At 35.3% G+C, this 137,161-nt stretch overlaps 12 protein-coding genes across 23 annotated transcripts; 8 read left to right on the top strand and 4 right to left on the bottom strand.

Annotated features, from left to right (window-relative positions):
• Positions 1–1,006: 1,006 nt before the first annotated feature.
• Positions 1,007–12,326, top strand: LOC119077159 (profilin). Of its 2 annotated transcripts, XM_037184350.1 has the most exons (4): positions 1,011–1,469; positions 9,512–9,683; positions 9,760–9,859; positions 11,294–12,326. In XM_037184350.1, exons 1-3 carry the CDS (start codon positions 1,359–1,361, stop codon positions 9,855–9,857), a joined length of 381 nt encoding a protein of 126 aa, XP_037040245.1. In that variant the 5' UTR covers positions 1,011–1,358; the 3' UTR covers positions 9,858–9,859; positions 11,294–12,326. The 2 variants fall into 2 exon arrangements, with proteins under 2 accessions (XP_037040244.1, XP_037040245.1); XM_037184349.1 differs by lacking the exon at positions 11,294–12,326 and having other exon boundaries at positions 1,007–1,469; positions 9,760–10,020.
• Positions 12,327–14,834: 2,508 nt separating this feature from the next.
• LOC119077130 (THO complex subunit 2) lies at positions 14,835–24,549 on the top strand. 5 transcript variants are annotated; one of them, XM_037184307.1, is made up of 20 exons: positions 14,835–14,928; positions 15,896–16,058; positions 16,123–16,373; positions 16,926–17,059; positions 17,128–17,162; positions 17,247–17,375; positions 17,445–17,588; positions 20,350–20,601; positions 20,690–20,988; positions 21,061–21,247; positions 21,317–21,588; positions 21,656–21,773; positions 21,843–22,187; positions 22,256–22,540; positions 22,601–22,806; positions 22,938–23,040; positions 23,121–23,300; positions 23,363–24,158; positions 24,229–24,399; positions 24,466–24,549. In XM_037184307.1, exons 1-20 carry the CDS (start codon positions 14,870–14,872, stop codon positions 24,468–24,470), a joined length of 4,134 nt encoding a protein of 1,377 aa, XP_037040202.1. In that variant the 5' UTR covers positions 14,835–14,869; the 3' UTR covers positions 24,471–24,549. The 5 variants fall into 5 exon arrangements, with proteins under 5 accessions (XP_037040202.1, XP_037040201.1, XP_037040200.1 ...); XM_037184306.1 differs by having other exon boundaries at positions 17,128–17,375; positions 24,232–24,399; XM_037184305.1 differs by having other exon boundaries at positions 17,128–17,375.
• Positions 24,550–25,273: 724 nt separating this feature from the next.
• On the top strand, positions 25,274–26,170 carry LOC119077153. The gene is made up of 3 exons (XM_037184342.1): positions 25,274–25,626; positions 25,760–25,861; positions 25,941–26,170. The coding sequence occupies exons 1-3, from the start codon at positions 25,384–25,386 to the stop codon at positions 26,076–26,078; spliced, it is 483 nt and encodes a 160-aa protein (XP_037040237.1). The 5' UTR covers positions 25,274–25,383; the 3' UTR covers positions 26,079–26,170.
• Positions 26,160–35,290, bottom strand: LOC119077139 (G1/S-specific cyclin-E). Of its 3 annotated transcripts, XM_037184320.1 has the most exons (7): positions 35,190–35,248; positions 34,915–35,029; positions 30,098–30,145; positions 29,961–30,024; positions 28,971–29,896; positions 28,671–28,893; positions 26,160–26,799 (listed from the first exon to the last, which is right to left on the bottom strand). In XM_037184320.1, the coding sequence occupies exons 3-7, from the start codon at positions 30,109–30,111 to the stop codon at positions 26,611–26,613; spliced, it is 1,416 nt and encodes a 471-aa protein (XP_037040215.1). In that variant the 5' UTR covers positions 30,112–30,145; positions 34,915–35,029; positions 35,190–35,248; the 3' UTR covers positions 26,160–26,610. The 3 variants fall into 3 exon arrangements, with proteins under 3 accessions (XP_037040215.1, XP_037040213.1, XP_037040214.1); XM_037184318.1 differs by lacking the exon at positions 34,915–35,029 and having other exon boundaries at positions 35,055–35,290; XM_037184319.1 differs by lacking the exons at positions 34,915–35,029; positions 35,190–35,248 and adding an exon at positions 34,397–34,656.
• A 1,901-nt stretch (positions 35,291–37,191) lies between these two features.
• On the top strand, positions 37,192–48,736 carry LOC119077133. Its single transcript, XM_037184312.1, has 16 exons — positions 37,192–37,405; positions 37,988–38,105; positions 38,166–38,302; positions 38,359–38,859; positions 38,920–39,007; positions 39,086–39,553; positions 39,788–39,852; positions 39,915–40,077; positions 40,143–40,249; positions 47,547–47,638; positions 47,709–47,854; positions 47,925–47,974; positions 48,039–48,191; positions 48,262–48,348; positions 48,410–48,478; positions 48,539–48,736. The coding sequence occupies exons 1-16, from the start codon at positions 37,328–37,330 to the stop codon at positions 48,662–48,664; spliced, it is 2,448 nt and encodes an 815-aa protein (XP_037040207.1). The 5' UTR covers positions 37,192–37,327; the 3' UTR covers positions 48,665–48,736.
• Positions 48,737–53,825: 5,089 nt separating this feature from the next.
• On the top strand, positions 53,826–54,630 carry LOC119077158 (adult cuticle protein 1-like). The gene is made up of 3 exons (XM_037184348.1): positions 53,826–53,985; positions 54,092–54,378; positions 54,444–54,630. The coding sequence occupies exons 1-3, from the start codon at positions 53,980–53,982 to the stop codon at positions 54,547–54,549; spliced, it is 399 nt and encodes a 132-aa protein (XP_037040243.1). The 5' UTR covers positions 53,826–53,979; the 3' UTR covers positions 54,550–54,630.
• A 48-nt stretch (positions 54,631–54,678) lies between these two features.
• Positions 54,679–60,102, bottom strand: LOC119077138 (sodium- and chloride-dependent glycine transporter 1-like). Its single transcript, XM_037184317.1, has 15 exons — positions 59,677–60,102; positions 59,554–59,615; positions 59,365–59,496; positions 59,142–59,296; positions 59,006–59,079; positions 58,045–58,168; positions 57,902–57,983; positions 57,677–57,842; positions 57,532–57,617; positions 57,188–57,339; positions 56,579–56,707; positions 56,325–56,525; positions 56,200–56,252; positions 55,067–55,181; positions 54,679–54,882 (listed from the first exon to the last, which is right to left on the bottom strand). Exons 1-15 carry the CDS (start codon positions 59,766–59,768, stop codon positions 54,784–54,786), a joined length of 1,722 nt encoding a protein of 573 aa, XP_037040212.1. The 5' UTR covers positions 59,769–60,102; the 3' UTR covers positions 54,679–54,783.
• Positions 60,103–63,122: 3,020 nt separating this feature from the next.
• LOC119077143 (DNA ligase 1) lies at positions 63,123–78,557 on the top strand. Of its 2 annotated transcripts, none has more exons than XM_037184327.1 (7): positions 63,123–63,451; positions 65,353–65,538; positions 74,831–74,981; positions 77,472–77,797; positions 77,858–77,962; positions 78,016–78,235; positions 78,296–78,557. In XM_037184327.1, exons 1-7 carry the CDS (start codon positions 63,267–63,269, stop codon positions 78,443–78,445), a joined length of 1,323 nt encoding a protein of 440 aa, XP_037040222.1. In that variant the 5' UTR covers positions 63,123–63,266; the 3' UTR covers positions 78,446–78,557. The 2 variants fall into 2 exon arrangements, with proteins under 2 accessions (XP_037040222.1, XP_037040223.1); XM_037184328.1 differs by having other exon boundaries at positions 63,125–63,418.
• Positions 78,558–83,039: 4,482 nt separating this feature from the next.
• LOC119077151 lies at positions 83,040–94,708 on the top strand. Of its 4 annotated transcripts, none has more exons than XM_037184340.1 (5): positions 83,040–83,177; positions 87,456–87,711; positions 92,792–92,982; positions 93,095–93,246; positions 94,384–94,708. In XM_037184340.1, the coding sequence occupies exons 2-5, from the start codon at positions 87,528–87,530 to the stop codon at positions 94,562–94,564; spliced, it is 708 nt and encodes a 235-aa protein (XP_037040235.1). In that variant the 5' UTR covers positions 83,040–83,177; positions 87,456–87,527; the 3' UTR covers positions 94,565–94,708. The 4 variants fall into 4 exon arrangements, with proteins under 4 accessions (XP_037040235.1, XP_037040232.1, XP_037040233.1 ...); XM_037184337.1 differs by having other exon boundaries at positions 83,057–83,177; positions 87,335–87,711; positions 94,384–94,672; XM_037184338.1 differs by having other exon boundaries at positions 83,057–83,188; positions 94,384–94,672.
• A 3,677-nt stretch (positions 94,709–98,385) lies between these two features.
• Positions 98,386–102,476, bottom strand: LOC119077134. Its single transcript, XM_037184313.1, has 2 exons — positions 101,833–102,476; positions 98,386–100,489 (listed from the first exon to the last, which is right to left on the bottom strand). The coding sequence occupies exons 1-2, from the start codon at positions 102,235–102,237 to the stop codon at positions 98,582–98,584; spliced, it is 2,313 nt and encodes a 770-aa protein (XP_037040208.1). The 5' UTR covers positions 102,238–102,476; the 3' UTR covers positions 98,386–98,581.
• Positions 102,477–108,283: 5,807 nt separating this feature from the next.
• On the bottom strand, positions 108,284–117,777 carry LOC119077146 (uricase). The gene is made up of 5 exons (XM_037184331.1): positions 117,259–117,777; positions 113,866–114,144; positions 110,873–110,999; positions 108,582–108,768; positions 108,284–108,509 (listed from the first exon to the last, which is right to left on the bottom strand). The coding sequence occupies exons 1-5, from the start codon at positions 117,458–117,460 to the stop codon at positions 108,339–108,341; spliced, it is 966 nt and encodes a 321-aa protein (XP_037040226.1). The 5' UTR covers positions 117,461–117,777; the 3' UTR covers positions 108,284–108,338.
• A 4,540-nt stretch (positions 117,778–122,317) lies between these two features.
• Positions 122,318–125,236, top strand: LOC119077135 (bromodomain-containing protein 7). The gene is made up of 6 exons (XM_037184314.1): positions 122,318–122,477; positions 122,579–123,608; positions 123,680–123,947; positions 124,008–124,716; positions 124,783–124,854; positions 124,930–125,236. The coding sequence occupies exons 1-6, from the start codon at positions 122,423–122,425 to the stop codon at positions 125,091–125,093; spliced, it is 2,298 nt and encodes a 765-aa protein (XP_037040209.1). The 5' UTR covers positions 122,318–122,422; the 3' UTR covers positions 125,094–125,236.
• The last annotated feature ends 11,925 nt before the right edge of the window (positions 125,237–137,161 follow it).

Raw genomic sequence — 137,161 nt, 5'->3', positions numbered from 1 at the left:
AAGAGCACTCCGTTTAGCCTCCGTCTACATGACAGTTGTAAAATAGAACAAAAGAACTGTCACGCAAACGGAGTGGAAATTGAATTTATTTCAATTTTTTACTCCGTTCAAGTTCCTTTGTTCTATTTTACAACTGTCATGTAAACGGAGGCTAAATGGAGTGCTCTTTTTAAGTGTAAACTATACTTAGCATGACTTGTTCCTGACATTTTGCCTATTACTGTCGACCTTGACGTCGCTAAAATAGAGCGTGGATTGTATAGATGGGTGCACGGAACGAGTTACGAACACTCGTATGAAATTTTGTGTTTATACAGACCGACTTAACGGCAGCGCTGTAATAAAATGCGGCCAAGTATTGAACAAAGTCCACAATCTCCTCAAATTGAACTCAAACGCTAAGAACTCTCTTAAACATCAACGAAATTCTGTAATTAGCTAATGAATCCACGAATATTACTTCAAATAAACAACAACAGAACATTGCAATCGAAAAATACCATCCTTTAATTTACTTCACATTTGTTAGCGTTTGTTTTCCAGCTTTAATGTCAGTACATGAAAATTAAAAGTTCAAATGTTCCGCTTATCAATTTCGTTTTATTTCTACTGGGAAATGTTTTGATTGATGTGGTTAACTTTTCAGCATGCGCAAGTCGAAAGCCACATCCCACATCCGATCAGTGTTGCCGTAAGGAAAATCAAAATGTTCCCACAGAGAATCCGTTTTATTTATAAAGTTTTTGCAACAGGAAAATTATGATTTTTCTGCTGTATTAAACTACAAATCCATTCATACATTTCTAGAAATTATTGCTTTCTATTCTATGCATTAAACGTTGATTGAACTTACTTATTCTATACGTTAGCGTAGAAAAATATGAATGAAACTGTGTAGCAAAAAATTGGTCAGTCAGTGATATGCATACATGCATACATCAATGCAATTGTCACAAATGACATTTCCCACTGTTACTATATATAAACACACATTCAGCACTGTCGAGTTCAGTCAGTTTCAGTCTATTTCGAATATGTGATCAGAGGAGGTAATCGAGGTAGTTAAATAGTTGGCAACACTGCTTCCGGTTTTCAGGCTTGTTGAATCGAAATCGACTCGCCGCCATCAGACGACGTTTTGTTATTTTACTATCCGTGTGCCATTGTCCTTAATAAGATACATTATTAAGTGTGATAACGAATTCGAAAGCAATTTTCAATTACTACTAATTGTAGTCAAAGGCCCCATTGATAACCTCAATAATCAGTATTTCGGTGGAACAAAGTTGTCGCGAATTTTCGTATTATACCAAGTTTTTTTTTAAAACATTGTGTAAGTTTCTTCTAAAAATATAAAAATGAGCTGGCAGGATTACGTAGACAATCAACTCTTGGCTTCCGCATGTGTCTCTAGAGCGGCTATTGCTGGCCACGATGGAGGAATATGGGCGAAATCAGATGGATTCGAGGTAAGAATTCAATGTCGATATTTTTTTTGGGATTGATTGTGAAATTCCCCTTTCTTTTTGGCCCCATTTTTTTTCTATCACTTAAAAAAAGCTATTGCTCATCACGTCTTGTGTTTGTTCTTGTTATTTAGTGTGCAATTCATTTTTTGTCGCCTCGAGCTTCTCATTTTATGGTCAGAAACCAGTTAGAAATCGAATTTAAAATCTAGAAAATGTGCGAAATATTAGATGACTCATGAAGTAAAATGTCATTGTCTCGACAAAGTTCAAGGGTGTGACCGTAATGCACCGGGTCTTTTTTTATTGTCAACGAATAAATATTTGTTTTGCATGGTACTCGCTGTCTTACTAAAAGGAAACGTTCCATAAAACACTTCAATTTCATAAGTCGAAATGCTTTGCTTTGTGATGCAGTGACAGTTGATTTATTAGCAAAACGAAATAAAAATACGAATAAATTTGCCGGCCTTCTGAAAATGGCGTCTATCCAAATTTTGTTAGTCATTTTTTTCTCTCTCTTGTTGTTTTATACATTTTGCGAATATATCGCAGTCATGCGCAATTTTGTCATATCCATTTGCCTTTGCTCGTAGTGAAGTGAAGTGTGATTAAATTTCTGTTTTTGAGTGTCAGGAATCTTCTTTGTTCTGTCGCTTAATATCCGATAAAAAAAGAGCTGAGTACAATGCTAAATTAACCGATTCTGACATGATTCGTTATTTTCATTTTCTTTTCATGTCCCAATCAGATACTTATAAATAATTACTTTGGTCGATCTTATATGCACACCACAAAGTGTGTACACTTTATTCTACTGTGCATTGATTGAGAACGAAATTCTATATTTATATTCAGTGGGTGCGATGGTTTTCATCACCTCGCACTTTTACTTTCCTTCAAACGATGTGAATTGAACAAATAATCGAGGAATATATTTCTCTGCAAAGTCGTTGGTTTACTTACGCGTATGTCGCGGTTATAGCGATTAATGTCACAGTACTATATATTCTGTATCGATGGTTTCAGACTGATAAGATTCGAAGCTTTAGATAAAAAAAAAATGTGTTGCGTAACTTGTATAGCCCCGATTAAATTCTCTCTGCGGTAAATTAGTCCAATGCAGATGTTTTTATTCGAAATTCATAAAAGTAAACTTTAGGGCTGTAAATCAATAAACCTCTTGCCGCGAGTTTCTACTCAAATTTGGAATTATCGACGTATTCCAATGTTGATGTAAGAAAACGTATTCATTAGGACGATCGAAAGAGAATACTTTGCAGAGAATCTATGGCCCAAGTGGGATGCAGTAAAGAATACAAAAAAAATCTTTTCTTTATCGTCAATCCAAAACCCTTATTTTTCACGATGTTAACTTCACTTTACCTTTTAACTACTTTTGAAAATGAGCCCATCTATTGTCCACACCATTAGACGAATTGACCAAAATATAATAGGGGTAAACCATTATGGTTCGTAAAGTTCATAGGTATGGCAATTTCATGAACTTTTGACATTTCGTCCATATATTTTATGTCAAAAGTCTACTAAATCGCCATACTCATGAACTTTACGAACCATTATGGTTTACCCCCAATCACTGAAACCCTCTACTATCACCACTGTTAAACTGATTACCGAACTAACCGAAATATTACGCTGAATGTGTAATATACCAAGTCAAGGTCTAAAATGGTGAAGTGTAAACGAGTCTTTTATGTGACAACATATCAATTACACAAGTGGAATGCTATGCTACGTTTCTCCAAAAGGCTGAACAGTTGTCTTAAATTACAGCCAGGTGATGCTTTGCTACCGTATCTCGAAACATTTACAATAATGTTACTTTGTAACTGCAGATAATCGGTGTGATTTCTCACCGAATAATTACTGTAAACTTGATTGGGGCCATTATCAGTATTGATGAAGAGAATAGACAACTGCAGATCTGTTTCTGCATTGGGTGAGGTGTGACTGTTTGATTGATTTTTTCATATTCAATAAAACAACGTAGTCGTAAGATCGTCCTAAAGTATCATTTTGTCCAAACGCAAAGATATGCTAATAATATGGGTTCTGATTGTATTTTTTAATGTGAAATTCTGATTCAACCATCATTTTCTGACGACGACGTCCATCCATAATAATAATTCTGATAATTTACACAACAACAATATTCTCGAAACTTTCTTACGAGTGGAATTCTTCGAGAAATTTGTATGACTCATGATTGCATGGTTGTTGTTGTTTTTCCTTTAAACGACAATAAAATCAAAAATCAAATCTACGATAAGCTGCAACCACATTTTCTCATGCAAAATTTTCTTTAAGCTATTCCACACACACCCATATGATTCATAGCTGCTTTATAAGCAGTGCTTATTATATCGATTTTAGAGCTGTTAATTGAAATATTTCTATACGAAAATATCAGCCATTTCCACTCGGATTTTGACAGTCTCGTTGTATACATGTAAGCCAATATATCATTGCGAAAAAGGCGAGGGCGATGATAGTGTTATGCGATCTATGTAAACACTTACGAGCGTCGTTATAGCGCCGTTATAAAAACAACAAAAAAAAAACTCGTCGAAGAAATGTTCCCATGAAACACATTTTCGTTATAACTTCTGTTGTCTGACGACATCAATGTTTTATTAATTTGGTCCATGTGAATGACGACATTGAAACGTTTTGTCAGGTGGGGAAGTTATTTTTAAAAGATGAAAATTGCACGGAAATTTTCATTTTCGGTTGAGAAACTCATAAAATCTTCCACACGATTGGTTTAATGAGCGTTGTAACCAATTTAGAATGCAAACGTGTGTTTACATTCGAATCGTTTTCTCTGAGAAAAAGCAGCACGGGAAACAAAAGAAGATCAGTAATGTTACACACAAGTCAGTGTGTAATAGTGTGATATTGACACACTTAATAATTCAGAAACTAAATTTACTTCACTGCGACGAGCTGTGAAAAGGATTCTCTCTATCTAAATTTATCGAAATAAGATTTTATTTCGGTTGAAAACTTATCTGCATTCAAATTAGATGTTGTCAAGTCGTTTGGCACATCAACATTCCGAGAAATCGTTTTTTTTTGGCAGTCGAAATTGAAATGTTTCCGCTTATCATGGAAGCAAATTCGATAAGATTGTGGATACATCGTACACTGAATTCAACCTATTCAAATAAAAGCCAATATCTTATCAATTTGCGAATTATATTCTTCAATATTAAACATTTATCATTCATAGTATACCCAGGCTTTTAATCAAATTATTCACACAAAAAAAAAGAATCGGAACCGTGTTTGCTTTGTACATATTTTTTGTAACATGCCACCATATATGCACGTACGTACATTTTCCAACGAAACAGATAGATATTGCCTTGAACACATCCACTTTAGTGAGATTATGCATTCAATTAAGTCATTTTTAGTCATTGCCAAGTCTAGCAAAACTTTTGACAAGGCTTACGAAGCTTCAACAATTGTCTAAATGTCAGAAATGTCAGGATGGATGGACGTAATATCGCACTCTCATTCATCTTAAGGAAACAAATTCTGAGATACTCTTTTAGAGTAGTCACTTAATCTCGGACCATCAACACAATTACCCCGATTGAGACGATATCCAACAAAACCAAAACAAAGAGAAATGATTAATTGCTAGCAAATGATTAATGCGAGATCTCACCTACATCGGTACGACTTACATTTATATACCGTCAATGTTATCGCACTAAATCAAATTTTTCTGTGGCAAGGAAAAACTATTCTTTCGACCTTACCTCCACATACGGATGCAAGAAAAAAAAAAGTTGTTTCGATTTCTATTGCAATGTTCAAGTAAAATATGAATTTGTGCACAGCATTGATTTACAATGTTGTATCCAAATTTGTTGAAAATCACTTTCGCTGTATACAACAATACAACAATTTCATTGGGAATTAATTCGCAATGGAACAGTAAATTATTTAATTGAGACAAGACAGTGTAATAATGATACTTATTAATGCCTACGCGTTACGATAAATGGTAGACAAGTTTTCCATTATCGGGGGGGCTGGAGTTGGTCGGATATGTTATGCTTGAAGCAAGCGCCTTGATAAAATAAACATTTATTTATTGCATCTGATTGGCGAAATAAAAGTATCCAACGACAATAAATCAAAATTTTACAATGTGAAACGAGAAACGTGATAGTCGCTTGTTTTCACCGATTTTCGGTTATATACACGAAATGATGACTGGAATGTTTTTTGGTCAAATATGGACACATTTATGGAAACGTTTTTTTTATAATTCCGTTCAAAGCGTCTATAATCGAGTCTCATAATATTAATATAAACAAAGGCATCAATAAAACGTTGAAAATTGTGTTCGAAAAATAGGAGAACAGGTTTTAATATCACTGTAGCAACGGATTTTTCTTTGAATTTATTATATTTCTCCGTTACATTTAGTTGTTGCATTTTAATTCAGCTTATTCTCGGATGAAACTGAACAAATAAAAGCGACTTTTTGAAAGAAATAAGACACAACGAGTAAAACCAGCACAAACTTGGAGTCACACATAGTTGGGTGATTCGTCACAGTTGTTAATTGTGGATTTGTTTTTGTGTAGACTGAAAACAAACATTTAATTTTTATGGGTGAAAATAGAGAGAGAACACATTCAAAAATCCGTAACAAAATCTTTCAATGAAACAGAATCATTCGCTAGAAATATTTGTTTGTTTTTTATGAATACAAGATGTATCTCCTATGCCAATTTTACAGATATACACGTCCATAAAACAGGTCGTTGTTGAGTGGAAAAATAGACGAGGTCATCACCAAATATTTACCATAAATTTCTAATTAACGATTTTTCGAAAAATTAATTTACAGTTCGTTTTTTGCATTTGACTCAAGTTCTTTTTTTTTGTACGTTTTGTACACAGTTCAGATGGATTTTTTATATGTTAGAACGGAAATGTGTTTAGATTATCAAACATGCACAAGCACGAATGCCGACCGTCGGAAACATATTCAAGATAAAGTCAGAAAACAATCTTGAACAAAATATATCATCGGTGGGCCGTAGAAGATGACAAAATATGAATTTTTGGTAGAACAAAAAAATGTTTTCGTTAAATTTCCAACATTTCATTATGATCAAGGCCATACATATAATTCTTTCTGACCAAAAAACTTGTCTAATTAAAATTAGATACGCATACAAGCGGACGATAAGCCTATGGAATACCAGTCACATTTCGCATTAAAACGTCGATGTGACACACGATTTTTTTTTTAAATTTTTAAACATTTATCTATTCCAAACCGCGGTGTTATCGTTGATGACAAATCTTTACAAATAATTCTCTGATTTCCAACAGAACTAATAAAAAAATGCTCAAATTTTGATTAAGAAACGGTAATGGAAATTAAGTTGTTATAGCTTTGGCTGGGTGAGTCATCAATTTTAGTATCTTGTTTTTAATAAAATTTGAAATTTGATTTTTGATGATGAGTCAAAAATAGATAGAGGCGATCAATTAAAAAACATTCAATGTTGATTTAACTCGTACAAAATGGATCTAATTCGACGAAAATTATTCACCGTACAAAATGTGTCGAAAGGCCATGAACATTTTAGATAGAATTTAATCGACGTCAGATTCATGTTAATGTACTTGAACTGTCCGATATCAATGGTTACGATTGTTGATGCACTTTGTGGACTAAACGGTAAAGTGCGTAATCCTCGGAGGATTAACAATAACATTGAGCATTGATCCCTTAAGCGTTTAATTACTAAAAGTTTTGGAAGTATAGAAGACTCAGCTTCATATTTCATTTTACCTAGAATCTTTTTACGGGTAAGGTAAACAGTAATAGTCGTACAACAAAGTACGACAGAGGCACAACAACAGTACTTTTATAGACAAAATAGCCTTTCTACTACTTCGACATTGTTTTGAATGAATGATACGCCCCAAGAGATCTTTTATCGTCAATTCTAATGCACACGTCTTGTTATCAGCTTCAACTATAAAAAACAAAGCGACTGAGACGAGACATGCAACATTTTGTTGGATGTGAAAGAAAAAAATTTAATCTCCCGCTTTGTTCTTTGTACTTATTTAGTTGAATTCAACACTGATACAACTGCAACAAATTAATAATCAACGAACATTGAAGTCAATCAATTTAACAATGGGAGTAGCATTCAATGTTTCCGATAAGGAATTAATTTCCCCACCTGTATATGGAATATCTTCCACGCGAATTATGGCAGATTGTATTTTCAAGCATTATTATCGTTTTCATTTAACTGGAATACCAAATTTGGTCGTAAAACTGGTTGAATAACTAATTCAATATTTCTCTTCATAATATTCATGATATTACAAATAGACATTTTCGCCTTGTCGACGCAATGTGCACAAAATTTAATTGAAAACTCATGTCTGACTAATGAACATCTATCATTTTTTTTCCAAACAAGATATAGACGAAATGTGGCTTACACATGTGTGCTATTAGTGTTTGTTTCATTTGCCCATATTTTTACAGATACTTTATCCCATATTCCTAAAACGTATTGAGGTTTTATTAAATCGGTCTCGTCTGTGGGCTGAAACACACAATAATTTTGTTCTTAAAAGACTAACCGATTGAACCGATTTTTTTCTTTCTCTCGCTCTTGAAGTGTTGATGTTTTTTTTTTCTCTGCTGTATTCATGTTCATGCATTTATTGTTTAATCAATTGGGAATTTGGAAATAAAACATTTTACTATATTTAGGTCGCAAAAAAACCACGTCGATGAAATGAGTTTTGAAAACAATTATAAATGGCTATGTGCTGATTTTCGATAAAAGTTTAGTATTATTTGACTTGTATTGCAATAAGAAACGAAATAGAAAAAACAATAATTAACGGGATCTGGTAGCGTACTATAAAAAACAAACAAACATCCACATTGTCGATGTTTTAACGCTCTTTAGACGTATTAATGGGTTTATGAAATACAAATTTCTTAGCGAAACTCTTATGCCATTGTTTCTGCTGTGATTGTTTACATTTTCTTTCAGTTGTTACCTGTTGTGATTGTACATACTGACAACAATTGATCAGTTGATTACATAGCAAAACGTTTGCATGAACTTAAATAACTGTCTAAATGATTCGGTTTATGGAAGCGGCTTATCTTTCAGACATCTCGTAACCTACATACGTAACATCATGCATCACTGTTATTCGACCAAAAAATGTCTCACAGATCATAATGTTTTTGTCAAAAAATTTTTGGTTGTGTTGTTGGTGGAAACTTTCAGCTGAATTTGGTACAGTTCAATAAAAGTAAAGAAACCGACTATTCGTTATCAAATTATTTCATTTTTTATCTTCAGAGCTCAGTTTAACAAAGTTTTATTGTTTACGATATGAGCTTTATGACCAGTTTTATTCTTCCTGCTTGTTGATTTTGTTTATCGACTCGAAGCGCATGAATGGAAAAAAATGTCATAAACGGATGCTTCGTCATATTTCTCTCAAGTTCCTGGGCGAATGGTGTCAATACCATATCAGCTATTATTGAAAAGAAATCGTCACAAGTCATCCAAATCGAAATAACCGAAACGTGTAGAGAGAATGACCTTGAACTTGCATTTATAATGCGCTGCTAGAGTTCATTACGGTCTATAAGTAATTTTGTATTCTAAACTTGATGAAAACTTTTAATTGAATTGGGAGATTTCAAGTTACACAAAACTGGAGATCTTTCTATATGTAACTACAACTTGGCAACTTCTAGGACACCTGGTATGCTTGTCAAGTTTGATTTTCCTTGTGAGAAAACACCGATTGTTCCAGAAGTTTTTCTATCTTCAATCCGTCATGGGACTTAGATTTTTTGACATCTTTAGTCCATTGTCCACCCGTTGTTGATTCGTTTGATCTGTTTTATTTTGTTTAAAAACCTAAATACAATGCATTGCAGCGATGAAGATAACTTGATAACTAATTTTTTGTTTCTCTGATTTTTTCAGGTAACCAAAGAAGAACTCGCGAAATTAGTTCAAGGTTTTGACAAACAAGAAATTCTAACAAGTGGTGGAGTCACACTAGCAGGACAACGGTATATTTACTTATCAGGTTCCGATAGAGTAGTCCGAGCCAAACTCGGTAGAAACGGAGTGCACTGTATGAAAACGCAACAAGGTAATTCGCAAGCAATTATACCTTGAAGAAAGAGCTAACACTAATTTTTAATTCCTTTTTCTCGCCCATTCACCAGCTGTAATAGTATCAATCTATGAAGATCCAGTCCAACCACAACAGGCTGCGTCTATTGTCGAAAAATTGGGAGATTATTTAATTGCATGTGGATACTAGAGGTAAAAACAACAAATCCGTACATTACAACAACAATAAAAAAATATTAATTTAAAAGAGTGGTCGTGTGTTTTCGATAAATAAAAACGGAAATATTTTCAAAATTTTACTTTGTAAGGCTCTTATTTTGATAACGAATAAACATTGATTGAGATTAACGTTATTTTTTTTTTTTTTTGAACAACAAATGTGTGGGGTCTCGTTTTGTGTGCGTTTTTTTGTTTTGTGTTTTCTGTTCGCTTAGTGCATGATGGAGGGATTTAGTATTTGTTACATTTTATTTCTCATCTTTTTTGAGTTCATGTAGAGTAGAAACCCTCGCTGAGAGTGCTATCTTATTACAGCACTGTCTTGAAAAAGAAAAAAAATCTTGAGAAAAGCTGTCAATTGATAACTCACATCACGGTAACAACTCTAAATTGTTCTGGTTATCAGAGCTGCCTTTTCTATTTCATTGAAATTTACAATTTAGTGAGCTTGTTGCTTTCGGGGGCCGATTTTTTATGCCCTGATTGAAGTAAAAAATGTTGTCTTTTATTGAACACAGAACATTGAGCAGAAGAAGAAGTAATGTATTCCTTAGCATTTGCTACTATTCAATTTCTGCGCGAAGAAACCAGAAGATTTTTTGCCGTGTTGTGTTGCTGGTCGGGTTGAGGTAATTATGTTGCATTGGATGGGCCTTATACCTTTCCACACCAAGACATTTTGCAATTTAATTCTGAACAGCTTACACACTCGTTAAAATAGTTCCAGCTGGAGCAGGTATAAGCTTTTCTTACGTGTACATTCAGTCGATAATCTTTTTTATACAAGATTCGATTACCTGCAGGAATGCGTTTTTTACATTACATTAAACAGATTATCTGTTTCCGTCGTAATATTTTCGAAAATTCCTTTCATAAGAGTATCATTGAGGTTGAACAGATGTTGTAGAATGTAGAAACAGCAAACGAAAACCTTTTTTTTAAACGAATCAACCTACTGCTTCAATTGGAAATATAGTGAGATGAGGTTCGATTATACGGAACTAAAGAGTGTCTCGCGAGATTTAGATTACCCGTTTATACCCTTTTTGATCAAGTCATGGTTCTACCAGAAAATAGTTGTTCGTACCAGATGTCTTGAGCTTAGTACGTGACTTTCCAATGACATTGTGGAACAGAAGACAGCTCCATGTATTCAATAGATAGTAATTAGACGATTTGTTTTTATAAGGATTTGTGGGGATAACAGATCTACTCTACAGAGTCGAATGCTTTACAACGTTGTCTACATTGGAAGCCCTAGAGTTAGCCTGATATCGTCGTTTCTTACGTCTAATGGCTTGCCTTTATTTTAGGATTTTTTGCATGTTTTTTTGTTGTTTCTATTCATCATCACAAAGTGAAAACTCCAAAAAAATAGAGTCCTAACGTCTGCTCTCTTCTTTTCAGATACAACTACGTCATCACATCTATATCCGCGACGTTATTTATAATTGATAAGGAATGAAAACTCTATTAATAAATAACTCTACTGTTTCTTTCTTTTCTTCGTTCAGAATTATTGATTTTTTCGACTTTAAGTTTCTCTCTTCTTTATTTTTTAAATAATTTTTTTTTAACAAACAAAAATTGCATTTTTGTGTGGTGAATTCTTTAAAATGAGTCATATAATAAAATTCAAACAAAATACAATTCATTTGTGAGCATGAGCAATAACAGCTCAATTTTTGATAAAATAAAATCATAAAAAAAAATTGAAAAAAAATCATCTTAATCATAAAATTATTTAAAAAAATAAAAAAAGGAAAAATAATAATTGTAAGACAACATCAAAGAAAACAAAAATTTATGTCCAAGAGAATAAAAAAGCAAACAAATTGAGCCACAAAAATCAAATTCAGCGACATAAATACTTTTGTGTGTAAGACTTTGGGTATAGAAAATTTTTGTTTTTTTTTACTTCTCCTTTTTGATGTAGAAACACCAGAAAACGTCGCCTGAAACGACGGAGTGGGGTTTTTTGTTTTATGTGTATGGAAAAAATATCTAATTTTAAGGACATTGGTTTTCGTATCAACGATGCGTGCAGACGATGATCAAAGTTTTAAATAAAAAAAGAAAGAAAAGAAAAATCATTTTGACGAGTTTTTTTGTTTTGTTCATCTTTTCATTTCATTTTTGGAAACTAGAATTAGCTAAATTTAATTTCTTTCTGCTTCCCCTTGAATGAAAACTTCTTCAGGTTGTATTATTTTGATAATCATACAATTTAATCGAACAATACAATAAATAAAACTTAAAAAAAAAACCTAAAATAATAATCTTAAAACAACAGAAGCACAAAAATAAAAGCAAAATGAAAACGAAACACCCCGACTGTATATGAATAATTCAATTTTTGAAATTTACATCAGACACCCAACAAGAAACTGGAATTTGAAAATAGATTTTCATATCGAGAAAAAAATAACCGTTTGACAAACAAAAAAAAAGAACAACAGAAAAAATATTGGTACTTTTAATAAAAATAATTTATAATAAAGGCGATAAATGTAATTTGTTTTCATTGTTTTTCTGAGTGTGATCGCGTTCCAGCCCGATTGGAGATTAGTAGTTTGATGTTTAATATCATCTTCCCTTACGAAACGTCAAAACTTTCGAAACGTCTACTGGGAAAGAACTCTGGTCGTTAGCAGTTTCAAAGCCTTGATGCAAAATCTTTTTACTTAATTATAACTCGTCTCCCAGATTTCTGTAATTGCTAATCTATCAACGCTTTTACTTAAATTGTTTTAAAACAATCATTTTACCATTTAAGATTATATGAACCACGACAGAGTAAAGTTAACCAGGAAGGAGCGCTGATTTGACTAGGGACAAGAATAATCCAGTAGCCCTATATTTTTTGCGAATACAATTTTTCAATTGATGTCAGTGTTCATTTGAGTTCATTTTCATCCAGTGTATTAGGACCCTTATTCCAGATTGCTAATCCGCGGCCTAAGTATCCTATGCGGTTGAAGTATCTGAAAATGCACTCACTTGAATCGAGGCGATTGGAGAACGATGAGATTATGCTCTACAAGATCGTCCACAAGCATGTTGACACGTCGCTAAGACTCTCGTATCGTGAACTAGTGAGAACGACTAGACGTAATGCGATCTTTTACCTGCCGAAAATGACTACGAATTATCAAAGAAACTCGCCACTCAACAGAATACAATTAAGTCATGATTGACAGTCTAAATGTGGTTGGGTCCACCATAACTGAGTATAAATAGTTGGTGAGAATCGAAAGACTAGTGGGCACCTAGATGTTTTAGTTTTCCTCGATTAGACGCGGACTAGATTAGATAATTTTTTCTATTTTTTCTGTTTGATTTTCTATTCCAAAACTGATTGTAATTTTCCCTTTGTTATCATTATTTTCATTTTGTATGGACTGACTTATTTGACGTTTCGAAAATGAACCACTACTGCCTGGTTTATTTTACTCTGCCGCGTATGAACCGTAGGTCTTCAATTATTTTTCGTCGTTGCTAAGCCTATGCTCAAAGCTTTGGAAAAACCTTCTAAAAACCTTTTTTCTTTTTAAGTGTACAATCAACACAATTATTAAACTTTTTATGAGTTTTACGTCATACAGTTCCCCCCTTTGTTCCACATCGTTTCACATGTTCTCAACAGAAAAAACTTTTGTTATGTACGCGATCGATGCGTTGAATTTTCTTAGTCATTTTTAGCTTCGAAAAACTATCATTTCAGAGATAAATTGTACTTGCTGTCCGAAATATTCCCTGCCGCTGTCCGGGAATGTGGACACCTTGAAGTGGAATGATTCGAAGTAAAAATTTACAGTTCCACGATCCGGATTCGATCCACCTATGTACCTATGATTATAAAACCGAGACGATACCACTCGTTACTAATGCAAGGATCGCCTTCGGCTTTAACTTTTCTATTTGACCGTAATGACCGTTTTTCATCCGAGTCAAAAATACACTATAAGAGAGTCGTTGAAATGTAAAGAGAGGCTGTACTCTCATGTAGTCGAATACACTTTAAATGAATAGAACAGCCTTTTGAAGTAGTTGCAAAACTTGTTGCAAAAATATTTTCCTTTTACAAATTTTGCAACTTCTTTCACAACTACTTCGGGTTGCTCCCAGTCGTTTGAAGTAGTTGCAAAAGTTGTCGCAAAAAACATTTTCCTTTTACGAATTTTGCAACTTCTTTTGCAACTACTTCAGGCGGGTGTTCCTCAACATCTGCCACTTGTGACGCAAATTTCTTTTTGTAAAATTTTCTTTCACACATTTTTTGGGTCAATTTTTTGTTGATACAACTTTTGCGTACGACGCGATATCAGTTATTTTGTAAGTAAGATAAAGGACTTGCGTCACATTTACCCTTTAAGGGTTTTTTTTGACTGATTATCCATAACACATTCAAAATAATTGCGGCTTGTCAACTTTCGGCACCCTGGACTTTACTTAAATAGTCGTGGAATGCCTCCAAATAAATTTCTAAAAATCTAGAATTCAGTTTTGTGAAAAAGATGATTCTGTACAAATGAAATTGTATTAAGATGTTTTTGACATTTTAAATGTCAGGGTAATATTCAAACATTTAAGCGCCTTTCTGAAATCAGAGTTTCGCAAATTATCATTCCAACATATTTTTTTGCATATATCGACTCTGTAGTGTTTTAAACTTGTTTTTCAAACCAAAGTACAACGTCTCCCAAACAAATAAAGAATTTTAATGACCAAAATCGATTTTAAATTTTCATTTTAAATCGAATTAAGACAATTCGAAAGTGGCCGCCACTTTACAAAATACACCACTGGGAAAATAAAGCATTCTGATTGGCTGATCAGAAAAGTGTGAAGTGTCAAAATATCTCCATAAAAATTTTCAGCTGTGCAAGGGTTACAAGAGGAATCAACTTGACAAAAATAAAATTTCTTTGAATTGGTAGTGGTCGTAGTGTTGGGTACCATACCGTTGCAGAGTGTAATATAATGGCGGAGAAAAAATGTGAAGCTATAAAATTATGGGAAAGAAATGGAAAAAGTGATTTGTAAGTAAATATTTGTTGATCGCCTTATGCGCAAAGTGTTTATTTTCCATTGAGTCATGAATTTGATTGAAAACAATGGGAGATTTCGCTGAAAAAAGCTATTGAAATGACAGTCATTGACTTTGTTTTTTTTTTCTTGGTAAAACATTACATTACGCATTGTGTTCAAAATCTATTGTTTAATAAGATTTCTTCCACATTTTAATCATGCCTACCGTATGATTGTCAATAATTTTCACTTCCCGCAAGATAATCTGCTACTTATCGAAACCTTGACTTGTTTACTTTTGTTGGCTACGCTATTTTCTTTAGCTTGGTATATAATGCGTACGCGTGTTAAATTACGACCTTTGACGAAATACACATACCTACAATGTTTTGTTTTTATTTTAAAAATCATTTTATCTACTCGAAATATTCATAATCGAACAACGACAGTGAGGATCCGTTTATTGTTCAAACGAAATCGTTCTATTTTCGAATGTCTTTTGATTTATCGCCTTGGTTGTTTACAAAAATAGACACTTGGAGTTTTTCAGTTTGTAGACCGTCTCAAAACCAAAATATTAGAAAGTTTTGGTTATGGACGGCGATTTTGCAATGATTTATTTTCTTGGGAAATTTCCCATTTTTACAGTATTCTGACGACGGTACCTAGAGAATATTCTCAAATATTGTCCATTTTTATTTAAATTTCATCACTTCAGCAATCAACGAACGACTGAATTAGCTAGAATAGTTACTAGCTACTGTAGCTCAATGAATATAAGCGCCCATATACGAATGAACGCTGATCGTGCCGTGTAAACTCAACTAAAAAGCTCATAATGTCAAGGTCGACAAATTCAATCGCTCAATCGAATATCAATAGTTTGTACTTCTACGACTGATTCAGATCCTATTTCGTCGCATATAACACGGCATTTTGGTTCATTGACGCATTCATAATTCATCTTTCTTTCGACAGCAAGAAACAATTGTCGACTTTGGTAAAGAGTCAAAGCTCTCCACTGTTTTGTGGAGCAGATAAGAAGAACATATTTTTCCGTGCGATCTACGATCTCCTATCGTTGGGATGCAAAGGACTAATCAAAAAAGATTTGGTGCTGTCGACACTACAAGAGATATCGGTAAATTGACTCTTGCATTCTGTAACCAGAGATTATGTCAATAAATCATTACCTTAATCACCAGTTGATGCACACTGATTTTCCATCAATTATTTTGGACATCATTGGTATATTGGATGCGGAAACGTCGACTGGACTGAATACAGATGGAGCGCCAGATCGTGGCACATTCTGCCAAATCATCAAAGAAGTGGAGAAATTTCTATCGGAAAAATTGTTGAAGGAACGGTTGGAGATCGACACTCTTCAAGACGTTGGAACCATCAAAAACAAAACGTTTTACACGAAATTTATCAAGGTCAAAACCAAACTATAGTAAGTTCAATGTTCACATCAAACTTTTCTTTCGTTACTTCATTATTTTCCCAGGATGGGGACAAAGTTTTTGTATTTTATTTTCGTTAGAACTGAGCTTGAAAATGGGAAGTTGTTTGCTCATAGGCCTGGGCTCTATTTAATCTTAAAGAAGGGAGCTCCGTAGTTAAAATTGAAGGTCTACGTGTTGAGCGGAGAAAAATTACATTTGAAAATTGTTAGTTGATCGACATTCTTCAACCACCCCATTTTTTCAGAATCGCAAATCGATTTTGTAAATCAAAACAACTCTCATGTACTCGCAACTCGCATGCTACTTATCCAGCTCATTCAATTACGCAAATTCGCCTCAATTTAGACCCTCTCATTCTTTTATTTAAACCTTTCCCGAACGGCTAGCGTGTCACTGCTGTAACTGCTGCATTAATTTCAATTTTTAACATAGATTATGTTCTGGGAGCGGGCTCATCGCCCTGTTCTGTCATTTTTGTCGATGGCTAGCCGTTCCAAAAACGAATGGAAAACGAATATTTCAAACATTTTATTACTTAGCTACAAACAGAGAAGATTCAATTTGTTCCGTGAAGAGAGCGAAGGCTACGCAAAATTGATAACCGAACTCAATCAAGATCCCACAACCAATGTATCAGTCGATCATTTATTGAAAATTATCACATCGCTGATTGGTAAGTTGTTTTACCACATTTCCGACTTCAAAGGCAACGTAAGTGAAAAATTTTTTATGTTTTTAAAGGCTGCTTCAATTTGGACCCGAATCGTGTGCTTGACATAATTTTGGAGTCATTCGAAACACGTCCCGAACAAAACAAACTGTTCATTGGTTTGCTCAAAGCGTACATGCCGAATGGTAACATCATTTGCGAGGTGCTCGGATACAAATATCGCCACTTCTCTGACAGCAAGACACCATCCTCGTTGTATGTCATCACGGCACTGCTGCTCCAGAGTAAAATTATTTCTTTGGACGATATATACTCATGGGTAATGAAGATGCGAATTTTGATTCGCCGAATGTTTCACAATTAACGGTGCACTTTTTCACAATTCCAGTTAAGTCCAACTGACAAAAGCATCCAAATTGACTGGGAAACAGATTTAGATGATGCAAAGGAGTACGTTCGCAAGCTGAACGTTATTTCGATCAACAACAACAATAAAGAACCGGAAGCGGAAGTGGAAAAAGAGGAAAATGACGTAAATACTTTTTTCGGATTACTATTTTTGACTGCCATAAATCTGCATAAAAATCTGCGCTGCGCCAATTCAAAAACCAAATTTGTGTGCTCTAATCGTGTTAAGCCATTCGGAAAGTGTAGTTTTCGTTTCGTTGTGGTCTCGATGTTTGGATAATATTGCGCGGATCATAGTAATGTGCGTGTCTTGGACGCCGATACACTGTAAACTATCTGAGCTCATTCGGCTGATTTTTTGATGGTATCGATAAAAGCGACTCAATGTTAAAACAAGAGACGAAGATTTGTTGGTCCAGATGGAAGAACTGAAATTTGTACTGAGAATGTAGAAAGAGCAATTCGAGGCAGTCGATCCAATATGCCAGTAATAACAAAATCCGAAGGATTCGACGATACCACACAAGTTATTTGCTATCACAGAACACAAGCAGTTGAATAGAAAGTATTATGGCGCAAACAACTGGATGCTGAAATTTCGAACGAGTGTCATAGCTGGGTGTTTGTTAGTTATGGGCGAATGCTACAAATTGCATTACTTACGCAAAGTTATTAAACGGATGTCACGGCCAGAATAAGTAGACACACACTATCACAACCCAATGGTCATTTACCACTTAACAAACACTTAAAATCGATTTGGACAAGACAAATGGATTAATAAGATATAAAAGCAGAGACATGCGATACAAAGAAAATTGATTCAAATGAAATGCATACCAGCACCGAATAACACAGCTGTACCTGTTCAAAATGGGACCAGAAAAGCGAAAAATACGTCACTGAAACGCAAGACACTGAAACGATACCGTGGAATCAACGTCGGCGAATAAACAACAAAGTTCAATGACACCGATAAACAGACAATAAGTGCACTAAATTTTGTGAATCAATTGACATTACAAGACTCGAACGATTGATTAAAATCAAGTGAAGTGTTCATTTTATGTGAATCGAAGAGAAGCAAATGCGATGGAAGGACGCAGCAACTTGTAATATGTACACTACCTGACAAACGTGCCGAATTCGAAGCAGTGATACACTCAAAATGTCGGAGCGCCACTGCATTATGATGATCGTTTATTGGGTTGTTATGCATGCTGTCGTAAGCCAAAATTATTTTTCATTTTTAATTTTTGCGCAAAGTAATTTTGATTCCATCAAACCAGCACAAATGGGACAAGTTTACCTGTAGGGCTGACTCTAGTCGTTTTTGGTAAAGAATAGCAAAAGCCACAGTTTGAATTCCAGAGGGTAAAGGGGAATGTAAAGATTGATTTTTGTTGGGTAAGGAAACGTTTTATTGGACCACATAGTCGGAGAGAATCTTTTTATAGCAAGACCCCACTCCTCAAAAGCGGCTACCTATTTATAAGCCTGACTATTTCTGTCCACACTTTCTTTTTCTGTTTATTTGCTGTCACCTGACCGTGTATGACATGAAACCCTAATATACTAATCAGGACAGACCTGAACTTAATTCAGGCTTGTACAAAAATTTGAAGGTAGTATGACCTCACAGCTTGGAAATGAAGCCATGTTAACGAGATCAGGCTTTACGTTTACTGATCTTCGAACTTCCCGTTAATGCTCTTAGTGCTTTTTGCCGTAAATGTTGAGGCAAAGAGATTAAATTAATGAATAAAAAGAAAATGACATTCCACTTCAAGGAAGAGCTTTCCTACATCTAAAATTCATTTATTGTCATCCTAGTTTGACTAAATTTTTCAGTCCTAATTTCAATTGAATTTTTCGTCGATATCATCCACAATAAATCAACTGTCAATCTCTTCTCATGCACCACAGGTTTGAACGAGATTTTCAATGAATAGAGTTTACTTGGTTATGGAAAATGTTAGTCCTTACGTCAGGTACAACTGAAGGTTCCACACGACTCAAACGAGATAAAACCAAACTTGAAATGCTGGCATGCATCACGAAATAATAGTAAATTTACATATTAACGATAGTTCAAATGACAGTAGTAATGTTACTGGTATTTTAATGAATCTTATCTGAAAGCGATTTCTTATCAAAAACGATCGATGAGCAAAGACCAAAGCACTTTGCTTTGCTGAGATCAGCAATTATGCTGCGATTTCCATTGTTTATGCTACATATCAGAGTACAATGGAAAACGCAGCGTAGTTTTCGATCTCAGCATCGCATTGCTAGTGTGTTAACGACATTAGGACCACTCTAACTTAAGCAACGTTACATTGATGTTATCGATCAAATCAATTTCGTTGAAGGGCTGTAGCACCTAAAATGTAAAGTAACACTACAAAAGTGATATACGTTTTGAGTAGGTTATTGAGAACCACTTGCCGATACGATAACTTTCACTCTGGACAAGAAAAAACCTGCAAAACCTGTGACATTAGACAACTCATCTATCAAATCTCTAGTATTGAATGTGGCTAGGTTATATTGGACACTGATTTTAATATGTTATCATCCTGTAAGCAACAGGAATTATCAACGATCCAAAATGTTTCACAAACGACGGCTTTGAGGTGTAAGAAAATACATCCACTGGTCTGGTGTATGTAGGATATAATTGGATGTACAGTACAGACCAATACAACAACACGAAAACTAAAACTAATGAAAAGCTTACCGAAAACAGAGCAACAAATTTGATATGTAACGCAGTTTTATGCATTATTGGAGCCACCAATTATCCCATCCTTCACAAAACAACTCAACCGAAAATAAAGTTTAAAAAAATCGAAACTCAACCGTCGATCACTGATTATTTCCAGGACAAATATGCCACCAATCAAAAATGGAATTTATGTGAGGCTCTGCTGCACGTCGGAGATTGGCAAACTGCGCAGAAATTGATCGAAAAATTGCCAAAATATTCCGTTTTGGTACGCGAAAATGTTGCTCTCGCGTTGTGCGATTTGATTCATCGCGTCATCGATCCCGTTTACGTATCCAAATGTTCGGTAACACCGAGTCGAAAGGAACGAATCTACACCAGCAACACAAACAAACTGTCAACGCCACAGGTGAATTTCAATGGCCATTTCGACACCATGCAAATGGAGGAGAAAATATCTGAAAACAAAAAAGAAAACCAAAAAACTTCCGTTCTAGGCAAAATCTTTGTTCGATTTGCGTGTCAATGCGTTTCCAATGGCTGTTCAGCTGGGACCGTCGCTGTTCCTCGATCCGGTGTTATTGTACAAGCTCGTTCGACTGTGTCGAGTCATTTTAACGGACATGTCGGTGGATCCATCAACATCACCAAAAACACCCGACGACGAGCTATTGTATTTCGACATCATGACCCTTCTCGATTCGTCAATACTGCCCGCACTGTCGTATATGGAATGTAACTGTTGCGTTGCCGAGGAGATTTGGTCGGTGGTCAAATTTCTGCCATATCACATCAGGTTCGTTTCCGTGCAGCACACCAGCCCTTGTACACATTCTAAACACACTGATATATGCGTTGCGTGTTACAGATATAGCTTGTACGGCCGGTGGAAGAACGACACATTTTTGGTGCATCCTAAGCTAATACGACGACGTGGAGCTGCACAAAAGAAAATCAAAGCTCTGATGAAAAGAGTGAGCAAGGAGAATGTGAAACCAGTCGGTCGATCCATCGGAAAGCTGAGTCACTGTTCTCCCGGATTTTTGTTTGACTACGTAAATATTTTCGTTGTATTGTTGCGGCACTGTGTTCAATTCAACCATTTTTCGCCCCCCTTCTCGTAGATTCTCATCCAAATTCAAATTTACGACAATTTGATTGGACCGGTCGTCGATTCGCTCAAATATTTAACATCATTGTCGTATGACGTATTGGGATATTGTCTTATCGAAGCACTTGCACAAGCTGACAAAAATCGTTTCAAGCACGACGGTACATCGATATCGATGTGGTTGCAAAGTTCGGCGAACTTCTGCGGTTCCATCTATAAAAAGTACAACATCGAACTGAGTGGCTTGCTGCAGTACGTGGCAAATCAATTGAAATCACATAAAAGGTAAACGATAAACGATTTCTGGTCATAGTTGGTTGTGATGTTCTAATGACTTTTCGTAATTTTCCAGTTTGGATTTGCTGATACTGAAGGAAGTAGTACAAAAAATGACTGGAATCGAAGCTACCGAAGAGATGACTTTGGAACAGTTGAATGCTATGTCCGGCGGTGAATTATTACGCAGCGAAGTAAATTTTGAATCATTTTAGCCTCGAGTCAACAAAATTTCACATCTATCTCCCACTCCCTGTATTCAGGCCGGATATTTCAGTCAAGTGCGCAACACGAAAAAATCGTCACTACGTCTCAAGGAAGCGCTTGCCAGCAATGACTTAGCCGTAACATTGTGTCTGCTGATGGCACAGCAGAAACACTGTGTGATTTATCGCGAAACAGCTCACAGCCACTTGAAATTGGTGGGAAAACTGTACGACCAATGTCAAGATACGCTGGTGCAGTTTGGTACATTCCTTGGCTCAACATATTCAGTCGATGAATATATGGAGCGTTTGCCATCGATTCACAGCATGTTGCAGGAGTATCACATACATTCGGACGTAGCGTTCTTTTTGGCTCGACCAATGTTCACACATCAGATCAATGTGAGTAATTTATAGCGTTTCAGACCAGACATTTTACAGTCGCTAATGACTAAATGAAATTCTTGTAGCAAAAGTATGATCAACTTCGTAAGGCTGACACAAGTACAAAGAAATTGTCAACGGTACAAAAGCAGGAAAAGTATTTAGAGGCAACATCGGCAATAATATCACCGATCGTTGAATCCGTTCGTCCATTACATCCATCCAAAGTATGGGAAGATATTAGCCCACAGTTTTTGGTCACATTCTGGTCGTTGAGTATGTACGATCTCCTTGTCCCGGTGGACAGTTACCAGAAAGAAATACAGAAAATAAAGGAACAATCGCTGAGCGTTTTGGACTCGAAAGATATGGTAAGTGAAGTCTTCTTTGCCGGTCAAGCAAACCGATATCTTATCGAGAACATTTTACAGAACTTATCCAAAGGCCGCAAGGAGCAGGAACGTTACCTAGCGTTGATCGATAAGTTACAGGATGAACGGAAAAAGCAAACCGATCACGTTGAGAAGATCATGCATCGGTTGAATCAGGAAAAAGACAGTTGGTTTTTGTCCAGATCGGCAAAGTCTGCCAAGAATGAGACCATAACACAGTTCTTGCAGTTGTGTCTGTTTCCCAGGTAATTTTCAGAGAATTCAATGTTAATCAAAGTAGAGTTTTCGAAAATCATCACGAGAGTCTCTATCGATCGCATATTTGAAAGCTTTCATTACATGTTCTTATGTTGACCTACCGTTTGATGCTTCACAGATGCACTTTTACTGCCATGGATGCTGTATACTGCGCAAAATTTGTGCATACGATACATACCTTGAAAACAGCCAATTTCTCGACCCTCCTGTGCTATGACAGAGTAAGTACTTTATTCCCTAGTTTTGACGACTGACTGGAGTAGTCGACGGGACCCTAAACGAAATCACTTTCATTTTCCAGATATTTTGCGATATTACCTATTCAGTCACATCATGTACCGAGAACGAAGCAACTCGTTACGGCAGATTTTTGTGTGCAATGCTGGAAACTGTTATGAGATGGCACAAATCTTCGCAAACATTCAACAGCGAATGTGCAAATTTCCCTGGCTTCGTCACGAAATTCCGAGTCAGCAATCAGGTGAGTTTTACGTTTGTTACATTGTTGGATGCACTAACCAAATTTCTGATTATTTTTTGCAGTTTTCCGAAGCTAACGATCACGTTGGATATGAAAATTACCGACACGTCTGTCACAAATGGCATTACAAGATAACGAAAGCGATGGTTTTCTGCTTAGAGTCCAAGGACTACATGCAAATTCGGAACGCATTGATCATTCTTATGCGCATTTTACCGCATTTCCCGATGCTGGTGAAGTTGGCACAAATCATTGAACGCAAGGTGGAAAAGGTGCGCGAAGAAGAAAAGAACAAACGACAAGATCTATTCGTCTTAGCATCCAGTTACATCGGACAATTGAAAACGAGATCGGCAGACATGGTACACGAGTCGCAGTTCCATCAAGTTGCAGACAAACCAAATAAAGAGGTTGCGGAGACATCAAAACCATCCGTTAATGGTAACGCGACGGAACCTAAAGAGCCGGTTGTGGAGAAAAAGATCAAACCGATCGCTGCGCCCGCCGAAAAGGAAGTCAAAAAAGAAAGAGAAAGCAATGGCAAAGTTCAGGAACCGCCTGTCGTTGTGTTGGACAAAAAATCGTCGAAAGAGCAGAAACGCGAAGAAAAGCAACGAGAAAAGGAGGAAAAAGAAATCGAGACGCGAAAGAGGGACAGAGATCGCAGCGAGAAGCGTCGCGATAGAAAAACTGCTTCACCCGCAACAAACTACTATGACTTGGCAACGAATGATCGTTACTACACGACCGATCAATATGAACCAACCGACCGTGAACGTGACAGAGATCTAAGTTCGATTTCAAATTCAAGCAACGGTTCAACGAATCGACGTCAAGAATCTCCCGATCATGACAGAGGTATATGTGCATTGAGCAACATGATTTTCGGTGTCCGATCGGTACCTAATCGGGATTTGTTCCTTTTCAGAAGTGAAGCGTCGTAAAGTGGACAGTTCGTTGAAGAAATCACTGGACGATGGGCCGATCATTTTCGACGACACGAAAAAGGAGCGGACAACAAAATCGAAAGACAAAAAGGAGAAGTCTTGGGACGATGGTGATGTTCGTAAGGAGAAAAAGGTCAGCCGCAAAAGAGAAAGTAAGTGACAAATTGAAGGTGCTCACGAATTCGGTTCTAACTTTGGGTCCTTTTAATCCTTTTCAGAATGACCTCAACGCAACCGCAAAAAATAACTTTGTTCAAGACAGTTCTTTTAAAATTAAAATATTTTGAAGAGAAAATTAAAAACTTTTTTTTTATTTTCTGATTACCGACCGAATGCCCTGCTAAGATTTGAAAAAAGAATGCCTCTCCTAGGTGTCTCAATTAAGTAACAGTGGAACAAATGATAATAGTAGCTCCTGAGAAGTTTACCGATCCTAGACGAAGTCATTTCCACCATTTTTGTCCCATCGACAAGTATTGTCCTGAAAATTCGACGACATTAGTATCGACGACTTCCAGAAAAAACGGCGAAGGAGCCCACCGTTTGTTCAGAAAGTCGTCACTTCTTCAGGAACTCATAGATTCTTGTCGCCGTTTCTTCAGCTTTCTACTTTTTGTAAAAGGAATATTCCTTTTACAAAATGTTAGGAAAATGCGATTTCCTGAAGAAACGACAAGAAGAATCAACCACTTCCTGACGAAACGACGACTTCCTGAAGAAATGGTGAGTTCCTGAGTTTTCTTCAGGAAGTCGTTGATACTCACGTCGTCGAATTTTCAGAACGATTCGACAAGTGAGCAAAGACTCATGTAGCATGTAATGATTGTCAGTTGATCGGACGGATTTCTCATAGATGTCAACCACCATTACCAAATCAAGAATTGGGTTTGGTGTCTTTATTAGTCGAAAACTACGAACAATTTATAGAATTCTAAGAACCATAAAAATTCTGAAAAATGGAGCCGTCCATAATATCGTAACGTAAAAGGGAAGCCAACTTGACGAAAAAAAATCGTCTGTCAAATCGGAGCATAAGTGTCACATCTGTCATTCGTGATATTTTCACACATCAAAATTTCACACCAAAAAATATTATTCAATTTAATCGAACCGAAGAAGACCACAAAAGCTACGCAATGACTGAATCCCAAACGGGGGGCGTAACGCCCATGGCTATAGCCGGCCGTATGGTCAGTGAACGCGAGCGTTTACTTGGTATGTCGGCTGAAGAACGAGCCTGGAGAGCTCAATGGTTGAAGGATCAACGTCTAGCACCACATGAACCGGTGCATATTCCCGAGCTGTATAGATTGAATCCCATCCGACGATTCTATAAAGCTCCGTTGAACCAAGTCGAATCAATGTTGGCCCCTGTGTTGGTAGGTTGACTTATATTCTGTGCATAAACATCCAGTTCACTGAATGTTACATAATAACAAACAAGTAACTGTGTCCGACATCGCTCATTGTCCGCGTAGTGACTGATTCAATTTTTTGTGTGCTTATTTTAAGGGTAAATCGAAAGCTTTTGCGGTTCGTTTTTGGGCTGGAAAATTTGTAATGGTTGCCGCATCGATCTATGCAACTGCATACTACTTCAAATATAATGCGAATGTAAGTAGTCGAGAGTCCGTCGACTGATAGTATGGACAAACTGTTTGGCCAGGTGTTCATTCTTTTTTATTCATGTTAGGATTGGACGAGAAAGGGTGGCTGGCGTGTCTTATCTTCGAGGAAAGCCGTCAATAAAGGAGATCCAGGCTATCCAATGACTACAAATAAAGTAGCGTCCGACTATGCAGTAAGAGGTTTCAAACAGGCTCCCATTTAATGTTTTTGTTGTTGTTGTTGTAAATAAAAACGAATGGAGCGAATTATGATGAAAATAAACACAACAATCGGTTAGTATTTGGAGATTAAAAACGTTTTTGTCTTTTATTTTTCCAAAATATTTTTCTTTAAAAAAAAGTGCACACCGAAGTGATGGATAATCCTCACTTCTCCAAAGATATATAAGATCCTAAAAAAATTAATTTATTCTATTGGTTTTAAGGTACATTACTTGAATGAAATGTCATTCTTCCAAAAAGTGTTTACAATTTTCCGTTTACAAGAATAAAAAGTAAAAAGGAAATGAATTCAATTTCCATCAAGAATTGCAGTAGTTGATTGTTTAAGTTGATTCTTTTGTTTTTTAATTGTAATTTTAGCTAGACTCACTTCACGATGAAAGGGAAAAAAGGGAAAATTTCAATTTTTCCTTCTTACAGTCCTAACTTCACACACACCGTATACTTCCATCAAGCGCTTCCGTACACATCTCCTTTCTTTCTATTGGTTTTTTGTTTGTTTAAATAAATAAGTTACTGATACAGTATTTTCGGTTGTGTGGTGCTGGGTTCGGTGTTCTCACTGGACTTTCGAATTGTTGCCGGCGGTGTCAGCAAACCTTCCGGACATGTAAGAACGGGTAATTGCGCGGGTGATGCCTCTTGTCTAACGGTTTTTTCGTACGTCAATTCATACTTTTGCTTAAATTCTATGACCTTATCCTGGAAAGAAAAAGAGGAAGAAAACGCTTTAGATCACTGTAACATAACGCTGCTGTTAATGGAGGGAGTAATCAAGACCAGTAATAATTAGGGAAAACAGTTTTTTTGATGTTTTTGTTGCTTTTCGAATGCACAGGAACCGTCAGAAGTTCGCCGAAATAATCAAACTTTTACCAATACTTTCAACTGCTCGTAACTCCTCATGGTTGCATTTTACCCCCCATGGTCGACTATTTGCCCCGAGAGGACATGCAATTACCTTTCTAATGACACCTCACACGACCTTGTACGTTTCGTGTAGCAGGAGAAATTTCCAGATGAAAAGTGCATGTTTTCGGTTTTCGATCAGCTGTCGCTATCCACACAAGCATCGATGAATTTAAAAAAATATATTTTTGGCTTCTAGGGACCAATACCTATTGAGGCACATATAAAAAAAAAGTCCACTGGAAAATGGGTCCGATTTCGGCAGGTCGTTTTTCAAAAGAATCCCTCGAAGAGAAGCCAAATTTAAAGGAAAATCAATCTGGTACGATCGAATCCTTCGTAGTCAAGTCCACATAATGCAAACGCTATGAACTATGTAAGCAGTGTCGCCTTTTCCATATGGGCAAATGCCCGTGGCCGCGTGTGCAAATTATGTGTATCCGTGGTATCCAGGATACCGGGAAATTTCTGAATTTTTTTTTTAGGATACCGGGAAATCGAATTATAGCTGCACAAACCAGCGGGAAATGTATGTAGTGGGAAGTCACTTTTACATTTTTGGATACCGGGAAATCCGGGAAATCTTGACTCGGATACCGGGCAGAAAACATAATTTGCACACGCGCCCGTGGCGCCCGAAGTAAAGCAGAAGAAAATGGCGCCCGACATCCTTTAAAAATATTTAACTTAATAAATTGGCGCCTATTTTTCCAATTGCCCGATGGCGCCCCAAAGCGGTGCTGTTTGTAAGGTCAGATTCAACAGACTCTATCTTTTGTCGCAATATTGTTTGTTGCTAAAGATTCAAATCGCATTGAGATTGATTGTTAAATGTTGATACGAGAAACTAGTCTGGGTTTTTATTTATTGAACTCCCGACGATTACGACGAAAGTAAATGATGAGACCAGGCTACAGTGTTCTCTCATATATAGGGAAACTTACAGTACAAACTAAAGAAAAGAGTTTATTCGCTGCCTTATTTAGCGTGAATAGAAACACCTTACAAATTGTGCTAGCTACTCTCACCAAATTAGGGTAAGCGATACTGGAAACAAAGGAAGTAACAGATTGAATCGTAATATGACGTTAGACTTGCGCTTATAAAGAGCGCTGTTCAATTTACATGTCATTCGAGAACTGGCGGTAAGTTTTGCGACTTGTGAAATTATAAAACAAATCTGGTTTTGTCAATTGATTTTATCTCCAATTTCGGGACATACAGATAGGATAGGATATTGAAAGTCAGTCATTCATTTAGAACTGCTAGCTTTAACATCGCTTAGCTTAGGCCGATAACACAGGAGCAACACACGCGTTGATGGGATCGACAATTATACTACGCATTTTCCATGACCTGTGGTAAATATCTTATTACAATGGGAAACGCAACGTAGCATAATTGTCGATCCCATCGCTCGTGTATTTTCGGCCTTAGATTGCCGACTACAGTTTTCTTCGAGCCTCGACCTTCAAATCGTTGTCATCATAGCGAAAACTTAGAATTGACATTGAATGCAAGCAGCAACGAAGAACTCTAGACAAACAGGCCGCTCGTAGATGAATCGTTCAATCAAAAGTATTATTTATCATAATAACACTTACGTTGTAAGTCTCTCAAACCACAATTTCAGAACGATAAATATACTTAAAGGTGCAACTCACCAGCATGTCTAATGATGTGTTGTGTGTTTGAATTATGTGCGAATCGTCTGTGGTCATGTTTGGACATATATTATGAGAATCTGACGTAGAATTTACTTGTTCGTTCTTTTCCAACAACAGTATTTCCGATGATTCGCTAATCACATCATAAAATGGCTGCATCCATCGAAAGCATGGCTCAATAATATTCCACTCGAAACCGGACACCTTCAGTGCAATAGATCTGGATGGGACAGCAAAAAGAGGAAACGTTTTTATTTAGCTTAAATTCAACTTAAATTGGTATTCATGTCGCCTTACTTATTCAGAGTATGCGCAATCGCTGATGCTGCAAGTATTGAATACGAAAAGCTGGCCATTTCAACATCTAATGTACACAGATCTAACAACTGTGTGGCTCGTACAAATTCGAATCCAGAAAATTGCGGATACAGAAACGCTTCATCATCTTTGACATTTTCATTTTGTTTAGAATTTTTATTTAAAGTTTTCGGTGTCCGATTGCTAACATACAACTGCATGTAAACGCTTAACCAGCCGATTATAGTAACCGCACTGGTTTTCCATCCCAATGTACTTAAAAGTATCTGTTCTTGATAGATGATGTCTTCCTCTTCGCAAGCACCATCCGTAACATAAGCGAATTCGCCAATTTTTGGCGGATATATTTCCTCTACTTTAGCCGCAACAAATAGGCATGTGATGCCGATTAGTTGCAAGCGCGTTTTCGGAGTTTTTGAACTCTCATTTTTGGCTGACAGAAATCGATCCAAATAGTCAACAGCCAAATAGTAAGTTTCACGGTGCAATTTGTACACATCACAAACTTCGATTAACCAGTCTAATAATATAGCTCTCATGCGAGATTGTAATCCCGGATGATAGGCCAGCATATCAGGATTTCTTTCCAGCGATGCCATTTCGTCCTTCCTGCACATTAACTTCCAAATATCTTTCGATTCCCCCCAAGCTAACGCCGGCAACGGACACAAACGCAAATCGGACAGGGGCGTAACAAAACATGACACATTGGTCTCGTACGGAGGATTATTCACACGTGATGTAATGTCAGGATCGTCTTTCGATGTTGTGTCCGGACTTAATATATTACTGATGGATGGTGGCGTAGCTATTGGTGATGATGAATAATGATCTGCAGACGAAATGGAATCGGAACTGTAGTCCTCGATGTAAGCTCTTTTTGACGGTTTACTGAGATCGGAGCTCTGAAAAGATGGATTGTGTGTTTGGTCAGAGTGGAGGACAAGAAATTTTCGTTTTAAGATTTACTTCTGTTGATGTGGACTTGCGTTTCCTTTTGTTGCTGGCGAACTGTGATTTATTTCGGCCATTGCTGAATTCGTGGAACGATTAATCACACTGAATGATTTCAATTACAAAAAAAAAGTAAAAACAGTTTCAATTACCTGAGGATGTCCATTCTGTAGTTTCAGTGGAAGCAACCCAAACTCTTGCTGTAATTTAAAAAGAGAAGAGAAAAGTTAAGGAACTAGCCGAAAATTGAACGTTTTTTTAAAATGGCTTCTAAGTATATCTACATGGTCTCACCCACATGTCAAACGATATATTCTGTCAATTTTGGTGAAAGACAACGATTAAGTGAAAATTAGGATTGATTGCCAACGAAACTTTTGACGAAGAAGCACCTGAGTTTTAACAACATATGGAGGACAATTAGTGATGACTCACGGTTGGTTTGAAACGAGATTAAATAGGGAACGCCGACCACCAATAATTTTTTTTCATATTATTAATCAGTGATGGACAAGAACATCACTCAGGAAAAAATCAAACCGATCGGCTGGGCCGTTTCTGAGAACCAGCAGCTGTGTCGTCCACGGCCTGTAGAGTAGCGGTTAGTTGTGACTTATATTGGGATCGGTAGCAGGACTAATTCTAAGACTTTTTATTAAAAAAAATTCACCTTGGAACATCTGGTTGGGCAGCTGTAGCCCCAAGTAGTCGAAAAATCACGATTTTCAATCGACGATATCTTCGAAAGGAAGCAACCGTGGAAGTTTCGGATTGTTGATATAGATAGAGGGTTACAAGCCCTATCCACCACGAGTAACTGATTTTTTAGATGTTGTCTATAATGGCCCATTTTCGACCATCTTTTTTTTTGCTACCATCGGCGAACTTTGAACACTGCTGGAACGCTTCCAACGTACTTTTTTTAATCAAAATATGTACAGTTGCTTAGCCCGAAGCTTAAGCTTTGTAACAATACCAAGCATGATACTCATCGGTCGCGACGCGTACCGTTTTTGTTAGATTTTTTGTAGCGAGGTCGCTCTACGACGAAATTTACGAACGAATCTTAAATTTCGAAATTGTAACACAGCTACTTCGTGTCCTTTGTTCTTGAATGATTTTTTCGTGTTAATAGACAACAGGTGAGCGTCGAAGAAGTCAAATATGACTGATTTTGGTGTAGGTGTCACTATTGGGCTTATGCGGGAATTCTGATTTCTTCTAAAATTCAATTATTATTGAAGCTATTGTATTTAAAACGGTTGCTAAATCATTATTGGCTCACTAAAAAAGATTTAACAACCAAAACCTAGAAACTTTTTGACTTTTGGAAGAAATCAGAATTCCCGCATAAGCCCAATAGTGACACCTACACCAAAATCAGTCATATTTGACTTCTTCGACGCTCACCTGTTGTCTATTAACACGAAAAAATCATTCAAGAACAAAGGACACGAAGTAGCTGTAAAGCTTAGACTGCAGGATGATCAGGCATTATTGTTTTGTTGCAGACAGGATCAATCTGTGTATTACAGATGAGTCCAAGTTTTGCCGAGGATGGTGAAAATAATTTTTTTTCAAATATTGTACAATTCAGCTTAGAATTAGTCCCTCTATCCGTTGCGATAACAATCTGTATTCAAATTGACTCGTCGGTCCCGCACGGCCATGAGTGCCGGCTCTCCGAAACGGCTGGATGGATTCGCGAACTGGATGTGGTTCCTTATAGTACTTGAGTCCATCAATAAGAACATGAAAAAAATCAGAAGTGGTGTCGCGACTCTTTTTAACTTTTGTTCAACCCCACCGTGGTTTCATATCGTCTTCTATGCTTTCATAAAGAAAAGTTAAAAAGAGTCGTTGCACTCACTCGTACTCACACTCACTGTTATTGAATGGAAGAAATGGAGAAAGAGAGACTCTACTGTAAAAGCTGATGGAATGCATGTGGAACGTGGAACGAATAAAACGATGGAAACAAACAAAGCCCACAAAAAGTAATAATTTGCCTTGACTTAAGTTTTGAACAAATTCAGAATCAAGCTGTCTATCGAAAAATACATTTCATCATCCTAAATGACCCTTAAGTAAAATTTTTAGCATGTCTGTTGTCTAGAACGGGACCTGTAGTATGATTTCAAAAGGTTCAATTACATCCATAAAATTTTATTGTAGCTTCTTTATAGTACAAGTACACGTATCCAGATATCTCACGCTGTTACTATATTCAAGAACGTTTAGAAAAACAATTCATTGAACCCGCGTGAATTTGCCGCAAAAAAACAAAATTTTACAAAACAGTTGATTAATCTAACAGAACACAACCAGTGACGTAAGTAGGGCAAATGTAATGATGTGCGAGAAATACGTTAAGTGGAAGTTAAAGTTCAATAGAATTCGAACAACTGAAAGTCAAATTGTGACCTGCTAGTTATGTCCATTTTTTTAAAACATAAATCTGCCAGCATATCAACTATGTCTATCAATGTGTCGATGTGTCTATAGTAGCTGAGGGAAATCCATACAAATAAAGATAATTTGTTGATGAAAACGTCGATTATGTCTCACATAGGTCTACAATTTGAAACATATGTCGTGTCGCGAGGAAGAAACTAGGCGAGCAAATACTGGGACAGGTGCTATTTGCTATTGGTGACCAATAGAAGGAAATAGTACGCTTATAGACGCTAATGGAAGTAGTTAGGACAGATTTTGCTCACCTAGTTTTTCTCTCGTTATATCGTTAAATTACTGTAGGGCGAGAAACATTTGTTCTGGTGGTTCTACTGGTTTTGAATAGTCACTTAATGGCAGAGTTTTCATTTGTCATTGATTTCACTGTGACATGGGAACCGGGTAATATGTTTCTTGCAGCTAAGCCCTGGTATGTTACTTTCATCTACATGAGTACCACAGATATATTTGTGTGTAATACATATGTCGCATCCCAGTCGATATTTGAAATGTGATGTTGTCCAACAAGGCATCGGGGAATCTGGCACACGCGATCATAGTATGCGCCCTTTTACTACATTAACATAAAGTCACGACTGTGCCATATTCGCCCCTTAAACGTGAATCTGGCACACCATCAGTTTGTATGGTGTGCCGGATTACCCCACGTCGTCCAGCAATGAATTTATATGGAAGAACCGTTAAACATGCATTTGATTCTTTAACTGTTGACGCGTTATATCTGGCTATCTCATGATCCATTGACAACGAATTGATGATTCGGTCATTGTCCCATTCTCTCTGTAATTTAATGTTATTTGGTGTCTCCATTCATTTATTGATGACCACTACTAGAATAAAGTGTATAATTCGATATGACTGACTCATCTACAATCGAGTACATATTGACGAGTTCAAAGACTGAGATATCTGCTATTTTGCGGATACCATGCCCATTGCCCACCATACCAAATAGGTAATGAAGTCATTGTCCATTGATAGCCACTAAATTGTGAATTGATAATTTTTACTTTGATACCAGGTGACAGTTCATTGAAATCTTAGACTACGGAAGAGTAATCAGTTCTTACACTAGGAATTTCCTTGTAGGAAAACATTTCGTTAGTCGAATCTTTGCTGTTGGTGGTTTAGACGTAATCAACTTATATGGACGGTTTGATTGACAGTGGAAATTCAATTGCTAAAAGTAGTTCCTTAAAAAGCTGACGATTCCGGATTCCCAGTCGCCGAATATCTCGTCATGTGCCTTCCGTATCAGTACTCAAGCAGTTTTATGAAGATTATTAATTGGTTCTTCAAAAGTATCAGCTGTAAACAGCAATACAAGTTTCGGTACAACTTCTCATTTACATCTTAATACATTTCCGGTTAAAGCCCTAATTTGATTGAGTCTTATAGAATCCTATGCACGTCATTCAAGCAAAAAAACTGATAAATACCGGTACATGTACACGAAATTCTCATACACACAATGAGCTGGAATAAAAATTTCAACATCCAGTATACTGAATGTGTTACAATGACCGAAAAAAACGTTTTATTGGAATAATTTGCTGACAATCGAAAATGTACCCACCGCGTCGAAAAGTGCATTTAAATCAGAATAACTTATGTAAACTGAAAAAGCTTATAACCAAATTTACGTAAATTCTTTCGGCAGCCATTTTTAAATCACCGAAATACACCACTTTTTATCAGGCGAATTAAAAAAAAAATCGAGCAGCTATTTAATTGTGATGTTTAAACAATTGGTGACATTGAAATCGGACAGGAGCAGAACATATGACTGAATCGATTTCACTGTTTACTTCTTGGAATGAAGTAAGACAATGGGGAGTGAAGTAACCAGAAACTCTTGGGTGGTAGCACATTTTTTTCACTGACCCGTAAATGGGGCAAAATGATTATGAAATTTGCAGAAGAGGTCACAGAATTTCATGTTTAGTTCTAGAAGGCAGATTAATTAGTAACATCACCTTATTGCAGACCAGCTTGGATTAAAAAAAAAAACTTGACTTAAATGGTGTGGATTATAAAACACTGTGGAAGTCTTTGATTCGAATCGAATCGGCTGTCCTTAATTTGATTGGATTTATTTTACTTCTGTTAGTTGAGCCAATTAATGCAATTATTACTGGTCACTAAGCTTGTAATGTAATAAATTGGAAACACTTTACAAAATTCACAGAGCAACACCCGGCTCTACTGAGTAGGTTTTTTCTTTTTTTGACATTTTCAAGAACTCATCGCGCCAATTTTTTTGATACGTAAGCATCATTCTGGGACATTACAAACTGATGCTATTTTTTGCCCATAAATTTCGATTTTTTCACACTTTTATCATTTATCAATCCACTAGCATCACAAAAACGTCGACAATTATGCAAATATTGGTTTAGAGACAATAATTGCATAAAAATGGGACTGCATTCCGTCAAACACGAATTCGACAGTCTTCATTGATTTCAGAGGGAAAATCAACTTTTTTTCTTGCCACAATATACAGATCACTTAACTAGTCGGTTTTGGAAACGATAGCTCAACAGAAATCCCATTTGGTCGTGAATTTATAGAAAATGTAAAATTGCAATTAAGTCACCATTCTTAACCTACAAAAGAAACATCACAAAATACCTCGATAAGTGAATTGATGACCGGAATATTTTAACATTTAAACATAAATATGAGGTTCAAAAACAATATTTTCACGAACTACGTTTTATTGAAAGCACATAAACAACATTAAAATTAAAATTTGTGGAAAATTACATGCTGAACGTTAGTAGTAAACAAACAAAATCAACTTCATCTGGCGCACTTCATTCTTATTGTGACAGCTTTGTATGTACCCGCAGATTTAACTGTTCTACGCATCAATTGTAAAAAAAATGGCTGACATCTGTTGAACAGGCTTAAGTTTATGCGTGGGATTATTTCAAACATTTCAGTGGCAATTTGTAAATTTTGAACGTTATAGCCGACGGGTCCATTTTTTTTATTCAGAAGAAATGCAGAAAGAATGAATTCCTTTAATGACATGCGCTAAAATAATTTCTCTACTCTAGAAATAAAGCAATGCCAAAACAAAAAAGAAGTTCGTTAACGGACATTGCGTTCGTTTAAACGACCCAGTCGATAGTTTATTCAAAAATTCAATAATTTGAACGAAAGTTATTTTACTCGATTTTTTTGTTGGCAGAGTCTTTTTGAAACAAAATTGATAGAATATTTTATTGTTTAAAGTGGAAAACACATCAAAAATTCTGCACATTCCTGAGATCGACAGCTGTAGTGCGTTTCCATTGTAATCAACACATGCAAAACGATGGAAAACGCAGTATTATTGTCAATATCAGCAATTGAAAATTGTCAATGTGTTTCAAGCCTTGACAATAGAGCCTGTCCCGCACTACTAGTTTATAGTGAAAACTACAAAAGTACTAAATTCAGCTAAAGAAAAATTGTTGTCCGCTTCGCGTCGCTCCATCCCTGGACGTTTTCACCACCTGGGTCTAAAACACACCTTTTTGATCCTTGGTATGTAACATACTATTTTGCGCTTGAAGACGTTGAATGAATACTGAAATTCGACGGATTTCGACACGCAAACTACGATCGAAAAGTTTCAATTCTTTCAATTTGCGGCCAAGAAAGTACTTTCTCGGTCGCTCTATCCTGCCGAAAATGGATTTTCATATAAATTCTTTCGGACGCGACCTAGTGTGATGCTTTGTTGTTGAAATGGCTGTAGAGTGATTTCTTTTTGTTAACGTTGTTGTGGTTTCGTTTCATTTCAGTTTTCAAGCGCAAAAATCGTCGTTTGTGACTCGTGATAGAAGCTGCATTTTTCGATACACTTCGTAACCTTGTCCTACTCGGCTCCACTAGCTTACGACTATTAGACTATTACCGAAAAATTCAACTTTTCATCACTCGTAACGAAATATACTATTTTGCGGTTGAAGACTGAAATCGACGGATGTTCGAATGGATTTTCATAAATATTTTTTTGGGCGCGATCAAGTGTACGTGCTTTGTTGTTGAAATGGTTCTAGAGTAATTTCTTTGTTAGTGTTGTTGTGGTTTCGTCTCATTTAACTTTTTAAGTAAAGAAAAACGTGGTTTGTTACGTCGACTCCGCCTCGTTAGGACAAGCTTACGACTAGTACCGCACAATCCACGCCATCAGTCGTATAAATTTATACGTCAGAAAGAGCTTTTTCCTCCTTTGTTACGATCTGTCAGTTTTTTTATTTTGCGATTTAGTATGGAAATGAAAACTAAAATTGAGATATCTTTGCTGTTTTAAGTGTTTTTTCATATTTTTTTGGACCAAAATGTTTTAAAATGTGTTTGGAATCGAATAACATTAACAAAATAATAAAATAGAAAATAAATATTTTCGCACAATCTGTTAATGCCAATCGATTCCAAACACATTTTAAAACATTTTGGTCCAAAAAAATATGAAAAACCGCTTAAAACAGCAAAGATATCTCAATTTTAGTTTTCATTTCCATACTAAATCGCAAAATAGAAAAACTGACAGATCGTAACAAAGGAGAAAAAAGCTCTCTCTGGCGAATAAATTTATAAGACTAATGGCGTGGATTCAACTTTTCATCACTCGTTACAAAATGTACTAATTCTTTTTTGTTTATTTTTGACATTAAAACACTTGAATTTTCAAAGTATTCCGCTCATTTCGCCCCAGTAAAAATATTACATAAAAACACCGCTTAAAAAATCGACCCAACGAGCATGGTTTTAAATGTCAACTGATTCGATTTTGAATTTTCTGTACACCGATTTTATGTCATAAGTGCCGAAAGTTGTTAAAGTTCATTGCAAAAAAGAATTTCTATTTGAACGTGTATAAAGTACGGAACTTTCATTATTTGTTGATAATGAGGGCTTTCAGAAATTTCAATCACAACTATTCGCAACATGCGCCAAACCGTGCAAAATTGTTATCCGAATTATCGGTAAGCCACTTGTGTGTTCGGTTCATTTACCTCTTTGTTTTGCTTCTACTCTACCACATTTACTCATTTCACAAATTATAATAAAATTGGCAGAATTGTAATAGAAATTTCAACATTAGACAGCTTCTGTTCATTTATGCAGTTTCCGCCGGGTTGATCGGCAATCAATATTCAATTCCGAAAACCAAACACTTCTATTGTTTCGCCTAATGTTTTGTACAAAGTCGTTTACTCCGTTTGTTTTAACACTCATTTTGATAAGCGAACACTAAAGCTAGAGGTGTTCATTTGCTGCTACCGTCGTTGTTGATAACATATGCATAGCCGTTTCAGGAAAGCTTTCTTGCATTTTCTTTTGTAATTTAACCTTTCTCGAACGGCACTATCACAATGGATGTATAATGTAGTCAACCGTTCTTTAGTTAAAAATATCGTCTAGCGTTTGATTTAACACAAGTTTTGCTGGAAGGGAATTCTTCAAAGCTTTCACTGTTGTTTTCGCTGTCGATAATAGTTGAACAGCGAGCGATCGTTATATTTTATGTAGACTTTCAACGCCTTGCATCTTTCAATAAATTGCAGGCCTTCTTGACATGGACTCCCGAACAATTTGCAATCCACAATGTTGCGGATAATTTGAGTATCGTGGAATTTTTTCGGAAATTGAACGAGATTCTTCTTACGGACGAAGTAAACTGTGGTAATTGCTTCGAATGATATGGCAAAATTGACTAAAGGCTCAGCTCCAATCTATTCTCAGATTATCATTGGACGGTGTTCAAAGTGATTGACATTGCAATCAACAACTCCGAGACGCGTCAGTATCTTGTCGATACTGTCAGAATCATCAGTGGAATAGCGAGTTATGCAGTGAAGGGATCATCGTCGCTGATAGAAGTGAGTAGAGTAAAATGAATGAAACGAACGGAAAATTCTAATCTTAAAACAAATAGGAAAAACAAATTCAGGTGTGGAAGCTTGTCGATCGAATTACGACAGGCATGGCTGTTGTAACAGAAGAACCTCATCTGTCCAATCTTATCGACCATTTGGTAACATCGGTGAAACGAACCGATTTGAATCAAGAGATCAAAATGCTTCAAGTATCAATCTTGACGAATTTATGCTTCAAAAACGAAATTGCAGTTGCCTGCCTATTGCGGTTCACCAAGTCAAGAGACCTGCTTCAAGCCATCGAAGGGTATAAGGTATATTGGGGAAAGATGTCTATGGCTTTGGCACGGTTCGATTCCACGATGCTGGAATTTGAATTGCATTTGAACTTGAAAACGATATTCGCCGTTGAATACTTCTCCCAACTAATGCGAAACAACGATCAGCGAATGTTGCGCAATGTATTGGACATGTTGGCTGTGGGATTTGAGCGGGATGAACATTCAAGGCAGACTATGCAACATTTTGATTTCAAGGAAAGCATTGAGGCCGTCTTGACGGTAAGTGAAACGTGAATCTTTTTCCTGTTGTGCAATTGGTAACCAACTCATTTTCCGTAGTTAATCGACGATTCAGAAATAAGTTTTCAAAACTTTGAGCTGACGAGCGTGTTCTTGGGAATAGTCAATTCAATATTTTCGGTGTCAAGTAAGTGCTACACAGTCTATTCTGAATAGGCCCAAGGCTGTCATAGTCGTGGCTAATGCAAAAATGTTTTTTTTAAAGATACATCACTGGAGTCAAGCATACCCCGACTGTTCAAACTCATAATCGATAATACAAATCCCAGCAACATTTTATCGGAAGCGATAAAGACCGTCCGTTTGATAGCATCCACTGTTACCGACTCACACGACCTGACGCCATTCATTATTCTATTGATTGAAAACCTACAGTCACACCAGAACGATCTGCCAGTTGCTATCGAAGCCTATAAACTGTTGATCGAATTGTATGAAAAACATCCAGCAATTCAGTTGCCCCAAGAGATTCTCATCAAGACAATTGACACGGACACATGGTCGTATAAGTTGACCGACACTAATTTATCCATGCAAATTCGTCGTCTGCAGTGGCTCGTTTCTTATAGTAACATAAACGAGGATGATATTTTGAGACGGAAAGTGGCAGACATCATGAGCAAGAAGGATGTGCATCAAATTTTTGCCAGCGGATTGAGAGGTTCCGATGAAGGTATGTTAACAATTCGTGTTCTTAAGCTTTTATAAACGGTAAACGTATGGAGATATGTTGTAACTACGTCTTATGGTGTTGTATGATCCAGAATCGTTTGCTTCATTAGTTGCTTTATAAGGCAACATTGTCGTCTCTGACGATAAGAAATTGCTAGCTGTTACTAAAGAGTTAAATTTATCAAACTTTGTTCTTTGTAACTTGATCTTAAAACTGTTTTTTCGCGTTGCTTAGAAATTTGTGCGCTGACAATGGAACTCATAAAGTCGCAACACTTCCCAGTACGATCTGTGTCTAAGGTAAGCCTGTTGCACGTTCGAAATTACGCCACACATAAATTGTTGTGAAATTGTACATTCAGATTTTATCGGGCACATTTACGCCCAGCCTACCAAATAATGAGCACCATGATGGCCATGATTGTCGGTCATCCGTTGAAGTTGTACGACCCTATTTCTCAGCATCATTAGAGACGCGACTGAACAATGAAGTTGATCGGTTAAAACTTAAAACAGATAATTCGGTAAGCGAAAATCGAATGCTTTTAGACCACGAGAATTTGACAAGAAATTCTCCTTTTTTTCTCTTCAGAACGTTGGAATGAATGACTACTTAAGTATGTTGGAATATCAAAATATTGTTGCCAATGCCAAACAGGAGAACCTGCTGACACAGATAAAAGCGCTGAGTGATTTGGTAATTTATTTTTTCAATTGACACCTTTCTGCGAAGTAATTTTACATATTCCGCTTCATTTCGTTGATTGTACACGAGAAATATTCATCGTTGCTCCCAAGTAAAGTAGTGTTGAGCCGAGTGATTTTTTAAAATAATTTTTTGATAAATGCGCAAAAATGGCCTAGCTAAGCCCCGAGACTTAAGTGTGATATCTCCAAATCTTCAGGTGATTGGGGAACAAGCGATCTCCGATTTTAATGAGTGATAGCTCGTTGGATTCGTCTTTCAATTCTAGGAAACGCGTATCTTTCACTTTTTCTAAAAACAAAATTGTTTTCTGTGAAAAGCGTTCAAAAGTGAAGACATGTCAGAGGGTACCGAAAACAGTTTTTCGACAATAACTTAAGAAAAAATTGTTTTAAATTGTTGTTACTTTGTATGAATGTCGGCATTGGAAAGACCTACATGTATAGTATACACACTGGCTGATGCGAGTACATCCACGAGAGTTAAGACTGAAAATATAGTGAATGTTCGGAGAGTCTGCCTTCCCTGCAGCTTCAATGTTCCGCGGAACTGAGTATGGCCTCACCCACTCGATCATATCTTTTTTCCAAACTCCTGTCACGTAGCAAATATTGGTCCGAATGTAAAACTAATTACTGTCCGGCGTCCTTAGGTCATTTGCTATACGCTAACACTTTATTTGAATAAAATCCTCCGAGAAAATTTTAATAATTTTCCTCTTGATATTACTAACATTGGATCTGTTTTAACGACATATATTCGCGACATAGAGAAGCGTTTTTCTATTCATAAGGTAAAAGAGTATAGTAGACGATAAAAATGACTACCGTAGTACCGTTCCAGATGCTGTTCCAGCAGTTAGGCTCTCAGAAAGAAGAAAAAAATCTATATTTTGCCACCAACTTATTTTCCAAGACTTCTGTAGGCTTGCAGCCCAAAAGTACTGAGTTCATTTATATGTGCAACGATAGTGGGTGAGGCCAGCTACAACACCCCATACTCAGTTCCGCGGAACATCGATGCTGCAGAGAATCCGGACTCTCCGAACATTCACTATATTTTCAGGCATAACTCTCGTGGATCTACTAGCACCAAGCGGTGCGTATCCTCTACTTGTAGGTCTTTCCAAGGCCGACATTCGTACAACATTACAACAATTTAAAATAATTTTTTCTTGAGCTATTGCCGAAAAACTGTTTTCCGCACCATCTGACATGTCTTTACTTTTGAGCGTTTTTCACAGAAAAAGAAAAAGATACGTGTTCCTAGAATTGAACGACGAATCCATCGAGCTATCACTCATTGAAATCGGAGCCCGCTTGTTCCTAAAGTTAAAAAAAGATTAAAAAATCGCTTGGCTCGCCACTCTGCTCCTAAATAAATAGGGCAAGCAATTTTGGTTGATTCGTTGATTCTAATCGACTCCGTTAATTCGGATATCTTCCTATTCTATACACAGACGTCCCACATGTCCGATTTGTCCGACTTTGTACGATTTGTCCGACTTGTCCGACTTTTTCATCAAAAAGTCCAACTTTGTCCTACTTCTCCTCAAAAGTATGAGACTTTTTCTTCAAGATAAAATTTGTTAGTAACATTAAATGCTTCTAATGCAAACGAGAAAAAAATCGCTCGCTCCGCTCGCATTTAGTTGTTTACACATTTTAACATTGTACATGTACCTATAAAATTAAGGCAGTAAATATATTACTGTATTGACTAGCTATGTGGACTTACATTTTTGAGGGGTTTTTTTTGAAAAACAGCCTACCGAAATCGGACGCATTTTCCAGAGGACTTTTTTATGTGTGCCTAGAAAGGTATTCGACCCTAGAGGCCAAAACTACTTTCAAAAAAATTCTTCGAAGTTTGTGTGGCTGGTGAAAGGTGATCAAAAACCGAAAACTTGCACTTTTCTTACAAAAATTTCTCCAGTTACACGAGCCGTACAGGGTTGGTTGGGGTGTCATTAGAAAGGGAATCACATGTACTATTGAGCCGAATAGGGACTTATTGGGTTTAAAATTCATCGCCACTGAAATATGTGCAGTTAAAGTTTTCAACCGAAGACTTACACTGTTTTTACTGAAATTTCTCGAGGTACACAAAACGTACATGATCGTGTGAGGTATCATTTGAAAGGTAATTGCATGTGCTTTTAGGCCAAATAGGGTCTTATGTGGTTTAGAAGCATCTATGATGAATATGGACACTAGGGTGGGTCGATTTTAACAACTTGAAAATCCACAGCCAGTGGCATGTGTAGCTTGCCAAAAGTAGTCAAACTGCATCATTAGTTTTTCTTTTCCGAATACTTTTGAGTACCGCACAATTGATTGAATGGGTTTGTCAGGCTACTCGTATTTCTTTTTAAAATTTCTTAGAAAATTTTCTTAAAAAAGCTTTTATAAGCCTTGCAGAGGCTGTAAAAGACTGAAACAAACATAATACAACTTAATTTGGAAAAATCGGTGCATTCGACGTGAAAATATTTACATTTTCTATGTAATATTGGGGGTCTGTGAACTTTGAACCACCAAATGAGCGATAAACTTCCTCAAATTTGGTTAGTCCTTTCTGTTAGGGTTAGAATAGGTAAAAACGACAAAGATGTCGAATTGTCGGAATTTCTCAGATTCAATCTGAGATTGATTATTACCGATGTTGTTAAAAACGTCATTTTTTCGAAGTAGTAGATTCTGATGGAACAAAATACGTTCCTTTTACCGTAGATTTATGAATCTCCTAATTATCAGCTGCTACATAAATGCATTTCAGTATTGTTTGAAACTTGCCAAGGCCGCTTTGACTTTATCTAGCCAAGTGTTTTAAGTGAGGAACGCCCGCTAACAAAACTTGACATCATAAGGAGAGTATGTCTGGGCTGCGACGACAAACTTGCAGATGAAAACAAAAGCGAACTGTTGGAGTTACTTGTTCTTGATGTTGTACATGAGAATTTGGAATTTGGAAAAAGACACGAATTAAGGATTACAAGAAAAATAAAAGATACAAGAATCGACACCGCTTTAAAGTATTCTATGACGATGGCGAAAAACTATTTAATATCGCTCGCTGTAAATGTGTCAGAAATTGTTGCAAATGCGCTGATGGCGAACTATTTGAGCTAAAAACGGAAATTTCTACAGATTTACAGAAGATTTACAGATTTCTACAGGAATAGAATCTGTAGAATGTTTTACATTTGAACACGCTCTTTTTCTAATAGAGTAGCTCGACCTCTGAAACTATTCATCGGTAATAACACAGCACTGCTTATAGCATGAACATAGAAAATATTTGTAGGCTGTTGAAATCATAGAAGGCATCGCGTTACTTTTGTGAAGACAGGGGCGGATCCAGCTTTTGCTCTGACCCAGGCGGATAGAAGACAAACAGTTTCTGACCCAGGCGGCTTTTGTTTAAAAAAAAAAATTCTATGTAAAAATCTTCTTCTGACCCCCGGCGACCGCCTCGACCGCACATAGGTGGATCCGCGCCTGTGTGAAGATAGACGACTTGTTTCATTGTTTGAGTTAAAACGTACCATACAAACAATCTTAAGCTCTTATCACTAAAGCCTATAAATAATAATAAAGAAAGTAAATATCATCTACGAAGCATTAAAGAAGGTTTGACAATTCAACTATACAACGGTAATTTAATGAACGTGGACAAATGTTTAGTTTTAAGTCGAGCAAGGGCTCCAATAATTCCAAAAATATCAGACTTCACTGATTACACTTAGCAAGCTTTTCATTCATATTTCATTCCCTCGACGAAAACTGTTTGCTTTGCGAGAGCTCGGAAAAAATAAAAAATATTTCAAATAATAACCATGCATCCAATTATTAACAATGAAAATCACTAAAAACTCCAAATTTGACACTTGTCAATTCATTGTTCATGCTAGTAGCAGTGCTATGGTAATAATCAATCTGAGAAATTCCGACAATTCGACATCTTCGTCGTTTTTACCTATTCTAACCCTAACAGAAAGAACTAACCACATTTGAGGAAGTATATCGCTCATTTGGTGGTTCAAAGTTCACATACCTTCAATATTACATAGAAAATGTAAATATTTTCACGTCGAATGCACCGATTTTTCCAAATTAAGTTGTATTATATTTGTTTCAGTCTATTACAGCCTCTGCAAGGCTTATAAAAGCTTTTTTAAGAAAATTGTCTATGAAATTTTGAAAGTAAATTCGAGTAGCCAGACAAACCCATTCAATCAATTGTGCGGTACTCAAAAGTATTCGGAAAAGAAAAACTAATGATGCAGATTGACTACTTTTGGCAAGCTACACATGCCACTGGCTGTGGATTTTCAAGTTGTTAAAATCGACCCACCCTAATGGACACTTAAACATTTCAACTTGTATTTCATAGTAGATGCATCCAAACCACATAAGACCCTATTTGGTTCAAAAGCACATAAAATTACCTTTCAAATGATACCCCACGTTTTGTGTACCTGGAGAAATTTCAGTAAGAACAGTGAAAGTCTTCGGTTGAAATCTTCAACTGCACATATTTTAGTGTGGATGAATTTTAAAACCAATAAGTCCATATTCGGATCAATAGTACGTGTGATTACCTTTCTAATGACACCCAACACGACACTGTGCGGTAACTGGAGAAATTTTTATAAAAAAAAGTGCAAGTTTTCGGTTTTTGATCACCTTTCACCAGCCACACAAACTTCGAAGAATTTTTTTGAAAGTGGTTTTGGCCTCTAGGGTCGAATACCTGTCTGGGCACACAAAAAAAGTCCTCAGGAAAATGCGTCCGATTTCGGTATGCTGTTTTTCAAAAGAATCTCTCATTTACAATTTTATATACATAACATCAACTTACAATCGAAAGACAATCGAATTTATAAGTTATATTCCTACTGACATCTAAGTTATAAGTTGTAGGTCGACAGGGAGGTTGTTGAACCATGATTGAGTGATAAGACTTCAGGAACTGACATGCATCTGTTTAAATTTCCATAAAGTTCAGACACAAATTTAAAAAGCCTGCGATATAAGCCCGAAGCAGGATTATTGGAGATTTTTTGCAGCGAAGCAAATTTGCTAGAGGTGCTTTTTATCTTTTAGATGAACTTCATTCCTGATGCCTTTAAATTCGATTTATAAGTACGATTTATCGACGTTTATCGATGAGAAATAGTCCGATTTTGTACTTTATTGAAAAAATACATGAACTTTTCCTTAGAAAATGTCCGATTTAGTCCGACTTTGTAGCGAAAATATGTCCGATTTTGTCCGACTTTTTCAAGAAAAATGTCCGACTTGTTTTAAGTTGGACACCCCGAAAATCAGTGGGACGTCTGTCTATACATGGCACATTGCTAGTTTCTATCTAGAAGTTTTGTCTTTTTCAGTATTCAGGACACATTAATTATAGTACAAAGTCTGCAGTGTACCATAAATCAAATTCCATATAAATTTGGGAGCAATTGGTCGGTTGACAGAGTCCATGTAAGAGTAAAGAAAAAATCTGGCAGAAAAGTGGAGTTTAAGAAAGTTTCTAATAGTCCGTGATCTCAAAAAATTTCAATGCGAGTTCAATTTCCCGTGCATTCGTAAATCTCTATATAGACTCGTATCACTTAAGTAGTCTTAAGTCGTTACGTCTTCAGGATTTCTGCCTCCAGATAACTAGTGCCTCTTAACTCCCCAAAATTGATCAATCTGAAGAATTCGTTACTCTTGAGGGCTCGTGTTATTTTGAAAGACTCAAAGTCATCGAAGACTCATAAAATTCCAGAAGTACTTCAGACGGGTTGTAACTCTCGAGAAAAGTATTGTTCTGGATATTGTAATAAATCAGACGTTAATTACGATGTAGAAATTTTACTAACCAATGGTTGATTAATCAGGAAATTAATTGAAAATGAAGAATTTTGACAAGCATGACTGCCGCTACGTCCCGAGAAAATCCAACGAAATAATGAAAAATCAATTAGAGGGATTCTTTTGAAAAACAGCCTGCCGAAATCGGACAGATAGGTACTGGTACTGGTGCCTAGAAGTAAAAACCACTTTCAAAAAAATTCGTCTAAGCTTCTGTGGTTAGTGAGAGGTGACCAAAAACTGAAAACATGCACCTTTCTTATGGAAATTTCTCGAAGGCCACGATTCCTACAAGGTCGTGTGGGGTGTCATTAGAAAGGTAATTGCATGTACTTTCGGGGCAGATTGGGTCTTGTTGGGTTTAAAATTCATCCACACTGAGTTATGAGCAGTTGAAACTATGGGTAAAAAATGGATAATTTCGGTGAACGTCTAATGGTTCCCGTGCATCCGAAAAGCAACAGAAAGGAAAAAAAGTAAAAGGAATTTTTTGAAGTCTTTGTATCTAAAAGAATTTAAATAAATCCACAATTATAAAAAAGAAAAAAAAAAGAAAAAAAAAGAATGCAAAGCAACGTATTTCAGCTTGAAAAAGCCCTGAAACTTAATTTACGTAACCTTATGGTTTTCAATGCCAACGAGTGATGTAAGCAAATTTACATTCCAGGGATAATTTTAAACAGAAATACGTTGCTTTGCATTCTTTTAGATACAAAGACTTCAAAAAATTGAACTAGCAGCTAAAATTGCTGCAAAAAACATTTTTTCATGGAAAATTTCACGTACACGAAATTTTTTGAGTAGTAATACTGAGCATCAAATTTTCATTCCAAAACCACATTCGTCGAAACACTACCCGTGCATGTTTGGTATTATTGGAAAGCTAAGACCAGTATCAGTTGGGAAAACCAGTTTTTTTTCCCTTTTTGTTGCTTTTCGGATGCACGGGAACCATTAGAAGTTCACCGAAATTATCCATTTTTTACCCATAGTTTCAACTGCTCATAACTCAGTGTGGATGAATTTTAAGCCCAACAAGACCAAATCTGCCCCGAAAGTACATGCAATTACCTTTCTAATGACACCCCACACGACCTTGTAGGTTTCGTGGCCTACGAGAAATTTCCATAAGAAAAGTGCATGTTTTCAGTTTTTGGTCACTTCGCACTAGCCACACAAGCTTACACGAATTTTTTTGAAAGTGGTTTTGGCATCTAGGGACCAGTACCTATCTAGGCACATATCAAAAAATCCACTAGAAAATGCGTCCGATTTCGGCAGGCTGTTTTTCAAAAGAATCCCTCTTATCTTTCAAACTGATCATAATTTATGTTTCGATAGTTGTGGTTATTATATTTCCATCGATTTTTCTCTATATTCTGAGTATAAGATTTACTAAAACCGAAATTTACATCTATCAGAATACACTTCAATCGAACGAAATTGGTGGATTAAAATTGACCATTCGAAACAGTCTGAACAAAATCAGTGAATTGGAATCAAAATTAGAGAAGTAAACAGAACAAATGACATTAAATGCCATCAAACCGATTTTTATTCATTATCAATAAAATCAATTGCAGCTTAAAGAACTGTTCGGACACTATGAAGACTGCATATAATTCGATAAAAATAAAATACGACAACAGAACGACCAAATTCAACGATGTAACGAGAAAGTATGATGCGTTACGCAGCGAAAGTGAAAGAGTTCTGACAGAAATATCCCGTAAGTATTAAACAGTATTCAATTCGGTCGCCAAATTTCTATAACAATTTCCATTTTGGTCTTACCAAAGAACAACTTGCTGACCAGACCAGTCAATACGAAAAGGACCGTGAGATGCATGTGAGTTCAGAATTATATCAATTTTCGGTTCACTCTCCCTTTATCGCGGATTTATCTTTTTCAGGTGACCAATCTTGCTCAACTGAAAAAGGACCATGATCGCGAAAAAACGGATTTGGGTGAGCGACACAGAAAGCAAGTTGAGGAACTGACCGAAAAATACCAGCAGAAAGAGAAGAAGCTAAAGACTGCGCACGAACAAGATCTGGAGAAATATGTACGTGTTTCAATCGTTTGCTTGTTTCGTTTTGTGTTACAAATGAAAACATTTTCAATTTTCTTTTTAGTCGGCAAAACGAAGTGAAATGAAGAAACGCTTTGAACAGGAAAAAGCAGAACTTTTAGATCTACATAAAAAGGAAAATCAAGCAGCTGTACGAGTCTAAAATATTTTCTCCGTTTCATTTCGTTAATTGTTTTTTTTTCTGTCTCCAGCACGATAAAATTGAAAACATGGAGAAGGAACTTGCTGCGAAAGTCGAACAGATCAAGCATCATTCACGGGTACGTTTTTCCAAATTGGTCTCGGAAATTAAATTACATTTTTGTGATTGTTCGTTTCAGGCGATAAATGAAAAGACCGTAGCTTTGTCGGACATGGATAAGCGTTTGGAGGAGGCTGGAAATAAAGTCCAATATTATAAGGAGTTATATGAGAAGATTCAGGGATTATTGGGAGGGAAAATATGAAAATACAAACAAAAATATTGTAATTGACCCACTCCTAGTAATAAAATAATGTCAAAAAACACGAATAAATGTTTCTGTCGACTCATCATCAGTTATCAGAGCTCAAGCAACATCGTAGTTATTGCAGGATTAAGAATTTCTCACGTCGGTCGTAGATACCAGCGTTACAACAGTACCACTCTTTTAGTTAGTTGCACTTTTGTACTAAAGAAGTGAAACTATTGTAACAATGCATATGCGGTGGGAAGATAGTGAAAAAAGTGGAACTAAAAGAGTGGGACTGTTGTAACGCTGGTAATTTATCCAACAAGTTGTGATTGTTTTAGCCTCTGGTGGTGATGTGATGAACGACCGCAGCGAGTTTGACAACCCCATCATGTGACAAAAACATCCCATTTCTCCAAGGTTATGAAAGAACGTGTTGCATCCAACTGCTGCGAAAAGTGAACATTTGAAATTTAAAACATAATGTGGCGCATACGCTGAAGAAACGAAAAATTGAATGAACGATCAAGTGGAGATGTTGTTCAAAAAGCATTAGGTTTTGGGGTTCGAAATTTGGTCAGGGCAGGATTTTTGTTTACGGCTAACGGTTCAACCAATGAACGTCAACACAAGGTATGGTCGAATATCAAACTTTGTATGTAGCGGAGGACATAGCGATTTCATATATACCCTCTCATGAGGGTGAGGTTTTCACCACCTTTTTGTTCTGCGTGACATATACTATTTTCCATTCAGCATAGACCAAAATGTCACATTCCGAACAAACATAACAACCAACTTGAATATTTTGATTGCTCGGTATACACTGTGTCTCGTCATGTCACTCATATTTACATGAGCAATCAGTAATTCTTCATAACAAATAAAATGAAATCCGAATTTGTTTCAACATTTTCATTTCGTGCAATAAATAACGAATTTCGTAATAAAATTGGCACAACGAAAAGTGACGTAGTGACGAGGGAACGAAAAGTGAAAGAAAACGTGAGAGAATAGTACATTTCGTACCTAGGACTAAATTAGTCATTTTCATGCTTCGGGGCCGAAAATGAGGGCAATTTTTCGAATTTTCTCGGGTTTCCGGCCCTCTGCATGAAAACTCACATGTGCACCTGTTTGGGACGGTTGATTTAAGGCACTTTCGCTTGTAAGCCTCACTTCGTTCGGCCTACAATCCGCGAAATTGCCTAAAATCAATCGTCCAAAACAGGTACACAAATGACTATTGTGTACCTGTTTTGGACGATTGATTTAAGGCAATTTCGCGGATTGTAGGCCGAACGAAGTGAGGTCTACAAGCGAAAGTGCCTTAAATCAACCGTCCCAAACAGGTGCACATGTGAGTTTTCATGCAGAGGGCCGGAAACCCGAGAAAATTCGAAAAATTGCCCTCATTTTCGGCCCCGAAGCATGAAAAGTACATTGAATGACAAGGGGCGAAAGTAAAAAAATTCAACCGTGTGCGAGAGTTGATGCCCGCGCCGAAGGCAAGGGCCTCAATCGCACAGGTTGAATTTTTTTACTTTTGCCCCGAGTCGTTCATACTATTTTTTTTGATACCAACATCGAAAGTTGATACGTATCGCAAACAGCAGAACAAAATGTTGAAATATGAAGGCATTTAGCCAGAAAATGCGGGGGTCCAGGGGGCGGCAGCCCCCTGGTATATCAAAAATTTAATTATTTTGCCATCACAACAACAACACACACAAAAATTAACAAATAACTAACAAATCATTCAGCAATAAAAAGTATCAACTTCGTATGTTAATTTCAATAAGAGCACTGGCGCACGCTTTATTTCAATTTTGATCGCAGTTATTGCTTATTGACAAGAGTCGACTATTACATTATGTAGTCGACTTTCGCATTATGTATATTGACTTTCGCTTTATGTATTCTTTCTTTCTCCCCGCTAAAACACATAACTTGCATTTTTTTACTTTCGCCCCGGATTTCGAGGGCGAAAGTATCAACTTTCGATGTTGGTATCAAAAAAAGTCTTTTTCATGCTTCGGGGCCGAAAATGAGGGCAATTTTTCGAATTTTCTCGGGTTTCCGGCCCTCTGCATGAAAACTCACATGTGCACCTGTTTGGGACGGTTGATTTAAGGCACTTTCGCTTGTAGACCTCACTTCGTTCGGCCTACAATCCGCGAAATTGCCTTAAATCAATCGTCCAAAACAGGTACACAAATGACTATTTTAGCGTGTGAGAAGTTTTTCAGACGCCGAAGACGAGGTCTGGATCGGAATTCGCTTAAAAAGACTTTTAGTCCGTGGTACGAATAGTATGTTTCATATTGGACGCAAAAAAGAGCGCACTTTTCGGGTCCTAGGTATGAAAAAATTGTTGTTTTGGCTCTCTACCTGGTGAATGACATTTTTGGTCCGCATGAATGAGATAGTACATAGTACATTTCGCACATAGGACTAAAAGTCTTTTTTAGCATGTGAGAAGTTTCCAGACAGAGCCGAAGGCGAGGTCTGGCATCGAATACGCTAAAAAGACTTTTAGTCCGTGGTACGAATAGTATTTTTCATATTAGATGGAGAAAAAGTGCGACGAAGTGGCCTTTTTTGGGTCCTAGGTATGAAAGATCGGTTTCATCGCTAGTCGCTAGTGACAAAAAGCAAAATATGAAATAGTCAAATAGTATATTTTGATTTCGATTCCAAACCTCCCCTTCGGCTCCATCTGGAAACCTCTCACACGCTAAAAAAGAGTTTTAGTTCGTGATACGAATAATATTTTTCATATCCGACGGCACATCCCTGCTACTGAAGCAGTGCTGTGCCGACGGAGAAAAAGTGCGACAAAGTATGAAAAACCAATTGCCATCAGCAGTTGACGGAGCTGATAAATTTAAATCTCCTGTAAAATCGGTTAAATTTATCGATCTTTAAATCTATTGTAGCTCCGACACTTCTTGTTTGATCGGATAGTTGTAAAATTTAGCTGAGTCGACAGGAATTGAGCTATCGAACGTGACCCGAATAACGCATCAAATCGTCCATTTTTTGCAACGCCGTTGCAGAAAATACCATATATTCCAAGAACGGGACTAATGATGGAAATGGCTTTTCTGTCACGGTGTGCCTGAACCAAATTTAATCACAAATTTTTGCACCTCTGATTTCTCTTCGTATTTTATTTTTTTGGGTCATAACTAACAACTTTCATGTATTTCCCATTGGTGTCACCATACAAGAAAATGTTTAATTTGTGTTCACAAACAATATTCAATCGACACATTCCATATATGAGGAGATTTATTTTCGCCAATTTCAGGTACCTCGTAAAAATGTATGGAAATCGATGAAACACACATAATGTTTTACATTATTTCGAAAAGCGCCCGTTGCGCCACTCTACCCTTCGAACAAAAGTTGTTTGTTATGACCCGAAAAAGTAAAATACGAAGAGAAATACGAAGAGGTGCAAAAATTGTTGATTAAATTTGGTTCAGGCACACCGTGCTGTGTATTAACTTTGACTTTACCTAGGGAGGGATTCTTTTGAAAAACGACCTGCCGAAATCGGACGCATTTTCTAGTGGATTTTTTGATATGTGCCTAGATAATTATTGGTCCCTAGAAGCCAAAACCACTTTTTAAAAAAATCGTCTTAGCTAGTGAGAGGTGACCAAAAACCGAAAACATGCACTTTTCTAATGGAAATTTCTCGTAGGCCACGAAACGTACAAGGTCGTGTGGGGTGTCATTAGAAAGGTAATTGAATGTACTTTCGGGGCAGATTGGATCTTGTTGGGTTTAAAATTCATCCACACTAAGTTATGACCAGTTGAAAGTTTGGGTAAAAAATTGATAATTTTGGCGAACTTCTAACGGTAGCCGTTAATCCGAAAAGCAACAGAAACACAAAGAAACCGTTTTCCCCATTTGATACTGGGCTTTCCAATAATACCAAACATGCATGGGTAATGTTTCGATGTATGTGGTTTCGATATGGAAATTTGATGTTCAGTATCGCTACTCAAAAAATTTCGTGGCCTACGAGAAATTTCCATAAGAAAAGTGCATGTTTTCGGTTTTTGGTCACCTCTCACTAGCCAGACAAGCTTAGACAAATTTTTTTGAAAGTGGTTTTGGCTTCTAGGGACCAATACCTATCTAGGCACATATAGGCAGGTCGTTTTTGAAAAGAATCCCTCCGGACGAAAAGGAAGAATAGATTATGTGATGCCGAAATTCTAACCATTTGTCAAAGGGTCTATTTGACTATCCAATAGATGAACAAAATTGTATCAACAGTAACAATGTATGATGAAATTACGATCCGATAGTGCGAATTATTAACATGTCTTTTAATTATTCTCAAGGTCATCACAATCCGATAGTGCGAATTATCGCCATGTCTTTTTAATTAATCTCAAGGCCATCACAAACGAACCGACATCTGATGTTGACGCAGTTATGTAGATGGTAAAGAACTTAATTTAAAAATTACCAATATACAAGATACCGAACACATCTTGTTTTAGGATGTTTTTATCAGCCTGAGCAGCAATAATAATTATTACAATTTTAATTGACAGCTTTACGAGACTATAAAAAAGGTAACCGATCCAATTATTTTTTGTTTGTAAATAATAAGTTGGAAAATGATTTACATTATCGTTCAACAACCTACGAATGTAAATTTTTGAAATTTTTAAAGATATTCGCATGCGGAAATATAAATGTCGATCGTTACACATACGCATTCGATCTTGTTGTAAATTGTAAAAAAAAAAAAATTAATTCAAAAAAAATAATTCAATGTTACAATGCCAAGACAAGTGTAATGTGAGTATAATCGAAAACTACATTCACTTGTACTTTAATCTCGTTTAGTGCAAAGAATTGGAACAGACCATAAGACAGCTATAGATATGAATATATACGTTTTTAGAGCAAAAATATGCGTCCACAAGATTTAACATTGTCTCTGTTGACATTATCTTGTAATTCATTGGTTCATATGAAAATACTCCAGACGTAAGTCAGGTACACATAAATAAGACAATACATGTTCTCTATAAGTGATGTTAATGATATCCATACAATTAATGGACACGCCCTATTTAATACAATTGATTCGGTTTTAATAGCATCGAGATGTTATTACACTAGTCAACTACCTATATACGAATGTTGATCCGGTTGTTCCTACACTCACGGGTGATAGTCTTGTCCTGTTGAAAATTGTATAAAAGAATCGAACGGAACGGTAACAATTCAGAATTTACTTGTTATTCGCTTAAAGAAGTCAAGTGTTGAAAAACCGAAAACCTCAAATCACCATTATGAAGGTATAATATAGAAGTGTTTTGTGTTATTTATTAATTTTGGTTGTTGCGATAAAGTGGTTGCTGTACTGTGGAAATCAAATTTCTAATTTCATTGATAAATTTACAGTTCACAATTGCTGTAGTCATGATGGCTTTGGCCGTTTCTGCTCAAGCTGGTTATGCACCAATCGCCCCATTGGCATATAGTCTACCGTATGCTGCCCCATATCAATACGCTCCATTGTCCTACACCGCTCGTTCTTATCCCCTTGCCTATGCTGCCGCACCAACATATGCTGCCGCTCCAGCATTCTACAACTACGAATATGCACCAGCTATCCGTGCTTATCCAGAAATTAACACCTATGCTGAACTCCGTTCTCCAGCTACCATCGTTCCAGTCGCAGCCGAAGGGTAACCACATTGTCGTGAATTCCAGTAAAGAGCATTTTCTCATTATTTATACCGTTCCAAAACAGAACTTACACAGCTATCAACAAGGGCGCAGTACATGTTGCTCCATTACCTGGACACAGCCTATCAGCCTCATCGGTCAACCTTGAATCAGCACCAGGAACATATTAAATTCTCAAAAGAAAGTTATTTTTGGACACACAAATTTGTATGATGCTTTGGAGGAAATAAAAAAAAAAATTTCCAAGAAAATCAATTGTGGTTTGATCTTTATGGGTTTGAAAGAGAAACAAAAATTCAAAAAATCTCATTTATATCATCTTTCGATTGAAAACAGTTCCGTTTGACTACTTCTATCTTAATTTCTATTTTGTCGACTGTTCCGGCATCAAATGAAATTCAAATTCATCTGTCTCTTATTTCCGCAACGTGATCAATCCATTCTTGCCGGGTGTGGGCATCTGAAGGTCCCCAGTCCTGTGATGTTAGGCCAATTGCTATTCTCTGAAAGATTCGTTGGATTGATCGATCTAATGAGTCTAATGTTTCTCGAAAAATTTAATTCTTCTCAAGCTTAAGAAAATTAAGCTGACAATTTGGAGGACAATAAGATTCCCGGGGCTCTTTTGAAAATTCTAGCAAATCCAGCAAATGAATTTTCTAAGATACACCCTGATGAAATAGCTACCTTTTTTAGTGATCCTCTCGTAATAAGAAGTTTATAAAGCATGTAAGTCGGAATAGCAGTAATCGATGTCAAGCACAACAGCCATCCACAGGTTATAGACCATTTAGGATATGATCTGTTTGAATTACGAACATGAAAATTAAAATAATAAAACGAGCCGTCAGAACAGTCGGAGCGTTTGCTGCGACTGAGCCCCGTACAAACCCGTACATCTATTGCGCACGTGACCCTACTTCGTCCGTCGCCCTACTCTTACCGTAAGCCTATTGCGCCCGTAAACGTCGTAAAATTCTTATGCAATGTGTACGTCTTAAAAATTGCGCATAGCGCAATTACGAAGCCCCGTACGACGTTCCTTTCAAAAGTAACACAAACTACACTTCCCACTGATCAGTGATTTTGGAATTATCATTTTCACCTATTTATATTGATTTTACAAAAATCCAAAATGCCGGCCGACGGCCATTTTGTTAGGAGGTGGAAAGTATAACGGCTGCTTTACATTCATTAGTACCTTTCAAACAAAAAAAAATTCATGAAATTCGGTTAAATTTTACTCGAGATATTAACAAAAAACACCACCTTCACTGTACGGCCGAGTAGCCACATATAAGCTCACTCCAAGAGACCTAGCTCACGCTCCGGTAAACCGAATTTCATAAACTTTTTTTTCCCTGATTGGTACGGTCAATACCTATCTAATAAATCAAAATCCATCTAAATCCGTTCAAATTTGACTAACCTACAAGCAAAAACGGATTGCCGCCCTGTACCTAGTTCACACCAAGGGGTCTAACTCACGAGTCGGTGCACTTATGGGGCCCCAGCTCTGGAGGGGTCGACCCAAAATCGCCCATCTTCGAACTTAGCCTCACTATTTCAACTACCTTTCAGGGAAAAAAAAATTTTGAAATCGGATTTGATTTACTCAAGATATCGACGTGACAGACGGACAGACGGACAGACGGACAGACGGACAGACAAAATTTTTATTGCGGATTCGTTATCTATGAACATAGGCAAACACTATGCCCTTACCGTCTGCTTCGAATTCCATCAATTACACACGGCATCGTAATCCTATAAGCCCCTTCGTACTTCGTACGGGGCTAAAAATTGAATGCAAAACTTACACGCCATTGTATGTAACATTCGAATTGTATATTATGGACGTAACGAAAATGAACTGAAAGCGGTAGAAAAATTAACATTTAAAAGAAAAGTTTTAATTCTTCAATGCCATCGTTGTACAACATACCATCAATATAGTCGGTGTGATATATTTCCAGCAAACTTGCCACCACCAATGCAATTTTGCATTGAGCATAAATTCAATGTCACGAACGAATCGATCGATTCCATAAAACCAGCAAACACACAGTAATTCGAGAAAGCAAATTAAAATGACTGATATTGAAGCTGCATACCAATCGAGAAGTTGCAGAACATACATTCCGCCCTACAGCGACAATGTTGATGTCAATGTGATGACAAAATGATTCAGTGTCTTACCTCCGTTGTACATGGAATCGATGCTATGAATATCAGAAAAATAGACACGAGAAACACTTTTGATTTGTGCGATCGTAACATCTGGCATTCATCCATTATAGACGATAAAACTGCTTCCAACTGTACAAACTGAAACGAGAAGAGTTCTCCAAATAGATTCAGGATTGGTATCGCGTGTGGAAATTTTGTTTTCTTCCCGGTATCCGAGTCAAATTTCCCGGTATCTAAAATCGTAAATTTGATTTTTCGCGACATATTTTTACCGATCTTTTCGATTTCCCGGTATCTAAAGAATTTTTCTGAAAACTTCCCGGTATCCAGGATACCGCGGATAGCGTGAATTTCCACACGCGATTGGTATGATTCGATTGTGTAGATTATACGACAAATTTTATAAATGATGATGAGCAGCTCGTTGACTATATAGTTTTGACTCAAGACTTTAAGTGGTTAAAGACAGGTACGATATTGTTACGACATTTCTTAATTTATGAAAGTGAATTGTGAATAAACTGATGTATCTCACGGATGACCGCTAGCATATGTTTTTAAATGAACTTTATGTCTCGTTATTGAATATTTTCTTAAACAAATTGACATCATACTTACAACGGTATCAAGGCCCAATAAAAATAGCATGAAGAAAAATAGAAAGGACCACAATTGAGGAAAGGGCATCATTGTCAGCGCTAAAGGCATCGTAACGAACGATAAGCCAGGACCACCAGTTGCCACTTTATCAATGTCTTGACCAGTTTTAACTATCAAAATAAAAAACGAAAAACGGGTTTTGTTTCTACTTAATCTTTTAATGTAAAGTTCACACGATTCCGATCCCGTTCACATGATAAATAAGTTTTAAGAATTCAGAAGGAAAATCCAATCAAATTCTTTAAATATCATGTGAACGGAGTACACCGATTCTGAACTGTACATCTTATTGGATAACCAACATGACATAAATCCCAAAACGGAAAACACAACAAAACCAGCGAAGATGCTCGTGGCACTGTTAACAACAGGCACAATAATAGAGTCCCTAAAATTTGAAACATAAGATGCACCGTACACTGTAACACACGTCCAATTAAATTTTACCATTTTGTATTGTTTCGAAAGGGATTGTAGCTGGCCATATTTACAATTCCACCCCATCCTGGACCCAACGAAAAAAATATTTGCAGAGCTGCATCTGCCCATACTTTTAAGTTCAGTAATTCGCTCCACTTTGGCATCAAATAAAATTTAATTCCATCCATTGCGCCTGTGAAATTCGACAAATTTTTTTTAAATGTTTTTACTGATTCGAAAAAAAAATCCAACCTGGTAACGTCACTCCCCTCACTAAAAGTATTGCGAGTATAATGAATGGAAAAGTTGCAGTGAAATACACAACTTTTCCGACCTAATGTAACGGAAAAATTGGTAAATAAAATAAAAATCTTTAGCCTAAGAATATGCCGTACCGATTTGACTCCCTTCATGATGCAAAAATAAACTATTACCCAAACAAGCAAGTCAGCCCAAAAGACCGACCACACGATTCCACCCAAATTATCAATGCCACTTGATATTTTCAAAATTTCATTGCTAAAAAGAAAATTGTAAACGGTGATGTGTGAGCCAACATAAATACTGATTCATAGGTAAAGAGCAACGCACTTCAAGCAAAAGTGCTTCGAATGACACCTGTCAAAGAGATTACTATTTTGTACTAAAATAGTTTCCAATTTTTTTTTTCAGTGTAAAAATTTGTTCGATACACTGTCCCGTTTCAGTACTCTATTTTGAGTACCACTCATGCTTGAAGTGATAGAAGTGATTGTTGAAGGTGTCGTTTTATTTATTAAATTTTAAATTAACTCAGTCAACAACAGTGGAGTGCTTTCCCACCAGCATTTGTTTGCATCGTGCTGATTATTGTCATACCTTGACTTTGAAAGAGTTAAGTCAATTTTATACAATCAACACATCAAAGCGCTGCATCTGAATTAATAATGCACACAAATGGAAAAGAATTATTTTGGTACCAATTTCTGTTTGTATTAAAAATAGAATTTCTTTGGCTCATTTCCCACATATTGGTAAATAGACACAGTTCTTGACTCTTGAGAGAATTAATTTGTCTGTTTGTTGAATTATACAGAAATTGAAATTAAAAGTGTAACACAAGGACCTACGTCTTGAAACGAGGTATCAGATGATAGCCTATTGTGAAAGTACCCAGTCATGTTACAGGTACTTTTAAGAACTGTACCACGGATCAAACAAGTGTTATTTTCTGTTGAGTACTAAGAAGCATAATTGGATCTGTCGTGTCGAGTTTAGTCGATCACGACGAGTACTTATCAATTCACAGTTCTAGGTACAGTCATCACCGGACTAACATGTTCATTACATAACATAGATAAGTCAAATGTTAATTACTGGAAAAACTCGTCAGCTGGTGTTTTAAACGGCAGTTGATTTGTATGATTGGCACCATTATTTTGACTCGTAATCTGAGAAATAGACAGGAACTTATTTCGATTTCAATTTGTCACCGAGCAAATTTGCAATGAACCTGAATACAATTTATTGTGTTCCATTGGTTGTTACACTCTTGCCATGGAAGAACAGCACTCCACGATTTAAGCATAAAAATAACTGGATATGCAATGATTATGTTGAAGTAGGTCAAAGTAACTAAATTCACGATCATTATGGCAATGCCCACTCCTGTAAGTATCGAACAAATTTTGTTCATCGGCTTGGTGATGAATGAGAGAATAAGTGGATGGACATACCTTTGAAAATTGGTGTTATTTTGAACATGCTGATGCATCCGGTACTGGCAAATTGTCCCAAACATGTTTCCATAAAAAACAAGGGTATTCCACAAAAAAACAACATTAACAGGTAGGGAATGAGAAAAGCACCTGAACGGCAAACAAACAATGATTTAAAGAAAAACTCAAATGAACTACTATAAATACCTCCACCGTTTCTGTAACATAAATAAGGAAACCTCCATACGTTGCCAATGCCGATAGCATAGCTACAAAAAAACAACAGATTTTCAACACTTGAACTACAACTGATTTAAATACTAAATATACCCAAGGCACGACAAAATAAATTCGGTTTTAGAAGCCCACTGGCCGCGATTCAAATTTTCACTGTCATGATTTTCCACCTTTTGAGCGCACATTTTTCCAAACCATGTGTCTTGCTTGCACTGAAACCAAGCTCAGTATGCACTCCAATTTACTAGTTATATGTTCGCCTGATTTGTACGCATCAATTGAACTCAAGTAGTAAATTACGGCAATTTATTTTATTCGTAATTGAGCCCAAGTAAAAATTTTCACGGCGATAAGAACGAAGAACCGGTTTTTCACAGTAGTTTTTAGATTGAATGCGTTAATTTGTAGCAAACTGTCTTCTCCAAACTATAAGAACAAAATGTTCGTAACCGTGAGAGTGGACAGAATTCGAATGGTAGTGTCAGTTACTATTTATATCTTTCAAATTTTTATTTTTATTTTAATTTAGCTATAATTCTACTATGATGTGTATTCGTGTGTATAATAATGCAGTTGTGCTACATTAAATTGTTCAATGCGTAACTTCTCAGATATATATTTGATCGAAACAGTAGGAAATCACTGAATATTCAAAATTTAAGTCTACCAACGTAGACGCTACAGCAGTATTATATATGTATTATGCACACAACCTTCAATGATTAGTATTATCATCCGTTCATTGCAATAACGTAACTATATGTTTCGTGCGTAGTTCCTTAAAATGATACCTATGCACAATCAGAAATTAACCACAGGTGGTTCTAATATACTCACAACGGGTGGAAACTAGGTGAAAATGTAAAAATTGTTCCAGAACAATTTTATAGAAAAGAAAACCTGAGCCTAAGAAAAGTGATTAGGGTCAGACCCAAGACCTATTCTCAGGAATTAAATAAAATAAAATTTTTAATTTGCCAAAATTTTAAATTAAATTCATTTCATACTCTATGAACAACACGAGCGTCATGGTATTTATTAAATCTGTAACTTCTTTTGTTAAATACATTAAACATAAGCCAGGGTAAAATATTTTAAAAAAAGGTGGTTTTATTGGTCCATTCCCGCAGCTCCCTGAAACCGTCGCCTAATATTTTTTACCTCAAATTTAGGAATACTTTCTCTTACAATGACCTTGTAAATTAAAGTTTGAGTTTGTTGTCGAGAAAATAAACTTAAACGTACGGGTCAAGGTCAGGCAAAATATGCTGGTAAATCTTTACCTAAATCTACTTTTTCTGTGCTCAGTGCACTGCACATTGATTTCTGTTTTTATCACATTTCAATACATTCAATACACATGATATGGAATGAACTATATATTTTTGCAACTCTGCCCCATAATGCAGTGTGTGTTGCGTTCTGTAATTTCAACCAGCTCATCGAAAACAATATACCAAGAAATTAATGTTAAAGTGGATTATTGTTCCGCGTGCTCAAATTATAAATATAGGCATGATAATCGTTTGCGTGCTATCGAACAACCACAAGTCTGATGGATTTCATTGCTGTTGTGATTTGACAGGTGATAGCATTTGAATCCTTGCCAAAGCAAAAGATAGCTTTCTGTATTTAAGTGTAGTTATAGGGCCATATATAGCCATAACGGTGGCAAAGCGCGTATGGGGTGCCATATAAAGAGAATGAATAATATTTTATTTTCGAGTTAATACATACTCAGCAAATAGACGAGATTCGGATGGCATGCAAAAATCATATTTTGTATGATTTTATTATTTCGTCTATTCATTGGATAATTCCATCGTAAAATGTGTTTAGAACTCAGCGAGCACATTTTCTCGATTATATTTACTCGCATTTACTTTATTAGCAAAGAGTCAAACATTCCATTGGCGTTTCCATTTTATTATTTTTCCATACTAATATGAGCTGAACGTAAGGGGGTTTCTCCTCTTTATCATTATGTCCCACAAAAATGTAAGGCTCACAATCGTGTAATTTTTGTACAGTAGAAGCAAACAACTTTCAAAAAAACTCTTCGAAGCTTGAGTGGCTGGTGAAAGGTGATCAAAAACCGACAAGGTCGTGTGGGGTTTTATTGGAAAAAGGTAATTTCATATACTACTGAGCCGAATATTGGGTTTAAAATTCATGCACACTGAAATAGTGCAGTTGAAGTTTTCAACCGAAAAAGACTGAGAACAGAAGTTTCTCAGGGTACACGAAATGTACATGGTGGTGTGAGATGTCATTGAAAAGGTTATTTTATGTACTTTCGGGTCTTATGGGGTTTGGATGCATATGCGATGAAATTAAACATTTCAACTTCTATTTCATTGTTGATGTATCCAAACCACAAGACCCTATTTGCCCCAAAAGCACATAAAATTACCTTTCAGATAATACCCCACACGACCATGTACGCTGTGTGTACCTCGAGAAATTTCTGTAAGAACAGAGGAAGTTTTCAGTTTTTGATGACCTCTCGCTAGCCACACAAGCTTCGAAGATTTTTTTGAAAGTAGTTTCTAGGTTTCTAGGGTCGAAGTCCTTTCTAGGTACATACAAAAAATTCCACCAGAAAATGTGTCCGACTTCGAGAGGCTGTTTTTAAAATCCAATCTGTCAAGAAATTTTTGCAAAAGTTTTCAATTAACAAAATCCACATGAGCGACAAAATAGGCATTTACTTGATTCAAAAATTACATCAAAGAGAAAGAATTATAAGTATATAAAAGCAACGCACTTCAAGCAAAAGTGCTCCTCCAAATGACATCCGCCAAATAGAGAAACATTGTCCATGTCCAGTTTCAGTACTCTATTTAGATACTAGATCCACTACACTACTATTTCATTCGCTTTATTATTAGCCGTAGATCATTGCCTATTTTGTCGTTGCTGTCGATAAAAAATGTTTCTGACACTTTCAAAAATTATTAACGTCCCACTTCTTATTTTAAATTGTTAAAAATTAAATTACTGCCATAAGAGAATGAAAACCTTTCATCGCATGATGGGATGGAATATGTTTCACCGAAATAATAAAAATTTAAACAGACCAGAAAATATCTTCGCGAAAAAAGTCTTAATATCCATTCAGCATGCAATTGAAGTGTAATGCCGTTTGCAAGGAAAATCAATCAAAGCTAAAGCATTTGTGGAATGATATGAAAACTTAACACAATCTAATTATTTAAACTTCAGATTTTTTTTTTTGATTTTCTTTTGTGAAATGTCTTTACACCCCCCGTCACTGATATTACATATGAATTACTGCACTCTATTTAGGATATTACCTTTAAATCACTATCATAAAGCCATATATTATAACCAAACTGTACCAAGTATGTAGACCGTTTATTATATAAAAAAAAAGTTTTGGAATGAGAAGTGAAAATGTGTATGCGAGGTAGAAGCTTATGTTTAATGGTGCTTTCGGCATTAGTAATAGAAATTTCACATTTTCCGTTGATAATACAAATCGCAACTGCTTCAAGCGCAAATCGATGAGTCTCGTTTAGAGTTTTTTTCTGTCTGGTCGACGGTGGTCGTTACGGTGTGATATTTCCAATGAAATATCTTTGTGCTTTTGATTTTAAATAACTTAAAATAAAATTGAATTTTTGAATAAAAAAAAGAAAAGAATCGGTTTGTTAAACGGAATGTCTGAAGACGCGGGATCGGTGAATAAATTAAGTGGCATTTGGATGCAAATAGATGCGATTTTACATCGAGAGAATAGAACAAATATATGGGAACATCGTGGTGAATATGCAAAAGTGGCACCAAAGAAAAAGGAAAAACTGAAGCTCAGGTCAAAAGCCTTGCTTATGTGTCATCCGCACCTGTATGAATTCGTTCATTGGTTTTAGATCAATTAATTTTAAATTTAGATTTAAACGTTCTCTAAACAAAAATGTAATCAAATAAACATGCAAATTTTGCTTCGGAGCTCACAAGCAATTTATGAAAGCAAATTTAACGAACATCTGAAAATTATTGCAAAATTCAGAATTTTAAAATCGAAAGACTTGAATTTCTGGCTAACAAAAACGAAGAAACTGAAAACGATATTTGCGACAATTCTTACTTATCAAAATTTCACTGGAGTTTGTTGCACATTCAAATGTGTTCAAGAAAAAATTCCAGATGCCTGTCGGCTTGATTTTCCTTGAACCAGCATTGTCATTGCAACTGAATGAGTTTTCCTACTAACAAAAGCCTAGGACATACCCTAGAGGGAATGTGACTGTAGAAGAATAGTTTTTCTTTTATTGTAATTAAAACAGACGGAAAATCACGGCTTATAAAAAGTGAGGTGGATCACATGTGTGTTATTTAAATTTGTGTTTCTGCAAGTCGACCTGAAACTGAATTTCTATTTTCTAGTTATCTGTTATTGACAGCGACGACAGAAATTAGCCATGAACTGCGGTTAATGTTTGCTAATTTATTCGTTAAAGTCATTGAGGTAAATAAAACATTGTTCTCTTACACTGAGCTGGTTCTCTGGTTAACATATCTATTTCCTCATTAATTGAATAAATGAAGTAATAGATTTAAAATATCCCGCCTTTAATTTATTTAATCCGTTACAGACGACAAGAATATGACCAGTATTATTATCGGCTCTATTACTTCCATCGATCAAAGTATTTTCAATTCATTGATTTCAAATCTTGTACTTCACATTTTTTAACATACATTTTACTGTGAATAAATGACAATATTACCCAGAGCTTGTCATTATTTTTGTTGCCTTTATCAATAACAGATGAATAGGCGTATGTCCTGTCAATTTAATATTTTATTTAAGCGTGTGAAATTAGCGATAGGTGGGATTTGACGTGAATATTGTTTTCCCATTGTGAATTTCATTTTTTCCCTGTACAATGGCTAAAGATACTTTATTTCTTAGGAGGAGTTGCTAAACTGTAACTTGCACAAGTAGCTGAAACATCAAGCCTTTGATCTAGACTAGAAAGACTAGAAACAATTTGATGTTGTGAATTAGTGGCTGTCTAGCTTAGGAAAGACGAAGAATAATTTATCCAAAACAATAAATGTTGCTTTAGTGCACCACAAATCGATCGATCTTTAATTTTGCTAACGACGAGTTGATTTTAAAATGATAATTTTTTAGTTGCCAATGATCTGGTGAGAGTAGAATCTTCAAAATTTTATCAACCGATAATATTAATGGTCGTCCACAGTAATTTTGATTTAAAAGTAAAGTTCACTTTGTAGGTCTTGACACAATCAAAACAAAATCACTCGCATTAGGAACTGATTCGAATTACGACCTACATTTTTATAACAAATTAACTTTGATAACCGTGATAAACACTACATTCACCGGTAAGAAACCATCTTCAACACATGAAAAAACTTAACCCAATTCGAAATGAATTTTTTTTCTTCATTCATGCTTGCCTACGATATATACAAAGTCAACACTATTTTCGAGTAATTCAGTAATTAGTTAATGAAGCAAATTTTTCACGTTCCAATAAATGTGTTCTTAGCAAAAATTAGTGCCTGGTCATGACACAACTACAAAATTTGTAGGTGCTGTAGCATAAAGTTGTTTCGAATATTTAGAAGGAATTAAATAAATCGGTATAAATCGGGTCATGGTTTTTTACAGTAAAAGTTATTAATGTCAAGGCCTTAATAGGCCCTATCTAGAATAAATTAATTAACAGAAGCCAATTCATACAACGACTTATCACATTCTTTAACATTTAGCACTGGAGCAAACAAATATCTACTCAACAACAATGAAAATTCAAAGTTTGGAGATTTAGTGGCATTGCAACAGCAACATTTATCGATTAGAAGAAAGGAAAAGATTGACAAATTCAAAACGGACGACAAGCTGAGCGAAACACATGAGACCGAATCCGGGTACATTAATCCAACAATCGAATGTAGGTATGTGATTCGATTATTATAATGAATAGTTTGCTTTTCCATTTGTGCTTTTTCATTAAGCTTTCCGTTACTGTTATGAAAGCTGCTATCCTTCGTTGTAATTCTACGAGAAGGCACTTCTGTTGTGCTTTAGTTCTGATTGTGTGTACTAAACTTTCCGTCGATGAGCAGGTATACTGTTTATAGATAAGTAGATAATGCTCGCTTCTTCATTTAAATGAGCACCCATAATGACGGTGAAACATGAAACTATAAAAAAGATTGTATCGCGTGAAATAAATAAAACTTTTACTATTTAGAAGTCACACTTTTTTTCAATTTTTTCTTTTGTTTTGAATGGTTAAAGTGTGGATGAAATTGGTTTAAAAAGTTTTCCAGTGTTTTTGTTAGCCTTGATCGGATTGTTTTAAAAAGTTTTTCTTTTGCATTTTTATTTCATGACATTGTGACTCTCTATGGGAAGTAATATGAGATATAGTAAAGAAGAAGAATGGACTTCGTTTAAGTTTTTAAATAGATCACATGCCTACACTTTTTTTTTATTTGTGTGCTGGGACATCTTTAATTCGAAAAGTTTAATAGATGTTGGAACTTTAGTTGTTTATGATTACGCCCTTTTTCGTTTTTTGCATACAAACAAAATATATGTTGAACTCGTTCAATTTGATGTCAGTTAAGACTTCGCCTACATTTAATTTAAAATTTAATTGCTATTGCTATTGGGAAAAAAAGATGAAGAGTAGAGTTTTCGTGTGAATTTTATTGATCCGAGTCGAAGCTGAGGTCAATAAACACATGAAAAATAGACTTTCAATTTTTATTCTGATTTATTTAATGAATTTTACATGCTTTTGAAACCTAAACCAATTTTCTTGTTTTCCCTAGGAGTGGAATAAACCACTTTCGACCCTAGGAAAAACAAAAGCATGGAAAACACTTTCAGTTACCTGTGAACCCGGTATTTGATTCATTGATACTACCTAAACACAATAGCCTCCCCAAAGTTCACCATTGCCCTAAAATGATTTTTGAAAAGTCTCGTTTTCGTGTATTTGTAAACCTTGGCTTGGATTAACAAAATACTAAGTTCCACTTTTTGGGCGGGTGAGGTCCGTTGACTGACAATTTTTTCAATATATATTGTGCCACCGAGAATTGAAATACGACGGATTTCAATATCGATAACTAGATTGAAATGTCCAAAATTACAACACCCGTTTTCATGGCTTATTACAACACTCAAACCAGGGTTGAAATGAAATTCGTATGAGTTATTACAGCATTCGTTTTAAAAAAATGCAAAGCAACGTGATCGATCAAATTCGAAGAGTGATTGTTTACAATGAAAATTCTGAATTTTTGTACATTTGTCTATTTCAATTCTCGGTTGGCACAAAGCATGATGTGTTACACGTATTGTAATGAGATTTTTTCAGCACACGACCCAATTTTCCTTACTCGCTCCGCTCGTAAGGAAAACTTGGGTCTAGTGCTGAAAAAATCAACATTACAATACTTGTAACACAACATACTATTTAATCAATTTCATTTTTTTCCGTTGTTAAACTTCCGAAACATCAGAGTAAAGTACTTTTTCTGTTCTTTATTTTCTTGTAAATTTGCGACAAGGACTCGTGCCCTCGCTCCGCTCTGTCCGCAAACTTCCCATTCGTATAAGTTGTCTATTATTCAGTTTCATTGTCTTATTGCTAACGTTAATCAAAAGTAAAAGATGCGAGTGTGAAACGATTAGAGGACTCTTTCACCTTGGTATAATATAAAATAGTTCCGCAGACGTTCTTTTCTTACACTTCTCGCTTCGCTCTGGCCGCAAACTTCACACTCGTTGGAGTTTTAAAGTTTTCTGTTTGATTGTTTTTAGCGTCATTCCATACATTCAGAAATTGGTTTTTCATAAAATTTTATAAATATTTTATGTCATGGCGTGAAATCTGCTAATTTTGCCCGTGATAGCTGACTATCACCGTTATAGAAAACTATCATGCGTGATAGCTGACTTTCACCTGACTATACCTGACTATATCCAACTATCACCGTGATAGCTGACTATCATGCGTGATAGCTGACTATCATGCGTGATAGCTGACTATCATGCGTGATAGCTGACTATCATGCGTGATAGCTGACTATCATGCGTGATAGCTGACTATCATGCGTGATAGCTGACTATCATGCGTGATAGCTGACTATCATCCGTGATAGCTAACTATCATGCGTGATAGCTAACTGTCATGCGTGATAGCTAACTATCATGCGTCATAGCTAACTATCATGCGTCATAGCTAACTATCATGCGTCATAGCTAACTATCATGCGTGATATCAAATTCCATCTAAGCAATCTTTTTCGAGTTATTGGATTTCCAACAGTGGAAAATACTGTTTTTCTGGAATAACTTCCAGATCCTTAATCCCACATAGCCCATCTTCGGACTAAACCTCAGGAACTCAATTCTCCGTCGATTAAAAAAGTAAAATTAGTAATTGGTTGATAATTACTCAAGTTATCGTGTCTACAAGCAAAATATTGGGACAAACAATTCCGTTTTTCATAACAGTTCATACAACCTTCGGGATAAACATTATTGGGTATTGTCCGGCAAAAGACCCTGACTTACAGTCAGGGGAACAAACAAAAACTCTACTTTTTATTCCTTGTTATGTAAAATACTAGTAATACACGGTGTTGAGGAATTTCGCGCCGTGTCATTCACAATAAACCACAAAGTGACATTTTCCTTATACAAAATGTGTCATTTAGGCAATTATTGTGAATGACGCAGCGCGAAATTCCTAGCAGCCCAATACACATATCTTGAGTCTCATCTCTACAACCACAAAACCTAGTTTTCTACTCACATCGTTACGCCTACCTCGCACCCTTTAAATGATCGTTTTAAATGATTGAGATTGTACGGACTGGTAAAAAACAAGAAATAGGAAATTCAGCTATTTACATATCAAACCGACACCACGCAATACAATACAATAATGTAGTTTATTGATATGTAAAATTCAATAAAACCCTTTTATAGGAATGCGTAGGTGAATGTAATAAATTCATTTAATTAATCTCTAAAGACGTGATGATTGACATGCAAAATTGAAAATTGTCAGATGCTTTTTGATAGTTCAACATTACGAATGGGTCCAGATCCTTTTTTATTATAGATATCGCCCAGGTATTTATAATAAACCGCCCAACCGTGAGTTTTAGAGGGAAATAAAAAAAGAAAACTATGAAAATCGCAGATACAAGGTGAATCCTCATTTTTGTTTCCTCATTTTTAGTTTGCGTGATTTATACCTCATACTATGAATGACAAGATTTATGTACACAACAACTGTAAATCCCAAAGCAAATTGAGTTAATGTTTTTATTTCTGAGTCCATGTTTTCATTTGTTTACTCATTAAACAAGAAATTTTCTTCATATAACATTGCAACGAGCATAGTCTGTTCATAAAAAACCATGTTGTGAATAAATCATAACCAAATCAAATTTTTTCTATTTATTTCTATTCTTCTTTGTAAGATTTTCACAACTCTGTTGTTATTTTCTTTTCGTTTTCGTTTCTTTACTGTTCTTTACTACAGTTTTATTTATGGGTCTTTTCCACCTAATATGCACATTAAACCTTCTTATATGTAAAAGGAGAAATAAAACACATTACATTTCTGTGTTGTTGTATACATACTATATAGACTACAAATCGTAAATCGCTCTAACATGGAATTCACCCCGATGATGTAGCTATACTATTTCCCAAAAGAATTACACAGAATTGAACATATATTCTCATTATTAAGGTAAACGCGACTTTATAGATGGTTGATAGATAGATAGATAGATAGATAGACTCTCTATATTCAAATTTTTGATGTTCGTGTAAACATATTTAAGAATTTTTTTACAAATCAAAAGCGTCAAATACTTGCTTGCCTTCGAGTACAGTAAAGCGTCTAGGAAACGTTGTTTTAAAATTCCTGTGTGATTTGAATAAGTTTCACCAGTCGTGACAAAACGGTTGGTTCTGATCAAGTTCCATTGATATTTTCATAAAAGACGGACGAAAAATGGATAACGATTTCGGGATTGATTGCACTTTCATAATACAATCGAGGTAATTATTAAGTGTACAAATGTGGTTTGTTTAAACCTTCAATCATTGCGTTACACGTTTACACAACGGTTAAATGTTCATCGTTATGGGAAACTAAAACATTTTTGTCTGTAGTATTATGCATTCAACAATCAACCTAGACATTGTTGTTCAAAGTTATTATCTTGTGCTGTGGTCCAACTGTACGTTTTACAGATATTTGCATTTGTGATACATTTCTGAACAAAATTGATTGATTTGGCTTATCTTACCGGAAAAATATATGCTTGATTGGCATGAGTGCTCATTCAAAGAAAACTGTCCATTTAAAGTGCTGTTTGATGTCATTCGAATCCGATTTATTAGTAAATACGTTCCACATCACTTTTCCAGAGCTTATTAGAAGTTTTACCCAGGTGAAAAATAGTCATTTGTGTACCTGTTTTGGACGATTGATTTAAGGCAATTTCGCGGATTGTAGGCCGAACGAAGTGAGGTCTACAAGCGAAAGTGCCTTAAATCAACCGTCCCAAACAGGTGCACATGTGAGTTTTCATGCAGAGGGCCGGAAACCCGAGAAAATTCGAAAAATTGCCCTCATTTTCGGCCCCGAAGCCTCGTTGACTCGTTTGACTCGTTGTATTTAAGGTATTTACAAAATGTAAATATTATCTTTACATGCTTGCTAAGCGGGGCGAAAAAGAAATGTAAACCCACGGGGCGAAAGCTATCGCTTTCGCCCCTTGAAGTTGACATTTCTTACTTTCGCCCCGCTTAGCAAGCATGTAAAACTATATACGTCACTCGGAAAGTAACTTTCTGACTTCTCCCTTGTAACGTAATGTACTATTTCGTGCGATTGTATAAGGGCAATAAGGTGTAGAAAACTAATGGAGACGGTTATTGCGAACTAGGAGGATCTTAAGCTATTTATTTTGACCTGTGGGAATGTGGTTGCATCCCTCGCCTTTGGCTCGAGCTGGAAACACAACACTCGCCAAAACAAAAACAAAAACTCCAAATCTACAAAATCCCTGTTAAAAGAAAAGTGCTTGAATTTGACATGTACGGCTTTTGACGCATATAGTGTGTAAAATGATGAAAGTAAACGAAAGTTTTGTTGAATTCAAACATTTTCATACGGGAAAGCAATCTGAATTTTGCTTAAAGGTCCAAGGTTTGATATTAAAAAAATATTATTTTTTTGCAAAGTGATTTATAATCCACAAAGCTAATACTCTTGAACACAATTTCGAGAATTCCAAGCCATTTCCTTAAACTTGTATGAATTTAAATACTCGTTAGAGATTCTTTTATTCATTGTCGTAATCTCTTTTCTCTAGAGATTTCTGTACTTGCGTTCTAATGGCTTCATTGTACGTTGTTGATATTCTTTGTCCAAATACTTGCGTTTTTGGGCAACTCAACTAAATTTAAACTAGACCTATTCTCTAGGAATTCGGTTGAAAGCTGTCAATGAACATTATGACCCGACCTATAGATTTCTTTTTTGAACCAATTCCCTTCAATATAAAACCAAAATTAAATACAAACTCAGTTGATATGAAAGGACACCGCTTTTGAAATCAAGAATAAAATGTTAAGCTCCCCAGCTCGACGTATCTATGCATTGAAACGTCTGAAATTTATTCAGGTCACGTCATATTCATGAACAATACATTACAATTTGCTGGTGACATAACATCAGCTTAAAAGAATGATTTGTCACAATCCCGTGTAGTTTTTATATAGGAACACATTTTTAGCTGTTTCATCGGCAATACTGGACAACGACACGGGTTGATATGGCTAGAAAGAAATGTGTAAAGGCAAAAATAAAATTAGTGGGAAAAACGTTTCAGTCATCAGTTGAATGTTGTGCGTAGTTCGCTAGATTTGGATACTTGTGAAATGACATTTTATGTCGAGCATGGAATTCTATATAATCTAAATATCGCTGAAAGCATATAAATCATTATTCAGCCTACAGCCCTTTAATCGTCCGAATTTGTTAAATTCAATTAACAAGAAACGTTAATCGACGATTCATATTTCTCAGTATAATAGTAAAGACAAAAGTGGGAAGTCAAAGGGCGGTGCAAACACGTTTAAAAAAATAAAACTTTCCTATATATCCGATCAATTGATTAAACTTGACCTTTTCTTACCACGGAAAATTACACATACATACACATTTATTGCTCCAAAGTACGTTGCAAGCTCGACTGTAACACCCGCGCATTCAATTCGAAATGTATTTTTGACCATAAATCATAGCTAATTTTACTTTCATTCTGTTCCGTATATCCCTTAGCGAATTCAACTGCAAACCTCAGCTTGTAGCACGACCTAAGCTTATAATAAAATCATTATGTTTACACTTTATTCTTATTTGAGCGAACACATTACGGTTTGATTAAAGGTTATGATAACGAGTATCCGTAAGTCGTAAGTGTAAATAAATTAGTTACATCCTGCTGAAAATGAAATCGGTAAGATGACTTGAAAGTGGTGAGAGTTACCATGTTTCAAAATTATATTTAACTAAGCGCTACGGTTATAATTAGATTTTCTATGAGAATAATTTACTTAGGAAACTGTAAAGCTAATACAGCGCTTATATTATTAAATTGTATCATTACGCCTTGAAACAAAAATTAAATCAACGTAAATTCTGTTCAAAGAGGCTTAACAGAGTAAGCATACTTAAAATACCTCCTAACCGAATTAAGATTTACATTTTGTATGTTTGATGAGTCTAAGTATTAGGGCTCTTCCTTTCATTTTTAAATATGCTGAGTATATCGAGTATATCGCGTATATTCTGAGTATATCCAGTATATCCAGTATATGTTTGTATATTCCGTATATCGAGTATAAGTCGCATGAGTTTTACAACTGCCACATTCAGAAAAATGAATTTTTTTACACGATGGATTTCGATCAAACAAAATGCCAGTGTGTAGCTTGTGATCTCAGGAGTCTGGCATGGTAAATAGTTGTTCAATAGGACCAATATCGGCTGAGCGATAAGACTTTGGAAAATGTTTGTTTTTGTATGTGATTGGCACATGATTTCAGAGTCTTATCGCTCAGCCGATATTGGTCCTATTGAAAAACTAATTATATTGCCAGACTCCTGAGATCACAAGCTACACAATGGCATTTTGTTTGATCGAAATCCATCGCGTAAAAAATTTCATTTTTCTGAATGTGGCGGTTGTCAAACTCATGCGACTTATACTCGATATACGGAATATACGAAGATATACTGGATATACTCAGAATATACGCGATATACTCAGCATATTTAAAAATGAAAGGAAGAGCCCTATTGAATTGAATTTCCAAAATTATGAACTTAGTAGTTGATATTAGGGGTGAGCGATTTTTGTTTTTTTCCTCAAGATTTTTTAAGAATTTTCTACCATTCAATGATCGGAAAACATAAACTTGCTAAAAAAATATTTTATCTACCTAGGTGAAATAATAGCAGTGAAAAGGTGCTATTATTTCGCCGTCGGTAGATAAAATAGCGTATTCACCTCTGTCCAAATGTTTATTTAGACACTTGGGGTTATAACATTCGCCTTCGGCTCATGCAATAACTCCCCAAGTGTCTAAATAAACATGTGGACAGAGGTGAATAATCTACTATTCCATACAAATCTCACCTTTGTTTTTGTAGAAAAATACAAATTTTACAGCATCTTTGGCGATGTTGTCTGGAACCAAAAAAAATTGTTTTGATTCAGTGTCCGTTAAAATTTTCGAAGGTAGTACACAATCGGTCCACCGTAGACATGAGTAAGTTCTAATTTAAATCAATACAAGATCAAAAAATCAACAACGAAGACGATATTTTACAAAGGTCTACAGATGTTTAATGAGTTACCGAGTGAAATTAAGGATGAATTAAACGCGAATCAGTTTAGGAGGTTGTTATCGGTCTATGTTAAAAATAATTATAAACTTAAAAGTGATTAGAAAAAGGAGAGAAGAAGGTAGTAAAGTAAAATTTAATTTAATTTAATGAACGATAGAGGGAGAAAAGAAAATTGTTAAATGCGATAATTAGTATATGAATCAATTGTAAATGGTGAAAAATAGCAAATTCCTAATAAATATGAATCAATCAAAAAAAACTAATCGCCGCTACCTACCATGAATAGCTAAGAATAAACTACCACATATCGTCATTCAATCTCGACGAAAATAATCGATCTTGACTTTCACAATTGTGACACAATACTCGCATGATGGGACATTGAATCATGTCACAATATAAATTCAAAAATCGAAACGTGCCTAAACATTTAAAAATGATTGAAATTGGTTCACTAAAACGGAAAATCGTAAAAATATATTTTTTATTTTGAAGAATCAATAACTTTTCAATTTTTTGTTTATTCAAATTTCACATTTGATCGTCAACCAACGTGCATGACATTGACATTATTTACTGAATATTCAATAGAATTTCCCTTAATAAGGCCATATCCCTTTGATTTAGTAAGAAAAGAAGAGCATGCCAATGGGACATGTACAGTGGAAACATAAAATCATAAATAAATAAGTATAACACAAAATGCTTGGGCATAAGCAAACATTACTTAAGTGTATCTATACACACACGGATCGAATATAACCGCAAAAAAAAAGATGATTTACATTCTATTTCATTTTATGTTTTAGGTCTATTAGGAATTTACATATGAGAATAGGAGCTTTTCGAAAAGCTTTGCATTTCTATAGCATGTTATGACTAGAAACGATAGACATGTGAATGTATAACTGAGTCTGATGTATCGTTTACGATTTTTATGTGATTTCATAGGCTGAAATGTACACATGGAAACAGTTTTCCGATATACAATATACGAGACGTTTCCATATTGCGATTTTTTTACTACGATATGAAGGACTTGGCGTGATTTCGGTTTTAGTAGTTAATAAGATGTAGGTTTTACCAGTGAGAACGCGATTATTTCTATTTTAACGAGAGTTCCCAAATAAAAATAAATATTTTTTCGTTCGGAAATAAAAGAAAGTATAAATTGAATAAACGAGAAACCAATAAAAATATTAAATTTGCCGATATCGTTCGTGTTTGCCACAGATTTTTTTTTTATTATTGCAAAGTTGCAATTAGACTATTTTTTATCATAGTTTCAGCTTAACCCGAGTAAGTGCACAGCTGGAGAGGCTGATGGGGACGAATGTGGTTCGATTAACTGATCGTAAATATATGATGGAATTGCGGCAAAGAATTCATGAAGATTTTAATGAAATGTTAGCGAAAAGGATCGAGAATCGAGAGGTAAGCTCTTAGCTGTTAATATTTTTTTATTAGACTAAACTATGGTGAATTATTCAAATCTATCAATATGAAATGAAAGTTTACATTTCCTTGAATTTGAACCGCATCACCAATCGGCGATGATTATAACGATAACGAGACATTATAGGGGAAAAAAATTAAGTGAAAGATTTGAAATCAATCGATTGAAAACACTTTGATCAATAAAGGAAGTAGTAAATACGATAGTAAAACAACTGATATGCTTGCCTTCAGTGAATGATTAAATAAATTCTCGAAGTTAATTTAAATCAATGTGAAATTAAATTTCTGGCCTTCGTTACTCTAGTGATTCAAATCAAAACCATTCAACTCCCAATATAGTCTCCACCATGAAAAATTTCCAAAATTTTATGCTGCACAGTAGAATTGTTCATTGTGTACATATATGAACCTACATCAGATAAACAACCGTTTAAAAAGAAAAAACAAATTTCGAACGTATACCATTACATTCTGTGATAGGTCACGCGATATTGTCCTGACAAATAAAAAACTACGACGGATGATAGAAATTTGTTGTTTGGCATATGTTTGATAGATACCACAGATTTGCAAGTCACATTAATTGTTTGAACAAAGAAAGAAAAATGGAAAATTGATTTTTACTTTACAGTAACATATTTTGTACTTTGTAATGGTGAATGAACCCAGATTTTAACAAGTCACAAATATCGAGACACATTTATATGGTTCGTTTTCTGGTAAAACGACAAAGAAAACGAATTCCAAGAAAGGACACGTACACATACGACCGCAAAACTTTCTTTAAAAAAAGAATGAAAATGGACATCTTTTAGTACTTACATAAAATAGTTATAGTAGTGGTAGTAAGGTATCGAAACAAACCTAATTAAATTAGAAGGAAAGATGGAAACCGATGAAAATTTTTGTATTATTCGTTTTTCTTACATGTTATTTGATGCTTAGAGTAATTATACCTAGAGAGGAAATTTGTACGACGAAATGTGGTCCCAATATCAGTTTGTATAAGATACACATTTCGTATAATTTTACACCAATCCATGTATGCGTTGACGCTTTTTCGCTTTTGATAGTTCAATTTGCCCTCTTAATTAAGAGGGACACATATACCAATAAACATTTCGTTTTCATGTTGGGACCACATATTTTACGTAATTTTGTTCAAAATTTCCTCTCTAGGTATAATTAACTTTTCCCCTCTGACCCCTCCTGACCATAAATCTGCAATTGGGTCAGGTTTCAATAGTAAATTGAAATACAACTTTTTAACAATTATTAATTAACACGGAAGCAAAACGAATATCAAACTTTTTATCGGTTTCCATGTGTAGTTCTTATTTACTTAAGTTCATGTTGATATACCCAAGGATATACCCAAGGATATACCCATTACAGTATTGTAGAAATGCAACATTTCGATTATCTTACAATATTTCGTTGATGTGTTCTTCCACGGCCTGCAAAAAAACATCACTGTTTGCTAAATAATCTTCTCAGATTAGACTACTTACTTATGCATGTTAAGATAGCAACGACACCTTTCCTTTTAATTTTGATTGATTAATATTGTCAATCAATTTTCTTAAACCAAACAATGAAACTTCCTTTAAACTTTGAATAGTTTCTTCTTCTATTTCATGCTTGGGTTCTTCCTTCGTAGCATTGTTTGCCGATACAAAAAAAAGAATCAAACTTATCCATAATCGTGTACCTGTAATCTAAATAGAATAAAGTTCAAATATCCAATTTCGTTTAGTAAAAATCAACTGATAGTGTTCGTAGTTCGTAGTATAGACGTACAATATATTCTGTATAAACCGTTAGCTGAACATTTTTTATTTGATTTATGAATGGATTAAACGATAAAATAAATATCACCAATCCAATTACTCATTTCAGTTTTTCATATTGTGACGATTTTACTAGACGTGCGATATTTTAGGAGAGAAACAATTTATTGGTTTTGACACCTTCCTATCAAACGTTTGAATGGAAAATGATTAATTGTTTATTCAGAATTTGTATAATTGTTACGCTTAATAATTCAACTTTCTTTCATTTAAATAGCGCACATATCAAGGCGAAGGTATTGCGGGTACAAAATATTTTCAATAAACCTTTTTGAACCCTATCTGCTGTACGAATCATATTATTTATTGATCATGAAAAGATTTCATGCAACGATTACAAACATCAAATTTGAATTTCTGACACGACTTGACTTTTTCTTTTATCCAAACTTAGTTATTCAAAAATAGGAAATGTTTGCAACTTCTATTTGTAATCCATTCAGTTTGGATTTCTTAAAAATTGCTTTTTAGTACTTTTGTGTCTATCGAGACAGAAGGGTGCGCTCTTTGTATTTTGGTTTGAAATTCACTATCCGTATCAAGTATTTTGAATCAGTCTTTATAAAATCTGTACGCTTTTGTGCTATAAAATAACCATTTACTATCGTCGGATTAGGTGAAAGAGATGGAAAGACAGCGAAATCTTTTTATGGAAGGAAAAATCACTCAAGGCGCCGAGGACTACAGCAATCATCCGATCTTCATTGTGAATCAAACTGGTGACCAGCCAATTATAAAAAGAAGATCAAAATTGAAGACCAATCGTCAAAAAAATGCGGAACGTTTAATGCGGCAAGGTGCGAAATGGGAAAAGGAACGGCAGAAAATCAATGAAATTGAAAAACAAAGAGAAGTGGAAGACAAGGCGAGACAAGAAGCTGCCTTAAATATGGTAAATGATTTTCATTCTGGAGGTAAAGATCGGGGCATGAAACTACCAAGGTTGGTACGAGTCGTACATTAGGGCCACTGTTACACCTAAGCATTTATATTTTTCTATAGGTTACGTAACTCCGTTGCTGATTCTGAGCTTGCACTGAGGGAGTTATCAGATGATGACAACTGTAGATCTGCCACTCAAAGTGGGAAAAGCAAAGCGAAGGACAGGTAAATTTTCATTAAAAAAAATTCAAAGAGAAAAATCCATTCCTTTGTATCAGACGAACGAATTCTACTCTAAGAAGTCAAGATTCCGAAAGGAATGCTAAGCAGAGTCTGAGAACTGGACGAACAACTGATGATGAAGACAATGAAACTGATGACGAGCAAAATGCTCTATCGCACGGTTCGCGATCGCATCGAAGTCAAACGATTGGTAAAGGTGACACTGATAATCTACAATACGAAGACCCAATGGTTAGCGAGTTAAAACAGACAGAGGTTTTCCACTTTTCCCTTGTCATTCAATCGGTAGACGCTTACGTTTGTTTTAATTTTTAGTCGGTGAAAGATATGTACAAACTGGCTAACGAAATCCTTGGTGGACAAGTCAATACCAATTCAACAATAACTGAGGAATCGTCTGAAGAAGAGGAGCAGGAGGAGGAGGGAGAAGAAGAAGAAGAAGAATGCGTCTCAGATGATTTATAATAATGATATTAGAGAAATATACTTAGAAATAACGCAATTTCATTAGAGTATATCGCACAGTAGATATTTTATTTTGTAATTAACTCGATACTACGAATACAATAAATGTATGTATAGCGTGTTATAAATAATGTGTGTGTAGAAGCAATGGTGAACAGTGACATTTACTCGCTCTTTTGCTTTTCAAGGAATTTCTTTTTGCAAGAAAATGTACAACCAACATGAGGAAATATAAGGTGGCCGTTAACACATGACCGACAAGATCCGGCTTTGGAAATATCAAGTCATTTGCAATTATTACTAACGTCAGACGTCATCAAGTCATTTGCAGTAAAATAAATGAACATCATCATTTCCGATCTTGTTCTTAACTTCAACGAATTACTACGAAATCTCACGTCTTGTCTTATGGATAGGCTGGGTAATTGACGAATGAGGTTGCGAACAAATAGAGTTTAATATATTCTTATTTCGACCCATGTCTATACAAACAAAGGGTACTTCTATGGTCGGTCGATTTTTGAAAAATTTTAAGTCGTGCTTCTGGACCCAGCTGGGTCTTAAAATTATCGTGGGACTAAGCTGAGTTCGATCAGCTGGGTCCAGAAACTCGACTTGAAATTTTTCAAAAATCGACCGACCCTAGTCAGAACTGAACGGTAAGCGTACCCTTTCTAAAATATATTCTGTTTTAGCTTTGATTGGAAATATGGAATGGATGCAACAACAGATCTAACAGAATCTCTGTATAATAGATGATAATGTACAAAAGTTCCTCAAACACTGTCATAACATTCGTATGGTTTCGCGTATTACAAAAAGAACTTTTACTTCAGTCCAAGAATCTGAAAAATTCTCAGAATATGATTCTTTCACCCATCTCACAGAGAGGAACTCTACTTGGCGGTCTTATGTATTTCAGTCGTCTTGTTCAAATGTAAAGAAGACTGATATGCAGCGATTTCTTTACACTCCTCAAATCATCGGTTTCCTTTACCGTGCTAATCCAGCGGAAACTGTTGTGTCGTCATAAATCATAATTTGAAAAAATCATTAATTATGTCTCTCTAAATCACTTTAACAAGGTAGATCCTATTAATCACAAACGAGCAATGCTAGTCGAGTGTGTAAAGTCCATAGGTCCATAAATGTTTTTTTTTTGGGGTATTTAAGCGTATCGTAGACACTGATTAAATTCGATTTTATTAATAATTTGACGTCAATTAATCTAAATACACACACAGAAAACGTTGATTGTAATTTAATTTGTGACATTATTTCCTAACGTGAATTTTATATATATCTTAATACCCCCACACGTGTGTTAAACGCCAACCGACGAAGTACAGAAAAACGGGTGCGATACACACTGTTTCACACTTTGATGTGAAATTTTAATTTTAGTCTGAATATTGTGTTAATATATCACAATTATGAACAATTTAATTGCGATGATGAAGAATGATAAGGCAGAAAATGTTTTTTTTTTTGTGAAAAACTTGTAATTAATAACGAGGAAAATCAGGTATGTATGAAAGAACGATGGCGCTAGACTGAGGTATACAACGTACAATGTACATATGTGGGCAATGGACTTGTGCATAAATGACGATCGCGAATTGACTCAATATTTTCGATCTTTTATCCACTATTGGCTTAATTCGCTTTATCGATTAAAATGAATTAAAAAATTCGATGAAAATGGAATGACTTTGAGGAGGAAATATGAAAGATGCAAGTCAGGTATTTGAAGGACAGCTACTGTTGCAGTTAAATAATGGATTTGTTTAGAAATTGTAATTCAGTGACATAGATGTTCACCTTCTCACATTTCTCCTTCCATTAGACTATACCCCTACCTTCCATAAACGTTATTTGTGAACAGCCCCTAGTCATACACATTACGCGCATCAATATAATGTAAATGTAGGTCACATGTTATTAAAACAATGTATAATTTGACATTGGAACTTCCTGGTGTGGTAGATACGTATTGTAACACTAACGAATTGTATGATGACGTCCGCAACGATCCTATTGTATCCTTAATTTCTGATAGTTATTTGTTCACCAAGAGAGGAAAGTGGAAGGCTGCTTTTCGAGTGTGACTTTCGTGACTAGAGTGCAGCGAGGGTTACAAATCACCCTGAGGTGATATTTATCAAAATATTTCGATTTACATCATAATTTCCTTTTAAGAGTGATATCGCCAAAACTTGAACCAATTTTGGGGAAAATCAATAGTAGGGTTCGGCGATCCGGGCGAGCTATAGCGCGTTGGATTCGTCTTTCAATTCTAGACAATACGTATCTTTTCCTTTTTTTATTAATTGTGTACTCTTGGTGTAAATTGGTAAAATGCAGGCACATGCCATAGGGTAGGGAATAGTACATTACTATGCAAGGGAAGTAAAGTGATATCTCGTATCCAGATGAGAAAAAGTATCCGAGGGCGGCAGGGAAAACACTTTTTTAGTATTAACTCGAGGTAGACGATTTTTTAAAAGTTTAAATGTTGTGTCATTTTAGTCCGGAAAAATCGTCAAAGTTTGTATGAGAATATGGAAAATGATTCCAAAAATAAAAAAAAATAATTTTGGAATCAGCTAGTTAACACCATATTTTGAGGCGGTTTGAAATTGAAATTTTCAGACATACGAAAAAAAACCACTCTAGTGAGTATAGACAAAGAATAATGGCATTGTTGATTCCTGGACTCATGATATGATCACTAAATGCAAATAGCATAACTTTAGGATACTTTTTGATCACAACCAGACTTTAACGCCGTTCGTTGAACTCGAAATTATGAAAAAATTGGTTAAATTTGGGCAACTTTTTACTTCGTTCAACTTCCTGGCCTGCAACACAATTTTTCTGAGGTTAAGCTTACGTGGGATGATAGTGAGTGTGTCCAGCTACAACACCCCATAGTCGGTTTCACGGAAACGTTCTGTTGCAGGGCAGCAGTACTGTGCGAAAATCGACCATACTTTCATTGTTTACTCCCGAACGTACAGTGGTACCGACTCGTGCCTATACTCTAATGATAGGTCTTTTAGAGGCGCACACTCACACAACATTTCAACTTTTAAAAAATCGTATACCTCGAGTTAATACTAAAAAAGTGTTTTCCCTGCCCTATGACATGTGCCTGCATTTTACCAATTTACACCAAGAGTACACAATTAATAAAAAAAAGAAAAGATACGTATTGTCTAGAATTGAAAGACGAATCCAACGCGCTATAGCTCGCCCGGATCGCCGAACCCTTGTTTTCAAATTGGTTCAAGTTTTGGCGATATCTTTCTTAATAGTTTGTTTTCTTGAGCATTGACCAAGGACACTGTCAATTAGACAGGATTTGGTCCATTGTTTTGTATGCATTGTCGGAACGCAGTAGCATTATACCAACATTACAGACTTAGGAGCGCTCACCACTTGGCAATTTTCTAGCCTACATTTGTGCGCAAAAATATTCATTTTTCGATGATTTCTCTGAACCAAAATCTTTTTTTGAAAAAGTAAAACCATTAAAGCAAGCAAAAATGTGTTACTTTTAAGGGAAAAATTGGTTTGTGGATGATAACTTATTCCACTTGGAGAAACCTTTGCAAATGTGTAAATTTATGTGTTTTGCAAAGGTTTCTCCAAGTGGGTTAAGTTCTCGACCACAAACCAATTTTTCCCTTAAAAGTAAGAAATTTTTGCATGCTTTAATAGTTTTACTTTAAAAAAAAATTGGTTCAGAGAAATCATCAAAAAACGAATATTTTTGCGCACAAATGTAGGCTAGAAAATTGCCAAGGGGTGAGCGCTCTTAATTTATTTCCCTCATTTCAATTCTGTTGTGGTGCTTGGTTTGCAGTGCGTTTGTTGGTCAGATCTTTATGTCAAAAAAGCGCAAATATATAGAAAATCCAATTTTACTGCTATCACTACAAAATTGTAAATAATTCAAATTTTCAACAATGTCATTCGATACACGTGTTCGACCTATTTACCCGATCTGAAATGAAATATTAAAAAAGATGATTATCAATTAACTCGCATTATATACAAGTTGAATCCTCTTCCGTCATTATACCGTTTCGAATTCCAGTTACAAAGGCAATAAATCAGCTAATAAATGCAAATATCCGAAACGGGGAATCAGGTAATATTTCCCTGTAAAAACCCTACCGAGGAATACAGCATAGAAATGAACAACCAAAATAATGGCAAACACGCAACACTTTCAGTAAAAAAAACACATAGTCTGCAATTACATCACTTCGATTCGATGGAATTCTGTGGTGACGTCAAAAAATACTCTGAAAATTCATCGACCGTTTACCTTGTCGTTTGCTTTTCACATTTTTATTCATTTGATGAGTTTAACAAGAAATTTTACACACACAAAAAAGGGGAAATTACGAGAAACTGTTATCAGTGCGGCAATAATGGAAAAACCCATTGTCACCCCCTTATAACAATATATTATATGCGATATGGGTAGACTACCGCGAAAGAAATACCATGCGCTGATGCTCAACACTGGTTGGGGAAATTCAATCCATCATATAAAAGGAAACACTTACGAGTATTCCTCTTCAGATATTCCAACAAGTGTCCGTGTTATTAAATTGGTCTTCATTTATAGAAGTTGTACGTTCATTCATTCATAAACTGAAATTACAGTTACAAGTTCAAAATAAAGGACTATTACCCTCATAAATAGAAGAAAAAAAATGTATTGAATTGGTGAAATTGTTTTTTTTTGTTTAAAGTGTTGCAATTTTGACACAGTTAGTTGACGGAAATTTTTTATTTTAACATTAATTATATGAAAACATAATTTTCCGCGAATATGATACTCCGATGTGCGGATAATAACCGCATCCATAAATTAAAGCAATTAGTTTGCCTTGTTAACACAATAACTTCGCTGAGGTCGAAACAATTGAGAGTGTATTCCATGCAATATGCGAGCAGCCGACGTTTTATAATGGCAGTTTAATTTTTTTTATGGATAATTTACAATTCTAAAGAATCGAAATTTTGAATTGGTTGCTAAAATAATCGGATCTAATCTAATTATTCTGGCAACCAGTAAAACCAATGAATGGTAAAACCAGGGACAGTTTTAGATTTCGGAGGAAAATATATTTGAATTTTCCCATTTTTATTTCGGTTTCTAAGTGTTCTGCAATTTAGGATCGATTAATGGATTATGATGAATTAGATCTTGAAATTTTAGTTGAAAGAAAGTCTTAAAATCCATAACGATTAAAACAAAGTCTTAAAATTCATAACGACAACATAATGTGATGAAAGTACCTAGATTAAATTGCTATTTTAGACCTTGAAGAAAAAAAAATCTGATCAAGGTGGGGTGCACCCACTGAATTTTGAAAACCGATCCATTTTCTGTTTTGGTATACTGTTCTTTTTGTGAATTTTATTTATTTTTTAATCAAAGAAACAGCAAATTCCGTGCGAATTCAAAATTCAGTGCGTGTACTTCAGATGGTATCGCTCTATGAAAGAACAAAATCGATAGGCTGAGCTACCGTAAGCTCTTATACAATTACAATGAATAACTTAACAAGCAATGGTTTTTACTGAGCAAACTGAGCTAATATTTGTGCAGAAAATTGTAAAATCCTCGTCAACAACGTTTGCCAATTTCATAAAAAGTCAATGGCAAAATAATTAAACTACACCCATATTTGCTCGGGGTCAAGTTATTAACAGGAACAATTTGCACATGAATGTTTTCACACCGTCCATACTCATTTAATTTCCACCTTTAAGCCAAACACAAAAAAAATCCTGCATCCCCATATATACTCGTTCACTATGTCACATTTTATCAAACGTTGTATACACTTTGCTTTGCGGTTTTTTTTTAATTAAAAAAAAGTTTTAAGTGAGATTATTTCAATCGCTGAATGCAAACATAAACGCTGAAATATAAGTGTAGTTCAAAAGTGTTTCGAGTGTTTTATGATTTTTCAATTTGTGTATGTTTACCAACCAAATCCATTGACTAATATTTTCATATCAATTTAACTTCGTGCACAGAATAATATGCATTCTGCATAATAAAATCACAATAATAGACAGTTTGCGAAAATGACGTATAATTTATAAGTTAACTTATCAATCCCAGCTTATTAGTTATAAGTCAGATGGTTATAAGTCATAAGTTATAAGTCGCTACCTTATTATTCGAAAGATTCAGAACTGTAACGATGTTCAAACATGAGTGAGAGACGAAATTTTAGTTCGTCCGCACTATGATTGTAAACGGTAAAACGTTTCGTCACGAATCGTAAACGGTAACACGTTTCGTTCGCCCTTCGTTGAATAAAAGAAATTTTTTCAACAATTTTGGTCAAGTCAAAGTAATACAACACTTTGTCAATGTTGAATTACTGACCAAGCAATACAACAATTTTATTAAGAAATTTTAGGAACTGTCATGGTTCAACCGGTTCAGCCACTTCATTTCTGCAGAACCTAGCAATTATAATGGTTTTTATCTACTGTAATGTCATAATATTCCCAATTTGGTGACACTTTTAGGATCAAAATGAGCTAGATTTAAACATGTCAATCTCAGAACGTCAATTTATGAACTGAACTCCCATTTACTTCCTTATTATGAAAATAGCTATTTCTGTTCTTTTCGATATTATTCTAGACTTTTGAGATTGTTGAGATGGTGATGGATTCATGACAGTTGCTAAAATTTCAACACTCACTCATGCTTGAACATTGTTCCATTACTAGACTACCAGTACAGACTTAAAAATAAACTTAGAAATTTTAGTTTATAAGTAGCAACTTATAACTTATGACTTCAATACTTATAACTTATAAGTTCACCTTTATAAGTCAACGTATAAGTTATACGATATCTGCGCAAATTGTCTAATGCCACTAGAATGGCAATTGGCTTTGGAAAGTACAGGAGGTTTGCAGACTTTATCATGAGATTCAGTCCTCCTCAAATTTTTTTTATAATAAATTGTGATTTTGGCTGCTACATTCTGTAGCTATATTGGCTGTATTCTTAACTAGAATTACTATTTTAAACTATTTTATTGTTACAATTTTTAAAAACAATAACAAAAATGCATTGCGCTCCTACTGCATAATTTAGCTTTCCCTATCCATTCAATTTTGAACAAGAACATGTCGATAAAATTTTGTTTGTTAGACTGTTCTGGAAAATTCCATCACAAGAACTTCTATTGTCCAAGACAGTATCTCGATTTAGTGGTTTAATTGTAACCTGGTGCTCACATTTGAAATCTCGTTGAGAACCTGTTGATTTAAACTTCAAAAATATCATTCCGGAAGCAGAAACAAAAATTTATGAAAATCTCTCGAGCAGTTGATTTTTTTTAAATGAAAAGTTAAATTATTTAAAAAAAATGTTTACTGAAAGTAAAATAGGAAATGTTGACAATCTCCCACTCATTTCTCTTTAAGATTAATCCAGAAATATACTTTGCGGAATAAAAAAAATCCTTGATGTCAACAAACTGATGATTTCTTAATGAGAGGCGCTTGGTATCTCTTCACTTTATATTGCATTATTTATGCAAAATGTTTATAGTATTAAATTCAGAAAAATTCCAGTAAAGTAGCGTTGTATCTTAGGTATCTTATGCGTTGCTGAAATCGACAGTCCCGGCACTAAATCTGTTGTTTAACTTTTACTTCATTTTTTCAGTCACACATTTGGTTCTCTTTATAGAACATAATGCCAGAGTTCTAAGCTTATTTGGTCTTTGTTCTCGATAAAAAATGTCTACTACCTCCCCCTCACCGCCTGATATCATAGTTGCAACTGGTGCTCCAATCAAAATATCGATTCCATTCATTGAAAAAAAAAAATTGAACAAATTTTTCTTTAGAAGTTGTGAACGTATTTATCTACAAAATCTTGAAAGTGACACGTTTTAAATGGAAGTGGTAGCTTTTCATTCCGATACAAAATATAACACCCTTTTGATTACTTCACTTTTTGAAAATAAACGAAATAAATGAATTTGCTAAAAACCACTGAGAGCTACTACATACATGTATCGAATGGATTTAATACATTCAATGCTAGAAAATACACAACCCGAAGGTGTTCTTTACAACAACGTTCACAACGTTTTCGCATTTCAATAGGAGAATATTATGAAATCTGTAATGTAAATTAATTTAATTTTCATTTGGTTTTCAATTCGTTAGCAGTTAGGTGAGACACATGATTATTTACGCGACTGGTGCAAAGCCTAACTACCCACTCTAAAATTATTCCTATAACCATCTCATGGTGTATCAAATAACAGACCAGAAAAGAATCCCTGTTACGGTGTGTTACGTTGCTCTTTTTGGGTACAGAATATAATTAAACATACAGTTTTATGATGAATATTAAAGAAAAATGTGTAGCTCCACTGGTATCAAATTAACTTCCGCCTTTGTTTATGTGCGGCAATATTTCCTTCTTAATAATTGAAATTAATTAATTTGTGGCTTAAATTAAACATTAAAATTGTGGGAGACGTTTACCTGTACATATACTTTTGGCATGTTGTCGATTGCGTGCTCCTTATATTTATTTTCGTAATATATCGACAGATTACGATACAATTTTGATACATTAAGATATAAAAGTTTAGCAAAAATGGTACAATTAAAATTGAATATTGTTAAAGAGTAGCGAGCTAATTAAATTTGCGTTGTATGAAACGAACTCATCAGATTAATTGAATTAAACTGCCATTATGAGTATTAAGCATAAACTAAGATAAATGCGTCTACCGTTCATCGGTAACCAGTTCACAGAGTATCTATAGGGTTCATTTTACTAAAAAGATTTCCAATTTCTTTCGATCTCAGATAAAACAATCCCGTAAACATCATTTATAATTTTCTCGTTAAAATTTATAATTTTCATAAAGGGTGTTCAGTGCTTGCTTGTGCTATTCTCGATAATAATTACGAAATAATTAATTAATAGATAACCAGCCAGACAATTTAGCAAAAGAGAAATACAGGAATAAAAAAAAGACAAGAAATTATCTCCCCAAAAATGTATCTAATTACATTTCTAGCAATAATAATCTTAATATCAAACAGTGCTTTTTGTTATTTGTCTAATGGAAATGTGGATGTGTCTGTGTTGCCAAGAATGGTTAATTTTCCACTTGACGAAACAGCAGAATTTGAGGAAAATGACAGATCGGTGTATGATCCGGGAGTGGAGCGTAATACTGGTAAGCTTTCTAAATGTTAATACGTGCTTAGCGCTCATACTTACACTTCCATTTGTCACAATTATGGTTTCATAATCCGCTCACAATATGGAATTGTGCAGAGATGTTTTTTCTTTTGCTGTGACATACGGACAAACAGATTTGAATTTTTTATGGGCACTTTATAAAGAAAACTTTCGAAAAATAAGCCGACGTACAGGCAACAGTAATGCTTATTGGTCTGACAATTATATTTTGGATTTGCTTATAGTAGATACGGTTTTAGCATCTTCCTCGACAATTTACCAACTTACTAAATTTGAAAATAAATGAAAAGACCTCATAACATGACGGCCATACAATTCAAAACTATGAATTACAGAAAAATAGAAAGAAAACAATTTAAAATGAATATTTTGAAAACAATTATCAATAGTTCAAATCTCATTCTAGTTCAAAGCATATCTTTCTCAACGTGAACCTCTAGGACTTGTGAACCGTAAATTTAAGTAGAGTTTATCGATAGTGAACAACATCTTTGTTAAAATGTTATTGTTATGCAGACAGTTTGATGGCTTGATGCTATGAGGTCACGACAAACAATTGGTGAATTTCTTCATCAAGGCAATTATTGTGTTTCCTTTACAGTTGGGTAAATATTTGTGATAGCGTGGCGAACATAAACAAAATAATTATTTCACTAGAATAATTGTTTAACAACGAATTGATTCGGAATTGCGTTGGTCGTCGATTGAGGGTTTGGATTAATGAAGCTTGTATTAATTAGTTGAATATGAATTGGTCCAAGGGACTATCATTGACAATGTTATTTGCTCCAATTACTAAGAATTATGGAAATTTATCAATTTCGGTAAATTTTGGCAATTTTCAGCAATTTTAGTCAAATTTGAAAATTTTCCTAATTTCCTCAATCAAGGACAAAAAATAGTTTTCCTAACTATGGTTGAACATTTTTGTTCCTAACTCATCCTAAAAGGCTTTTTTAGCGAATTCGATTCTCCACCCCTCTGGCTCGTGCTGAAACCTATCATTCGATAAAATTTTGCCAACAGTAAAATCAAACATTTTTCTTAGTTTAATTGATTACTACGAACGTGCCAATAGATCGTAGCAATTTTTTTTTTCATTATTGGGGTTTTCATTGGGTTGTCTGAAGGTTGAGAGATTTGTGCACGTCAAGAGGTTTGTTCTGATTCGTTACATAGTCCGCAAATTGGTGAGGGTTTGACTCCGATTCTTGCAAGATGTTTATACAGAACCCGTGGCTTTGGCGCTAGAGCTCTCGACTCATAATCGAGAGGTCCCGTGTTCAAATCCGCGGCTGGCAAGATGATTTTTCCTTCATTCGCTTTCTATGTAACACTTACTCTAGACATTCTAATAGTCCGTTGCAAATTCGCAACGTTAAAAATATCGAATGTCCTATTCGGTAAAATAGCTTTTAACTATTTCAAACAATATTTATTTTCATAAAAAGCCAAAGGGTCGAATTCTCTACAAGCAGGCTTATAGCATAACTTAGGAACAATATTGTGTTCCCTGACGTGCGGCGGAAATATTTCAGCAGCACCTTGGAAAATAAAATTTCCAATGCGATACAATAAACTCAACTTCCATCACAAAATGCGGAGATGCCTCTCTAAGAATCCACACAAGTAACATTAAATATGAAGTAATGAACCTTTCCCTTCGCCATATGTGTGATACACAACATTACACTTTATGGATAAGTGAGATGTACGATGTCTGTCATAACAGCGCTTCTACGTTATAAAACCACTCATAAACACTTCACACGTGTAAATTATACTATAAAGTATATTGCAAGTATATAAACCGAATGCAACAGATACATTTTTCACATATATATGCATCTACCCACACACAATCACTCGGAGAAGGAAAAATGAACAGTAGCTGAGAACGAGACCAACAGCCACAAGATAATGGTTGCTATAAAATGTAAAACAAACATTTCAATTTTCTTTATCTGCGAAAGGTGTGATTGACCTTAGTCCATAAAATTTGCTGGCATCACGTCTTTCCTTTATACCATTCAAGTGTTACCGTTCAATACTAAGAGGAAACCCGTAATTTGACACCTCAAGCAAACCCGTGCAAATCGTTAAAACCGTTGGATAGAAACTTCAACAGACATTGTTTTTGATTAATTAGTATGTACATACCTGTGATGTGCATCACTTCACCCCCAAATCAAACACCACACTCTCTAATGTTCGACAACAATACGACGGTGTAGCATATTGCTCTATACGCTCTCCTATAACACCATATACGACTCATATAACGATATCAAACAACCATATTGTACACAGTTCACATCATTCTGTTTGTTCAACAAACATTTGAGGTTGATATAGAAATTGAAAGTTAAAACTTAACATCAAAAAACTACATCGAACTTAAGGGAAGAAAATGCGACCAGAGTTCATCCACTGGATTACGTGTAAATGTAACCTTACGGTTGTCATATTTGTGGTATAACTTAAAGAAAGAAATGGAAAGAACAAATACCAATTGATTTTTCATTCATTTAATGGACAATCAATTGAACGGTTAATAGGGAGACAATGGATAACAAGTCAGTTGAAATTAAAAGGGATTTGGGATTTTCTCAGTCAAATCGTTCAACTTTTTTTTTGTTCTAATAGGTGAATGTCCTGCTTTTCCTTCTCTTGACTTTATACTGACAATGGTGACCGTTAATCAATCATTTAGAAATTTGATTATTTTGTTTACAAAGACATGTTAACGTCTATGATATATGACCAGAACTTATTTTTATTTCTTCGATACGTATAAATGCTCCGATACCCACAAAGTTCAAGATAATTTATTATCGTTTACTGCTGGCATTCTTTTGTATGGGTTTTTAACATATTATCTAAAGTGTTACGTAGAGATATTTTCCTTGTTTCTCATCATAAAAATGATACAAATTATTTTAGCACACACACACACATCGTTTTTTCGTGTCTTTTCAAAATTCCATAACTTAAAGTGATAAAGCTGGTACTTACTGCAATGTCGAACATATTTTAAAAGCATATCATCTACTCTCGTAGGAAATTCCTCAAAACATTTCCATTGTCTTCCCACTTTCTATTATGACGGGGGTTAGATATTGCCTCGTGTCGACGCATCAGGTTTTTTTTTTAAATTATAATCCTTTATCTAAAAATCATTTGTTGTGGGTGGGTATCTAATGTATTAATTTTGTAGTGTGAAGTGTGATATTTTTTTTCGGTCTGTGCTGTTTATGAATGAACGTTGTAAGGATTTACTGGCAAAAAAGGGAAGTTTCGATTTATGAATAATTTGATTATAAATTGGAAGTTAATTTGTTAAATTGAATGAAAAAAGTCCCTTAGGGTATGTACGTATTGTGTAAACGTGTGAACAATAAAGTCAGCCATATGTTGGCGTATCAGGTTGTTTTTAGTTGAATGAAGAACGTAAAAAAGAAATTAAATTTTTAAGTAGGATTATTTCCATCGAATAATTTGCAATGCATAAATTTTCGAACGGATAAAAGTGGAAGAGAGGATTGTAAAAATTGTTAATTTTATAAGAGGTTGATCAAATAAAAAAGGGATACACGTTTTTGCTCCTCTAATATATTCTACCGAAGCAGCAAAATTATTTTTTGATTTTTGAACCCCTACCACTAGCCAATCAACGAATATAGAAATTAAACGACTGCGAATTTAGACTATTGGTAACAAGGAATATCTGAGAATACAAACAATCTGAGGCTGTAGCATAGCTATCAAAGTTTTTTTGTAAAAAATCTCATTCGATCTGTTTATTTAATCAATACCACAAAAACTATCCGCTCGAAGTACTAGATTTAGGTGGCGCGTTGAAATTTGTTAAAAAGGTAATGAGTTTCCAACGTAATTTTGGTAGCTTTTATGTTAAATATAATCAACAATCAAAATCTTCCATTCATCACTTCACCACCATCGATTCTTTCGATTCAACTCGTATCCACTCAACATTTAATGTTTACTAATTTTCCAAATTGAAACTGGTGCAATGTTGTATTATTAACCCATAAACATAACATAAAACGAGCAGAATGTGTATTAGAGCAAAGCTATGAAAAACAAACATTGTTTCAACACATTATTTGCTTTCCTTCACATACACTTCAATTTTATTGGAAAAATTTCCTTTTGTTTGTGGACTTGCAAAATTGTAACGGAACTTGTTATGGGCGGGAATTCGTTGTGGGACTCTCAACGTCATGGGCCGGGAATGTAAAGTCTGATTAAGGTAAATGTTTGTCCTTTAATTTCTGAAGGAGTTCAAATTTTAATGGCATTTGAAAAGAAATGAAAGTTTGTTTTTTGCGATGTTGTTTGCGGTGGACATTTGTCGAATTTGGCTGGTATGTCAGGGTCAGTATACGTTACAAAATGATTAATTAATGAGCAAAGAATTGAAACGGTTAAGCCTCATTATTTGTCATACTTCAGGAATTTGTACCGGCTTGCTTGATCTTTCACACATTTTTCTCTTATAAATTGTATGAAGATTGGAATTAGCTGTACATTATTGAACGTTAGCGAATCGTAACGAAAATCAAACACAAATCGAATTCTTGTTACATTTGTATAATATCCTATAATTATCGTCAATGTGCCCTTGTGCTAGATAATTGGGTCAGTCAATTTGTCGTGTGTGGTGTGATTAATGCACCTCTGAGACCTCAATTAAACTCTAACAATTAAACTACAATAAATTAATTGATCAAATAGCGAATCGTCAGGACTATTAAATTAATTACTGGCCAATTACTTGGACTTTAGAATACTACCGCATTGTATTATTGTCGGACCATAAACAATAACGAATATATTCAGAAAGTCAATTTAATTAAATAATTACTTTTTGCCAACGAGCTGACTGACTTATTTATCATTTCATCACTTTCGCATCGACATGACAAATTACGTGACCCTTTTCTTCACAACCAATAATTTTGTTAATTTTACGAGTTCCAACGCATAATTTTTTTTTGTCTAAATAAATTGTGTTCTTTACCATTTCTCAGATCAATCGAACGTGAATATACCCGATTCACTGGATCCGAATTTACAAAATTCGCAGCAAATTTTCTCCTTTGATAATCGATTAAACAGTAACATTGAAGAAGAGGCTGTTCTATTGAATAAATTGAAAGAGGACATAAAAGAGGAAGAAGACATTGCCGTAAAATCAGCCCTTTTGCTGCAACTTTTAGAGGTAGGTTTTATTGGTAAATCGGTTTCGATATTTGTTCACTAAAACCCATTTGAGTCACAACCTTTTCCATGAAATTTTCGTTGATTTCGATTATTTTTATTTATATATCCAGAAATCAACGATGGGTAGTCCATTACCACTTGTGTATGTCGAAAATCAGCCCACTGAAGCAATCGAGAATGATACATTATATCCTACAGAGAAACGGTCCGGGAGATATTATCGGCGATACCCTTGGAAGCGTCAAAATAACAAACATCGAGCGTAAGTAAAAAAATGAGAAGTGTTACTATATATACATGCTTCCATGTTCGCCCTTGTATCAAGAGAATTTATGTTTCAAGTGGAACAAAATTAACTCATCATTCAGAAATATTTTTTCTTTTCTTTTTCTTTCTATGTTAAGATGGCCGCTCCATTCGTATAATGTTAATTTGTTATTATAGATACAATGGGACATGAATCATTAAAAACGTTTTATTTTCCCAAACAATTAGTTTCCAACGCTGAATTCTCTTATGATTACCCAGAATACAGTAACATATTTCTATATTTCAATCGCTTCACCATACCTTCAGAGCGTGCTTTTGCCTTAATAATAAGAAGAGGATGAGATGAGACCATCTTCGCTAAAAAGGAGGTCAGGCATTTGTTATCGACAGCGACGTCTAAAATGAAGCAGTACTTATTGGGTACATCGATGCATTGTCAGGAACTGATCCTATGGGTCCTAATTCTCTTACTGGAAAATTGTTCCAGTTTTAAAAACCTCCATTTTCCAGCAGCTAAAAAAATCTTTTTTGTAAGCAGTGCGATCAAAGTAGTGCGTAAATGGATTGTCACGCACTAGTGCGTAAATTGACGTTTGTGAAAATTGGGATCTTACTGCTGTACATAAAATCTTATTGCTACCACGTTAGTAAATGGGGTTGTTTTGCGCATACGATTTGTTGCCAAACTCGGCTTCGGCTTTTATCGGCAATCTCACTTCTATTGCGCAAAACAACCCCATTTACTAACTAGGTAGCATATAGTATTTTGTGTACTGGACAACTGAAATAAGACATTTTTTGTCAAGATTTTTTGTTTTGACAGGATTTCCCGTACGTGACTGAAAAAAAATCATTTCTGTACGATTTATTGTGTGAGAACTGTTTTGAATGAATTTTTCCATGACTAGGTATATGATTGAACAAATTCATATGGTGAATGTGAGTTTTGATGTTTTTCACGTAAATTGATGTGTTTTTGTCTATTTCAGTTGTCCTGTGCACAAAACGTTGTTTGTACCTCGACAGGAAACTGATTTTTTTGTCTTGGTACAAAAAATAGTTATTTGCCCTTTTTTTGAAAAGAATTTTGATTACAGAATCGCTCACTAATGAAAGCTAAATCGATTAGAACTCATTCCAGATATGAAGCAGATGCCCGTTATTTGTGTGTACCCAGTCGTGACGAGGTGTTTAAGCTACTAGTCGGCTTGCATGAAAATCGAAATGGTAATCACCAACGTACAGTTAACTTCTGCAATCGCAAACGTCCAGCTAAGGCTATTTTCACAAATATTCGGTTTTTGGGTTAGAAAAATCTATGGTGTTGCCGAAAAAAGACGACAAAGAACATGAAAAGTCTGACATTAAAGAACTTAAACAAAAACAAGAAAAAAAAAACTATTTTAAAAGAAAGAAAAGAAACACACACTCATGTTGAATAAAAATTATTTACAATTTATCTCGACTTTTACTTCAAATTATTAAACAAATTTTCAAAATTCAAAATTTATAATCGTGTATTCTGAAAATGTATATAGCTACGCGCATGGTAAACTTACCAGAATTTACTTATATCCGTTGATCACATCTTTTCCAGTTAACTAATGCAACAGTTCATGAAAAACTTTTGAACACGCAGGGTAGTGCAGTACATACAATTTCCGTTGTTTTCCGTCAATTCGTCACGATATTCACATACTGTATTAAAGTGCAGTGGCATTTTTCAATTCATTTTTTCATGCACTGATTCACCCAAAATGTAAATTTGGAAGCGCACTTACAATTGCAAAAATTAACTTCGTTTCATAAGGCTTCATTTCCACTTACCAAAAAAGTACACCGTGTGAGAGACAAAATTGATTATTTTTTTCAATTTTAGCTTTCTTTACTTGACAGCTTGTTCTCTCACAGCTCTCACGCGGAGTAATTCTTGTTGAGTGGAAACTTATGAATCATAAGTTGAAAAATGATTGAAATTGAAAGAAACCAAAAAATTTCCACAATTTCACCATCTAATTTTTATGCAAAGCGTACGGAGCAGCTTTTGACGATATTGACCTAGAAGACACTGAAGAAGTCTTTAAATAAAGACAAAATTGGACATTAGAAAATTAACTTAATATGTCGCCTGTTTGAGCAGCTTATAGTAATTACACTCTGAAGATGAGATATCGGTTTAGGATTAAAGTGAAGGTGTCTGTCTGTATTTGCGAATTTCAAGAAAACATTTTGAGTAATTTATAAAATTGGTTGTGTAGTCTTAGAGTTGAGTGTTGGATCATTTTTTGGAAGTTTACCATGCAATCAGCTGTAACAATAAATTAACAATAAAAACAATTGAAAATCACGAAACTGTTGTTTTATGTATAAATAAATATTAATCCATCACTTTTGTGAAAGAGTTTACGTAATCGTATATTGTTAAATACAACCAAAATAGATCATAATTACATACGATACACAAAATACACTTACATACAGAATATATAATAAAATATAACATATAACAAATCTATACAAAACTCTTTGTATTTATAATTATTCACTGTGTTCTTATCAAATTGGGAGAGGAAGACACACATTCTATTTTAATGTAAAAAAAATCGATATCTTATAAAAACTCTATTGTAAATATTATAAAAATTAATGTAATAAATAAAAGCGAATTCAATTATATGGTGAGTGAGAAAGACTTTGCAATATTTCTTTTTCGTTTATTTATTGGAGCTGCTACCAATTTAATTGTCTTGATGACGTCACAACATGCGATGAGAATGACACAACACCCTTAACTTTTCGCAGACGGCAATCACATCATCATGCATCAGCAGAGTTACTTATTCGAGTCCAGGCGTCCCACTTGTCCGAAATGTCCGAAATTTTACACATTTGTCCGAAATTGTCCGAAATGTCCGAAATATTCTTCAATACCTGACCAGAATTAAATATATAAACTTATAAAAGTCTCATTTTCAAAAAAATTGCCTGCGGCGCGCTTTACAGAATTTTTAATTGAACTTTCAGTCTATCAATACTTTGTCCCTAAATTTTTATTTACTTGACTGTAAGTCATATGGGTCTTTATGGCAGAAAATACCGGAAAATGTGTATAGGTACCGCGATCACTATAATTGAAAATTATGTGGAAATATGACGTTAAATATGAAACGTTAAATGTGTAATATTTTTTTAACTTGAGTAAATCTAAATCGATTTTCAAAAACGTTTTGTTCGAAGGAGAACTGAATTCCTCAGGTCAAGTTTTGAAATGGGCGTTATCAGCTCAATGGTCTGGGAGTAGTTCTCGAAAAACCGATATGCTCATTGTTTATTTTCCTATGGAACACGATAACTAACTCAGCTAATTTTCTAGACCTGGTTTTCATTCAAAAAAGCATTTCCTCAAAAAAAAAATCCTGATTATTATTTCTGATTATGGTACTCGGGCATAATGTTACAATTCTTCCTTCGAGTGAAAATCAATCATTATTTCTTCCATCCTTCGATGAAATACATGCAAATGATGTAGGTCAACGAAGGAAGTGTATTGACTAAAAACCACATATTTGAGGAAATTATTCTATGCGAGGAAAATGCATTTCTCAGCATTTGTCCAAAATTTGAGGAACGGAAAGAAGCCTGACCCGTATTCAACCTGGTTTTATTTAAACATACAGTCTCGCAAGGTTGAAATACGACATGTATCTGATTCGGGAGTTGTGGTTTGTAATTGAATTCACAAGAATTTCGTTTGACAAATGAAGATCTGGATTTCTGTCCCCCTCTAGCGTTACGTAATTTATGAACGGCCCCTTTCTGAATTTTTATACTAAAATACCAAATCTAGATTTTCGTTTGTTTGACGAAATTTATATGGGATCTATTACAAACCCTTACCTCAGAAACATGTCAGATATTATTCTTCCGCGACATGCATTAGTTAACCTACATCTTTAACACTATCTTTTCGTGAAGGTTTCAAGCCCTCTATTCAGGTTTATGATCAGTACAGCTACAGGTCATGTCAAAGTATACTTTTAAAAAAATCTCATCTCTCTCATCTCATATAAAGCCTTAGAATTTGTTGGTGGAATGGACTTAAATGACTTACAGACTTTTTCTAATGCGTAACTTTAGTGAAAATTAGAAAAAAAATGTCCGAAATTTTTGCAGAAAATGTCCGAAATTTTTATGAATTGTCCGAAATGTCCGAATTTCGGACAAGGCAAAATTTAGTGGGACGCCTGTTCGAGTCTGTTAACCATTAACTTTTCACATGCGGCAATCATATCACTAGTAACTAGTACACCTACTCATCAAGTCTGCTAATTCTTTTGATCTATATTCAACTAGTTCCACCTTATGGGTGGGTCAGGTCCCTTGACTAATGAAGTTATCAAAAGGTGTTGAAATATTCTCTAAATTAAACACATAAAAAACCATAAGCCCAAACGCGCTGCAATGAGTTTCAGAAGACTGCGAAAAAAACAGATCAATCGAAGTCATAGAATAGGAGATAATACCACAGTAATAACACAGGCAAGAATCAAAAAACTCTTTTGGTAATAGCTCAACTCCCAGACAGAGAAATGATAAAGTGGTATGCCTGTGGCGAGAATGAAAGGAACATGTGAATGATAGTTGGCTCCTGGCTCCTATGGGAGAGAATGTGAGAGAAATTGTATGTAATTCTTTCACATTCTCTCCCATAGGAGCCAACTGTCATTCACATGTTCTTTCTATCTTCGACACAGGTGTGCCAACTTATCATTTCTCTGCTCCCAGGACATCTGTGAACCAAATCTCATGAATTTGATTTTTGAATGAAGGAATTTGCAAATCAGTTCAGAGTTTCCCAAGTTATCGTCCCATCAAAAAAAAGACAAACATTCTTGTGTAAATAGCTCCAAGATGACCAATGATTGACCATCTACGAACTTCACCTTAAAGTTTCGATTTCGCGTCGATTAAAACCAAAATCATTTCAGGATTCCTTTTAAAAAAAAACAGATCAGATAAGTATTCTTTTGACAATAACTTCCAGTTAAGTTCATTAGGTCGATATTACCCATCTACGAAGTTTTCTAAGCAGACAATGTGCACGTGCAGGCAGTGTTTGTGTAGTCGACCTTCAAATATGAGTTTGCTTAAAAAGGTTTCTGAGTCATTTCAGCAGCGAAGATTTTGGGAATAATTATTATGTTCTAAAGTGAGCAAAGATTACGCAAAATAAATTGTGATTGGTAACCACACAAAGCCAGTAAATTATTTTTTTGTAAAACGTAATTTTATTAGCAAAAAAAACCATTTTCTGTTGTAACACGACCTCATCTTCTACAAGTTGGTTTTACTAACCATAGCGGATCTGCGACTAACTGTAACCAATTTAGATTGCTGAAGGCGCACCTGTTTTGTTGGCCTGTAGGTGGAAAGAAGAATCGTGCATTCGGACCTTCAGCTCTTTGATCAAATTCTGCTTTCGTCTCCAATCGAACCTTCGGCTTCTCCGTATCACTGTCATCAGCGTAATAGTAATAAGTGGTCAGCGATGAGCTATTTGTTCGTGTAATAGCTTTATGAAGTACCGGATCAGATCGATCCCAGTTTGTTTCATTGCGATCCAACGAATTATCTCGGCTAAAACGGTACGGACACTGCTCTTGTATGACATCTAACAAAAAGCCGCGTACACCCTGAGTGATTCCTGCTCTACTTTGAACACGTATAATTTTCGATCCTATTCCCCATTGCGAGATATATCGCATGCCACTACGGCAGCCACAAATACGTTGACCATCAATTTCAATAAAATTTTCTACACATCCAAGTTGTGGATGATAGTTACCCAGGAAAAAGAATTTGAATTCAATTCGAATGCGGCAGACACTTGGATTATTACGAGTGATGTAGTGAAGGCAGTCGACGTTTTGACCGTTCCTTGTTGGAAAGTTGGAGCTAGCTACATAAAATCGTTGTTGATTAAATTGTCGTGCACAACACTGTGGAATTGCAGAAGGAAAAATCTGCGACTGTACAACGTCGCGAGTGGGTGTGGTGCTCACTGGTGATATTTCTTGAATGTTTGGATCATTGGCAGATGGTTGTTGATTACTCGGAAAGTTTGAAGGATATCCATTGTTTATCGGAAATTGGGGATAGTTAGAGGGTGTATTAGGAAATTGATTGGGATTGTGGGGTAAGTATCCATTCGATGAAGGAAGGTATCCGTTAGACGATGGGAAATTGTTTGTGGGCTGTACTGCCGGTAAATAGCCATTGAACGACGGATAGTTTGAGGTAGGATAACTGTTTGGAGGTGATACATTGTGCGTGTGAAACACATTTGTGGATGGATAAAATGAAGTTGAAGGATAGCCATTGTTCGGGAAAATGCCAAATGTGGGATATTGACCATCTCCGATTGGATTTTGTCCATTGACAGGAAACTGGCCGTTGACAGGAAACTGGCCATTGGCAGGAAACTGGCCATTGGCAGGAAACTGGCCATTGGCAGGAAACTGGCCATTGGCAGGAAACTGGCCATTGGCAGGAAACTGGCCATTGGCAGGAAACTGGCCATTGGCAGGAAACTGGCCATTGGCAGGAAACTGGCCATTGACAGGAAACTGGCCATTGACAGGAAACTGGCCATTGGCAGGAAATTGACCATTGACAGGAAACTGACCATTGACGGGAAACTGACCATTGACAGGAAATTGTCCTCCATTCGTAGGGTACTGACCTCCATTGCTAGGAAAGCAGTTTGTGTGTGTCGTAGGAGTATCAGTCGAAGAAGGCGGTAAATAACCATCACCATTGGAGCCCAAAAACGAAAACTGATAGCTCTTATTCTGAGTTTCTTCGAAATGGTCGTAAATAGGCGGTTGCAATGTAAGTATTGGTTCCGTAATATCTTTATTGACGAAGGCTGTCGTAGTAATATCATCTGTTTCATTCTCATCAGTAGTAGTTTCTTCATTGATTGAAGTTGTAAATTCAATGTCCGTCACATCCCACTCATCATTTTTAATGGTCCGTTTCTCATAAATTGGAAACACTGTTGATGATTCTTCATCACTACATGGCAGCCTGGTAATCAGCAAATTAAAGCCATGTCCTTCGATATTGTCATCAGTAGCAAAAATTATTCTTAGCACTCCATCCATCGCTTTGTACTTCATGATTCCAATAACTTTCCCACACAAAGTTTCATGTTTTCCAATTTTTAAATGATCCTAAAAATATAAATGAAATAATTTATGATTGGAATAACACGCTCAAGCACCGTAAATAAATCTAAGAGTAATTATACCTAGAAAGGAAATTTAGAACAAAATTACGTAAAATATATGGTCCCATCATGAAATACGAAATATTTATTGGTATGTGTTTGCCTTCTTAATTAAGAACTATCAAAGTCGTCAATGAATGCATATATTGGTGTAAAATTATACGAAATATGTATCTTACGTAGAGGTAGACTACCTAGAGGAATTATAACCCGAAATTCATTGAAAAATTATGTCACACTAATACGAAAACGTCAACTTTGCTTTATTTTGACGTTATGGGTCCCTTTACTTTTGACATTAAGAGTCCATTTTTACTGCAAGGCTGTATACTTTGGAGTTAACCACTCCATACAAATTCAATTTTGGTGAATTTGTTTGTATGGAAAAGGTGTGTTCCCGCGTATCTAATAAAATGGCGATCTGCGTGACCTCACCAAAGTATACAGCCTTGTTTTGCTGTACACGATGATGTCACACACACATTTAAATATATGATTTTTCATTTTAATTTGTCCGTTTGTTCTATTACGAGGGCCCTTGGTATCTTATACAAACTGATGTTGGGACCAAATTTACGGTCTCGTCACTCTGACACTGTCATCAATTTGCGTTCATGTTTCACAAAAAATTGTTTCAGATAACTCACAAAGTAATTACGAAAAGCTGTGTGTGTACGACCAATACTCTCTCTAGCATCCAAACTCTCTCAAAAAATCGGTTTAGGGGGAAAATAAGTTTGAGAAACGCTGATTTTTAATATGGCTTCAAAGCAACAACAACAACACGAGCAAACAAAGTAGCAGTGATTCATAAACGTATTTACCACCTTAATAGATCATTGTCAATGTCGTTTGAGACGTCAAATAAGCTGTCATTTTCACAAAGCTAACCACAATATTAAAAAAATTTATATGAAGCTGTCATTGTTTGAGGTTAGCTTTGTGAAATTGACAACTTATTTGACACTTTTTTAGAGAGAAGTACCGCTATTTGACACTGATCTATAATTGTAGTTTGGTTGCTAGGGAGGGTATTGACGACACAATTTCAAATTTAGAAACGCTGACGGCTGACAAAAGAACGATTTGTCACATCAACGTGACAATACAAATGTTCTACGGAATTGTGTGATCGCCTACAATTGACTCTATAAAAGTAATTTTCACTTGGTGCACATACAGCATTTCCACACTTTCTTTAAAATTTATAATTCATACAACTGTATGGACATATTGTTACAATAGACTTTGATGGCACGTAACACTAACAGAGAAAAATATTGCTACCTTAACACAATCCTTTGACGACTCCAATGAGAAGAACAAAAACTGAATATGATATTCGGTCTTGCATACAAATGGCGATTTGAACACATATTCACAGTAGCTGTTGGGCTGATATTCGTTGGGATAGTCCGGCGACTGAATCGTTGTTTGAACACTTTTGAAATTTCCACCGCACTTGTTGCTGCTGTCTCCATAAATTACTCCATTATCCAAATTTCTATGCACTCTTGAGTAATTTTGATAAATGAATTTTAATTGTTCATTGTCACGCTTATTACTTTCGATTTCGTTTGAAGGGACCAAATCTTTGTCACCTTTTCCGTCCATATTCGCGAAACTCAAGCATTTTACCGAAATTATTGACGCGAACATAATCGAAAAAGTTACGATTTTAATGAGCAACATCCTCAGTAAAATATCTTTTATCAACACAGCACAATATAGAATACCTTTGGGCTTCCAAATATTTTCGTTTGCGTGACTATAAGTCAATCCAATTTTAAAGTAATATTCCTTTCGACTTTTGGCTGGATGAGTTTCCTCATTTTCAGTTCATGTTTAAAGCCGATATATTAAAAAAATCGCTGGTTTTTAAATGCTCAAGAGACGTTCCGGTGCTTTGTTGCTGATCGAAGTTTTAATGACTATCTAAAGGGTAAGACAAAGTTTTCACGTCTTTTAAAAACCATCTACGCAAATATATTCGATTTCAATATTTTAATTATTCATCGAATTTTATCTTATCTCAGTATGGACGACATCATACATACACTTGATGTTTGTGTGAAAACCGCTAGACCTTCCTTAAAAAAATGAAATTCTATTTGAAATTTGCGTTTCTCTTGGTTTCTTTACACTCGTTGTAACATAGTTTTATTGACGTTCGTTTTAGCCAGTAATTAATCATCCATTCCGTGGGCATGGTACTTCCGATATCCGGTTAAATATTGCATCGGTGTCAATTTTGAATTCGAAGCGTTAATGAAAAATGTGCCATTGTAAGCAATTGTTTTCATTTTCGATTGATATCTATGTAGGTATTCAGTTCATGCATGTTACGAAACAACGATAAGAGAGTAGAAAGTGTGATGAAAAGATTTTTACAAAACATATCCGCATGATCGTAGAGGTGATAGTTTCAGGTTCAGCAAGTTTTTTGTCTCATAAATCAACGAACTTCAAGCATGAGTGGTCTTTTAAATTAGGGTACTGAAACAGGACAGTTCTCAGTAAAATAGTGAGTTTAAATTTACGGCTCCTTATATTCTGCTGCACCAACTGTCCCGGAAACATTTTTATTAAATTTTTTTTTGAACCGGCTGTAGTGGAACCACTGACGTCATTGGGACTCAGGGCACCGATACCTATCCACTTATCCAAAGCACTCTTCCACCATTTGTGTACATTCCAATGCAGGCATAAAAATAGTCTTTTTCTCCCGTCTGTTGTGAAAAATGTTGTGTTATGAAAAAAAGGTGGAAATTGCATTTTCTCGGGTGACTCAACAACACCCGAAATGCAATTTACAATTTTTTTTGCCTTCTTGAACAAATAACTATTACTTTCTCAATTTATTTTTCTTCAGCCTATCAGTCATAGTACGAAGTCTTGTAACATCATGTTAACATGTCGACAGGTTTTCTCTTGTATAACATCTATACATTTACATTATCCAGTTGTATAAGAATGAACATAGTTAAGTTGATCGAATCCACCCTTCAATGTTTCATCATTTTCTGTTGTCAACTAAAAATTATAAAGCTGTACTATACTGAAGGACAGCCTGTCCGACAGAGTGACATTACTTGTAAATAGAAATTGGCAATCACTAGCAACTAAATACAAAAACCGTAAGACTGTGTGTGTCACTGATTGCATCTGACGCCGTTTCCGTTTAACATTTAATTATTTGCCAATATGTCCAATGTGATACACATTTTCATCTCCTAATATTTTTTCAATTTTGTTTGTTCTTTTAATTGATCTACTTTAAGCTTTAGTTCTAATATGAAATAGAATGGCTGCTTTTTTGAAGACCTTACCTAGACAAGACCAATATGATCCTTATTTGAATTTCAACTTCGTACGTTCGTTTAAGTATTTCATTATATCAAGCTTCATAATTTCTTTAGAAACCTCCATATCAGCTTGATTTGACATAATTTGCCATTATGTTAACCACAGCTCTATTTTTTTTATTGTTGTGCTACAGCGGTGGTAAAAGTAAGTGATGAACTCTGCCAAAGAACTACGTATGAAAATGATCAGTGCTTTCCGTCCTTTCTTCTAGGCGAATTCCAACCATACAATGAAAAAAGGTCTGATACGTTTCTCAAGCCCATCACTTATTCTCACCGAAGGAAAAGTATTCAATCTTACCTTTTACTTTATGATCCCCACTGCTTTTGACACGAAATTAGCGACTGGATCGAAACATATTCATGAATTTTGCTTCGGCCAGTATCGACGTTCTTGTGAGCGGGACCGGAGGGACCTTAGACATATATTTAAAAACCATACAAGGTGAAAGGAACACAATGGTTTTTGCCTGAAATGTGATTTACAACACACGTTGTACATACAGCATACCCAATGTGCTTGAAAAGAGTAGACGTTTTTGATTCAAAAGTTACACTCATATCTCTATCACACATCTTAAATATGTTGTTATTAAATGATATGTGATAGACGGGCGTTGAAAAGTACATAAAAGAAATTTAAAAATGTTTCTCGTAAAAATGTATTCCTTTTTCACTGTAAATTATATTTTATTTTTAGGCATTCACTTCAAGTATAGTGCTGTGTATATACCTATATACATTTGATGTGGGTGCGCTATGTGAATGGGAGAAATTATAGAAACATTTTCTTTTTCTGCAAAACTTTATCAAATTATTCGGATTACTTATCAATGAAAAAGTTGCATAATTTTCGATAAATTGATAAATAAATTATCCAGAAAAATATTCAATTTTGTGCTCTAGTTTGTATGACAAACTTTTTTTTTAAGAATTTGCCATCACCGTGTAAAATCCATTCCATAACTCGGGATAAAAATGAAAAAAAATTTCGTGTGTTTATTGACCTCGGCTACGCCGCACAGTGTTCAAACCGTTATTTCCACTATCATAAATCCATTTTTCACATTAGTATGTCACTTTGCGACCCCTTTATGTACCTAATTACCCTACAGTAAGGAGTATGTTTGAGGTGTCTCAATGCAAGTTGCAACGTCCTGAGGATTTTTATATTTAACAAGAAAAATTTACAAACCCCTCACGGGGAAAATGGGCTCCAAAGCCCAAAAAACGGAAAAAAAATCTTGATTTTTCGAAAGTTTACTGTAACTGTAGGGTAATTAGGGGTCGCAAAGTGACATATTGATGTGAAAAATAGATTTATGATAGTGGAATTAACTGTTCTGAACACTGTGCGCCGCAGATCAACATTACTAGTGATAAAAAGATGAAAAGTAGAGCTTTCATGTGAATTTTGTTGATCTGAGGCTACGCGAGGTCAATAAACACACGAAAACATTTTTCATTTTTATCCCGAGTTCTGTAATGGATTTTACACGATGAGAGCGTCGAAAGTAGTGCTTGAAACATGAAAAGAACGGTTTGGAAAATACAAATGTCATATTAGAGACAAAACTTTTATTGAGTTGAGTTTTTCGGTGTGAATTTTCTACTGCGTAACAGCACAATATTTCTAGCAAAATAAAAGTATTTTTCGCAACAAGTGACGAAAAGTAGGACTTTCCGTTGCCTTTATTGCGAAAGGCCGAGTGTGACAATCTACACATCTACTGCCTAAAAAAGCATTTATCACTCGGTTGTATAAATAACTATTACTCTTGTCATCTGAAATGGCTAGATACAAACCATCTTATCTTATCTTATGACTGTATGAAAAGTATTCCAAGGTTACTATTTTGTATCACTAACAAAAATAAAAGAAATTTGGTTGATTGTGTATGCTGGAAGTTGATTAAAAATTACTCTTCCATCGTAACCATAAATTATCCGGTTCATTTGGCTCATCTTTTTTTGTGTGTTTATTTGCATGGCTTTGCTACCAGATAAAAATGATGTTTATTCAACATTTGAGATTCGTCATTTTTACAATGAATTTTAAATTAAATTTGCATATTCGTGGTTCGAGTATATTCTTCAATTGGTATCGGGTTTGTCTGTGTGAAACTACAGGCAAATGTTGTCATCTTTCTTGGAAGTTACTGTTGTGTAGGTTACAGAAAAATAATGAAAAATAAAATTTAATAAATGTTGGATGGATTTGAGTAACCCAAATTTACAATAAGACTTTCGATGGATGATTGATAATTGATTGATGTCAATCTTATGGTCGCATGAACAAGAGTGAATGTTGTAGTGAGTGTTAAGTCTGGTTTCTACTTAAAAATGTTGGCCGCAAGAGAGTACTGTGAAGGATTGGTTGAAATTCGGCTCTCTCGTTTTTGAGTCAATAAAAATCCTTCCCGAAAATCTCTTACGACGAATTTTTTTTAAAAGAGAAACCAAGTCTTACGCGTGGCACCAATAACCACATCCAAGAGAGTAAAAATAATCTCAATGAACCTGTTCCATCATCTGTTAGTCGTCGTTCATGAAAAGCTACATGCCCGGATGCGTCAAATACCCACATTAAAGATGTAAATTCTGTGATCTAAGAATTACATTAAATATTTGTGTTATAGTATAACACTTGCATATCGAGCACATAATACACCGTCTGCCATAATCTGATATTGTGATTGACGGTTCTCAAAAATTAGCTGTTGCCTCAACAGTACAATCAGATAAAATATTTTGATAAAAATAATGCGACTTATGCACCAATTACAATATGAATTTCTTCAATTTCGAATTAATTTCCAGTCAATGTAATGGTGTTCATTCGAAAATTCCTGCAACTGCATTTCAGAAACAATTTCCTTTGCTAATTGATTATATCGATTCATTGTTGTCACCTATTTTATTCAGATTGCCAATGAAATAACAATCTGTGCACCGCAAGGTGGATAGCATAACGAATTTGGTAATGCTTACGTAAGTAGAACGGACGGGAAAGATATCATCCGGGCCTATTTTAGAGAATGAAAGTCGTGAAAATTCGAAAAAAACATCATGAACAGAAACACCATATTAGGGACAAAGGCTGACATATCTTCTTGCAAATGTCCGTGAATCTGACATATGTAGATTGGCTTTTTAACGTTACGACTTGGAAACGGACTAAATGCAACAGTAGAACTCACCCACAGCGCAAGGCTATTAGACTAATTCAGCTGAAAATAAACTTTAAAAGACGACTATAAGGGCCAATTCTTTGTTATAGTCAAGTACGCGATAAAACGATGACGAAAACAAGTCTTTCCAAGTAACGTTATCCCTAGAGTACCTAAAGACACCGTTTCGTTCCGCTAAATTAAAAAACTTCGAAGTTCATCTTTACAATTCCCGTGAAATGTAAAGTGAAAACAAACACATTGGGGAACTCATCAGGGACGACAATGTGTGGTAGTTTTTCAATTTATATGCGTTCTACGGTAGGGCGGGTAAACTTTATTATCAACAAAGTGAAGCAGAAAGTCAAACCGAATAAAGACTCAAAATATCAATCAATAAAACGTTTTAATTCCAAAATAACAAATTCAAACCTCAGTCATCAGCTCACATACGCACCCTTCCATTCATTCTTGCACAAAAACTCACTTCAGAGAACACTTTCGACAAACTTCTCACATCAAAAAACAAAACTGAAAAACAAACAATTGACACTGACACTAAGGAAATTCATGGTCACTAATCTGAAAAATAAAAGCTCATTAAACAAGAGAAAATCTAACAGAAAGAGAAGATCACCTAAGCACTTCACTAACACTGAAAGAAGTGTTAGCATGGCCACTGCGCAATTCCTCGGTGTCTTCTTTCGGTAAACTGCTACTTCCTTCATGCATAAATCTCTATGAATTTGGCTGCTACTTGTCAAACTGCAGAAAGTCAACAGGCAATGAATTGATACGGAAGCACCCGGACAATAACTGGTAGGCTAAAGCGTCACGATATGTGTTAGAGAGGTCCATCCAACTAAGATTAATTTCTTAGTTTCTCTATAGTCTGCGTGCTGTTACGAATCCAAATGACTGAAAATCAAAGACTACATGGGCGCCTAATGTTTAGCAAATAGTCAGTGGTTGGGTAATTTTTAATACGGGTTTCTCTTAAATTTCATCTGAATGTAATCGATCTAGCCCAAGAACATTAAATAAATAACAAAAACGTGAACAGGAACTTTAAAATAGGCCCTGGATTACATAATGCAGCCACCGCAAAACAATTCAATTTTGATTTTTTTTGCACAATTTTTTGTATTTCAATTCAAATTTCAGTAATATAATATCAACGTAACTCTCATTTATTAAGTTAAGATTAAGTTTCATACCTTTAAGCTTAACACGACCGATTTGGGATAAACAATTTTCGTTACAATTTACTCGAAACATTCTTTCTGCTGAGTTGGGAATAGATAATTCCGCTTGGTTTATCAACCGGATAGAACACTTCCTTATTTTCACCCTGCACAACCTTTGGATGTTTCGATGTATCAAATTGGAAATAATGTTTGTTCGGCATTTGAATACTTATGCTCGAGATCTGTGAATTGTAGAAATGAAGAATTGAATTAGAACATTACAACTCGACTATAATTATGATCGCATTACTAACTTCTTTGATCGATTTAAGAACATCTCGTTGCGCTAAATAGATGGTATTTTGAACACTAGGTGATGGAACACCAACGTCAACGTCACCAGCGAAATTTTGAAGAATCAATTCTTTGACGTGATGCCACAAAAAGTCAAAGTTAACTTTTTCCACGATCGAATATTGCCATGATGCTGATATGATGGTACTGGAAAGTAATTTAAAAAAAATTAAGTTGATGAATGCTTCGAGGGATTCTTTTGAAAATCCACCTATCAAAATCGGACCCACTTCGTCTGGGATGGATATATACATGGTTTGAAAGGTCTTTGCCAGTAGACCTCAAAACAGGCCTCACACAGTCTTGAGCCACACCTGGTTGCTGGCGGAAGATCTCCGAAGTTGGAAAAATAGTGTTTTTTATCCGAATTTTTTGGCCGTTATATATGATCGTTCCGGGTGAGATTGGGCTCGTTGGAAAGCTGAGCTTAAGTACTTTCGGGTCATACCTAGTTTGATTAGATTCATTGATATATGTTTGCGAAAATGTGCAAGAAAAATTTTCAAAATATGTGTGAACTTTATACAGGTCTGGGTTGGTACTGATGACGCTTAATGTGAACCTAACACGCTAGTCGTAACATACATTGTCTAAGCTTTCCGTTGATACCTCATTTGCAGTTCTGGTGGAACTAGCATGTTAGGTTCACATTAAGCGTCATCAGTACCAGCCCAGACCTGTCTAAAGTTCACACAGACTTTGAAAATTTTTCTTGCTATTTTTTGCAAACATGTATCAATGAATCTAATCAAAATAGGCATTACCCGAAAGTACTTAAACTCAGCTTTCGAACAAGCCCACTCTCAACCGGAACGTCCATTTAAAACGGCCAAAAAATTCGCATAAAAAACACTATCTTTTCAGCTTCGGAGATCTTCCGCCAGCAACCAGGTGTGGCTCGAGACTGTGAGAGGCCTGTTCTGAGGTCTAATGGCAAAGACCTTTTAAACCATGTATATATCCATCCTAGACGAAATGGGTCCGGTTTTGATAGGTGGATTTTCAAAAGAATCCCTCTTCCAAATTTTTTGATTTTTGAAGATTTTTAGATGGAGAATGCTTGTCAAGCAATGCTTGAGGTTAATGGACGATTAGAAAACTAATCTATGTTCAAAGTATTAATCAGATTGACAAATTGATTAACTGAGAACTGCATTCAGTATCTCAACAAATATTTTTGTTTACTTAGAACAACATATTTTGCACATTGAATCGAAGAATTTCGTAGAATTTATTCGTTTAAGGGCAAAGATCGCATTATAGTTTCGATTCAAACCAATTAATATGAATATAGAAATGTTTCAAAATACATCGAACATTTTTAGATTTGTCCATTCTAAAAGTTGTTTAAGTATTCAAATATTTTACGCTACGAAGAGTAATTTTACTAGCAGCACCAAAAGACAATGTTTTATTTATTTTGCTTTGAATTTTTGGTAGGAAGTAATCTACTACTCCTAACATGCCGAAAAAAGCTTTTAGGATGGACTGTGCTTAACAAAGTTATAAACGTTTGGACTGAAACTACACCCTACCCATTCAGCAATTGAGTGAGCTTTTCGAAGGCTGTTGACTCAACTAAGGGTATTGCTTCAAATGTTCTGAAATCGTTTTTCTTTAAATAGACGAAAAAGTGGTATTCGACATGCTTTCTGTTTTGGGAGATGTTGTGGTTTGTAAATGATTTCATGCAAAATTTGTTTAACAAGTGAAAATCTAGATTTTTATATTTGATCTAGATTGTCATTTGTTCAACGAAATTCTTGTGGAATCAATTAGAGTTACTCCAAAATTAGGAAACATGTCAAATTTCCCTTTTATCTTCCCTGTATTTGCCAGATTCACATTTTTTTAAATGAATTTCTTACTTCCTTATACAACCTTCGATTGTTCTGTTCAATTTTCCTGATTTGTCTGTGCTTATCCGCACTTTTCCCTTAACAATGAAAACGATAACAACGTTTAAACCTCGTGTAATTAATTGCATTCCAAGATTTTGTTATGTCAATTCATCGTTAAACAATTACATTGTTTTGAACCACAACAATATATTATGTAAATCAGTTTTAGTGACTGAGTGATCCTCAAAAGGGAAGTATTTGTTATGAATGAGTGGCGTACGACAAGGCAATCATATTTCTATTTAAACTACAGCCATCGTTTATTAAAACGTGTTTCGAATTCCGCATCCGACGTCATAAGAATTGCTCGATTGATGAAATTTATTTAAGTAAAACTAAATTAGACTTACCTAAACACTCTGTCCTCCATATCAGGAAGTGATCTGTATTCATCGTTGATGAAATTCACAAACGATGACTGAGTGGTCTTGAGCACCCTCATTCCCTTCAGACCACTTATTATAGTCGGATGTTTATCTGTAGAAAAATACAACAAAAACCAACGTTAGTCATATTTATAAAATAATTGTGACCTTCGACAAGATGCATGGCGATAACTGGTTTTGCAACGTAAGTGCAATTCAATACAAAGTAGTTACATTTCTAATTCATTTATTGTATTTGGATTGACTCAGATAAGTCAGAATAAATAAATCATAAAATTTGTGATATTACTTCTGCTTAAATATTGACTTGTTGTGTGTTAATGATTAATTTCTGCTCCATTTCCTCGTTTCAGGCGTTTAATTTATTGCTTGGAATTTGTAGTGAGAGGGTGGGAATAGTAATATAGTTGAACTTAGAGAACCGAATCGGTTAAACACGTCATTCTCACGCCATATCTAATATGATGATATGCTCGGGAAAGGTTAACTATTGAATTTGAAAAACAGAAAAACCGTAAATCTGAAATTTTATTTCCTACGAGAATCTATTGCTGCTTTTGATGGAACTGTTTGCAACAAATTTACAAACGTAAATTAGAAAATTGTACTACCATCTTGCAATTCATCAATAGTACACATTTTTACATAGAAATGTTCAATACCAAAGCACTGTTCCTAGCATGCAACGAAAAAATGTCATCGATCTTTACAAAGGAAATGTAGTACACTGTGATATCATCAGCCTCTGAATATTTTCTATGTTCATGCTAGAAGCAGTGCTGTGTAAGGCTTACTATCGGGTCAGGTCAACCTGAAAATTTCAGGTCAGGTTAAATTTGTCCTGAAACCTGATAGTGACCTGATAATTTGACCTGACAGGTTTCAGGTTGACCTGAAATTGTTGCGGTACAAAAATGAAAAACTTAAAAACTTTGATAAGTTTTTTTGGAAAATCTTTAGTAGAGAAATTTTCAATTTTTACAAATCTACAAATATTCACTCGTTGAATCATTGACAAATGTGTTTTAAGGTAACTGAAAGTAGTTCGACAACGATAAAAATCATTTTCCTGCAAACTTTACCGTGCGCAACAAGATATTAAAAAAATCTAAAGAAGTCATTTTTAAGAAACTGATGGAGCGAGCTACTCGGTGAAGTGTTCAAAATTGCCTTCCGTAGATAAAAGTAACAATGGGCACTACCACCAGTACAGCCCTGGCGGCCACTCAAGATGTGGATACTCATATGCCCACAGTGACCTATTTCTTTCTTTGATTGATTTATTCTCTTTAATTAGGTTGACTACGAACAAATCATACTAGTCATAGTTCTTGCTAGTTATAGTGTTGACATCGACCACATACGTAGTTCTAGCATGAGTGAAGCACTTTCGGGAAACTCTGTTTTTTGCAAAACCAGCTTGACAACAAATCTAAAAGTCTTTTTAGTATGAAAATTTATGTCCCATTGTCTTAGCCATGAGTCATGACCCGCAATTAATACTTCTAGCAATTTATAAGGTGATAAAAATTAACTAAATCATTAATTTTGGCTTTTTCTAAACGAAAGCGATGACAACAACTCAGCGTCAAGAATAAAGGTACCAGTATACATTCCCGGGCTCTTGAAAAGTCATATTATGTGCGAAAATGTGTAATACAACTTGATTCAAAGTAGTTTAACTTTCGTCCGAAATTCAATAACAGGTCATCAGGTCATGACCTGAAAAATCAGGTCAGGTCAGGTCAAAGTCAATTTTCTTATCAGGTCAACCTGACCTGACCTGTCGTAAGCCTTACGCTGTGGCGATACCCTGTTAAAAATACTAATATCACTAAATCAAGGACATTTTCTACGGTTTTCTCTTGTACATTTTCCTTGTTTCTAGTAAATTAAGAACCTGTTTAGATTCTAATACTAGCCTTTTTGAAACGACTACGGTCATCTGATACCGACAACGACGGCAAAATTAACAGGAAAAAATCACTGAGCTCCGGCTACTGTTCTCTTATCACAATGAAGTAAAAGGTTGCATACATCAAACATTTAGCAATATTTCAAACAAACGAAATGACAGATTTATTGATTAAGATCATTTCCTCAGTTGCAATTATTTCCTTACATATTTGCGCATAGTTTATTAATACTCTACAAGATAGACGTATATACAACAAACTCATATTACATTTTCTGTTATCGTACATCAATGAATGCAAAGTTTATAAATAAAACGCAGCACATTGATGTATACTGAAAGAAAGATCTAATAAACTTTGAGTTTGAATGAATAATGCACGTGACTTTCAAACGATTATCAAATTATTATTGTTAAATGAGAATGAGAGGGAGAGCGAAATTTTAAAATTCTAGGTCATTTACATTTAATTGCATCAATACAATGTGAATAATGTGGAGCAATTTCATCGGCAATTAATTAAATTATAGTCGATAAATCGTGGTTTTTTCGCTCGGTTAATTTTTACATGAAAAGTGAAAATGGATTTTTAGAACAAATTAAATTTAATTTCGATTTTTGTTCCTAATTTGGATACATTCTCGCGATGCTGTAACGTATTATTCGTTGGCCCATCTACCATGCCACACAAGTTCATTATCTTTTACTGGACAGAACCGCAATTTAAATTAATTTAATGTCAAAGATCACTTGCAATAAAATTTAATGATGCAATTCACTTTTACTCGACTTTATCGAATAAGAAATTCGTCTTGTCGACATCAGCACTGCATGTGCGAATTTTTGTTCTCACTTTTATATGGAATTTACCCATAAAATTATTGTGTGATGCAGTGATTAGAAGTGACGTTGATTTGTCACCAGATTTTTGTCTACGACAACACGTGAGATTAATTTTAACTGTTGGTAACAACGATTTGTTGGTGTTATGTGATCTTACTTATTCATTTCAACAATAATTTCTTATACTTGCTGCACTCACCATTTCGTTTTTGCTGTACATCACAGTATCTGATCGCGACTGGAGTAAAGATAAACGCATGATTATGCTCGCGTCCATGCAAATCCTTCGAATAGTTAAGACGTCGCCACGGATATTCTTCGATGTAAACGTGAGCAGCTTCGATATGACGATATGTGGTTAGGAAGTGATTTACCAATCGAATAGCAAATTCCTCGGGACTTTTAACGCCGAACTTTTTAGCTAAGAGGTAGACAGTGTTCTTCTGTGAATCCGTGGCCACAATGTCAGAATTGTCGCCTAAAATGTGTAAAAGAGGAAAGTTTTTAAATTATTTACTGAGAGAGTTTGTGATGTTTTTGGGCATTTAGATGATCGCAGTTCCTCTGAGTTATTTTCTCAGAGTAATTATACACTGAGAGGAAATTTGTACGACGAAATGTTGTTCCAACATTAGTTTGAATAAGAAACACATGTATGCTTTGACGCTTTTGATAGTACAGTTTGCCCTCTTAATTAAGTGGGCAAACTCATACCAATAAAAATTTCGCATTTCATGTTGGGGCCACATATTTTACGTAATTTTGTTCGAAATTTCCTCTCTAGGCATAATTACTCTTAAGTTATTTTTGATATTTGTCAGGCAATCCGATTCCAACCGTACCCGATTAAAGAATTGAAAATTCAAATGCGTGTGCAAATAGTATATAGTCTATAATACCCTATTTGCACCCGGTGAACCATAGACAAGGACAAGTTGAATCTTCCTTGCACCTACAGCACGAACTGGCCTAATAATTCAAAAAATTGGATTTTTCGTCAAAATCAACTTTCAAACTGATTGTACAAATTATTGGTTAGTTTCACGAGTGGATGTCATCCTTCTTTCAATCTTCCTTGAACACACTAGCCGTATAACTGCCTGTTTCGACGAGAGCCTATTATTGGTAAATTTATTTACCGAATTTACTGAAATTTACCGGTATACTCGGTAAAAAAAATTTACAAATTAGGTCCAGTTTTGGACAATCGGGTGTTTGCACACCACTGCTCCTAGCATGAACGCTGAATTTGCAAGTGTCAAATTTGAATGACTTAGTGATAATAGCTTCCGCTTCCGAATATTTTCTATGTTCATGCTAGAAGCAATGCTGTGGTACTGGCTACTAGTTTAAACAACTAAACTTTTGTCATTCGCTATTGCATGCTACGAACATCGTATGATTCATAACAACAAATTAACTGCGTCAGCTAATGTTTATAACAGAACCGTCTAAAAATACCTACACTCACACATCTAATGTGATAATTTTATTGCATGTAAACATAAATTCCGAAATATAATTATACTTAAATAACTTAACTTTATAATCGTAAAGCGAAACATTCTGATGAAAAACAATTTTTAGCATTCAAGTTGTGCGAACTCTGCGAACTCCACATGGAATGATTTTATTGTTTAGCAAAGCAATATTTTGATGGTAAATGTGAGCTCAATCTTAACCCTAGCCATAACCGAATTTTATACGGATTCTCACAGCTTCGTGTGTCGATTGAGTAATATCAGCAAATCGAAAATTATTATTTTATTAAGATATTCGATATTCGGTGAGATACAGTATCTGCAGCAAGCTTTTTTTTTGCTGTGTATTTCGGTGAACTGTTCCATATCATATTACAAACAAAATGTTTCACTCCAAATATTTGTAAATGAAAATTAAGATTTGCTGTGTGATAAGGACGTGACAAAATTCACATAATACATCTGTGTGATTCCGTCGTCATAGGCTCTCTACACCAGATTTGTGCGGTCGATTGACTTCTTCGTAATTTAATTTTTCGAATAAATAAATTAGTTCGCTTATCCGTTTAGACACATATGTAGGGTAGAGAGCAATACGGGAACTCGGTTTAACAATTTTATTTAAAAATTACTTGACATTGCGCTCAAATTTTAAAAGCGAAAAAAATTTCCACTAAATGTGGTAAACAAGTCTTATATCACCAATTGAACAACAAGCGGCTTACATAAGTACAAACAGAACGCAATTCAAAGGGAACGTAGCATTTTTATCATGTCGTCAATGAGTCCAAATTTGAACTAATCTCAAGAAGTGGAAATTTTCTGTGAATTTAAGGTGGAAACTAAGACAAAGATAATAACAAATTCAGAATCGCATTTTAGGTTGATTGGTTTGATTTTTGTCGATTTGTCACTAATTTAATCTAGCGAAAGTACTTTAAAGATCAAAGTTAATACAAGTGAAATGACAGGTTTTTGTCATTTGTTTTGGCGAATTTTATCTCGCAAAAGTACTTGACAGTCAACGAGTCAACGCATCATTTCACAAGTTTAAGAATATACTTCCACTAATTTGTTGCTTGCCTGCAACAGTAATCTGTTGTTTGCCATCCAATTTTGAGTGGAATTAGATAGTAGCACTCATTTGTAAAATTCAGTACATGCTAGGAGCAGTGCTGTGGCTTAGCACATTTCCAACCAGCGTCTTTTAATCGATTGAATATTAAAACGAAAAATTTTGGAAAGTGCGAGCGAGATTTGCAGAATCGTGTTTTGAACTACTAGCTCATGAATATCAGCAATCAGCATGTATATTAGAAGATTTATATAAAAATTTTGCTGGCTAGTGACGACTATCAGGTCGTTTTTATATGACCTTGGTTATCTACAATTCGCTCACTAAAAAAATTTGAAAAACAAAAATGTTTCAATATATATGTGTGTGTGTGGGTGCCGACCTAATAACAATACACATGACTAGTATCGTCTTTTAATATCGACCTATACTATAGCAAGATGACAGTAATTCCTATACAAATATTGGGAAAGGCATAGCTCAAAGCCGCGCAACTTTTCAAACTCGTAATTTTTTTGGGTCACCCATAAAATTAGATAAAGTAAAGAAATTAACGGACTTTTAAACGTTTCGTCCTACCTAAAAAGCTATCACTTATCTGTACGTTTTATTTTAAAATTCCCAACGACCGTTACATACACACCGCATAATTTTTCGAGTAAATGTTCGAAACGTGTAACGAAAAGAAAATTATGCAAATTAAGTTGAACAGTAAATAGCCGACACTGGTAACTGGGCTCTCCCCAACTCCGTTTCAATGGCATTCCGTCTCATCAACATTTTAAAAGGAAACGAAAATTTAGACACAAAAAGAAATCATTAATTTAAAGGGAAACACTTTTTTCCCTAGATGCAACTGGTATGTGCCATACCAATAAGAAGTTAGATGTTGAAATAGATGAGTTTACGACAAAAAAAAAACGGTAATTTACGATTAATATGCAACAACTGTACCACCCCAAACACGCCATAAAAGAGAAATCACACACTATACATACACCACACATTAGACTAAGTAATTTGCATTACAATTTACCATTTAAATAATCCTTTTTGCTGTACAACTTCAAATGGGTGTTAACTTCAAACTCCTTGATATTATGCACGCTCCCATTACGTTCAACGTGAAACAATTTCACATTATCTTTGCCATAGCCACTGTCTGTGATTTGATACTCTGACACGAAATCCCCATCATCAGAATGCGTCTTCGAACTATCCAATTTTCGTGGAAACATTTTCCGTTTGATTGAAGCTTGTGAGTAAGTTGAACGATTTACTGTTATAGATGTTGTTAAAATTCGATCATATGAATTCAAAGTGACTTGATGGCTGGTGGAAATAATTTTGAAAATAATAATGTCACGTCTCGAGCAACGAATATATATTGGCAATTATAAACGTGGAAAAAATGCGTTAAAATTCAAATGATTTCACTGTAGCCGATTGGTAAGTAGAAACGGTCAAAGCAATTCGAATAGTGAAGATTAACTGAAATATGAGATCAAAAGTATGCTCACAAAATGAAAGTTAAACGAAGGAAAATATTTTTCAAAAACTGGTTTTGTGATAACGACTTAGTTTAGTTTTATACCAAAAAAATGCGATTGGATTGGAGTAACTGCAGATAAGTACAAGTACATATAGAACGTGTACAATGTACATACGAACGTATTGTAAAGTTTGTGAATGTAGGAAACAACGGCACAGGAACGACATGGATGAGTGTCGATTTTAAATAAATCGTACAGTGTGGATGCATATCGTCAGTCTGATTTTTGTCATTGTATGAATTCATATTGTTTATGTAATGAAAAGGAGATTGCAGAGAAGGAGCAATAAAAGTGCACTAAAAGATATTTTTCCCAATGTAAAGGTTCAAATTTATTTATAACGCCGTTGCGCTCTTACCTAATGGTGACATTAAAGAAGAAAAAAAATCATTTAATTAAAAAAAAACCTGCATATTTTATGAGGAAAATGTATTAGAAAAAGAGCTTTCATATATGGGTGAGCATCCCCACGATTTGCTGATAAGACCATCATTAAAATTGGCGTTAACAGAGAAAATCCACGTCGTCATAAATGTTAATGTGCTTCCTTACTAGAAGGAAATCTCGACACATTTACTTTCGAAAAATGTCCAAGCAATACCCTCTCTAGCAAACAAACTTCGTGATCGCGCTGTCAAAGTACCACCTTATTCCTTTGTTTGCAGAATCAAACGAGCCATCAGAACAGTCGGAGCGTTTGCTGCGACTGAGCCCCGTACAAACCCGTATATCTATTGCGTACGTGACCCTAGTGCGTCTGTCACCCTACTTTGACCGTAAGCCTATGCGCCGGTTAAAGTAGTTAAAGTAAAATTATTATGTAATGTGTACATCTTAGAAATTGCGCATAGCGCAATTACGAAGCCCCGTACGACGTTCCTTTCAAATAAAACAAAACTTTCAAATAGCCCTAAAATTTTAATTTATTGAGTATAAATACACATAGGCCTAGTATCGGCCTCAGTCCGAGGATCCAAATTTATTTTTTTTTTCAACTACATTCTATTCGGCCTTTGATTACCTTCCAAATGAAACAAAAAATACGAAAAACGTATGAAATTTGCTCGAGTTATATGTAAAATACACATAGGGCCCTAGTAGCGGCCTTAGTCCGAGGACCCAAATTTAATTTTTTTTCAACAACATTCTATTCGGCCTTTGATTACCTTCCAAATGAAACAAAAATTACGAAAAACGGATGAAATTTGCTCGAGTTATATGTAAAATACACATAGGGCCCTAGTAACGGCCTTAGTCCAAGGACCCAAATTTAATTTTTTTTTTCAACAACATTCTATTCGGTGTTCGATTATCTTTCAAATGAAACAAAAATTACGAAAAACGGATGAAATTTACTCGAGTTGTATGTAAAATACACATAGGGCCCTAGTAGCGGCCTTAGTCCGAGGACCCAAATTTAATTTTTTTTCAACAACATTCTATTCGGCCTTTGATTACCTTCCAAATGACACAAAAATTACGAAAAACGAATGAAATTTACTCGAGTTCAATGTAAAATACACATAGGGCCGTCATAGTGGCCTTAGTCCAAGGACCCAAATTTAATTTTTTTTCAACAACTTTCTATTCGGCGTTCGATTACCTTCCCAATGACACAAAAATTACGAAAAACGAATGAAATTTACTCGAGTTCTATGTAAAATACACATAGGGCCCTAGTAGTGGCCTTAGTCCAAGGACCCAATTTTTTTTTTTTTTTCAACAACTTTCTATTCGGCGTTCGATTACCTTCCAAATGACACAAAAATTACGAAAAACGAATGAAATTTACTCGAGTTGTATGTAAAATACACATAGGGCCCTAGTAGCGGCCTTAGTCCGAGGACCCAAATTTAATTTTTTTTCAACAACATTCTATTCGGCCTTTGATTACCTTCCAAATGAAACAAAAATTACGAAAAACGGATGAAATTTGCTCGAGTTATATGTAAAATACACATAGGGCCCTAGTAGCGGCCTTAGTCCAAGGACCCAAATTTAATTTTTTTTTCAACAACATTCTATTCGGTGTTCGATTACCTTCCAAATGAAACAAAAATTACGAAAAACGAATGAAATTTACTCGAGTTATATGTAAAATACACATAGGGCCCTAGTAGCTTTTCACTTCTAAGGCCCTAACTCACGGTCCACTCACCCGATTTTAAAAAACTTTTTTTTCCTGGATTGGTATTGACAATACCTATCATTTGCCGTGTCATTTACATTTCCATCGTTTATGTTGCCATAAATATCACCAAAAGACCTTAAATCACTTAGGTGACCCTAACTCACGAAGGGCCGACCCGAATATGCCCATCTTCGAACTTAGCCTCACTATTTTGACTATCTTTCAGGGAAAAAAAAAATTTTTGAAATCGGATTTGATTTACTCAAGATATCGACGTGACGGACAGACGGACAGACGGACAGACGGACAGACGGACAGACGGACAGACGGACAGACGGACAGACGGACAGACGGCCCAAATTTTTATTGCGGATTCGTCATCTATGAACATAGGCAAACACTTTGCCCTTACCGTCTGCTTCGAATTCCATCAATTACACACGGCATCGTAATCCTATAAGCCCCTTCGTACTTCGTACGGGGCTAAAAAGCGAAGGTGACGTTGCATATTAACCACCTTAATAATTGTAGTTAGGTTGCAAGAGAGAGTATTGGTCCAAGTAATCGAGGCTCTTCGACATTATCCATCTGCCACATTGATGGCAGATGAGTGCTCAATTGCTGACCCGATCTCAATGTTTTCCGTTACAACTTTCTTTACGTAAGATACATATAGAAGCACAAAGTGTGGATGCTCTTAAGGTGAAGAAACTAAATGGAATATACGATTTCTCATCTCGGGTTAACACGCGTTCGTTATGGTTGAAAAATATCTGCTGAATTATTTACTGCTAGCATAACCAAGGTATTTTATTCAGTGCATTATTTATTGTCTTATCAACAACAGGAATGAAAACCAGTACATTGACGTTGTTTCAGGAACATTTTCTAATTTCATTCACTTTTTTTTTTGATGTTGTTTTTATCGTGATTAACTTATATCATAAGTATACATAAATTAATCGGACAAAGATCTTTGCAAATGCGAAATTAGTTCACATAAAAAGTGTCAATTCGTTAATATTAGAGAACACGAGACATTCCTTTAACACATTAAGAATTGGTACGAGTCGTCTTGACAACATTCTGAACAGAACGAGTACTTTTTTCGAGTCTATTTGACCCGTTGACATCAAACCGAATTTTAAAAACTTTTTTTAAACCAACTTTTGATAATTTACTTACAATCCTAATCTCTTTTTCAACAACCAAATACTAGCTGATTATATGCATGTCAAAAATATTTTTGAAAATTTTGGTCTGACTCAGCTGATTGTGAAAGATTTTATGAAATAATAACGAAGATAAGACGGATCAACAAAAATTTGAGAAATAGGAACGTCAACATAACTGTTTATTAAACAGTGTTGAACGTTCATAAAAATAGATAAAGTTGGCATAATACGAAATTTCCAATTTCCGAGATACATACAAAGATTTATGCAACAGAGGCATATACCCATATCAAAATTATATTTTACTTGCTTTTGTTTTCCCTATGGTCGAAAGTGGCTTATTACATACATAGGGAAAACAAGAAATTTAGTTTAGGTTTCAAACACATGTTTCAAACGCCCTTAGCATGTAAAATCGGCTTCGCCTCGGATCAACAAAATTCACACGAAAACTCTACTTTTCATCTTTTTATCCCTAGTCATGTAAAATACTATTACAAAACTAGGGATAAAAAGATGAAAAGTAGAGGTTTCGTGTGATCCAAGGCGATGCCGAGGTCAACAAACACACGAAAACGTGACTTTTCATTTTTATCCCGAGTTATGTAATGGATTTTACATAATGATGACTTCGAAAGAAGTGCTTGAAACATGAAAAGTACAGTTTTCGATGCATGCAGCATGTTAAATCCATTACATAAATCGCAATACAAATTAAAAGTCTCGTTTTCGTGTGGTTATTGACCTCGGCTTCGCCTCGGATCAACAAAATTCACACGAAAACTCTACTTTACAACTTTTTATCCCCTGTTATGTAAATAACTATTAAAATATTGTCTCTGTCGCCTTCAGCAACCTCTACGCATGAGACAGAATCAATGGATGTTTCAAAATATAATTTTCATATGACGATCAATAAGGTTTGCAAATTTGCACATTATGATGCTGAGTTGCATAAACCGTTTTGTTTTTCGTAGAAAGACTATTGAATATGCCAAATCTAGTTCTTCTTAGTTGGCCTCAAACAGTGGATGTAAGGCGTAATGCTTCCATGTTCTTTATAGTCTGAAATGATGAAATAGGAAATTTACAAAGATAACAGTCAATGCTGTTACATTACAGTAGGAAATTTTTCCCGCCAAAATTTGAAAATAATAACTAGTCACAGTTGAGTTCATTGGTTACATTATGTTCGAATATTTCGAAAATCGCTTTCCACATCACATTCTTTGATCAGTGACAACCATCAATTTGTTTTGTGCTGTCAAAAAGCGTGTCAGAAAGTGTGTTTTGTAAATAAAATTTGCCAAAACGATTGAAAATACACACTTAAAACGTGAAATGGGGTCGAAAAAGCACAAAAAACACAAATCCGAACGTCGCGACAAATATGAAGGTAGAGAAATGTCTGGGTTTGCAGTCATTACACGCGAAATAAAAATTTGGCTGTGTTTGAATGTCGGCGTCACTAACATTTTGGCTATTTGTCTCTTTCAGAACGTCAATTTAGTTTGGAACGTCCTCCCAGTTTGAAATTGATCTTGAAAGTGGCAGGTAGCAATTCAACACCGGAACATGTTGAACAGAACAGTGATTATGGGGCACCAACTGAGAGTATGGACTACGGCGGCGAATATTTCGAAAAGCATAAGAAGTCCAAAAAGAAAAAGAAGAAGAAGGACCGTGAAAAGCGGCATAAACATCATAAAGAGAAACGGCGCCGCGATGATTCCAGTCAGGAGAGCATTGGCGAAGATACGTTACAAGAAGTAATGATGCGATACACTGGCATTACAACTTGTCACAGTTTAGCCAATTCCCCTGTGACAAAGCCAATAATTCCGTTGAAGAAAAAGTCACCCACTCCTGAACCGGATCCAGATATTTTCCGCATCATGCCACCGGAGATTTTGATTCCAGAGAAAAGTCCCAATGTACACAGTCAAAAGTCGATGGACTCACATTCCCTGAAATCTCCAGCTTCCGACTCCAGTGGTAGAGAGCCGAGATCTTGTGTCCTGAAATTGAAACAAAGCAAATCTCCGCTGTCGAAGCTGCTGGATCATTTGTTGAGATCATTGGAGAAGAAAGATCCACACCAGTTTTTCGCTTGGCCAGTTACGGATGAAATCGCTCCTGGTTACTCCTCAATCATTTCTGATCCGATGGATTTCCTGTCAATACGTCAGAAAGTTGACGACAATGAATACACCACTTTACAAGAGTTTATCGACGATTTCCGGTTGATGTGCGATAATGCCATCAAATACAATCACGTGGATACGGTCTACCACAAGGCTGCGAAAAAACTTCTTCATGTTGGCCTGAAAATGCTGCAACCAGATCAATTGATGCGCAGTCTACGACCTTTAATTATGTACATGAAGGAATTGACACCGAAGGAATTGGGATTCGATTTGGCACAGACGGATTTCGTTGGGGATTCTGCTGATGAAGGTATGTCAACAGGAGCCGAAGAAGTGAATGCTGCTCAACTGGAAGAAGAGGAAAAGAAACGAAATATTCGGTAAGATAGTTCGTTTGTAGTAGCGCGTCGATGTACAATGTACATTGCTAACCGAAATTCATTACTTTCAGGGAAGCGAATCACCCACAAAGTCGCTTCGAACCTTTCGTTGACGATTTGACCGCAGAAGAAGTGCTAGTCCAAGTGCAGAGTGCTGCTCGGCAGGCTCGCGATCGAGTGACAACGCCAAATGCATCGAAAATGGGATTCCTACGTCAAAACAAAGACGGAACTACGTCCATGAAGATACTTGTTGCGACGGACAATGATTTGCCTGAACGCATCATTTCACTCGGTGCTTACACCGGCAAATTGCAGCAAGGAACTGGGCAATTGCAGGTAATTTGATTCATTCGCTTCGTTTGAATTGTGCTAACTTTCGACAAACTTTGTTTGCAGGGCTTTCGTGAGGACCGTCGGAACACAGCGAAAACTGTTAAACCGATCGATTACGGAAATTTCAGTTCGTTTGCGCCCACTTTTGACTCACGGTTCGCGAATCTGTGCAAAGAAGAATCAGAATTGGTTTTAAATACTTATGGTGACGAGACAGGCATTGAATATGCTGGCAGCATAATGGACTTCAGTCGAGATAGTAGTTATGCAAGCTCTTTAGCTAACGGCCTACTGGACATACTGACCTGTGGTGAGCATCGAAAGACGCTCGGTACATTAAACGAAAATCAACGTCAGCGATACGAACAGAATGAAATTGAGCAAACGTTTCCGCACATACCGGACGATGACATCAAAAAATACGAAAATGTGCCAATTGACTTCAATAATTTACGATCGCTCTCCGAATTGGGTGTGGACGTTTCATTTTTGAATAGCCTTGAACAGAATCTCAAAACGGTTGAATTGCATAAGAAACTGCAAGAGCAATTGTTGACCAATTCGACTTTGATTGAACGTTTGCAGCAGGTTCAGACCGAACGCTTGTCGCAACCATTGCCACAACATCTGGCCCATGTTGCCCGACCGAATGTTGATGAAATTCAGCTGGCCGCTGAAATTACAGCAAATTTAACAGAAATGGCAAAGCAATTACCACCAGAAAGCATTGTTGCAAAGCAAAGTTTACGCAAAGCAATGGGGATGAGTGATAGTATGTGTTCTCGAAACATTTGAAACATCCGAATTAGTGAGCTAATTTTGTAATTATTATTTTCAGTCGGTCTTGAACCACCAAGAATGAATGTACCGTCCATGATCATATCAAGCCAAATTGACATGATGCATAAAGGTTGGTCATTTCTCGTCGTTTACAAGTTTTGTTGAGTTAAGATCAATTGTAAACCAAGATTTTGTTCTATTTTAGACATTGATCACACTTCGGTTCCTATGGACCTAGAGCCGGAAGTGGATGTGCGGTCAGTACCCGTTTCTTCAACGGATTTAGAGAAAGAGCTACGTGAATTACTGGAGCAAGAGTCCACATTACCACCCAATGACGATGGCATTGAGCAAATGCTACTGGCGTAAGTGCGACGTCAATAATTTGTTTTTCTTCATCTGCAGACGTACTACAATATTTTGTGTTGCTACCAACAATAAATTTTATTTTTTAATTGAATTATAAACGGGTACCAACCATACACTGAATACAAAAACAAATACATTTTGGTGACGAAAAGTTTTGTTATTTACGAGCATTGAGCAAGCAAAGTTTCTTCAACATTTCAACGACAAGTGAGAGATGAATTTTTTTCTTTGTTATTCTTCAATTGGTCTATAGTGAGACACATATTATTAGCGTTGCTGGCCAAGCTGAATCAATGCGAGTCGAAATAAGTAATTGCAAACAGAAAAAGAAAAAATGAATTTTCTCAATTTTAATGATCAGCACTATAAGGGTCGTAAGAGAGGGCCTCGTTAGTGTAAATCTCAGCCGGCTTACATCAAGAAAACAAAATAACAGTGCTACATGAAGAATTACATCTAAAAAGTCCTGTCGTGCTCAGAACTTCATTTTTTTTTAATTTCAAATCGTCTGGCACCACAGACTTTTCATTTAAAATTCTAATTTTGAGATTTGCACTGAGCCTAAATCTTTCAGGCTCTTCTGAAATGTCTAAACAATTATTTTTCGTCCTAGATTGCAAAGCAATATAAAATTGGTTTCAAGCCGTTACAACCCAAGGAACGAAAGAAATATTTTGTTGAACCTTCGTAGATTTTCTGCTGTGAAACGTTCCTCAGATCTCTTGAAGTAAGTTACGGTGAATATGTATTGGCCAATTTTGTATACAAATCTTCGAATCAAAATCAACCTGAGGTTTAAATTACTCCAAAAACAAAATTAAAAATTTAATTTACATAAAATTGATCACCACCTCGGTAACCTTTCCCATATCATTACAGCAGTTGTCGAATCGATTACTTGAATTGATCTAAACTCATTATTTATTTTTGTCGTCGTTGCCTATAACAGATGATATGTCTTTCGCGAAAGGTCAATTCAAACGCTCTCCAATGAAGAGTATTTTTTAACAATTTGACACCGTTACTGTTAAATTAAACAGGTGAAGTTCGTGCTGGCCGGCAAAAGTAACATTCATTATTACCACCGGAAATGGGATGAGAAAATGTGAAGGGCAACATCAAGCGCGCTAAATATTCTGGCGATAATACAGGTAAAGAAGTAGGTAACAGCACAGTAACAGCCCAACAGTCTAACATTAAATCTTATACCTACGCAACTCACAAATCAGATCTCCCCTTTACATTGTACACACGTGCACTGCACATATATGTATATCCGTGGCTATATTAATTCCAATTGTATTTTGGGTAAAGTTTCTATAGCAAGCTTAAGGCTTCGAGGCTACAGGCTACAGGCTGAGAAATAGTACGGAATGTCCTTGCAATCACCACAGTTTTAGGAACTCCGTCAAGGGCTGCAACTGGCATGAGAACGGTGTACGATTATAAAACAATGTAGTCATAACAATCAACTTACCATTTCAATGTTTGACCTTTTATATTCATAAGATATTTTTTAACATCCCACATATCAAATCAACTAAAGTTTTACATGCAACATGCGTCGAAAATCGTACTTCTCATGTTTCGACGCTCTCAGCATATAAAATCCATTATATAACTCGAGATAAAATGAAAATAAGTCTCGTTTTCGTGTGTTTATTGCTGTCAGTTTCGCCTCGGATCAACAAAATTCACATGAAAACTCTACTTTTAATTTTTTTTGTACTTCGTCATGTAAAAGTTAATTACATAACAAGGGATAAAAAGTTGAAAAGTCGAGTTTTAGTGTGAATTTTGTTGATCCGAGTCGAAACCGATGTCAATAAACATACGCTTTTAAGCTTAAAGTCAATTTACTTTTCAGCCCTAGGGTCATAATAAACCACTTTCGATTCGACCGTAGGGGAAACAATAGTATTTTACATGACTAGGGATAAAAAGTTGAAAAGTCGAGTTTTCGTGTGCACTTGTTGATCCGAAGCGAAGCCGAGGTCAATAAACACACGAAAACGAGACTTTTCACTTTTTATCCCGAGTTATGTAATGGATTTTACATGCTAAGTGCGTCAAAAGAAGTGCTTGAAACATGAAAAGTACGGTTTTCGACGCATGTAGCATGTAAAATAAACTATTTCCAACTTTTCACTCTGACAACCTCGAAAACATAATATTGTATATATAGCCTGTAGCATGTAGCATGTAAAATAAACTATTTCCAACTTTTCACTCTGACAACCTCGAAAACATAATATTGTATATATAGCCTGGACCGCCTGGACTATAAGGAAATCAAAATTTACATACAAAAATCTTCCATTGATCCACACGAATTGATGAGTAAAAAACAAAGAATGCGAAAATCAAAACCATAACCATTCCCGAACCTTTTAATATTAGCTGTATGATATGTACAACATGAAACCAGGAGTGGTTGAGGTTTTTTTTCCTCTCGTGTGATATGATGCTCTAAATATAAAGCCACATACCGAAATTTCGTCTATAACAATCAACAAACGTACAACGTTTATGTCTATTTGCGGATTATTTTGATATAGCAGTTTGACTTAAAGGGAAATGAATGAATACGTTTTTACTACACGTTCGTTTTCGCTAGTATACTGGGGGTATGTATCTGTTTTGTGGTGGGCAGAATAGCAGAATATACGATGTGGGATGATTTTTCTGTGTAAATAAAACATAAACACTGACAAATCGCTGTTTGATGATGATGATGATGATGGGGCATGAGTTTATTGTTATTTTCTTTTTTGATCATTTTTTTTAACACTCGATATCAGATATAATACTGTTTTGCGTCAGCAGTGGACATAAAAGTCACCTACATACTTTTATCACACACTACACGAAAGTATTTCGTCACACTCAACTCAACAGGTTTCAGTATTAGATATCTGAGAACAAAATTATTTTTTCATCGGAAAATAACTTGCAATCATCATGGGTGCTATACTAGGCAAGGTCATTCCGAAGGGATACTCTCAGGTTTCCATGCCATCGTATACCTAGCGGAGTATCGGTAACGTTTTCAATTTTTCTGCTGAAAAAAAAATTATGATTAGACGACAAGTGTTTTCTTTTATACCAAGATAAGTTAGAACAGATTTGGTTTTAATACAATAAAACAAGTAACAGATTTGATGGCTGTAAAAGTATACAAAAAATGGTTACACATCAGCTGGTTTTAAATAAGAATTTAAGTAAAATGTGATGCAATGAAAAGACAAAAGTTTATTTGCTACCCCTAAACAGCCTCTATACAAATAAAGACCACTCTCCTCGGGACCCGAGGACCCTGTGTTCCTTATTAATGTCAGCCACGATTTTTCACCTATAATAACCATAAACCTTTATGATAAGTAAAGTAAAAGTAAGGTACAAATTACGACATGAGTGATTTTCAATGACTTTGCAATAAATATATTTTTAAAATATGGACAATTTCGCTGAAACAAGATTTTTAAGTACCGTCCAACGTAAGTGTAATTTTGGAGTTGTATTTGCTTGTTTCTAATATTAAGCTAATACGCTGGTAATTGGTAATAGCTTATATCTTATAACCGAATTCTTAGACCTGTGCCGAGAACGAAATTTCGTGTCTATCTACTTGTGGACCAAATTCAGAAGAATCCACGATGTTTGAAGGAAAATCTAATTGATTTTGTGCACGGAACAGGGCATGGATCCATTAGACTTTGCTTACAAATTAACTTTACGAACGCGCTGCGTTGACTTTACAGAATGGTAAAAACAAACGACACCTGGAATAATTGAACTTGACGGCATAGAAGAATCTCTACGGAATCTTGTAAGTTTACAACGAAACAAAGAGTGCGAAAAGAAAACAAGTTTTATCCTTTGAAAATGCTGTCACGTTTATGTCTTTAAAACAAAACAACGACAAGGACTTCGTAGTTTCATTAAAATCTCTTTCTTATGTATCACGCTGACACCTGCTATAATAAAATGTTTTGACAAAAATCCCATTAAATAAACAGAAAGATTTCTTCATTAAATTCCAGTTTTCTTTTCCAATTTTAACACAACGAGTAAAACTATTTGCCAATTCGGCAGAAGGTAAGACAATTTTATATTCATCTTAAAAACATTGACGGTAATTTTCCCTTTGCATTTGCCTCTTTTTCCGATTCAATAAACATGTTAATGAGTAAATTAGAATGTTTATGTGGTAAGACAACTGGCTTGTAAAATCGAATAAATTTTAACAAATCCCACCATGAAGTAGATAACCATTTTTAATTAAAAAAGTTTTTGAATCATTCGTTACTTTGGAATTGATTTTTGTTCCGTAAATTACTTTCATGCAGTCATTTAATTCTTTGGCAACAATTTAGGCATCGACATATTAGGGAGCAATTAAAGGGCCACCTTATTTACAAGGCTCATGGTGATTGTACGAAATATAAGAACGAAATTAACTGAAAAAAGTGGTGACCTAACATTGAAGAATGTTGATTCACTAGATTTATATAAGCTATTAACTTTTTAGAAACGACAAACTCATCGCGATATAATAATTCAGACTGTTCCTTGGAAGTACAGTTTAATGTTTGATACAATAGTAGATTACGTTCTTCTGTGATTGCAGTCCTAGCCTTCGACTCGAACAGCAAACACCACCCTACTATTACTCTAAGCCCTCAGAAAATGAGTTTCAACGCACATGTCAAGTCAATGATGAAATGACTCATTTCTCATAATATTACCTAAGTTATACTTTGATAATATTGCGAGTTCTCACGATGAACTCTTTAATATAATTTACAATTATTAAAAAATCAAAAATTCGAAGCATTACGTTTAGAGCATTAAACTTAATATGGATGTGCATGTCAAATTTTTTGCTCGATGAACGACATGATCCACGCCGAGTAAACATTAAAAAACATCAATGCAACAGAAACAAATCCAAATTAAAGACTGACAAAATGTAAAATGTGAAAATAAGTAGCAGTTTTGTTGAATGTGAAAGAAAAACTCAAAAAGTTTTGATAATTTCACAAAAACGTAGTAGGGCGCTAAGTGCGCTTGTACCGTTAGCGAATCTTGCAATTCTGAGGCTCTAAGGTAAGTTACACCGGTGATTTTGGTGTACTTTGGATTCCAAAGTTTGGAAGAGCTTGAAAAGATGTACTAAAACAACCCAAAAAACTTGAAAAAAGTTGGTCCATGGCCTTGCGATCACTGCCTGAAAATTGCGAAATTGGCACTGTACTATAGAGCCTATAGAGCCTCAATATTCACAGAGTGAGCCTAAAAGGACATGGACCAATTTTTTTTTCTAGTGAATGGTGAACTTTGGTGAACTTTTTCATGCTCTTTCAGAATATACCAACCTCAAAATTTTCACTTTCGAAATAGCTTCACAAATCGTGCGTATTTCGTGGTAAGTTTTGTAAAGAAAAATGTCACAAGATTACATGCGTATGCGTAATGTCACAAGATTAAAAAATGCATCTTCGATTTGTGAAGCCATTAGGAAAGTGACAACTTTTTAATTGGAAAAAAATAAAAAAGTTAACTAAAGTTCATCTTTGAACTTGAGAAAAAGCTGGTCCAAAGTCCTAGATTCGCTCCCTGAACCTTGCCTTTTTGGCATAATATTACGTTTTTCGCAAGGTTCAGTGAGCGAATCTGGGACCTTGGATCAACTTTTTTTCTGGTTCAACGGTGAACTTTAGTGAACTTTTTTATGATCTTTCAAAGTTCACCAATTAAAAAGTTGTCACTTTCCTAATGGCTTCACAAATCGAATCCGCGTTTTTGGTGTAGTGGAATTTTGTAACGTTTTTGTAATTTTGATTTCTGAAGCCATTTCAAAACTTAAAATTTTGCGGCTTGTATGTCCTGAAAGAGCTCCAAAAAGTGCACCAAAGTACACCGATAAACCTGACAAAAAGTAGGGCCAAGGCATTAGGCACCCCCTATGAACGGCGGAGGTATGCACGACGGTTTTTTCACAAATTTTGAAAAATTGGTTAAGCGACTTGAACGAAATTTTTTGTCGGGTTTAAAGGTGTACTTTTTAAAGCTTTCGAATGACACCACTCTCACCTATATAACTTATCTAATGACCTTAAAAATGAAGACTGTCAGTACAAAAGTGTCATTGTGGCCATATTATTAATCTTTATGTGAAATTTTTGCTTTTTGTTAAATTTTTCGATGTTTTTCAACAAAAACACTTTTTATTTTCATTTTCTCATTCAAAAAGTCTTCTTAATTTGGAAATTCGTTGTGTTATTCTGGATCCGTGATGATTACCCGGCATTGATCAGCTCGTTCGTGGTGTACAAAATTTAACGTATGTTACGATTCTAAATTTGACGATGGAAACGTTAGAGATGAAAATGTTGGAATTTTTAATAATTTGAAACTACATCATAGAACGAAAAGGAAAAGGAATAATTTTATCTTAAAAGTATTTGTTTAGAGTTTATTACAATTTCCGGCAACTTTCGGGTGAAGTTTTGAACAAAGTTTTGACGTCCATTATGCAATATATGATCAGATTAACTAGCGTTTATTGCTAATTTTTGAAGTTGCTGTCGATAACAGATGATTAACCGGTAGTTATTTGTAATCAGAGTTCATATTTCTCATTATGTCCTGAAACCTACATGGTATTTTGGAAGAATTAATATAAAGGTTGAAATAAAAAATTCAAAAAGGCAGATAAAAATGAAATTAAAAAATTAAAAAAGGCAGTTAAAAAGAATTAAATAGGCAGATACACACAGGGCAGTTTAAAATAAATCATTTTGGAGATAAAAAAGGCAGTTAAAAATAAATAAAAAGGCAGATAGGCAGTTGAGTTAAAAAATACAAAATTGCAGATAAAAAATTCAAAAAGGCAGATAGCACTTTTCCAAAAAGGCAGTTAAAAACAAATAAAAAGGCAGTTGAGTTAAAAAATACAAAATGGCAGATATAAAATTCAAAAAAGGAGATCGCACTTTTTCAAAAAGGGAGTTAAAAATAAATAAAAAGACAGTATAGGTGGTTGAGTCAAAAAATTGAAAAAAGCAGATAGAACTTTCTATAGAGGCAGTCATTCTAATTAATTGTACTCTCCCAGGTGCACCCATGAAATCTTCGATGTATGTATATTGTATATGCACATGCACATATGCTACAATGACGAGTTTAGATGGAATTTAAGTATCACCTCAACCCAATGTACAATGACACACCACGTGCAGTCGAATTGAGTTGACATAATTACAGCCTTCAAAGAAGTCGCAGATTTAGCTGAAATAGTACATTGTATGACAAGGGGCGAAAGAAAAAAAAATGCAGCTCTGTTCGAAAGTTGCTGCCCGCGCCGAAAAGGCACCGTCGGTAACTTAGGAGTTAATTTTTTTTTCTCGCATCGTCTAATAGTTAGTCCGTGTCATTTCTTGATATTTTGGCCGTCCATAAATTGGTTCTGTAAATTTAAATTATTCTTCTGCAATGAGCAAAATTGGGTAATTCTTTTTCTAAAGAATGGTTGAAGGTGTTTTTCGGAAATAGGTGTTTGCCCATTGCCCCGGAGCGCAGCGGAGGGCCGCAATGCGAGCCGGGCGCCGGAACGGTGTTGGTAACTTAGGTGTTAATTTTTTTTCTCTCGCGTCTAATAATTTTTCCGGGCAGAAGAGTGCTGAAATTATTGCGACTGGCAGATGGAGTGTTTATTAGTCACAAACCCTTAAAGGGCCTTTTTACGTAAAGGAAAGCCAGCTTTTAGTGACCACCTCCTCGACTTTGTTATCTCTGACTGTGAAGCAGATGTAGAGTTTGTTTCTTTCGATTTTCGTATATCTGGCTGTAAGCAGATGTAGAGTTGCTTTCGAATGTAGCTTTGCTCTCTAACCGGGCTAGCTTGCTAGGATGCGAAGTGGCACGAAGTGCCACGGGATGCAGACTAGTTGTTTTAATAAGACTTTACTCTACGTCTAAAATGATTTTAGTTTTAGAATAATCTAAAGATTTGCACAATATAATTTCTATACATGCGCAACCGTTCAGTTGGTTTGCGTATTGAACTTAATTATGGTTATCTATATGTGTTATACACATTTTTTCATTACAAACTTAGCGATACCGTGAGCGGTATTGGAAGTTAGGTATTGATACCGGTTTTAATACCGATATTGCATTCCCTAAAAGCCCTAAAAGGCAGAATATTTGGTTGAAATAAAAAATACAAAATGGCAGATAATAAGTTTAAAAACTCAGTTAAAAATAAATAAAAAAAGCAGAAGTGGTGATTGAGTTAAGATTTATAAACTGATAGACAATAAATTGAAAAAGGCAGATAGCACTTTTTCAAAAAGGCAGTTAAAAATAAATAAAAAGAAAGAATATGTGGTAGAGTCAAAAAATTCAAAATTGCAGATAGCACTTTTTCAAAAAGGCAGATAAAAATCAATAAAAAAGCAGAAGAGGTGGTTGAGTTAAGATTTATAAAATGATAGACAATAAATTGAAAAGGGCAGATAGCACTTTTTCAAAAAGGCAGTTAAAAATAAATAAAAAGAAAGAATATGTGGTAGAGTCAAAAAATTCTAAATTGCAGATAAAAAAATTCAAAAAGGCAGATAGCACTTTTCCAAAAAGGCAGTTAAAAACAAATAAAAAGGCAGTTAACAATACTGCAGTTTACACGGCCATAACTGCCTTTTTTCACAATTTGAACTCCGCAATTGCGTTTTAATAACTGACTTTTTGAATTTTTTGCCTCCAAAATTATTTGTTTTCATTTGCATTTTTTATTTTTTTAACTCCTTTTTTCATTTTTTTAACTGCTTTTTTCATTATTATATCTGCCGTTTATTGCGAACCTATTTTGGAATCTAAAAATATTTTGCACTAATTCCGTGATCTATACATCTGAAAGTTAGAAACGTTATATTAGACATACACACACAGACAGCAACCACTGCATTTCCCATGAATTTGAAGAAAGTATCTACTCTTCACCTGCATATTATACTCATCAAATTAGTTCCAAGCTTTCAAAATTCACTATACCAAAAACAAAGTATAAAGAAAGTCGAGTTACAAATCCACCTTTTACATACAAAATTCAATTAATTTTGTATTATATTCACACGTGTTAGTTAAGTGCTGCATAATATGCATGTGGCATTGTTGCAAAGGGGTATAATAAATGAAATCTCTCGATATGCAATCGTCAAGTGAAATGTTTAGTAATATCGTACGCGAAACACATTTGAAAACTGGTATGGCATTCACATTTTCAAAGTAATTAAAGTTAAATCAGCATAAGTTTCATATATGGGGTTGCACTTAAATTTATGCCGTCACGATTTATGCGCTTTTTAATACCCACAGTTTTATGGATTTAGGTTTCATAATAAAGGCTTTTGCATATCATTAACACACTGTTTGAATTTTGAAGCTTTTGTTAAGCTCAAATGTCTGTATTTGATTAAGAGTGAAAACAAACAGAATGAAATGTTTTTCGTGCATTTTCATGTGTAAAATTTTTAATTAGAAAATTCATAGCGAGTTGCATATCAACCATAAACGATTTTTAAGATTCGATACCCAGCAGTCTCAAACATAGATCCCTTATATTTTATTACAACGAATTAACATCTAAGTGATAATCCATAACAAATCGACTGTGAATGTAGTCGTTTCTTCCGGGATAAAACAAAATAAAAGCCAAAGAAAATCGTGTCCTTATTTTTGATCTTACACTCATTCACATTATTACGTTTCTTCATAAAACAAAAAGCAAAAAAAAACCTTTCACTTCCGAGATAAATACAAAGAAAACCCTTCCAGTAGTGGTAATGATTTGAATGAATTAATGGTCCGATTTATCTACATATTTGGGATATCAGTTTTTCTTTTCTCTTGTTATCCCCGGATCGAATTCATAATTATTTTTCTTCGGTGTAGGTATCTTGACGATCCAGGCCGTATATTATACGCATAGAATATTTACGGTCTTTTTTATATGCCCGTAGAAGGGCAGAACGTTCGATAAATGGTTTCTTTGTGCGGTTAATTGAAAACTTATTTGCGATGTAAATCTATTTGCGTTGCCACAAACCACGCACGTTGTGCTAATACCCATAAATTAGATTTCACTTGTTTGTTTCAGGGTATTTATCGGCCATTATCAATGATTAACTGAAATTTGCTTGATATTATCAACACTAAAAACGTCGAAGAAAGTGTTCGATGTATGTTTGCTGGAACGAAACGGAAAGTTGGAGTGCAGATTGATGTTGAACAAGTGTTTAAAGAGCAGAAAAAAACGGTCAACTTGTGTAATTCTTTTAGGTTTTTTCAATTTAAACTTTTGTAAGAAGTGAGCATTGCAATTTGAAACTATTATTTTTTTAAACTAGTAACGACAGTGATAAAAAATCGACGAACTTAAAACTTGGGGCAAAGTTATACCGCCATACTCTACTCTGGATTTGATTTTATTTGTTTAGAGACCTGACCAACCGTTGTTTACGGCCAATAACAAGTGCAGCCTGGACCACCGACTTAACGTGACTTTCGAGCCACGCCTCGAAGTATGCTCATACTTTAGGAGGATAATTAGATGCTTAATTGATATCTATCCTAAATGGAGCAAATGTACTCAAATTCATCCTACTTGGGTTACGTCTTGCTAGCCTACTGCAACTATCCAAATTATGAAGCTTGGATGCACTAGAAAAATTCCATGTGCAATTGTCAGACACGGGAATCGAACCCGGATCGTTTAGCCTTTCGGCTAGTACGTACTACTGAGACACACCGTCCTGTGAAATCAATTACGAAATCTTCGCCAAATCCACTGTGAGTAAGGTAATTTATTGTAGTTCGTGCTATTTATATTAGACAGAATGCAATGTTTAATTGTAGTCAGTTGACCGAGGGGTGACGCACTTCCATTTAATCCATTAAATCCATTTAATCCAAAAAAAATTTTTTAGTTTTACCGAAATAATTAGGCTACCGACCTGAAAAATTTGTAAAGTAATTGCGAAAAATAGATTTGCACGATCCCCAGCTCGTTTAAGTACTCGTGAGGTATAGGAAATTTTTTTTTGTGAAAAATGGTATTAAATTTATTTAATCCATTTAATCCACTTTACACCAAAAACTCCTAAAAGTGGATTTTTTCGCTTTTTAACATTGTAGTATGAGTTGTAGTACGTGGTTCGATCAAAATCAACAATTTTTAAGACTTTTACAGTATTTGGTAAAATGAACTTTTTTCCTATTTAATCCATTTAATCCAATTTTTATTCCATTTAATCCATTAAATCCATTTAATCCATTTAATCCATTTAATCTAGAAGTGAGTTACCCCTCGCAGTTGACGTAAAACTTGAAAATTTTAGGTAGCCTCTTCATACACAACGTATGACGAATCCACTTATAAATGATATCTTCCATCGACAAGTGAAAATCTCAATCTACCTATCAACCCGGTTGACATTTCGGTTATTATATGCTTGCCATCTGTGTCTGCAAAGACTTTACTTTCTAATGATAATATTGTGCTATGGTTAGAGTGTGATATAATAACTTAAAAGACTCTTCTTTCCCAACAAATAAAGTTGAAAAAAAAAGATGAAAATTCACTAAATTTCGACATGGGCGTGCATCATTATCCCATATCCTCTTTAAGATGAGAAAAGTTTAAGGAAAATTAATTTTATTTTTTGCTCCACAACGACATTGAATAATTTTTCTTGAATTAGGTTAATATCCACATTGTGACCGTCTGACTGTTCAATTATGTATACGACAAATTGAATTGAATTAGAAAGAAACATATCCGCATACTATCGAGCACACTCTTCAGGAATGACTAGACATTTAAATTAATTTCGACTCGTTTTTCCGTCAATATATAAACCACACGTTTTTACCATTTCATTTGCGATACAAAGGAGACACCTCTCCTAAAACGAGTCCCCCGAGAAAACGGATATAGCAAAAATTACGAAAAATTTTGTTATAAAATTTATAATTTCATTGTACCGTCGTCGTCGAGTTATTAC

Source organism: Bradysia coprophila, unplaced genomic scaffold, assembly GCF_014529535.1.
Source record: "Bradysia coprophila strain Holo2 unplaced genomic scaffold, BU_Bcop_v1 contig_232, whole genome shotgun sequence".
In the NCBI taxonomy this organism is placed as follows: domain Eukaryota; kingdom Metazoa; phylum Arthropoda; class Insecta; order Diptera; family Sciaridae; genus Bradysia; species Bradysia coprophila.
The sequence above is the reverse complement of the archived record's forward strand: the minus strand, read 5'-3'. Positions and strand labels throughout refer to the sequence as shown.

Bases quoted from the DNA above. Each gene is read 5' to 3' on its own strand.
- LOC119077151 (XM_037184340.1), top strand. From the start codon at position 87,528: ATGTATCTAATTACATTTCTAGCAATAATAATCTTAATATCAAACAGT. The intron at 92,983-93,094 runs GTAGGTTTTATT...TTATATATCCAG, and splicing joins TTTTGCTGCAACTTTTAGAG to AAATCAACGATGGGTAGTCC. The intron at 93,247-94,383 runs GTAAGTAAAAAA...TAAATCGATTAG, and splicing joins CAAAATAACAAACATCGAGC to AACTCATTCCAGATATGAAG.
- LOC119077159 (XM_037184350.1), top strand. From the start codon at position 1,359: ATGAGCTGGCAGGATTACGTAGACAATCAACTCTTGGCTTCCGCATGT. The intron at 1,470-9,511 runs GTAAGAATTCAA...TGATTTTTTCAG, and splicing joins CGAAATCAGATGGATTCGAG to GTAACCAAAGAAGAACTCGC. The intron at 9,684-9,759 runs GTAATTCGCAAG...CCCATTCACCAG, and splicing joins CTGTATGAAAACGCAACAAG to CTGTAATAGTATCAATCTAT.
- LOC119077130 (XM_037184305.1), top strand. From the start codon at position 14,870: ATGGCGGAGAAAAAATGTGAAGCTATAAAATTATGGGAAAGAAATGGA. The intron at 22,807-22,937 runs GTAATTTTCAGA...GATGCTTCACAG, and splicing joins CAGTTGTGTCTGTTTCCCAG to ATGCACTTTTACTGCCATGG. The intron at 23,041-23,120 runs GTAAGTACTTTA...TTCATTTTCCAG, and splicing joins CCCTCCTGTGCTATGACAGA to ATATTTTGCGATATTACCTA.
- LOC119077158 (XM_037184348.1), top strand. The intron at 54,379-54,443 runs GTAACCACATTG...GTTCCAAAACAG, and splicing joins GTTCCAGTCGCAGCCGAAGG to AACTTACACAGCTATCAACA.
- LOC119077139 (XM_037184318.1), bottom strand. The intron at 29,897-29,960 runs GTAAATCTTAAA...CCATCTTTTCAG, and splicing joins GCAAGTCCACATCAACAGAA to AGCTCCGATCTCAGTAAACC. The intron at 28,894-28,970 runs GTAAGGCGACAT...TGTCCCATCCAG, and splicing joins ATTGCGCATACTCTGAATAA to ATCTATTGCACTGAAGGTGT.
- LOC119077134 (XM_037184313.1), bottom strand. From the start codon at position 102,237: ATGTTGCTCATTAAAATCGTAACTTTTTCGATTATGTTCGCGTCAATA. The intron at 100,490-101,832 runs GTAGCAATATTT...TTATATTTTTAG, and splicing joins CGTCAAAGGATTGTGTTAAG to GATCATTTAAAAATTGGAAA.
- LOC119077143 (XM_037184327.1), top strand. From the start codon at position 63,267: ATGTCTGAAGACGCGGGATCGGTGAATAAATTAAGTGGCATTTGGATG. The intron at 74,982-77,471 runs GTAAGCTCTTAG...TCGTCGGATTAG, and splicing joins AAAGGATCGAGAATCGAGAG to GTGAAAGAGATGGAAAGACA. The intron at 77,963-78,015 runs GTAAATTTTCAT...CCTTTGTATCAG, and splicing joins AAAAGCAAAGCGAAGGACAG to ACGAACGAATTCTACTCTAA.
- LOC119077146 (XM_037184331.1), bottom strand. From the start codon at position 117,460: ATGTTTCCACGAAAATTGGATAGTTCGAAGACGCATTCTGATGATGGG. The intron at 111,000-113,865 runs GTGAGTGCAGCA...ATTTTTCTACAG, and splicing joins TGTACAGCAAAAACGAAATG to ATAAACATCCGACTATAATA. The intron at 108,769-110,872 runs GTAAGTCTAATT...ATTACTTTCCAG, and splicing joins ATGGAGGACAGAGTGTTTAG to TACCATCATATCAGCATCAT.
- LOC119077153 (XM_037184342.1), top strand. From the start codon at position 25,384: ATGACTGAATCCCAAACGGGGGGCGTAACGCCCATGGCTATAGCCGGC. The intron at 25,627-25,759 runs GTAGGTTGACTT...GCTTATTTTAAG, and splicing joins CAATGTTGGCCCCTGTGTTG to GGTAAATCGAAAGCTTTTGC. The intron at 25,862-25,940 runs GTAAGTAGTCGA...TATTCATGTTAG, and splicing joins ACTTCAAATATAATGCGAAT to GATTGGACGAGAAAGGGTGG.
- LOC119077135 (XM_037184314.1), top strand. From the start codon at position 122,423: ATGGGGTCGAAAAAGCACAAAAAACACAAATCCGAACGTCGCGACAAA. The intron at 123,948-124,007 runs GTAATTTGATTC...CTTTGTTTGCAG, and splicing joins AAGGAACTGGGCAATTGCAG to GGCTTTCGTGAGGACCGTCG. The intron at 124,717-124,782 runs GTATGTGTTCTC...TATTATTTTCAG, and splicing joins AGCAATGGGGATGAGTGATA to TCGGTCTTGAACCACCAAGA.
- LOC119077138 (XM_037184317.1), bottom strand. From the start codon at position 59,768: ATGTGCGCTCAAAAGGTGGAAAATCATGACAGTGAAAATTTGAATCGC. The intron at 59,497-59,553 runs GTATTTATAGTA...TTTGCCGTTCAG, and splicing joins ATGTTACAGAAACGGTGGAG to GTGCTTTTCTCATTCCCTAC. The intron at 57,618-57,676 runs GTAAAATTTAAT...TTCAAATTTTAG, and splicing joins TTTCGAAACAATACAAAATG to GGACTCTATTATTGTGCCTG.
- LOC119077133 (XM_037184312.1), top strand. From the start codon at position 37,328: ATGAGGGCTTTCAGAAATTTCAATCACAACTATTCGCAACATGCGCCA. The intron at 39,008-39,085 runs GTAAGTGCTACA...TTTTTTTTAAAG, and splicing joins TTCAATATTTTCGGTGTCAA to ATACATCACTGGAGTCAAGC. The intron at 48,192-48,261 runs GTACGTGTTTCA...TTTTCTTTTTAG, and splicing joins AACAAGATCTGGAGAAATAT to TCGGCAAAACGAAGTGAAAT.